Source organism: Macrotis lagotis, chromosome 1 (genome assembly GCF_037893015.1).
Source record: "Macrotis lagotis isolate mMagLag1 chromosome 1, bilby.v1.9.chrom.fasta, whole genome shotgun sequence".
Classification (NCBI taxonomy): domain Eukaryota; kingdom Metazoa; phylum Chordata; class Mammalia; order Peramelemorphia; family Peramelidae; genus Macrotis; species Macrotis lagotis.
This window is the reverse complement of record NC_133658.1, coordinates 8,742,199-8,886,377: the sequence shown is the minus strand read 5'-3', so window position 1 is coordinate 8,886,377 and position 144,179 is coordinate 8,742,199. Positions and strand designations below refer to the sequence as shown.

Genomic DNA, 144,179 nt, shown 5'->3' with positions numbered 1-144,179 from the left:
CTTCTCTCTCCATTTCACTTTCACATCCTTGCCTTGAGAGAAAGATAACATTTTCATTAGCCTTATTTTATAGAGTTAGAAAATTCGGCTGAAGGCAGGGGGGACATGGAACTGATGGTCTAGCAAGTAAGGGGAAGAATTGGGTTAGTTTGGGATTGCAAGTATTCTGAATCCTAAACCATAATACTAAAAGAATACAAATAAGTCCTTAAATGGACAATGTGCCATAAGGAGAGGAAAGAGACCAGAATTTGGAGAGAGAAAAGCAGGGTTGAAAATTTCAGGTCAGTGGAACTCAACTTCTCCCTAAAAATAAAGGAAAAATTAAGAGAGAGAGAGAGAGAGAGAGAGAGAGAGAGAGAGAGAGAGAGAGAGAGAGAGAAACACAGAGACAGAGACAGAGTCAGAGAGAGATGAGTATATAGTTATATGGATAGATAGATGGATAAATGTGAATGTTTGGTTGGAAGAGTAAAGAAAAGATGAATAGATAATGAATAGATGGTTGGATGAATAGATAGATGATAGAGAACCAGATAGATAAGGGATTGGTGCTTACTTTGTGTATCACAGAGTTATGTGATAAGGATATCTCTCTCAAAAAATGTTATTTTGAATTCTATTAAAAAAAGGCAAGGAGACTCAACAGTCTGGAAATTGAGTGCTCTGGGAGAAGGTGACATAGGATCATAAATATTGAGCTAGAATGAATTCCAGTGGTCTTATGTCACTATGAAGACTGGAAATCACTTGCTCTATCTCTCTGCTGCCCTCCACTCTCTGCCTTTTATTGGTTGTATTGCCTCTAATCAATGCAAAATCATTGTACCAGACTGGACTTCATCCTAGAGCAAAAGAATACAAATAAATCCTTAAATGGACCACATGCCATAAGGACAGTAAGGAGACCACTTCTGGAGACTACCTTTTCATCTGAAAAACAGGCAGGCTATGGATTGAACTAACTGCCTGATAGGTTAATAGTAAAGAAAGTGCTAGGAGGACTTAGGAAGGAAGGAAAGAAGAAGGAACAGTCTCATAGTGGCTAAATGACTTGCTCAAGATCACACAGTTAGACTGTGTCTGATGTAGCATCACGACTCTTCCCATTATACCACAATCTCCCCCCATAATATTCCCCCCATAATATTCATTAAACCCATAAAGCAATGGCAGAATAATAATTTTTTCCTATCACATTTTGTAGTTGAACAACAGCAAACCCAAAGCAAAGAATAAAATATTAATAATAATAGAAGTGAGACTGATAGTCATGACTAGGACCAACTGAGATCAAACAACGACAACCACAACCATCGCCACCACTGCGATCTCCCCTTTGGTTGAAACTACTGACGTTAGTATCTAATTAGAAATCATCATCAGTTAAATGGGAGGGGACCAGTTGCACTTCTATAGAAGCCACATTTGTATCTAATTCCCTGAGAATATTCAGTAGAATTCTGTGTTGGACTTTGGCCCGCAACTCTACATTTTCTTTCTCTGGGATTTCATCATCTCCCATGAGGTTAATTATCTCTCTGAAGTTGACTCCCAAATCTATAAATCTGGCTTTAATCTCTCTGTGCAATCTTTGTGAAACATTTCATTTGAATGTTTATATATAATCACCATTCTAAACTGATTGTTGATAATGCTAAATTTCTTAACTTGTGTCAAAATTTAAATATAGTCCTTTAAATTTTCGTTTTATATCCAGTCCAACATTCAAGCATGTCAAGGGTTTTGTTTGTTTGTTTGTTTGTATTTTGACTTAGTATCCCAGGTATTGACTATTCCTTTCTGCTTTATGTCAACAGCAGATCTGATTGGCATGGATGCCGTTGGACAACTTATTAAGAAAAAAACAAGGTTAAATAACATAAGTTTTGTCCTGCTTCCTTGGGAAAATTCTGCATAGACTTCCTTCTGAATTAATCTTAGAAACTTCTTCTAACTTGAGGCTTTGCCATTATGACTGGTCACTGTCGCTGTGGTTCACTATATGAGGGAAATTCCTTCATGTTTCACTCACTACCTCCTCTTTCCAAACAACCTCATTGAACATTTTGACATCCCTCCTAGAGCCTTTCATTTCTCTTCCCAGTCCCTCTGGTTCTGCCTTTGTTTCTAGATGGAGGATGGAAATATGTTTCTTTTTGGAATTACTTACCATTCCTGTAACCTCTAAAGTAACATACCCCTCCCTGACCACCACTCCCTATGTTCTTTCTTTCATGAGACCAAGCTTTTGGAGATGGGATAGTCTTTCTGCATTTGCAGCCTTAGCGGTTAGCCTGGTTTGATAGATGGTGAGTGCCATAAGAATTGGAGTGACTGTTGGAGGGTCTAGCATCGAACTGTGCCTGGTACTTGCTTGTGGTGGGTCTTTGAGTAAACCATTTAACTTGTCTGGACCTGACAGGGAAGGATGAGACAAGATAATATCCCAAATTTCGCCTTCCATCTGGGAGGATGGAATCCTAGAGGACCAATGCCAGCTGTTCCTTTGTCTCTTCCAGGTTTCTGCTTTGCAAAGATTGCCAAATTCATGAGAATAAGCTCTAGAACAGCATTTTTTTCATAGAAGATTTTAAAAACTACTTTATGGCAATCCAAGTGGTAGGAAACTTACCTTGCTGCAAATTGGAAGCAGACCATGGCCTAAGCTGAAGAGCTCCCAGGGCCCCCTACTTCCATTAGCTCCGCCAACAATGGTCTTGTGTTCCTCAAGAGGGGCATTCCCAGACAAAGGGAGGCTCTCATCCAAGAGGAATGAGGGAGGGCACTGAGAATCAGACACACACACCCCACCAGCATGGACCCCCACCTAGGAGCTCTGGGCTGTCCAGATTCTGAGATAAACCTTACAAAATGAAGGACTCCCAACATCTGGTGTGTGTGGGGGGAACAAGGGGGCACCCCACGGCCCCAAAAGCAAACTTAATGAATACCAACCCCAGTAACTAGACAACTTCTCCTCTCACCTGCCTAGCCACGTGTGACCCCCCTCTGTCAGTTAATCAAAAAACTTTTACAAAGCTTCCCTATGTGACAGGTCCTGGGAGCTACTTTCTCTCTTGCTCCCTTGCAAGGATCTGTTTTGATCTTGCCCTTTCCATGCCCTAAAGCCAATTATTTGTTCAATGACTCCCCATAGCTCATGTAACTGTGACTACTCTGGGTCCTCACTGCCCAAGAACCATTCCCCAATTTCACAGTGTTCTTTTGGGGCTATAAAGGGGCTTGGGACATCTAGTCTCAAGCTTTCCCTGATCATGTTCCCCCAGATTTAGGATTCCTCTGGTTCCAGGTACATCTGACATTTACTGCTCAGAGTAGTTTTTAAACAAAGAAATAGTTACTTCAAAGGTATAGTCCTCGCCCCTCTGACTCCCTCATCCCACCTCTGTCTCTAGTCTCTAGGAAAGGAAGGGGGATTAGGGGGATATGTTCACATTTTAACTCCATTACTATAGAGCATAGTCTCAACAATCTCAAATCTTCCTACCCTTGAATTTTCTGGCTTCTGGCTTCTTCCCTGCTAGCCTGGCAGCAACATCTGGCCTGGGATCCTGCCTCCACCATCCCCCAGGGCTTTGGGGACCGCAGCCCTTGTGCGTGCTGAGCAAGAAAAAGGACAAAAGCCACTCATGCAAACTTCAGGTCTGATTCTTGGGACCCCAGTGTCTAAAGAAGGATGTGTGTAAGTGCATATGTCTCTATATGGATGTATGTCTGTATATAGGCTTCTATACATACAAATTATAATATCATATCATATCAATCACATCATATACTATAATTAATATTATAATATAATATATACTATAATATACTATAGTATAATACAATATAATATAAATGTATGTATATAGTGCAGTGGATAGAGCACTGGTCTTGGAGTCAGGAGGATGGTAGTTTGACTCCAGTCTCAAACATATACTGTGTGACCTTGGACAAGTCACTTAACCCTGATTGCCTCACATTCAGAGTCATTTCCAGTCATACTGATTCATATCTGGTCCCTGGGCTCAGATGGCTCCAGAAGAGAAAGTGAGGCTGGTGACTTAGCACAGACTCCCTCACTCCAATTCAATTCATAATGGCACCTCCCTGATATCATTAAATTCAATCTTCAAGAACAAAGGACAGTCATCATCATCATCATCATCATCATCATCATCATCATCATACGTGTGCATATGTGTATGCATGGGGGGGTGGAGGAAGGGCTGAGGGAGCATACCTGTCCTATGCATACCCCCAGAATTGAATTTGAGCTACATTGAGATTTTCCTTAGTTGAGGATAATTGTGACAATTAGTTAATATTCCTATTATACTTTGAGGTTACCTGATCATGTCCCCTCCTATTCAGGACTGGGGCATAAAGGAGTCCAGCTCCATCCAACCATTTCACAGTCAGTAGTTTTTAGACAGCATTACTTCAAAGGTATAGCAAGAGTAAACATGGAGAAATTCCTTCCCAAGCCATTTAAAGAGGAGGGAAGTTGACACGTTTCAAATCTAATCTCCTATTATTCTCACAGAAGTCCAGGAAGGGGGTTCTATCATTTTATTCATTTTTTACAGAAGAGAAAATTGAAGCAGTGAGTGACTAGCCCAAGGTCACACTACTAGTGTCTGATGCATGATTTGAACTTAGAGCTCAAGGTTCAGAGCCCTATTCTCCTAGATGACCGTTTGAACTTGGGGTTGATGAAGGGGTGAGCTCAGTTTCCCTAGGTGAAACTCTCCCTGTTTCCCCAAAGGAGAAGTGGAGGAAGGCAAGGTCCATCATCATGCTCCACAGGGACCCTGAGGTTTGCATTCATCACTGGGGAAGGAGTCCAGGCTGAAGGACAAAGAGTGAAGGTTAGTACTGAAGTAAGTGGTTCAAAGATTCAGCTTGGTCCTTTTCAGGGCCCCCAGGGGGCTGAGTCCAAGTCTGCTTTGAACTTTTTGCCTATACAATCTGGAGCAAGTCACTGAACATCTCTGCTCCTCAGTTTTCCTATCTTTAAAAATGGGCAGGTCACTACCTGCATCCACACCTCTTATGGTTTTTGTGAAGCCCACCAAATTCAGGATCTTATAGAACAGAAAAGAAAGTGCTCTCCACAGTCAGAGGTCATTTTTTCTCGGTATGTTTATTCACTTCTTCATCTCCTGAAGGTTTGATCAACTTTCCGTCCTCTGAAGTGGCTTTTTAAATTTCAAAGATCTCACTGTTCACCAGAAGTTGCCCTGTTGGGTAGAGATTTGAGGGTTTTTGCAAATGGAAGAAGTTTGCAGACTTTTGGTGGTCATCTGTTTTCCTCTCCAAAGCTTCATGAATTCATTAAAAATAGAAACTGACGCCTGCTCTGAGTGTTTTTCAGAACATTCTTCCAAAGCTTTCCCCATCATCCCAGGCTTCTTGATGCTTATTTCATTTTCATTTTCTTTTAAGAGAAATTCGAGACTCTGGCTCCCACTGAGAAAGTGGCAGTGGAAGGAGAGAGAGAGAGAGAGAGAGAGAGAGAGAGAGTCTGTGTAGGATGTCTTTGTGTTTGTGTGTGTGTGTGTGTGTGTGTGTGTGTGTGTGTGTGTGTGTGTGTGTGTGTATGTGTTGCGGGGAGGAGGAGTTGGGCCACACTCTTCTACTGAGGTCCACTTCCCCACAGCCCCGCTATACTTCAGCAGACGGGGTGACTCATCTTTCCTAGAAATTCAACAATGAGATCATCTGGCCGTTTCCTTCCTCTCCTAGGCCTGTGGGTTTGGTCTCCTTGGGCTTCAGAGAACTTTTTTTTTTTTTTTTTTTCTGAAAATCTCCTTGTGTCTCCAGCCACCAGAGTTTAATTATATAAAATTATATAATAGTCACAGTGTAAGGAAGAAAATGAGTCTGAGAGGCTTAGATTCTTTTCCAAGTAGCATCTGATTATGAGCTTTGACCCCCCACCCCCACCCAGTGCACTTCCAATTCTGGACCTCTAGCCTCCTAACCCCTCCTTCAAGAATCAAGCCCAGTGGTTTTACCTGGACTGGGTTTTGGGAAGGACAGTTCTCTGGTTTTCTATGATTTAACATTTTAGCCAGAGTCTACATGGGATGGACTGGTTGACATGAGACCAAACATCCCCACCCTTCCTTTAATTTGGATTCTCTCTAAATGAGGTGACCAGGCTAGCCATTTGGACTGATATATTTAGATGATTCAAGAAACACCATTGACTGATCCCGTCTCTCTTCCTCAGGCCCTGGATGCCCTTAAAGATGATTGTCTGATTTCAAGGAACTAGGAGTTTCTCTGTCTCATCAAGTCAAAGCAGGGATGACTGATTGCCATTGTTGACTTGTTGTCTCTGTGTTGTGGGTCTTCTGTCCACAATCAATGTTTTATTTTATTTTCAGAAAATGAAATTTGAATTGTGTGTGTGTGTGAATTAAGGATATATAAACATATAAATATAACATGTCCCTTATTCATATTCACACATATTCATATTTAGTGTTTTTCAAAGCAGCCTTCTCACGATGTCCCTATAATAGAATAAGCATTCATTTATTTATGTATTTGTTTATTTACAGTGGAGCCAACTGAAGCACATAAAGGTGAACTGCCTTGCCCAAGGTTCCACTAGTGGGACAGCCAGAGTTCCAGACCTGAGGTCAGAAGACTCATGTTCAGACTCAAGTCCTCAGTTCAAATCTGCCCCAGACATTATGAGCTGGGTGACCCTGAGCAAGTCACTTCCCCCCTGCTTGTATCAATTCCTTATCTGTAAATGAGTAGGAGAAGGAAATGTCCAACTGCTTCTGCCAAGAAAATTCCAAAGTAGGCCCTGGAGAGTTGGATATGACTGAAATGAGAGAACAACAAAGACACACTAACAGTAAATGGCAAAGTTGAGTCTTGAATTCAATCCTTTTCACCCAATTTGGAGGTGTAGACATTTCTCTATATATTGAATAAGAACCACCAATTTCAATTATAGCCCTAAGTCATTCCTGAAAGCCAGAGCACAATTCAATTTAAAACCTGATTTTTTTTGTTCATTTTTTTTATTGATTTTGAACACAGAACACAACAATATTTATTATTCCCAATACTACTTTGCTGGTATATTACAAAATCTATAAGACAATCCTGCCAGGATCTTCTCTGGTTTCCTGTAGAATTACAGCATATGAAGATTCCAGAGTGACTGCTGCTACCAAACAAAGGAAAAATCATATTTAATGAAAGTACAAATCTGATTTTCCAAACATTATTTCACTTCTATATGAATAGATGCAGTTTCACAATTTTCTGTAGCGATTACATCTTCCATCTAACTTTATCAGCTAACATCATTACTTGAGATTTTGAGCAAACTTGAAAAAATTCAAAATATTGAATTTTTATCACCGAAAGCTACCTTAGCTCAGTTCCTTTGGTCCACTCATTGTATTTCTATTTCAACTTTTTGATGTGTTTTATTTTTACTTTGTAACCCTTTATCTCTGTTTTGTGAGAGATCTCACAATTAAGCAAAACTTAGAACACAAAGGCATTCTCTCAAAGTTATTATGATCTTTCACATTTGCCCCCTCTCAATAAAAAAAATGAACAAAAATACATTTCCATCTCCCAATTCATTGGGAAAAAAGAAACACAATTTTTAAAATAAGAAATACATATATTCAAGCAAAAAAAACTTTCCTTAAATAACCTATATCCATTCCTTTGCTATTATGGATAGATTTTATGATTGATCCTCTAGCATCATCCATAGCAATTGATGTCTTGATTATAGTTCTTTATAGCTTTCAAAGTTACTTAATTTTATTTATTGCTATTATACGAACTTTTTGTTCATTTTTTGATCATTTTTTGTTTTTTGTTTTAGTTCATTTTTCATTATTTATAAAATTCCTAAAAATTCTTAACTTTTATAATATTTATGTTTCTTTATAAATAGAGCATTGATGCTGTTGTACAACGTTCTCCTAGTCCTGTTCATGTAACTCTCCATCACTTCATATAAGCCTTTCTGTATCTCTTTAGAGATCATCTGTTTCTTCATTTTTACTGCACAGTAATCTTCTAGATCGTTCATAGATGACCATTCATTCAGCCCTTCCTCAGATGATGGATATCTCTTTACGTCCCAAGTTTTGTTGTGTTTTTGTTTATTTCTTTGGTTTTTACTACCACAAAAGAGCTGTTTTATTATTATTAATTATTATACAGAGAGGAACTTTTCTTCTTTCTTTGATCTCTTTTGTTAGGATTAGCAGTAATAAAGGAAGATCAAAGGGCACAAATTATTTAGTAACTTCTTGTGTGAATTCCAAATGGTTTTACCCACTGAGAAGTCCACTAAAAATTCATCAATACACTTATTTCTTCACAGTTCCACCATTTCTATTTTCAAGCCATTAGAAAGATCTAGTCAGAAGATGTGAGTTTGTTTACCTCAGTACTAGCCCTGTAACCAGAGAAAGTCTCTCTCTCCTCCTCCTTTATACTCTGCAAGAAAGTCATCCAAGGGTGGGGTCTCCCTCTCCTCTTATTTGCTTCCAAATCTGCTGCAATCTGCCTTCGAATCTCCTCATTCAACTGCACCTGTCTTCTCCAAAGTTACCATTTGCCAAATTCAAAGTCTGTTTCCCAGGTCCCATCTGTCCTTTCCTGTTGGAAGCTTAGAGTATAAGCAGATCACCATTTCCTCCTGAATACTCTTTCCCCTCTCTAGGAATGGACTGAACACTTTCAACTAATTAATGTTCTGCAACCATGGTGCCCAGAAATGAGCAAACTTCTTTAGATGAGGTCTCAAAAGGCAGACTAAAGTAGCCCCAGCAATCACCTCCCTATTTTGGGGAGCTATGCCCACCTTCAAATGAAGCCCAAGGTTGCATTAGAGTTTATTTTTCCTATTACAAACTGTATTATATCATACCTGTGGTTCACTAAGCCCACCAGATCTTTTTCAGACAATACTATCTCTACATTTCTCTCAATCTAATCCTTGTGAAGTTCAGCTTTCTGTATTCAAGTATTAGAATTTGGGGGTAGCTAGATGACTTTGTGTTTAGAGCGCCAGACCTGGATTCATCTTTCTGAGTGAAATTCAACCTCAGACACTTACTAGTTATGCAACTATGGGAAAGTCACTTGACCTGTTTGTCTCAGTTTCCACATCTGTTAAATGGGCTAGAGAAGAAAATGGCAAACCAGCCAATATCTTTGCCAAGGAAATCCCAAATAGGATCATGGAGAGTCAGACATGAATGAACATTACATTTTTTTTTATATTTACCCCTATTGAATTTAATCTTGTTTGATTCCATATAATATTCTCACCTGTCCACATCCTTTGGGTTTCTTACTTTATCAAAACATCACTAGTTTTATCTCCCAGATTTCTTTTTCAGATATGATGATCATGCCTTATGGATTTGGAATACTTTGCAAGTTGAATGTGACCCTGCAATTCAAGCTGCTATCATTTGAAAATCCAAAGACCCAACAAACAGATATGGATCCTAGGCAAGCTCTAGAGTCATGGGGATACTTTTCTCCAATTATTTCCCTATCCTTCAACCCTCTTTAAAATGGACTTCCCAGAATTTCTGCCCACCCAGGACTCTTTTGGTATATGATCAGATTTCATGCACCTCCATTCAATATGCCTTTGTCCAAGACCCTAATGAAAATCATCATTATCTCAAGATCACTGAGATCTCTTGACCATGAACCATTAAGAATTATTCTTTGACTCCAGCCCTCCAATTGCTTGTCATAGAGATAGAATAGGAATACTAGAATACTAGATAGAAGCAAGTTTTAATTAGTCACCTCTCAGCAGGTCTAACCTCCTAATTAGTCTCCCAGTTTCAAATGTCTCCCCAGTATAATTCATTCTCCACCCAGCTACCTAAGTGTTTTGTGTTAATTTAGGTCACTTCTCTTTTCAATAAACTCCTACATTTCTCTATTACCACAAATACCAGAAGAACAAACGGACAAAAAATGATGTTGCTGTTTGGCAACAAATGTTGTTTGTTTCTTTTCTTTCCAGTTGAAACTCTGCTTCCCAGCACACATTCTGCATTTTAGCTATACTCACTTCCTCCCTGTTCTTTAAAGTTGGCATTCCCTCACCTTTCCTTTGGACTGGCTACCACCCCACCTAGAATATGCTCTGTCCTCACCTTTGTCTCTTAGAACCCTTTCAAATGGAGCTTGTTCCTACATTTTGAAAGAAGTCTTTCCTGAGTTTAGTACATTAATACCCAAGGTTACTCTGTCTCTGCCTTGTGTTTCCATATATATCTACATATTGATATGTAAATTCAGAATATACATATAAAACACACATATGTTCATAATATACATATAAAATATATATGTAAATTCATAACATACATATAAAATTATATAGTATATATGTTATATCCTTTCTGCCTTGTGTTTTTATATTTATCTACATATATTTCTTTTGTTTTTTACTTTTTTTAAATTTAAGGCAATGGGGTTAAGTGACTTGCCAAAAGTCACACAGCTAAGCAGTTATTAAGTGTCTGAGTTCAGACTTGAACTCAGATCCTCCTGACTCCAGGGTGGGTGCTCTATCCACTGTGGCACCTAGCTGCCCCCTCTGCATATATTTCCATATACATGTAAATAGATAATATAAATACACACACACACACACACACACACACACACACACATATATATATATATATATATATATATGTATGTATATAGGTTGTCTGCCATTCTGAAAGATATAATACTTTACTCTCATGAAATGCAAGATACCCAACAGACTCTAGAACGTAGAGGGTGATAAATACATGCATATTGATTAGTCAGGTGGTAGGGTGACAAAGAGATGGCTATCTGTTAGAGTAGGAAAGAAGAATAGGAAGCAAACCAATCCCAGTTTCAAACTCTCTTCTTCTTCTTTTTTTCAGAGGGTGTGCCCCTGCTAAGCTTTGGTTATTGAGCCATGAACTTGGCACAAGATATTGGTCCTTCTTGTCTTTCAGGATGTTTAAATAGAAGAGTGTTCTATGCACCGCTGGTTTTGTCATTACTTTCGTTGTTCGACAATAGACAGATCACTTCAAGGCCATAGGATGAGAATGGAAAGGTCATCCTGATTGAATCAGTCCAAATGGACAAGTGATCTACATAAGCCCGAGAAGACCCAGTGGAGGCTACTGGTTTAAAGAGACCCAGATTTGGGTCTGAGCACCGACTGCTCTAACATTTTGTAAGCTTTAACTTTGTAAAATGGCATAACCATCCCAAGATTAACTTCTTTATGAAGACCAAAGGAAGGAATGGATTTAGAATGCTTTGCAAATTGAATATAACCCTGAAATCTAAGCTGCTATCATTTGAAAATCCAAAGACCCAACAAACAGATATGGATCACAGGCAAGCTCTAGAATCATGGGGATAATTTTTTCCAATTATTTCCTTATCCCTCAACCCTCTTTAAAATGGACTTCCCAGAATTTCTGCCCACCCAGGACTCTTTTGGCATACGATCAGATTTCATGCACCTCCATTCAATATGGCCTCCCCCCACACCCCTCCCAACCAGCACGTTTCACACAATCTTCTGTTTCCCCTCTTAAATTACTAATTTTTTTCACCCCATATAAGTGCCAGACACAGCTCCCTTTTCTTACAAATACCTCATTCGGTTTCTAATTTTGAGTCCCTGCCCTGTTTCCCAAGACCCCATGACTCTATCCCTACCAGCATCGTCTAGGACCACGGAAGCCCCTCGGAAATATGGTGGCCACCCAGAAGAGTGGGAAACACTGCCTGGGGTATTACCTCTCACAATAAACTCTTTCTTTATGCTCTGCTGCTTTTCGGAATTGTAATTAATGGGCTGGGGCTCCATGACTTGCTTAACTTTATAACTTTCCAAAGTGCTTTGAGACACATTTATAGAGGCAGCTTCCAACTTGGCCTAGGCACTCACTCTCATGTAGAACTCTCTTCCTGGGGCCATTAGACACACAACTTCTCAGACTGTGTTAGCAAGAAGGAGCCATTCCATTTACCAAATTTTCCTCCATCTAACCAGGAACCTTTTAAAACAATAAACCATAATAAAAAATTCACCTGAATACAATTTATTAACACATTAGGCCATGTATACTCATCTTTCCTTGATAACTTAAACCCAGTAACCTGATTTTATCTAGTCTTGGAAATTTTTATCTAGTCTTGGAGAAAGCCTTTCTTCCTCCTAAAAGCACTCTCTATGTGTCCTTGTTTCCCTCCTTTAACTGTCCTAGCAAGTGGATTATTCCCATAACAATCACTTCTATTTAATATCTCCTACTCTGGATTCCTTCCTGTCTACCTTCAGTCAATATACCCATCATTACTCACTCTAAAATGACAAACAAGCAAACACTCTCTCAGCCCCCCCACCCAAACCCCTTCACCAGATAATAGTATCACCTTAGATTTTCATATTCTTATCCCAATTTCCAAGATCTTGGAAATCTTGTCCTGGAGATATTGGGTATTCAACATGTATAAAACTTAACTCATTGTCATTTCCCCTTATTTCTCCCCTCTGTCAAAGGTACCACTAAGCTTCTATTTTCCCAGCTTTGTAACCTAGGAATCCTTCTTGGTTATCCCCTCTCTTTCACTGTGAATATTCAAATTATTTGCACAATCTTGTCAGATATATTTCCATAATATATCTTGTATGCCTTATCTTTACCTACATAGCTATCACTCATGACTCAGGCCCTCAATCCTTCTATTCAAACTTAGGCAATGCCTTTTAATCAATTTTAATTGATCCCACCCTTCACTAAGTCATTCTTGAATATAGCTGCCAGAAAAAGAAGAAGAAAAAGAAGAGGAGGAGGAGGAGGAGTTACTTCCCCATCACTGAACTCTCTGATTCTGTAATTCTATGGCCAATTTACTGTGAAATCTATTTTGTAGTAAGCTTGAGACAAACCATCAAAGACTGCAATGGTCTTTGTAAGTGGACTGTTCCAATTCATTTTGGTGACCTGAAAGAGGAAACAATCACAAGTGATATTCCATGCAGAATGGATAAGAATGGAGGGTACACACTTCCTTATATTCACAGAATCATATGAATATATAGAGAAAATTATACAGATCAGATGAAGTTCTTTTTGTCTCCTACAAATCACAGGATCTGCTCCTAGGTGATTGTGTGAGGTTGAAATAGTCGTATACCAGATTTCAAACACCTGTATTCTTCTGGAAAATGACAACTCACCTAAAGAATAGAGACTCATTTGACTCACAGATGATATGGGGAAGCATAAAAGAGACTTCTGAGGAGATGGTGATGGTAGAAGAAGTAGATTGTACAGATAATTGTACATAGAAATGATGGAACCGCTGGGCTCCTATTTCTACTCCTGTGAATAGAAAAAGAAAAATAGCAGGAAGAGTGTCAATTGAAATCAGAGAGGACTCTGCCTTCAAGTCCTACTACCGGGCAGCAATATTCCTATGGGGTCCTGCTAATAGTTCTACATTGGCAGAAGGGATGTCTCCACTGAAGACCTCTCTGCAAATATGGAATTATCGGTCTGGATAAAATAAACAAACAAAACCTTCTCTCCTCTCTCTCTGTCTCTGTCTGTCTCTGTCTCTGTCTCTCTCCGTCTCTTTATGTGTCTCTCTCTTTGTCTCTCTGTCTTTCTATCTACCCTTATCTATTTACATATCTAGTTTTTGAAACAAAGACAATATGTCATAGTGAATAGGGATACTGTTTAGAAACTTCTGACTATGTTCCTTGCCTTGGACAGGTCCTAAACTGTCTCTTAAACTATTAACTTCTCTGGGTTACTTTCAAAGATTAGAAATTGTGGAGAAAATTTTCATCTATCTTGGTTAAGGGTGCTCTTCCATAAGGATTTCCTCATACTAGTGAAATCAGCACTCTAAACCTCACCAAAATCAACCCAGAAGCCTATATGGTCTCTTGGGTTTTTCAATGACATTTGTATCTATTACTTGATCATGGCGGCTGGCATGATACTGTCTTAAAACTAAATGTTTTTACCCATCAGAGTACAATTTAACACTAGAAAGCTAGTCAGATTTTCATTGTTAGCCAATTGAATGTTCTAGTTAAAGATAGTAATAAAATTTAGCTTATCTGGATTGACTGTAAACATTCCATTTGGAGGCAACAGGTCACAATGTAAAGAACATTGAATGTAGTGTGAGGATAATGTAAACCATCCTCATTTTGACTCTGCCTCTGGCCCATAGCAATAGTCCCTTGCCCAAAGGAGGCACTTAATAAATTATTTTCAGATTTGTATTCAGTTGAATTCCATCTCTGATATGCCATTGACTCGGAACTCAACAAATTGGTTTTCTTTGACCCTCAATTTCCTCATTTGTAAATGGGTTTATAATACTGGCATCAGCCTACCTCACAGGGCTTTCATAAGTCAACTATTGGTATAACTGAAATTGGAAGATAAATGTGAATTATTCCTATTGATGCAGAATGTTTCAGAAAAAAAGCTGAAAAAAAGTCAAGTTGAAATTCTAATGCCTCATGTTGAAATTATTTTTGCCAAGCAAAAATATTGCACAATCCAACAATCTGAAAATAGTAACAGCCTTTAGGCTGAGCTGAGACTGTGTATGTGTCCCTGTTCAGTGAACACACTCGTCATCTTCAGACACACACAAAGAAGAAAATTAAATTCAGCAAGTGAAATTATCTTTATCAAACATTTAAATTTTGTTTTTAAAATCACTCAAGCTTGTTATTCAATCCTGGAAGGTTCTTATACACTTTTGAAGGAACATCAGATATACAGATTTTGAGGCAGAAGGGATGGTTCAGACCATTTTGCAAATGAAAATGAGACCCACAAATATTCAGTGCCTTCCCTAGGGTCACATGCCATTATCTTTGGCACCTTGAGAGAATCCATTGTCTCTATGGTCTTCATTTTGAATTTACCTTCACATATAAATGTAGTTTCTTTTTTTTTCTTTTTTTTTAGATTTTTTCAAGGCAATGGGGCTAAGTGGCTTGCCCAAAGCCACACGGCTAGGTAATTATTAACTGTCTGGGACCGGATTTGAACCCAGGTACTCCTGACTCCAAGGCTGGTGCTTTATCCACTACGCCACCTAGCCGCCCTAAATGTAGTTTCTTCAACAATTCTCCTGATTAGTTTGACTACAACACAGATGCATTGTGCTGAAATCCTGCTATTTCCCTCTCCTCAGGTCATGTGCATGCATACCCCTCCCCTTTTTACTTACTATTCTGAAAATGTTGCTTGAACAATGTCATTCCTGGAAAGATTCCATCATTTCACTGCCATATTGTAGCCGCTGGCTTCTTAGGTTCAGTTCTACTTATGAGGAGTCATTATTCAGATTGGGAAAGCATGGGTGGAAATAAAACAAAAATTTATTACAAAGGTTATAAGACATAGGAAGGGCTAGAGAGAGAGAAATAGAAATAAAACAACAGCCGAGAAGTTGTGCCTGGGCCATTGTCAGAGAAGACTGCCTGCCCTGAACTGGAGTCCAGCTCAGATTTTTATGTCTTGCTTCTCATCCCAAGGGCAAAAGGTGAACTCCCTTCCCCTATACTGACCAGGAATTAGGTAGAGGGTAAAGCCCAAGGAGAGCAGTATACAAATTTTACATTAAACAATGGTACTTTAAGAATGGGGAGGGTCCCCACCCAAGATTACAATTAGTTTGGCTACAATCATAATTCTCTACTTCAAGTCAATGTACATCTCAAGGGTCAATTTCCATCTCCACCCAAATTCTTTCTGTTACATTCAAATTCTCTTCAACTTCCCCTGCATCAACCCAAAAATATCTTTCCCCCAAGTTCTACATTCACAATTCTCTTTATATTTCCCCTGCATCAATATGATTCCATTCACTCTTCCTGGGATTTCTCACATCAAAACACTCTTTCTTGCTAACAACTCCCCTATGCATGCAGTCCTTTCTAATAGAATGAATCCAAGCTCCCTAAGGGCAAGGGCCAACTTTAATTGTGTATTTGGATCCCCAGATCATAGCATAATGTCTGCCCAGCAGGGAGAAGAAAAAGGATGGTTTTTTATTCATTCATTCATTCTTACATTCATTCATGCATTTTTAAGACATCACTATCATGATATCATTGATCTTCAGAATATTGGAAGAACATTAATGACAACAATAGACTGTATTAAGGAATGTTTGAAAATTGTGATTAGTGGTGGTTTCTCTCCTTTCCAGAAAGTTGTCCCCAATAAACTAGATGCAATGAATCAAGGAATCGACTTTCTGTTTATTAAAAGGGATAAGATCTCATTCAATTCAAAGTTGATTTCCTCAGTAGAATGTAGAAAAATCTATAACCCTTCTCATCATTTCCAGTGTATTGTCATCATTATCACTCCTAATTTCTTTTAATATCCAATCCCTTTCTCTTTGCCAACTTCTTCCCTGCTTCTGAAGAACATGACCATGTCCTCCCCCATCTTTTCTTTTTAAATGTCTTTTATTTTATTTTTTTTAAATTACATGTAAAGAGAGTATTCAATATTCATCTTTTTGTAAACTTTGGAGTTTCACATTTTCCTCCCTCCCTCCCCCTGCCCATGATAGCAAGCAATCTCAAAATAGATTAAACATGTACAATCACATTTAACGTATTTCCATTTTGATTAAATTGTGAAAGAAGAATCAGAACTAAAGGGGAAAAGCATGAGGAAAATAAAAATAAAACATAAAGCAAGTTTTAAAAAGTGAAAACAGTATGCTTTGGTCTTCATTCAGAATCCCCAGGTCCCCCCCACCGTATGGATGACATTTTCCATAATAAGTCTTTCAGAATGATCCTTTATCACTGAATTGCTGAGAGAAGCTAAGTCCATCGTAGTTGATCAACATCTCTGCTGGCTGTGCATTTTTAAAGTGGAAGAAAGTATACTTCAATCGGTAGTAGATGCTATCAGTTCTTTCTTCCAGGTTTAGATAGAATTTGTTATTATACGTCCTTCAGAGGTGTCTTGGCTCACAGCACTGCTGAGAAAAACTAAGTCATTCACAGCTCATCATCCTACACAATATTGGTTTTCCTTTGTACACAATACTTTTCCCATTGCTTCTGATCATTTAAGTCCTTCAAGGTTTTTCTGAGAGCATCCTGCTCATCATTTCTTAAGGCAGAATAGCATTCCATCACAAGCAAACACTACAACTCATTCAACCATTCCCTAACAGATGGACCTTTCCTCAATCTCTAATTCCTTATCACCATAAAGGAGCTGCTACAAATATCCTTATACATGTGGGTCCTTTTTCATCCCATTTCTCATCTCTGAAAAACAGAACTAGTAATGCCATTGCTAAGTCAACGGGCAGGCATGGTTCTATAGAACTTTGGGCAGACGTCCAAATTGCTCTACAAAAAGACTGAATCATTTAACAACTCCTCCAATAGCGTATTACTGTCTCATTTTCTTTCCATCCCCTTTAACCTTTGTCTTTTTCCTTTTCTGTCCTAAGGTAGTATTTCAAAATTGTTTTAATTTACATTTTTCCAATTAATAGAAAGCTAGAAGTTGTTCTTTTTAATATTTTATACCATAAAAGCATCAATAACCTCATCTTTAAAAACTGTTCATATCTTTTGGTCATTTATCAATTGGGGAGTGGTTCTTTTTGTTGAAAATAAATGACTCAGTTCTCTATGTTTGAGAAATAAGACTTTTGTCAGAGAAACTTTTTTCTATATTTTTTCCTCATAGTTACTCATACTAACTATATTTCCTCCTTTCTATTCCCTTTCATTTCCTTTTATTCTATTCTATCTCTCCTTTCACACGTTCCTCCTCAAAAGTATTTTGTTTCTTCCTCCCCCCTCTTACAATCTACCCTCCTTTCTCTTACTTCCCCCCACCTTCTCCCAACCCTTTCCCCTCCTAATATCCTCTAGGGTAAGATAGATTTCCATACCCAATTGAATATGAATGTTATTTCCTCTCTAAGCCACTTCCCATGAGAATAAGGTTTAGTCACCTCCCCCCTCCCACCTCCTCCTCCTTCCACTTCACTGCAAAAGCTTTTTCTTGCCCCTTTTATGAGTTTTGTTTTACTGTTTTTTTGCCTTTTCAAAAGGTCATTAGTTTCCTTTTGCTCAGTTCTACAGAATTCTACAGAATTATTTTCTTCATTAAGCTTTTAATACCCTCTTTTTTTCCATTTGACCAATTCTTACCTTTTAAGGCTCCTCATTGACTCTTTGTACCACTTTTTTTCAATTGACCCAATTGACCCAGTCTGGTTTATAAGATGCTATTTTCTTCAGTAAATTTCTATTGCCTCCTTCACCGGGCTGCTGACTTGATTTTTCCTGTTTTTTTTGTATCATTCTCATTTCTCTTCACAATTTTTCCTCTATCCCACTTAATTGATTTCAAAGACCATGGTCTGAGAGCAATTCATCTTTTTCTTGGAGTCTTTGCATGTAGGAGCTTTGACTTTATTATCTTCTTTTGAGATTTATTTATTTCTACTGTTTGCTTATTTCCCAGCCTATGACTTGCTTTCAATTATTTGTTAAAATAGGACTCTGCTTCCAGGGTGAAGGACGCACTGTCTCAAGCTTTTAGGGTTTTTGTTTTTCTTTAGAGGAGGCAACTGCAAGTTTTCAGTTTTTCTAAGCTGGCATAATCTAAGAAAAGGTTTTTATTACTCTCCTACTCTGTCTTCTGGTCTGTGGATGATCTGTCCTGTGAGGGAACAGACTCTCTGTGAGGAGGGTCCCTGCTCCATTGAAGCAGTAAATCCTGTGGTGTTTCTGCTCTTCTTAGTGGGACTAGGGTCCCAGACTGGTGACCTAGATCTGAGGATGCACAAAACAAGAGTTCTGCCTCAGTGATAGCAAAGACACCCCTCCTTCTGTCCCCTTACCATCTTTGGACCTAAAGTCTGGGAAGCAGCTGCTAATGCTGATCAGTGGCTCTGGAGGACAGGTCTTGGTCTGCTGGGGTCAGGTCAGTGCTAGGTGGAGCAATGTATAGAGCTCCAGCCTGGGAGTCAGGAAGATGGGAGTTCGAATCTAACATGACACTTAGCTGTATGACCTTGGGCAAGTCACTTAACCCTGATTACCTCACATGCAAGGTCATCTCCAATCTTTCTGATATATATCTGGTCACTGGACCCAGATACTCTGGAGGAGAAAGTGAGCCTGGTGACTTAGTGTAGCACCCCCTCCCTCAAATCCAACTCATGTACTTGTCATGGCATTATCTCCTTTGATGTCAAGGTCCCTTTCAAGAATGAAGGACAAACATCATCACCATCATTAGTGCTAATCTGTTCTCCTTTCTAACCCTGGTGCAATAGACTTTTCCTGGCCCGTCTTCCAAGATGTCTTGGACTGGAAAACTGTTTCACTCTGTCTCTTTGTGGATTGTGGGGCTCTAGAATTTTTTAGAGTCATTATTGAAAGCTATTTGGAGAAGTTTGGGGGAAGCTCAGGCGAGTCTTTGTCTTTACTCCATCATCTTAAAAATATATACTCCACCTTAAAAAACAAGCAAAACAACCTCATTTCATCCAGTCATCCCCGTCACATACAATCTTTTACTTCTCCTTCCTTCTCACATAAACTCCTTGGAAAGAAAATCCATTTCCTTTCCTCTTCTTCACTTCTGCATCTCGAATTTGTTTTTCAACCCTATAATTTAATTGAAACTCCTCTCTCCAAAGTTCCTAATGACCTCTAAATTTCCAAATCTGTGGATCATCTTTGATCCTCTTCCTTCTGGACTTCTCTGCAGTTTCTTTCATGTTGTATCACCATCTCTTCAAGAATATTTTTTCTTTTTTTAGATTTTGTTTTGTTTTCTTTAATATTTTTCTCTTGGTTCTCTTTTTACCTATATGATCACTCCTACTTGATTCTATTTCTCTGCCACAACTATGGCTGTCTTCGCCCCATCCTAAGTCTCTAGTTAGAGACATCTTCTTTTTCCCTTTATGCTATCTTGTTGGTGATCTTTTCAAATGCTTGAAGCATGGTTTTAATTGACAATTCCATGCAGGGAATCTACACATTTATAAACCCAGCTTTAACCTTTCTCCTGATCTCCATTCTTATACTAACAACTACATTTTAGACATCTTGAACTGGGTATTCTGCAGTCATCTCAAACTCAAGGAATCTGATGGAACTCATTGCCTCCCCTTCCCCCCAAACTTCTCCTCTTCTAATTACTGTCAAAGGAATCACCCTCTCCCCCACAGGCACATAAACTTGAAACTTCAAAATCATCCTCACCAATTCAGTTGGAACTAATTTCCCAACTCCATAGATTTTCACTGACTATGCTTCACCACAGGATTATTTTCAATCTTCAACTTTATCATTTCATTTTCCTGTTTTTTTCCCCAAAATAAATCAGTTATCAGCTTCCAAAGGAAGCCTTTGATAATCCACTAGATGGATTTACATTTCATATAATCTTTTGGGGCAGCTAGGTGGCACAGTGAATAGAGCTACAGTCCTGAAATCTGAGTTTAAATTTGACTTTAGACATGTGATTAATTCTTGTCCTTCCTTATCAAAGAACACTTTAGACACTTGGCACTTGTTGTGGTTAAGTCACTTAATTCCAACTGCCCCAGCAAAAAAAAAAAAGACTTTCCAATTACCCAGCATATATTTTGAATGTCCTTGCTGTCTCCTCAATTAAAATATCATCTAACTGATGTCAGAGACACCTGAAAAGAATTCTTTATATGCTCAATTATTAGCATAGGGTCTGTATGCTGACTGACTGATAGTGTGACAAACTTGTCCTCTTGTTTCCTCTCTCTCTCTCTCTCTCTCTACTAGGGTTAAGGGAAGTTCATACAGCTTTGTGTCCATATAGTGCAATACAATTATGTTCATTTTATAGACACAAAGACTAAGGATGAGAGAAGGTACAAAGTGCCCAAGAATTTAAAACTAACAAATTAGAGATAGAAATTGATGGAGCATTATTCTGATGGAAAGTCTAGTGCTTTACTCACTATGTCCTCTTGCTTTTCAGATTCTATGACACACTGTAAGTCTATAAGGTTATAAGATCCTGGAAATAATGGATGCCATGATGAATCATAGAAAAAGAACATCATACAAGAAGGTCTGGTGCTCCCATATGTTTCTGTTCATTTGTGGGAGTGACCAGAAGATTAGAGATTGAGAGCTATAAAAGACCTCAGAAGTGCTCCAGTCCTCTTTCTTCTGTCAGTGAGTGATGCTCTAGGAGCCTGTGTGGCCCAGTGCATAGAGGACTGGTTCAGGAGTGAATTAGACTTGAACTCAAATCCAGTCTCATAAACTCCTTGTTGAGACTTGTCCTTTATTATCAAGAAGACCAAATGATATCACTGTGTTAGAGACCCTCAGAAACTCACAGCTGTAAGAACATCATTTAATCTCCCTTTGCCTCAGTTTTCTCATCTTTAAAATGAGAATAATGATATCTATCTTTCAAGGTTGAGAGAAGTGGATGAAATATTTTTGAAATACTTAACAAACCTTTAAGAACTATTTAAATAATTTTATTTTTACTATTATTGTTTTTTTCCCTCTGAAACTCTTGGAACTGTGGCATGCTATGGTCATATCTGCCTTGTGGAAACATCCTGGGTCATTACGCCTCTCTCAAAGGGGCACTGTGATGTGGTTTAGTACAAAGAGGTTGGTTTCCATAATGGGGGACTTGAATTTGAATTGAATCCTGCCTCTATTCCTTTCTCTAGGTCTTGGTTTTTCCTTCTGTTAAATAAGGGAATAGGAAAAACAGCCTATGAGGTTACTCAGATCACTAAATCTTTGGTCATAAGCCAGCATGGAGACTTTCCATCCTATCCCACAGGTTGACTGAAGACCTTCCTGGATGCCCTTCTTTCAGCTCTCCCCCATAAGGTCTTGCAAAGCAGTTTTTTTTTAGCTTTTTTTGCAAGGAAGATGGGGTTAAGTGGCTTGCCCAAGGCCACACAGCTAGGTAATTATGAAGTGTCTGAGGTCGGATTTGAACTCAGGTACTCCTGACTCCAGGGCCGGTGCTCTATCCACTACACCACCTAGCCACCCCTCTTGCAAAGCAGTTCTAAAGAGTGGATTAAGCTGCCATACTTGGTGACCTTCAAAAGGGAATGTCTCCTAATGGAAAGGCAGGTACACAGCAAAGCTTAGATGGAAGCCGTGTTACCTTCTAAGAACAGAAACAAGGAAATGCACACTCAGGAAAGGGGACAAACATTCTGCATGTTTTCACACACTGATCTTGTCTCTTGTGTTTGTCTTACCACCATTTTCAATCAAAGCAATGCCGTGAAGAGTTTATTGGATCCAATTCAAGAAAAGGAATGAAAGTGTTGAAGAAGAAACAAGAAGTGAAAACCAAAGCTGAGCACAACAGAGAGAGAGAGAGAGAGAGAGACAGACAGACAGACAGACAGACAGACAGACAGACAGACGGAGAGACAGAGCACGCAAAACATGGTTATATGTGGAAAACCTACATCAGATTTTTTTTTTCTCTTCCAGGAAAGGGGGAGGAGAGAGTGGGAGGAAGAAAACTTTACAAAAATGATTGTTGAAAATTATCTTTCCATAAATACTAGGAAAAATAAATAAAATAGAAAGAGTAACAAATGGAGAAAGAGAGTGATGTGTGGGGTTGCTGCAGCTTATGGGCATGCTGAAACAATATTTAGATTATTAGTAATCATTCTTTACTTTTGGGGATGGCATATTGATACTCATGATGGATGAAGGGGAAGTACCTTGAACATTAGACTATAAACAGCAAGGGGCTGCTAGGTGGCGTAGTGGATAGAGCACTGGCCTTGGAGTCAGGAGTATCTGGGTTCAAATCCAGTCTCCGACACTTAATAATGACCTAGCTGTGTGGCCTTGAGCAAGCCACTTCACCCCATCGCCTTGCAAAAACCTAAAAAAACAAAACAAAACAGACTATAAACACCAAGAGGACAAAAACGGCCATTTACCTTTCATTATATCTCCAGACTTCACATCATGTCTGACTCATAGGAGGTGCTTCTGCCTTTACCTTTCATCTTCTCTCCAGAGCTTCCCATCATATCTAACTCAAAGGAGGTGCTTCATACACACTAGTGGTTTGTAATGAAGTTTACTGGCCAATATTCATAAACCAGGACTTAATTAATCAATTAATGTTCATCTCTCAAGTGCGCACTATATACCAGAGGGTATGCTAAGTGTGTAGAATACAAAGACAATGATGTAGGAATATGTATTTGGATTGCAAAAATAAATATAAGAACTTGTATTCATTCTGGACTGTTGTATTTGTCTTTGTATTCTGGAGCCCTTAATGGATGCATGTTGGAATGAGTGGAAGGTCTTCAAGGTCCTTTCCTTACTATGCACTAGAAAACTTATTAGAGTCCCATTTTCATGTGACACACTTGAGACGCGTAGATTTGTAGGGTTTCCAGGAACATTAGAGAGCTTATTTTAAATGACAGTCAGAATTTGAACTCAGCTCTTCCAGCTAATATTTTTGACAGATGAGCTCTAGTGTGATTTCAGGTATGTTTATAGATTCAAAGCACCTCAAATTCCCTGAGCTGATTACATTATTCATTTCACCATCCACATTTGGAAAGACATCAGGTGTCAGGCTTGCACTAGGGTGCTGGCTTGTGGACAATATCTCAATTAATGAGATACCCACTGGCAGCATGGGGAGTGGAAAGAGTCATGGTCTTGGAGTCAGGAATAGTGGAATAATTAGAATCTGTTGAACCTTGAAGGACGGCAGAAACACAGAATATGGAACCGGGGGAAGATGACAGCTTATAGAGTGTGCAGTCTGACCTTGGCCATAATGAGATAGCACAGATAGGTGATCCCACACTTCAGTAATAGCAGCTCCCCACCCTTCCTCTTTCCTGAATAAACTCCTTCCCAGATCCCAGTAGGACACAGTGTAGTGAAAGACTAAGATATGAAATACTGGGATGGCAATTACGATGAACAAATAGCCCATTTCCTTCAGTATTTGGGGCAAAGCCTCAACCTCCTCCCTTTCGTTACAACTCTGGTTAAGATCAAATCTTCCCCTCCCCCCCCAATATTTTTAAGTTGACACACTTCAGGCAGTTAAATTATCTTTTTAGCCTCACTGACTCCTTTTAAAAATGGGGATAAATATATCTATTGTACCAGCCTCATGTAATCGTTCATTTCAAAAGCTCAAGCTGTTTGTACTCTGCTAACTTTGAACAGGTAAATAAATGACATCATAATTATTTATTCCAGGTGACTCAAACAGAGTCACTGGGGATTAGGGAGAGCTACATGACTCACTGACATTTATTACCTGGATGGTCTTGGGCAAGTCTCTTAGCCTTAGTGGACCTCATTTTCTGGGTCTTTTCTTTGTTCTTCACTCACAACACTCATCTCCCCATCTTGGTTCCTTTGTCCTGACCAATCCCTTACCTGGAAGTTACTCTGTCTTTACGTCTGTCTGAAAGAGTCCCTCTCTTCGTTTAAGATGCAGTTTAAAGAAGTCCAAGGAATAGGATCCCAAGAGAGCTCATTGGAAAAGTCTGGAGCCAAACATAGCACTTTCCCTGTCTCTGTGACCTCTCTCACATGGGGTATCATTATAAAAAACATCTGTAGGAAATGAGTAATGCTTCATGTTATTGGCTGAGTCTGGGCGTCCCAGGGTTCACATAGGCATGTTATACTTGACTGGATATAGATTTTATACACACATACACACACACACACCTATATATATGTATATTACACAATACATGGATGGACGGATGCATATATGTCATTTATAGAGAATGTATTTCCTTCATTATCACATGGATCCTCACAATGGCCTTACAAAATGGAGGAGGGAATAACTATATTATCCCTAATGTATGGAAGAAGAAATGAACTCCCAGAGGCTGCCATTTTCCTGCAGAACTACAACAGAACTACCCCAACCTGGGTGCTCCGGGCTTGTAAGGTCATCACACCCAGACACAGAATATAGAAGGAGTGATTAAGACACGCTCATTGACTGGCTGGCTTATTGATGGAATCATCTCCTAAGGCAAGGCTGAGGTTGGATTTACCAGTCTCCAAGGAGAGCCCAGCTCAGAAGCTCATTTCTGGCTTCCTTTTTGCCCTTGTCTGTCCTTGTTTACCTTCAGTTTTTAAGCTTCCTCTGAGCCCTCCTCTCTGACTTGCTGATGGAGCACAATGGACTAATATAACTTCCAAATAAAGTTCTTGACTGGTCCCATTTGTCAGCAATTGCCACGCAGAATTGTCTTCCTCTCTCCCCTTTCTCTCCCCTTTCCCTAAGAACTATTCCTCTGACTACAGAATTGTTTTTACTTTCCCTGGGACAAATCTCCTTTAACTCACAGATCCACAATCATAGAGAAGACTGGGAGGGACTGAAGACATACCCAGCCCCCTCAAGATGAGGCAACATGAAGTTCACAAGATTGTCTAGATTCTAGAGACAATGTGATAGTTAAGAGAGAGGGCTAGCCTCCAAGTCAGAAAGACCTAGTTCCAAATCCTACCTCTGACATGTTCTGGCTGAGTGACCTTAGACAAGTCACTTGACCAGGTTGAACCTCCACTTCTTCATCAGTAAAACGAGACCATAGAACTAGGTGTCCTCCAAGTGTTCCTGCTAATTCTAAATGTATGAGCTAATGACTTTCCAATGGAACCTGCAACAATTTACCAATCCAAACTCACATCCCTGTTACTACCCAAATTCAAGGCTTCATTATCTCTCAAACAGTCCTGTCCTCTTCATTATCTTCTTTTTTTGTTTTTTAGGTTTTTGCAAGACAAATGGGATTATAAGTGGCTTGCCCAAGGCCACAAAGATTATTAAGTGTCTGAGGCTGGATTTGAACTCAGGTCCTCTGGATTCCAGGGATGGTGCTCTGTCCACTGCACCACCTTGCTGCCCCATTGTCTTCTTTAAAATTTTTTTTATTTAATGCATCAGGGTTAAATGACTTGCCCAAGGTCACACAGCTAGGCAATGATTAAGCAACTGAGGCTAGGTTTGAACTGAGGTCCTCCTGACTCCAGGGCCGGTGCTCCATCCACTGTGCCACCTAGCTGCCCCTTCTTCATTGTTTGCTAACTTAACACAATAAGATAGGACTGCATAGTTTTAGAGATGAGAGATAATATTCCTAAGGATGGGATGTGGAGATGGGAATACTGAGGTTCAGGAAGAGGTTAGGGTCACAAAACTAATAAATTTCTGAGCTATGGTTTTGATTCAGTCCTTTCTGATTCCAAGTCCAATGGTTCTAATATAATTTCCTTTGCAACTTCATACATCTTATTTTATGCCTTTTAAGAATGTTATTTTGAGAATGAGTCAATAGATGTCAAAGAGATCTATGATATCAAGAAAAAATAAATAATAACCCTTCAAATATAATGAGTTTTAAAGATCAGTAATTTGTATTTTATTTTAAGGGCAACGGGGAACCACGAATATTTCTGAGCATGGCCTGATATCATTTGGTTTCAGTTTTATGGATTTTCCTTTGGTTGTTGTGTAGAATTTTGAATGAAGCAGAAATGAAGGTAGAAAAAGAAATAAAGATATTCATGGCAAGAGGTGGAGGGTCTGGCTTGGAACAGCTAGACAATGGGGAAGTATGTCAGGGAGGTTATAGAAGTAAAAACAATCAGATTTTGTGATTGGATATGGGGAGAGAAGGACAAGAGGGAGGTGCCATTGGAAAGGTGGTGCAAGGACTGGCCTGAATGAGCATACAGGCCTCTCTCTTCATAGCAGAAACCCTTAATATTGGGATGAATCTGGAATGGATGGGCAAATTCTGTAATCCCAGAAGTCTTTTGTCATTGTTTATGATACATATCTTTGGAATTTACATAAAAAAGTCATGCAGATTCTTCCTGAACTGTTCATTGAAGTGGAGACTGAAAATATGTATTAATCAGTCTCTAGGCATTTTCATCAATCTATTGAATAATATCTTCTAGCATCTTCCTTATCTTCATCAACTTTTTCCTTTTCAGTCTCTTCCTCTCCCCTTCCTTCCTACCTTCTCATCATAACAAACTGGCTCAAGGGCTGGTCTTGTAGTAATAGAAATTAAAGTTCAAATCTAACCTCTGATATTTAATAGCTCTATAAACTGTTGGGATAAGGCAGCTAGGCTGTGCAGTGGATGGAGCACTGGCCCTGGAGTCAGGAGAACCTGAGTTCAAATGTGACCTCAGACATTTAATGATTACTTGGCTGTGTGACCTTGGGCAAGCAACTTAACCCATTGCCTTAAATAAATTTTTTTAAAAATAAAAATAAATAAACTTTTGGGATTCTCTTGACTTCTAGGAGTCACAGATAATGCCATAACATTTTTCTAATTCATTCAAAGATTAGTGATGACTTTCCCTGGCAGAGTGAGTTCCCCCATCAGAAGTCCCACATTAGCAAAATCACAGATCCTTTACATAACATCAATGTTTTCATTCTCATTATTCATGTCATCAGCAGGTTTGAGAGGAGAAAAGTATTTTGTTCTTGGTAAAGTGGCACACTTTAGCATTTCATCATCATCATCATCATCATTATTCTGAAATTATGTGTATTGGGAATTTTACCTCTAATTAAATTGATAGGCATCAAAGCACACTATAGCTATATATAATACATATATAATTATATTTACACATATAATTATGTATATATAATATAATATACAGAAATTAAGAAATGAAATTATGGTTTTCCAGGGTTTTTGCTAGATTTTCACATCAGAAAAGTAATTCTGGTAGAGAATACTCAGAGGTTCAAACCTAGGCCAAGAAAAACTTAGTTCCAGTTGGGTTGAAATTTTGGAAGCTGAATGGTACCTTCAAAATATTATTTGAGAAAGCTGAGGACCAAGGGACATGCTGAAAAAATCATCACTTCCCTATCTATGCTTATGTTGGAATACCACTATTTTTGACATAGTAGGGCTTTCTTGGTATTCTAGGGAAAATGATGGGGTATACAGGTCTTCTTCACAATGAAACCACATTTTATTTTCATTGAGTGATAGTCTAATCCTTGTGACAATGGAACAAGTCTCGCAATCTTTTTTTTCTTCCAGGGTCAAGGAATTATCCAAAGAGCCTGAAGGTAGAAGAAAGGAGATCCATTAAATGCATGTCTCTGAACTGAGACTGTTTTCAAGATTTCTGCAACAACTTTAGCCTCAATTATAAACTTTCTCAGTTATATTAGAATTTGGTCTCTCTTTTCATTAATGGATCCATTGTATGGAAGTGTCATTTCCTATTCTGCTTTTTTTTTTTTTTTGGTCTTATTTAACCACCAGAGTATTCCCTTTTTTGGAATCAGGTTGGCAAAGAGCCAGAGGAGGGCTTTCAAGGAGGGAAAGTTATCTGAAGAGGACACTGAGGTGGGAACAAGATAAGGACATTTTCAAGGGTCAATGGGAGGCCATGACGTCTTAGCCTTTGGAGGTGATTAAGTCCCATCATCTGGACTTGGTTGGCACTCATGCTGTCTGGATTGAGTCAGATCCTTTTGGGTTAGCTGTGGTATTTCAGAGCTCTGAGGGTCCACCCATTTGGCATCTAAAAGACATATAATATCTTGGATCATAAGATCACAGGAGGATGAGCTTTGTTAAACATAAAAAGAATTAGCTCACTGAATTCTTCTCAGGAAGTCCAGAGTGAGTGACTTAAGAGGGTCACACATGTATTATGTAAAAGAGAAAGAATGGAAACTAATGCCCTTTGAAATAAATAGTATAACCCATGCCTGAACAGTTACCTCTCTCTGATAACTTCAATGACCACAATATGGATGTATATGGGTCAATACGGCTACTGGTGGGGGAGAGGTATAGTCAGCGCATTTTCTCTTGTATTGCAGAGAAAACTAGTGTTCTAGAACAGTGTTCTTCAAAGTAGGGACTAGAGACCCCGAAGACGATCATTTGATGCCAAGGATTCCAGAGTCAATTGCAATGAACAGGAAGTTAGAAAAGTCCAAGTGTTAATCTAAACCCAGACCCTAACTATGCATCCCTGGAAAGTCACTGGACTACCATCTGCCTCAGTTTCCTCAACTAGAAAATGAAAATAGTAAGAACACTTATCTCCTAGGTTTGGAAGAAGATCAAGGGGAGTACTATTACATCCTTCTGAGGCTCAAAATCCAGCCATGGAACTTGCCTAGCTTTGTTCCCTAATTCTCTACTCGTTCTGCCCCCTTTTCTCCTTCATATACATTCCCAAATGATCCTCTTCTGAGCCAGATAGTAATCCCTCTTGGTGATTATAATCATTCCTCAGATTATCACAGCAACTTTTGAAATGGAACACTGGGAAGATGCCACCATCCCTCAGCATCTCCAGCCCCCGTCCCTCAGATTCTCTGTGACTGTGGTGGGCACCTCCCAGAACCCAGACTCTTTTCTCTGGCTTCTGACCCATTTTCCTTCTCCTCTCTTTTTTGGGTGGGAAAAAGTGGTTTGTATTGGATGAACAGGCCTCAGCAGCTAGCATATCATTACAGGTCTCATTACATTTTCTTGTTCACCTTTCTAAATTTTCCCCAGACTTGTTTAGGCTTCATCATTCTTTCAAATCTCTGAGGGCCATTTTGCATATCTCCATTTTCTTCATCCTACCCATCCCATCAGCTGTCCATACTGACCATTTCTGTCTCCACAGCTCCTGTACCTATCCTCCTTTCTCTGGCTCCATGCCCCCATAACCAGGTAATGGAATGATTCCCCTACCTCAAATTTCTCCTGGTAGGTCCTCTTCCTTTCCTTTGAGTCTGCCACTCTCCTTTCCAGAAAACTCTAGTGGTCCCTAATTGGCTCAATTATTTCATTTTCATCTCATTCTTTTTATATGCATATTTTTATGTTGTACATAATTAATAGTAAATTAGTATGCACAAAATTTACATATTAGTAAAGATACTCATTATGAGAACCTGCTTATCTATTTTTTTTAACTAGGAAGATTAAGGGCTAAGTGGTACAGTGGATAGCACACTTAGACTAAAATCAGGAAGATCTGAGTTCAAATCTAACCTGAGACATCAACTAGCTTTGTGATCCTGGACAAATCACTTAAGTCTATTTGCTTCAGTTTCTTCATCTATAAATGGAACTAGCAAAGAAAATGGCACTCCAGCATCTCTGCCAAGAAAACCAGAAATGGGGTCGGGCATGAATGATATGACTGAATAATAACATAGAATCTCAGAGCTAAAAAAGAACCCTTAGGAGATAGAATGATAGGCCTCAAAATAATCTTAGTTATAGCATATTGTAGTAGACAAGGCATTTTTGAATCTTTATTCAATGATCTACAGTGTGAGGAAATCCTCTTCCTCTCAAGGTGAATTATTCTACTTCTGGAGAACGTTCATCGTTCCTGGGATGTTTGTGATCTCCATACTAACTTTATCTCTGTCCAATTGTCCCACTGCAATTTTCTCCTGCATCTGCTGGAATACTGGCTAACTAGTCATCATCAAGACTTGACTCCAAATTTAACCTCAGACAACTTACTACCTGTGTTCATCTGAGCAAGTCACTAATGTGACTCAGTTTACCTCAATTTCTTTAATTGTAAAATGGAAATAATAATACCAACTCCTACCTTGTAGGATTGTGGTGAGAGTCAAATAAGATTCCGCAGAGCTAAACAAAAGGAATCAACAACAAACATTCCACACAATACCTAACAAAAAGTGGTCACTCACTGTACAAATGCTTATTCCTTTTCCTTTCCTTTTCTTCCCTTCCTCTTCTTGTCCACTGACCAAACAGAAGAATTCCAACCTCTCTTCTCTGAGATAGCCCCCCAAATACTCAACCACAGCTAGTCTATCAGACCATACCCCCACCATCCTCTTGCTCTTCTCTTTTTTGTGACTACAGCACCATTCCCTTTAGTTGATTCTCATACACTATGATTCCAAGGTGTTTCATCATCCTAGCTTCCCCTCGAACTGTTCAGAAAGCAATTTCCTTCCAATATTTGGGGTGCAGTCCTGAGCTTCAGTAGGAGTCAGTAGGATAGAGTAGAGTGGGACTGCAGCTTCCTAATGCTGAGTGCTCTGGTCAAAGATTTTCATTCAGTTCAAAATCATATTTGCTTTCTTAGCTGTTATATCTTACCCTTGATTAACAATTAACCATCAGTATGCTAAAACCTTCACATTTTATAAACTATTTATTCATTCCCCATCTTGTACACATAAAATTGATTTTTAACACAAATAGGCAAAAACGTTTATGCCTATTAATTTCACATCATTAAATTTAACCCAGTGTTATAGGCCCCCTTAAGATAGTTTGGAATTCTTCTACCACACAGAGTGGTCTAAGAACATGAGAGACATTACTTAATCAAATATTAAATAATTTCTGGGGACCAGTGAAATTAATATTAGAAAAGAAGCTCAGGGCTCAGGGAAGTTATTATAAATTTATTTTTATTATTATAAATCATTATTATTATTACTAAGTACTGAGGACCAGGAGCTGTGTTAAGCACTGGAAGTTACAACATTGTCTGGGGATGAGTTCTTTGTTTTTACATTAAGAAGACTGAACGGGATGATATCTGAGATGTCTTCCAACATGGTGGTCGATCTGTGTCCTAGATTCAAGGGCCAGAGCTGCCACTGCTTACCTTGATGGTCTTAGAAAGGTCACCAGATTTCCCAGAGCCTCGGTTTCCATATTTATAAAGTGAATATTGTATTGGCTTCTTGGGAGGCCTATTGTGAGTCTCATACAGAGTGAAGGGCATGAAGCAATTGATAAAGGAAGACTTTTATTTTTATAGGGACTGCCTGTGATTGGGAGGAGAACACTTTACATCTATTGTATCTTCTGAATTTAGAGTAAGTCTCAGAAGTTGGTCCTATTGTTATCCTTAGTTTAGGCAGCAGTTAGGGCAAGGGAAAGGATGCTGGACCTGGAGTCAGGACCACCTCAATTCTAATCCTTCCTAGGCCTTCACGATCTCTTTGTTTGAGTCTGAGCAATTAATTTAACTCCAATTTGCCTCAGTTTCTTCACCTGTAAAATGGGGATAACCATAGAACTTATCTCCAAAGGATATTGTGAATATCAAATGATATATTTATAAAGCACCTTGTGGACTTGAAAGCACTACATACTAATTGTTACTATTTTAGAGACAAGGAAACTGGAGAGAGAGGGGAGGGGGAGGGGAGGGGAGGGGAGGGGAGGAGAGGAGAGGAGAGGAGAAAAAGGTGGATTCAAATCCAGGTCTTCCTGACTCTGTGGCTCATTCCATCCACTAGGCATCCTGCCTCTTAAGGAGAGCTATGAGTGTGATGTCCCCATGATTCAGGGGGAGTGGATTATTAAAGATTCCTTAAAGCTCTGGGGAACTAGAAGCCTTTACCTGGGTTTTCTAACCCATAGCAGTTGTTCACTGTCTCGTTACCTTCTCTGACTGACTGATTCTGAACAGAATCAACACAAGGAGTGAAAATGAGAGGGATCATGGAGACTGAGCAGAGGGGCCAAGTGCTGCTGGAAAGTGGAGCCCAGGAAAAGGTGGAGAGAAAAGGCTGCTACAGGCACCTCAGGATTCCTCAAGGAACCTCACACCTCTGCCTCTGCCTCTGCCTCTGCCTCTGTCTCTGTCTCTGCCTCTGTCTCTGTCTCTGTCTCTGTCTCTGTCTCTGTCTCTGTCTCTGTATCTATCTCTCTCATTCTTTCTTTCTCTCCCCCATTTCTCTCTTTTTCTCTGTCTCCCTCCCCCCTCTATAATAAAACGTTAGTATGTATGTAGTGCTTTCCGGTTCACAAAACACTTTATAAATATGTCATTGGTCCTCACAACAACCCTGGGAGTTGAGTGTTATTATTCTCCATAAGTAAACTCACCTCCAGCAAAGATAATCACTACTCAATCCACTGAATCAGTGAAAACCTCAAAAAGGAAATTACCAGAATGGATCCACTTCATGAAAGCCCACGGAAGGTGCCAGATAAGCCCTAATAAACTTGGAAGACTAGTGCCGTCCAGCTCTCCTCCACCCTTCTCAGACCACATCTGCAGGCCTGGGTCAAACTCTGGGTTCCACATTTTGAAAAGGGTATTGAGAACAAGGAGGATGATTCAGGAAGGACATGTGCTGATGAAGGGATTTGAAACTATGATCATCTGTAGGAATGTGGGGGTATCTATTCCGGGGAAAATAAGACATGGGTGACATTTAATGGAACTCCTGAAATATCTGAAGGACTAATATTAAAAATAAAAGATTAAACTTATTTTTCGTGGTCATCAAAGGAAACTAAGGAATAGTAGAAAGGTAAGGAAATGTAGAAGTCAGCATCTCTTGGGAAAGGATTGACTTAGATCTGCCCCCAAATGGAATGGCAAATGTGGCAGTTGGGGGATTCTCCCCCAACTGAAGTTTTCAAACAAGTTCTGAGTGATCATTTGTTGGGTATGACATGCCTATGTGTTTCTACAGTATACCTTTCTCTCTGACTCTGTCTTCCTTTCTCTCTAGTGATCAATTTATCCTCCATTTATTCCAAATATACATATATATATATATATATTATATAACCTTAATATCTCTCTTAAGTGTCAATCTTACAGCATCTGTTACTATTAGATTCCTTCATATGGATGGCCTGCATCTCCAACTCAAAGCATCCAAAATGGACCTAGTTTTATTTCCACCAAATGCTATCCCTCTTTTTGTGTTTAGAGCACTAACCTGTTTTGATGTGTATAGGTTTGTTACCTAAGGGTAACCCTTGACTCTTTTCTCTCCTTTAAACTTCACATCCAATTACTTACCAAACCCTCTTTATCCTTCCTCTTCCCTCTTTTCTTTTTCTCTAAGCAAAAAGACTATCTTAATTCAGACACTCTTACTTGAACTAGTTCAATAACCATTTAATTGGGGCTCTGGCTTTCAGATTTTTCCCTCTCCAAATCATCCTCCAAATCACATTGCTGACAATTCATTCTTCCCCAAACACAGGTCTGGCCGTTTCACCTTCTGCTCAAAATGTTCAGTTACTGGCATAAAGCAATGTCCTGTCTTGAGCTTCCAAGTCCTAACACTTCCTCTTCTAGGTTCCTTTCATACGTCTCACCTTCCTATACCGTCCACCATTGGCAAAGTACCCTTTGAGTTGTTTTCCATAGCCTGATTCCATTTCTGACCTTCATAATTTTGCCTCAGTAGTTCTTGCTTCCTGGAATGTATTTCTACTTTACCAATCCCTTAGAGAACTCAAGGTTTCCTAGTCTAGTCTTTCTAATCTAGCCTTCTCTAGTCTGGCATCTAATGATGCCAGGTCCTACATAACAATTTTCTTGGTCCCTTTAATTTCTCATACTTTCCCTTCCTTGATAACCATATTTTACTTTATAGAGACTGGGCAGCTTGCATACATCTCTTCTCTGGACTTTCTAACCTTCCATTCAAGTTCTATAAAAGAAATATCTGTTTTATTATTTCCTTGGTACACCCAATGCCTCACCATGACTTGCATAGAGTAGACAATTTATACCTACTTGCTGAATTAAATTGCATTAAATTAATTTTTGTCCAAGTAGAGTTTGCCTCTGTCTCTGTCTCTGTCTCTGTCTCTGTCTCTGTCTCTGTCTCTGTCTCTCTCATTCTTTCTTTCTCTCCCCCATTTCTCTCTTTTTCTCTGTCTCCCTCCCCCCTCTATAATAAAAAGTTCGTATGTATGTAGTGCTTTCAGGTCCCTTTCCAACTCCTTGGAGAACCCATTCTGGATTCTCTGTATGAAAGGTGAGATCGAAATCCCTCAAACAAAGAACTCCTTGCTGGGGTCAATCCAGAGGATGAGTGAAGCAGTGTTGGGTCTCCATGTTAAGCAACCAGTTGGACATGTGCTTTCCTGTCGTTCCTGGACTCTGTGTAAACACAGCTTGAGGCTTTTTTCTCTTCCTCCTTCTCCTACACTGTTTTGGCTCCAGGTATCTTCAAACGAATAAACTGGGTCAAGTGAAGGGTATATCGCTGCAGTCTGTTGGAGAAAAGTTAATCCCAGTGCCAAGATAAGAAAGCGATTTTTCCTGGGGAGCGAGCCAATGTCACTATCTTTGCTTACAGGGATTTGGCCAATAATTATAGCAGAACTGTGAAATATCATGTCTCTCCCCCCTCCAGCTGGCATGGAGTTTAGGGCCACATCTGTTAAATATTTATCAGTAGCTCATACTAGTTTATCTCCATTTCAACTTTCTGTATCTATCACCACCATGTGGATGTCCCTGAACTAGAAAATCGTTGACTTCACTGTTATTTTTCTGTGGAAGTTTGGAGGAAGGGATGAGGACAGAACTGGGCTCTTCTCTCCCAATAGAAAAGACCATAGGGACAGAGTACATCTACCAAGAGAGGTAAGAAAATGCCAGCACTCTCAGAGAGGCTTCCAGCTCGGAGTGGAAAGCTCTAGAGTTAAAAGGGGACTGAAGAGATAGCACAGAGAATGTAGGATCTGAAAAGGACAGAGAACGTCACATCAGGGGGACAGATTACAATGTGAAGGTTGTTGTTATCTTCTGTTCTGGAAGAGGACCAATGATTTCAGGGATGGATATCTTGACTTGCAAGTGAATTGGGTTTGCATGAGACTGGGCTGGCTCAAATCATCAGCCTTGCTCTCACCTTGGGAGTCCTCAGAGTCCAGTGGCAAGACAAGCAGCAAGACACCTGGCCATGGCCCAGGATACAGTAGGTGAGTTTGGTATTTTTGAAGGAAGCGCTTTCCTAGGTTTAGTTTGCCATCCTTCACTCTCCACTCTACCAAATAGTAGCATGAAATGTTCACTCATTCAAAACTGAAAGTTCCAGACCAACGGAGACATGGTTAAAACTTAAGGTTCCTGAGGTACTGACTTTTGTATTTCTATGCTCTGTGTTTAACATCATGAATTCCATTCAGTTAACACTTAATTTTCCTTTCTCCTTCCCTTTCTCTTTTTTCTTTCCCTTTCTCCCTCTCTCTTTTTTTTAGTTTTTTTTTTTTTTTTTTGCAAGGCAATGGGGTTAAGTGGCTTGCCCAAGGCCACACAGCTAGGTAATTATTAAGTGTCTGAGGTGGGACTTGTCAGGTACTCCTGACTCCAAGACCAGTGCTCTATCCACTGCACCACTTAGCCACCCCCTCTCCCTCTCTCTTTCTCATTTTCCCTTCTTCCTTCCTTCTCTTCCTTCTCTTTATCTCTTCCATCTTTCCCTTCTTTCTTTCCTACATTGCTTTCTTCCTCCCTCTCTTAATAGAGTACCATGTCAGAGCTCCAAGTTAACAACATAAATGAGGTTTGATCACAGAGATCATTAAAAGAAACTACAAAAGATCTTAGAGCATAAACCATAAAAGATCAGTGCTCACAGGGCCTTGGAGTAGGGACTATTAGAGTTACTGGAGATGGGGAGGGATGCCCTAATAGTCAAGGAATGTTGGAGTTGAGATGCATCCTATAACAGATTAATGGATGGAAGGACTTGCCGGGATGTTGGAACATAGAATGTTAGGACTGGGAGGCTTCCAGGGTAGAGCAGGATGGACTCTCAAAATGAATAATGTCAAAGTCAAATAGAAAGGGACCCCTATGGGTGGTTACTGATATAGTAACACACAAATTAACATAATATTGTGTTTTAATGTATTTTTATCTATTTGTTGAACATATCTCAATTATCTTTTAATCTGGTTTGATACCACTTGGCATCTGAAATTTCTGGTCTTCTGGTCTAAAGCAGAGACCTAGTTAGTCAAACAGGAAACATTTATTAAATGAAGTGTGAATAAAAAAGAACCTCACCTACCCTCAGAGAATTTGTATTCTATTAGGGAAAGACAATATAAAAAAAAAAGAAGAAGAGATAGCTTTGAATCCTGGAGGACTGAGTTCAAATCTTGCCTCAGACATTTATTCAGATATCTGTCACCCTACAGCAATCACCTGAAACCCTAAAACTTAATCTCTTTCTCTAAAATGGAGGTGATAATAAACACTTGCCTCACAGGTTGTGAGAGTCAAATGAGAGACCAAATGTAAACAGTTTGTAAACCTGAAAGCTCAAATTAGATAGCTATTAAAACTTATTTTTCCACAACTGCTTCCTGGGAGATATATATATATATATATATATATATATATATATATATATCCCATTTGGGGTTTTCTTGGCAAAGACACTAGAGTGGTTCTTTTCTTCTTCAGCACATTTTGCTGATAAGGAAACTGAGGCAAACAGGGTTAAGGAACTTGCTTGGGGTCACACAGCTAGGATGTGTCTGAGGCTGGATTTGAACTTACGGAAGATGAGTCTTCCTGACTTCACTTGATCCACAGTACCACCCTGCTACCCATGGGCTATTTTGGATTTCCATTAATATTGACACATTCTCATCATGTTCTATTGGTTGAATATCAGCTTCTAGATGTTTCTGCATTCTTAGAAAACAGCAGAACATGGAGAAGGTACTTGTACAACAAACAAACAGATAAACGAATGACCAAAGAACAAACGAACTAATGAACGAATCAATGAATGAGCAAATAACTAGATAGATAAATGGAAAAATGCTTTCTCCATGGAACAATTTTTTTTCTTTTTAAACAGAAATGTTATTTTCCTGTTCTGCCATGAATAGATCAGTTTAGGTTGTAAAGGATGGAACAGTATATTGGGGATCTCAGTATCAGAGCTTCTCAACAGCCCTTTGAATAGAAAACTTGTTTCTCAGTTAATTTATGCTTTCCAATATAGGGTTAGGGGATTTCTAACTCTCCTAAGCGGTAACTTATGAAGAGAGAAAGCTGGCAGGTGGCCAAGGTCTCTCCTGCCTCAACAGGTTTGAGTTTCCTGTGAATTTTCCAGACTTTAAATATAATTGGTCTGGCTCCCAACGGGATTTTTTGGAGGCCCCATGGATATCCCAACCCAGGCTCTCCCTCCCTAAACTAAAACTCAGCCTACATGTATCCTGGCAAATCAGCACACTTGCTAAAGGAACAACCATATTTCTCCAATCTGTCCCCTGAGATGACTCAGATCCTTGTTTTCCTGCCTTGCCAACTTCTCGGAGAAATGAGAGTATGGCTCATGGAATGAGCAGAGGTAGGGTGGGGATAGAGTTTTTGGACTTGGAGTCTTCCACTAATCAACAGACCTGGATTCCAGTCACTGATCCACCATTTACTTCTTGGTTTCCAATCTGGATCTGTCACTTTAATGGCCAAGGATAATCCATTAACCTGGAGAGAGAGAGGGAGGAGGAGACAGGGTTTTGTTCTTAGGAAGAGCAAAATTCCAATTCTGCCACTGACATGTTCATTATTTAGCAATGTGACAATGGATTAATCTCTCTAAACCTCAGTTTTACTATCTGTGAAATGGTTTCTCAGTTTGTGGTCAGGATCCTATGAAGTGATGTATATAAATGATCTTGCAAATCTAAAAGTCCTGTGTAAATGACTATTATTACTGATTCCTTTGAACCTTCCGTTTAGACTCTCTGAAACAGGGATAATTTAATCAGCAATGCAATACTGAAAATCAGCGCTCTCCCCTCCCCACCTCAAGTTAATCAGAGAGCTTACCTGTTTCTGGGGAAAAGCAGTGTGTTAATAGAGGAGCAAAAAGAGGAGTTGAGGATGGGGTAGGGAGAAGGCAACCACAACTGAGTGCATTAGTTGAAGTCTTTAGTAAGAAATGACACTTAAACTGAATTTTGAGGGAAACCCCAAACTGCAGAAAACTGAACTGAGAATGGAGAACATTCCAGGCCTGAAAACAAGAAATCAAATGTCACAGACAAGGAACAGCAAGCCGACCATGTGGGCAGGAGCAAAGTCAGTGTGTGTGTGTGTGTGTATGTGTGTGTGTGTGTGTGTGTGTGTGTGTGTGTGTGTATGGGGGTAATATGAAACCAATCTGAAATCCTAGAGTTGTAAAGGTTTTAAATGTTAGGCAGAAAAGTTTTATTTTATCTGAAAGTCAACTGGGATTCAGTTCAGTGAAGATTCTGAAGACGAGGAATGAAATGGTCATATATTCAATTTAAAAATATCAATTTAGCAATTCTATCAAAGAGAGATAATGGAAGAAAGAGAATGAAAAGAGGGAGACCAGTCTGGAAAGACTGCAATGGTCTAGGCCAGAGCAATAATGTCTGGTGATAATTCTTGAATTAGGAGAGAATGAGGTCATAGGAATGGGGAAAAGGGGATAAGAGGGATTGTGAAAGTTGCTGGGGAGGTCATATTGACAAGATTTGTTGGCAGCTTTTTTTATAAAAATGAAAAAGGGAAGGGGGAGGGTCATGGATGAGTCCAAGATGCAAAATGTAGGAGACTAAATGAATAAATGGTACCATCAAACTAAATAAGGAAACTAGAAGTAGAATGAGTTTATGGGTTCAAAATTAGGGATGCATTGAGTTTGAGATATCTAGGGATGTCCAGAAGGAGATAAAAGCTAGAGATTTGGGACTGAGGTTCAGAAAGAGATGTGAGGACTGGAATCAGAATTGAGAGTCATTGGCAAAATGAAAATAATGGCATCCATCACTTTTGATAAGATAACTGTGACTGAGGGCATATAGAACAGAGAAGAAGACTTGACTCACAGACCTGGTATACATCCTTCCATAGGGACTAGACATAAGTGACCATCTAGCAAAGGAGGTGGGAAAGAAAAAAGATCATAGAATCATAAATTTAGAACTGTGGGAGGGGGCAGAGGAGATTTGAGGTTGCCAGATTCAATGTCTTCATTTTCAGGAGAGAAAACTGGGGCTCAGAAAGATTAGGAAATTTGCTCAGAATTGGTAAGTGTTAGAAAAAGGATTTGAATCTTTGCCTTCCTGATTTCAAAGTCTGTCCATTACCCCATACTATAATACTCAAATAGATAGGGAGGAAAAGACCAAACAGGAAAGTGAACACATAATAGAAGAGAGATTTTCCAAGAAAAAGGTGATGGTTGATCTGGTGTAAAAAAAAAAATAAGAAAGGACTAAATTAATGAGGGATGAGAATAGGTCCTCAGAAATGAATGAAGCTGATTTGTTTTTCAGTCATGTCAGTCACTTCATCACCCCATTTGGGCTTATCCTGAGAGGTGAGAAAGATGGTGAAGTAGTTTGCCATTTTTTCCCCAACTCATTTCATAGATGAGGAAATGGAGGAAAATAGGGTTCACACAGCTAATAATTATCTGTGGCCTTATTTGAACTCATAAAGTTGAGTCTGCCTGATTCAATGCCCAGTGCTCTCTATCCACTATGCTACCTAGCGACCTAGTAATGAAGAGATTTTTTGTTCATTTTGGAGGCATTTCAAGAGGTCAGGTGCTAGACTACAAGGAGGCCAGAAATGAATGAAAGATGAACAAGTAGAAACTGAGTCTTCACAATCTTATCGAGGAGTTTACTAAAGAATAGAAAGTAATGTATGGGAGAATAGACTGATAGCAGAAGTCAATGGAGTGTGCATATTTATAGGCTGTAGAGAAAGATCCAATGCAGAGGAAAGTCTAATTGAAGATTAGAGAACAGATGTTTTCCCTTCATTCTCTAAGACGAACATCATGACATAAGAGAGGTGATGTCATGACATGCAAATCCATTAGGTTTAAGTGAGGGGGTGCTGTGCAAAGAGGACAGATAATCCAATGGGGAAATTAGTGGGAGATCAAGGATTGGAATTATGGGTTTCAGTGGAGGCGTCTTCTGGGAAAGGAGAGAACTGGAGTAACCACTGAAGAGAGTAAAAAGGAGAATTAGAGGTAATTGTACTCACACTATTTACCTAATAAAATGTTGCAAGTAGTTTGTAAATGGGATAATACTGTATCCATGGGAGTTTTTGGTCTTGCCTGTATCAGTAGGGACACATTTCAGAATCTTTCCTCATCATGAACAGGAGATGGGCTCTCAGGTTCCTCTCCCTTCAACAACTGATGATTGTAATGCTTGCATTTATTTGTCCCCTTCCTGATTCAAGTAAATCTTTCTTCCCAATCAATCTATTGATCAATCAACAGCCTTTATTAAGCCCCTAATCTTTTCCACGAACTGGGTTAAGCACTAGGAGTATATATAAAAAAGTCATCAGTTCCTGATCAGCATAGCTTTCCTTCTAATTGGTGCAATGATATTTGCATGTAGATTAGAACTACAATGTTCAAAATGAATGTGAGCTAGTTTCATGAATGAGGACATGAGTATCTAGGGAAGGGGAGGAGAGATTTTCAGGAGACGTTCCATGAAAAGGATGATGCTTTGGTTGAATTTAGAAGGAAATCAGGGCTTCTATGATGCAAGAGTTTTTGAGGAAAATTCTTCCAGGGATGAGAGGCAGTCGTAAGGAGCACATAAGGAGTTGACTTTTCAAGTGTCCACTTTTCCAACAACTAAGAGGTTGAATTAGATAATCTATAGGGTTCTTTGGGTCTCTGAGAGTACATGATCTATGTTCTGAGGCTTCTCCCAGCTTGGAAATTTCTAATGCCCCCAACTTCATTCATTTGTATACATTCTTTCTTCATATCATTTGGACTTATGCGTATATATGCTTTATTCTTACCAGTAGAACATCAGATTTTTGAGGACAGGGATCCCTTTATGGAGAATCTGGCAAAAAAAATGGGCTCCTAGAAAATATTTTGAAGAAAATTGAGTTGAATTTCTATATTTTAAATTGCCTTTCAACTTTACATTTTTTTTCATCTCAGTCTTCCCTCAGTCCTAACTCTAACTCTTTCTTCAATAATATTTCAAGGAGTTACATTTCACCAATCCAAGTGACAAAACTGTGTCAGCTTTAAATGGAGCGAGTGGGTGGATGCTGCTTTTCATTTTAATAATGGAAGGGTCAGTTCATTGGTGCTCTCCATTGGCCTTTTCATAAAGATAAAAGTCTCATTATGTCAGTAACTAATTGAAATTGTCAGGTCAACAGTTTCATTGTTTTGATTAACTTGACAAAGATGATCAATCTTAGTCATCAATCCAAGGAAACAAATAGAATTTCAAGACTAAAGGTTGAAATTATTTAGATTTCTGTCAATGTCTGATGGTTTCCAGAAGAAAAATCTCCCTGGGATATTACCAAACTTTCCAGGGTATTGAACATTTTAGAGTTGAACTCATCCTCTTTAGTGGAGATAGAAGATATTTTATTTTTATTATATGTTCAAATTTCAGCTTATAAAAAGGAAGAGCAAACTAGAAATAGTTACCTAATAATGGAATGAGCTAAGTTTGGGCAACAAAGGTGGAAGAGGCATGAGGTGGAAAAATTCAGTGCATGTGACAGTACAGGTGAAAAAATTTAGTAATTCCCCTTTTATATAAACATTCTATGACGTCAACTAGCAGATGAACAGGAAATGCATGTGAACTTGTTAAGCTGGAAGTCATTAGGCCCTATGTGAACAGGGAAGAACAGATCCTCCAAATTTTCTAAAACGTTTTCCTAATATGCACATGGTTCTCTTACTCTGTTGTATGATAGGTAGCTCTGAGTAACCTGAAAACCTTTGTTCCAAATTGAGAATCAGTAGCTTAGTATCACTAATACTGGTCAAGATGGATTGTCCAAAGATCCTTTCCCAAAATTCAATTTTATGAAATTTGTGTCAACAGCCCTGCCAGGTTTCTACCATTTTGTTAAGATGAAGACCTTCCATTTGAGAAGGATACCAGTTCAACAGCATCTTTGCATTTTTCATTAGACTTTCATCTGGATGAAATCTCCCCCTTTCCCCTACCTCCTGATTTTCAGATTTCATTTATTTGTTGTCTCCTCCCATAGAAAGTCAGTTCCTTGAGGGAAGGAACTATATATATATATATATATTTTTTTCTTTTTTTCTTCTTATTCTTAGTATAGAGTCCGTAACATCAGGTCTTATTGAATAACTACTGATTGATGAAGAATTGGATTGGAATTCCAAATTGGAGATTGACTGTGTGACCTCAAGTAAGACACTCAATTTCTTGCCTGACTGTCCCTATTTGTAAAATAAGGCTGATAAAGGCTATTGCCCTTACCTTCCAGGAATCCCATGAAATAATAGACATGAAGGACTTTGCAAATGATAAAACCCTATTGTGGTGGCAATTTTTTTTCCACTGTCAATTCTTGGAGTGTTTTTTGAGACTGGGCAATATTTCTTTTTGCTTGTTGTTTTTGTCTTGTATTTCAACACCTAAGAAGATACTTTCACTTAGAAAATGATTGATAAATTTTTATTGAATTAATTCAGGAATTAATACTGCATTTGATTGATGATGGAAGTCAAGGAATGGTTTATATCTTCACTGAAGAGAATATATAAAATTTACCAAGGGCTTTTAAACTCCCACTTGGAACCTAATCTCTTGTTGCATAGATATACCAAAAATCATGAAGGAACACGGATTAGTTGAAGAAACACTGAATTTGGTATTAGAAAATGGGGCTGTCTCATTCAATTCATCAGTAAACACCGATTATGAACCTACTATGTTCCAAACTCTATATTAAGAACTGGGGATACAAAAATATATTCTTGCCCTCAAGGAGCCTAATAAGGGAGGCAATAAATAAAACAAATATACTCTAAAAAGTTATATGGAGGATAAATAGGAAGTAATAGAAAGAAAGTGCTGGATATGGAATTGAATAGAAGTAAGACCTGTACTACAATGAAGAGAGCATTAAACATCTCTGGGTTTCATACTTAACATCTAGGAATCTCAGGAACCTCAATCTCAGTTTCCTCATCTGGAGGATAAGGATAATAACACTCAAAGTGTCTACCTCAAAGAATTGTCCAATGATTGAATTCAAGGGGAAAAGACTTTGAAAACAAAGTGCTAGAAAAAAATCCCTTATTATTAATGATGCCATAATTCTCTGCTTTATCAGCAATAGCGGGTGACTTTAGGTTGGGACCTTTCCATTACTCATCTTCATTGTTTGGAATGCCACCCAATCTCCGCTGCCTCTCTTGAGGGGATGTCCTCTGTGTCTCCTTCATAATATGTCTCTAGTGTTGTCTTCTACATGAAGCCTTTCCTTACTACTCACCCCACTCCCCACAGTTGCCAGTATCCTCCCCCTCAAAATTAATATATATGTGTATATATATATATATATATATATATATATATATATATATATATATATATATATAATATTGAAAGTAATCATGAGATAATGTATAGTGATCTAGCAAAGGAGACAGAAAGACTTTGGTCATGTCCTCCTCTGTTTGGTTATGTGAGCTGGCAAATGGATGAACCTTTCCATCATTCAAGAAATTCTCTCTGATTCTACATTGCAAAGAAGTTGACAAGCTGCATTGCTAGAGGGAATTGATCCTTCTGGAACTTTCCTTTTCTAGAAAATTCAAATCCCGTCTCTATCACTAGCCTTACATTTTTATCTGTAGTGATGTGGGTTCATATTGTCTCTGTTGAAAGAATGTTTATATTCCATGTAGAGCCCAATGTCTTAGTCATAGTTCTCCTAACCCCATGACGACCACAATGTTTGACCTATAGTTGGTACTTAATGATACTCGTTGATTGACTGATGGGGTAGCTGATCTCTGAGGTCACTTCTCTCAATTCTTGAATTTCTAACCATAAAGAAGCAACCGTTTATTGCAGTAGGAATGTTGGGAACCAAGAAGGGAAATTACTTCTCCAGTTTAGAATTTAGGCTAGAGAAGAGGCAAGTCAGACTGACAAAGTGGGAGAGTATAGAGAGACATATGGTAGGTATGACTAGTCTGTGACATTACCAGTGATGTCTTCTTGCATACAAAAAGTAGCACAGAAAAGAGACCCCACAGGAAAAAGAGGGTCACGGGAAGAAGGTGAGTTAGTCAAGTAGAGACTGGCCCAACCCCTAGATCTCTTCCCTGCTCTTATGCCACAAGGACCAGAAGGCCAGAGGCCATGAAGAAAAGCTTCAGTACAAAGGAGTAAATGTTCACTGAACTAGATGTAGGACCCTGCAGAAAATTCCAGAGGATACAAGGGTGGGGACTGACTGTGATTCACTTTAGTGGCTACACCCACATTAGTACACTGAAGTCTTGGAATATGTCAGTGACTTAGAATGGGTGTAAATTCATGCTCATCCCATTTGCAGATGTCAGAAATCTGGGAGCCTTGGAGAACAGAAATGACAAGCTCCCCTAAAATTTTGATGAGCTAGAATATTACACGGAGTCTGAGAAGATGAAATTGAGTAAGGATAAGTATAAAGTCTTACATCTGGATTCAAATAATTAATTTTGCAAGGGCATAAGGGGAGAGGTGACACTAGCAATTTGTCAGAATAAGATTTAAAGGATTGCAAACTCAGGATGAGTCAACAAGGAAGCATGGCAGCCAGAAATGCTAATGTAATCTCAGACTGAAATAAGGGAAGGGTAGTGGCTCTAGCAAGGGAAGAGATAACCTCACATCTCTACTCTACCCTGGGCAGGTCATGGAAGGATAACAGTATTTACTTCTCTGCTCCATCATTTGGAAAGGGCAAAGATAAGTGAAAGAGTCTATCCAGCGGCAGCTAGGTGGTGCAGTGGATAGAGCACCAGCCCTGGAGGATCTGAGTTCAAATCCAGCTTCAGACACTGAATAATGACCTACCGGTGTGACCTGGGGCTAGTCACTTAACCCCATTGCCTTGGAGAGAGAGAGAGAGAGAGAGAGAGAGAGAGAGAGAGAGAGAGAGAGACCAAAGGAGGATCTTCTTGGAAATATCTTGGAGGAAACTGAGGCAAACAGGGTGAAGTGACTTGTCCAGGGTCACAGGGCCACATGGCTAGGTGTCTGAAGCCAGATTTGGACTCGCCACGAGTCTTCCTTACTCCTTGTCTAACCCTCTATCCACTGTCCCACATTGCTGCCCCAGGTTATTAGCCTAGAAAAACCAAAATGCTCAGATTAAGAAAGTAACACAACGTGACCTAGGATGAAGGAGGGGAGAAGATCCCAGGCTCTGATTCTGCGTCTCCTGTTAGATCCTGCAAGTCTAGAAACAACATAATTGGGCCTAGCTAAGGGCAAAGTTCCATAGCTTGGGTTCTGCTTCCATCTAGTGGTCAATCACCAACATTTTCTCCATGTTCCTGGAAATTAGATATGTTGGTTAACCTTATGATTGCATGTGCATCTAGAGGTGGAAGGACACTTTCACAGGTCCAACACTTGCCCCCATTTTAAAGATGAGGAAACTGAGGCAAAGTGATGTGGACTGACACGTCACTCAGGTTTTGAGCATCTGAGGTGGGATTTGAACCCATTACTCCCTCTTTGGGGAGTGAAAAGTATGGAGGAACTAGCAGATAAAGTTTTGGGCTGGGAGTCACTTGATCTGGGTTTCGATCATGCCTTTAGCATCACCTAATTGATGAAAAGTAATTTCCTTAGAAATCGCTAAACCTCATTTTTCTCTTCTTTAAAGTGGACTGTTAAATAGTTAAATTTATATTTTAAATAAATATTGATTTTATTCTGTGACAAGTGATGACTTCCTATGCAATTAAATGACAAGGGTTAGATTCTCCCCTCTATTCCCAATGGTGAAATAGAAAATAAATTATGTCAATAAAAATAGGGGAAATAATGACAATTGTTAGCATTTATATAATACTGTGTGCTAGGCATTACGCTTTACAATGGTCATCTCATTTTGTCCTCACAACAGCCCTGGGAGGTAGGGGTTATCATGCTCTCTTTTTTACCGATGAAGAAATTGAGATAAAGGGACTTCCCCAAGATCACATAGCTGGTGAGTGTCTGAGGCTGGATTTGAATTCAGATCTATCCTGACCCCAAATCCTATGTTCTAAGGCCCCTGTAAAAAAGGAACCACTTGCAATAAAACTTAGGACTCATATATTAATTTTAAAGTGCAGGACTCTTTAATTGTAGGACCAGAATTCTGAAGTTTGAACTTAAGATTCTGAAGCCTCTAATGGGGTAGAGGAAGTATGGCGTCACATCGAAGCATTCATGGATTTGGAGTCATGAGATCTGGGATCAAAAACATATGGGTGAGAACTTGGGTAAGTCATTTCTCTGGGTTCCAGGTTCTGAAGTTATCAATGAAAATTTGAGGGAGATGATTTCAAAGATCCTAAGTAAGATTCAAAGATTCTGAGGAAGAAACAACCATTGCATTGGTCTTTGTGTGACTTCCCTCACAAGGGCAAAGTGAAGAGTCCTTCAGGAGATTTGTAAGTCTTAGTTTCTATTAAAACGTCTATTTTTAACATTTCAAGGACTGAGAAACTTTTTTGGGAGCCTGCATATTAAGCTTACTGTGTCACCAGGATTTAAAATAAGCAGACAACAGTACCTAGGGATTGGGGATAACTAAATGGGGATAGGTTAAGAGTAATAAAAAAAGACAGCTATGCCTGAAGTAATTTCAAAAGACATGGGTTCGAATGAGACCTTATAAACACTTACTAGTTGTCAACTAATTCTGTCCATCTCAGTTTTGTCATTTGTAAAATGAACTGGAGAAGGAAATGACAAATAACTCCAGTGTTGCTGACAAGAAAACCTCAAATAGGGTCAAAAAGAGTCTGAAATGACTTAACAATAAAAATTATAAAAAATACCACTACTATTTTACTTTAAAAACATTGAGGGGCAGCTAGGTGGCATAGTGGATAAAGTGCCTGACTAGGAGTTAGGAGGACCTGAGTTCAAATCTAGCTTCAGACACTTAATAATGACCTAGCTATGTGGCCTTGGGCAAGCCACTTGACCCCACTGCCTTGTGAAAAAACAACCAAAAAAAAAAAACACATTAAAAGATATACCCCACAATATGGTAGAATAAGAGATCATGTCTCAGTCCAACTCTGACCCTCCCATCCTTCCAACAAGAAAAGACAAAGACTATCCACTGGACCTATGATTTCACTTTTTATTGCAAACTTCCACCTGAGACTTCCTTCACCAGTAACCTGCTACCTCTGTCTTTACCTTCCAGTCTCAGAGAGTTTCCCTTCCCACAGAGCTGTGTCTCTCACTTTCCAGACTACCACCTAGAATATTCCCCCTGGAATATTCCCCAAAACCTGGGCTGTCTTCCCTCTAAAATATCCTTCTACCATGCTGCCTCCCTTCACTTAGTCATGAATTTTTCTGGGAATCTACATTTGGAGGAAGGGTCCATTATTTTCCTACCTCTGCTTTTAATGAGCATCAACCCAATGTTATGGGTTTCATAATGGAGAGTTTATGGAACAAGTCTCAAGTCTGAATTAGTGGGAGTCTCCCAACCATGTCTAAGTAATGTTGACCACGCTTTCCTCTTGGATAATCTCTGTACCTAGGATATATGGGACAGTAATCAATCCTGACTCTCTTCCTACTCATCAGATCATTACTTCTCATTTTTCTCTGCTGGATCATCATCCACATCCTCCCTTTTAAGCTTCAGTAGTTTGCACAGCTCTGTCCAGGGCCCTTCTTTTACTTGTCCAAGTCTATCTATGCCCTCTCTGCTGATGACCTCATTAACTCCCATCAGTTGATTGTTATTTTTACAGAAATGATAAGATCTCCTGCCTCTTCCAGGTTATGGACTTACAAACTGGATTTTGGAGAAGCGACCCAATGACATTTCCTCTGATAGGTACATAAAATCAAAAGATTCAAAATAAACATTTGGTCTCCTCACCACTAGTCATCTCTTTTTCAAACTCTTTCTGTTGAGGACACACCTTTATGCATACAGTCACTCAGCTCACGATCTTGTAATCATTCTTGCTTCTTACTTCTTCTTTATATTCCATTTTTAATGGACTATTAAACCTTGTAGATTCCCCCTGGACAACATTCTTTACATCTGGTCCCTGACAGAACATCATTATTGTTAAAGTCTACATCACTTCTTACCTGAAGTGCTAAAATGCTGTATTAATTAGCCTCCCAGATTCTCATCCTTTCTGGCTCCAATTCATTGTTCTTTTTTCAGTCATTTCAGTAGTGTTGACTTGTTGTGATCCTCTCCCCACCCAGTTATTTTTGGCAAAGAAACTCGCAAAATTGCCAGTTACTTCTCCAGCTTATTTTATAAGTGAGGAAACTAAGGCCGTCTTGCCCAGGATTACACAGCAGACAGGTGTTGGAGGCCAGACTTGAACTGAGAAAGTTGAGTCTTCTTGATTCCAGGTCTGGCAATCTAGAAAGCCACTTAGGTGCCTCAATTTACCTTTCAGATAATAGTAACAATAATTTCCCTAGGAAGGGCAAATAGAGACTTGCCCCTCCTCTGATGAAAATTCATTGGCTTCCTAGACTCTTTAGATCAAAAGAATTGTTCCATTGAAGGTAACTGCTCAACTTCCAACATGATAGCTTTGCACAAGTTGTTTTGCATGCCTGGAATCTATTTCCCCTTGCCTTGACTCTCAGAATCAATATTTTCTTTCAGACTCAGCTGGATTGTCATGTTGAATTAAACCAAACAAAATACACTTGCTTGAATACACTGGTTGTTATTGCATATTCATCAAATTATTTGTTTACATACCTTAGCCCACTCCCAAATAGAATACAAGAAATTTGAAGGGAGGCACATATTCCCCATTTTTATTTGAGTCATTACCTAGTAGCAAACACAGTGCTTTGTACATAGTATAAAAACTTTATTGGATTGAGTCAAAGAAAATAAATGATGAGAGAGAGAGCTGACAGTCCCCTGGTACAGCACTATTGGAATAGAAGGGAAAAGACAAAAAAGAAAAAAAAACTTAAAACTTATCTTAAATCCAGCTCTCATTCATGAAAACCAGTAGAGAACCTCATGAGGAAATAAAGAAAAATGAGCAAACAACCCAGAAAGGATATACTATAAGGAATGATAAGATCTTATTAAAAATAATAGAAGGAAAAAGAAGAGAAGAATTTTAACATGGCCTCCAGAAATAATGGAACAATGAGAAATTTTATAATGGTTCAGAAAAGAAAGAAATAATGTAATTAGACACAGAGAGAGGAATGGGAATTAATGACGAATTTAGGAAAAGAAATCAGAGCTCCCAAAGACAAATTCAAAAAGAAAAAGACCAGTAAATTCCTGCTGTGAATTAGAAAATCTCTCCCAAAACAGTGGAGGTCCTAAAGAAGAAAAACGATGCATTTGGAACTTCGAATTAGAGAAGTGTCAGACTTAAGCAGAAAAAAAAATGTCAATAGGAAATAATAAACATGCTCTTCTCAAGCCAAAGTACCAGACCTTGAAGACCATATTCAGAGATAAATTAAGGCTCAAAAGAATCCTGGAAGGAAGAGGTTGCTTTGGAATTTAAATCCCAATTGAAGAAAATTCTCTTATTGCAGTCGATCAGTAATCATGTCACTGTGGGCATTGCCTTTAGTGATGGAGATCAAAGCCCTTCCCTCTCTTTTGTTTCCACTTCTATTTCTTTGGTGATTTTCTTTACATCATTGCTCATTTTTATATGGTGCAACCTGCCAGTTGGTGCGTGCCACATTGCATATGACGGATGCTCATCATCTATTCGGTGCTTTCCCTATTGCTCTCTGAATGATTCTAAATGTCAGTTCATTGGAGAAGATAGTTTTCAATTACTCAGAACCATATAGTTCAAGGGAAGACTATTGATCTTAGACAAAGATTCTTATTTTCAAGGAGAAATTGGGGTTATGAAAAGATCAAAGAGAATCTAGTCTATTATCTTATATAGCCTATACCCTCCCACCCCTGGAGTTGGTTGAGGTTGTATAGATCTCTGGACCAAGCCCCTTTGAGTGATCATATATCTCATTTAGGAGGCTCCAAAATGGTCTGGGGCTGGATTCAATCAACACAATGCTTTTTGAAAGCTGAAGCATCTGGGGGAATCTCAACATCCATACAGTGGGTCTCATCCACGACAATGGGAAGCATTTTTAGTGAACATATGACTTCTTAGTTTTTGCTGCTCCTGATAATAATAATCAGATGGTCATCAAATAAAGTTGTCTCTGTGGTTTCATCTTTCAAGAAATCTTGAATGAATTGTGTATGAGCCCAGGAGTCAACGTCTTGCTCCATTGAATCAAATCCTTGATTGCCAAGTAAACAATGATTTCCATGACATCTCTCATCCTCTGTAACTATCAATCTACTGGGTAATTTTTTTTAAGATGAGCTGTACTTCCGAATTGAGCTGTTAGATAGCACAGTGGAAGACACCAAGCCTGGAGTCAGGGAGACTCACCTTCTTGAATTCAAATATGGTTTCAGAAATTTATTAGAAAAATATTAATTGCTCAAGAATAAACCAGGTAATTGGGGTGGCTAGGTGGTGCAGTAGATAAAGCACCAACCCTGGAGTCAGGAGTACCTGGGTTCAAATCCGGTCTCAGACACTTAATAATTACCTATCTGTGTGGCCTTGGGCAAGCCACTTAACCCCATTTGCCTTGGAAAAAACCTAAAACAAAAGAATAAACCAGGTAATATAATAAAAATAATAATTCTCCCTAAATTAATTTACCTATTTAGGGATATATAGAATTACCAAAAAATAAATTTATAAATTTTTTATTGAGTTGTCAACAAAAAGCATTAATAATAGAAATGGATTGGACCTTATTTGGAATTCATTCTTTAATGAATTAAATTATTTTCCTTTGATAATTTTAGTACCAAAAATGCAAATTGCCCACCCTTCCCATCATTTATATAACAGAGAGGCATTCAGGACAAGTAAAGGGCTCAAAAGATAGTTTGGGGAAGAAACTACATTTGATCTGTTGATGGGTTTTAAAACAGTTTCATGAACATAGTAATGATGGTTAGATAATAAAATGTTTCCATCTCCTTTACAGATGAGGAAATTAAGGTCCATTGAGTTAAGTCTCAGGTTACTCATATGTCCTCTGTCCATTAAAGGTTGTTTTTGCCAATGGTGCCTATCGTAGTAGCTGGAATTATGTAATAATTTAAGATGAAGAACTCCCCAAACGTTTATCATTATCCTTAAATGAGGTAACATCAAATCCTGGGCATACCCAGTGCCCAATACAAGGTTTAAATGTTTAATTGCTTCTTCTCTGCTCTCCTGTCCATTAAATGTTAGTTGAATTCTGTTCAAGCCTTCAGCCCAGAAAAATCCCCATATCATTTTCTTAGGAGCAGTTCTATAGTTATGTCATTGGCTCCCATGTTATATTTCTTTGAGGGCTTTAGAAACAAGCAAAAATTAAACAAAACAAATATAAGATTTAAACATTATCCTTAGAAAAACTGGTTTCTAATATGTATTCATCTAGAATGCTGGACAAGATAAACAGAAGTCATCTATAATTATCAATGATAAATACAGCTTCTTGGAATATGGAATGCTTCTTTTCATGTATCATGCATATATCACGGTGATGATCCTGTGAAGCATATGGAGTGACTTTCAGAATAGCATTTGGAATAATACATGTGTCCAAAACATAGCATTATAAATGAACCAAATACATTGAATATGCAATTATCCATTTTTTTAAGGTTTCTGGATCACAGGTTAAAAACCCCCTCTTAGAAGCATCACCTCCACTAGAAAAGATGATAGATTGGATTTTGGAGGATATAATTTTAGGGTGCGGGACAATGAACCAACACATTATTGTATCACTCAATCTCTCTATATGCCTCTACTTCTTCATCTGTAAAAGGAGGGTTTGAGATTAGATAATATTTGAGGAAATTTTGAACTCTAGATCCAAAATTTGTATTCTTGTTTAGCCATTTTTCAGTTATTTCCAATGCTTTGCGACTTGTTTGGGGGTTTCATTGGCAGAAACTCTGGAGTGGTCTACCATTTCCTTCTCTAGATCATTTTATAGAGAAGGAAAATAAAACAAATAGGATTGAATCACTTATCCAGGGTCATCCAACTATGGAATGCCTGAAGTTGGATTTGAACTCAGGTTCTGACTGTGTCCATTGTACCACCTAGCTGCCCAATACTCCTGGAGAAGAATAAAAGAAGATAGGCTATTAAGTAGATTTTATTCCAATTCATCTGTGTTATTCCAAATGACCTTATCTAAGAAAGTCTTTCAATTCTTTCTACATTTAGATGACTCATAAGCACCTCAAACAGAAAGCATTCTCAACCCAAATCTGTTCCATATCACTAAATACCTTCTTTCTGTTTGTGAACACATCATCTTCTCCATCACTTGGGCTGGAAAGATGAAAGCCATCTTTGATTGTCTCCCCTATATCACCCTATCTCCTGGAAGACAATCACATGCTTCATTGATCAGATGGGGTCATTAGCAGATGTCTTGCTTAAGGAAGTGATACAATAGCAACAACAGATGGTGTCCTATTTGTGAGCAGAGGAAGTTTGTTCAGTATTATAAATTTACTAGGGTAAACAGATTGCACTACCACAGTTTTTGTTCTATTAATATCAGAATTGAATAATGGTATTCATTTAAATATTAAGGTATTTATAGCCTAGAAGGAATGCAAGAAAAACTGGGAAACTATTGAAAACCAGTTTTCCATTCATGAAACTGTATTATCTGAAAGGCGGAAGGTCTTAAAGCATGAATTCCCCAGTGGTTAGCAGCAGGAAAGAGCGGGAACTTAGAACATCTAGATCCCAATCCAAATTCTACCTCTGTCAAGTACCATCTATTTGAACCTGATCCAGAGTTCATTTTTTCCTGAATCTCAATTTCCAGATCTGATGAATGGGGGTACAGCTTTTCTCAGTATTTGACAGGGACCCAATGTTGTCTACAGAGTTCCAAGTCCTTTTCTAGCATCCAAGACTTCGATTATGTTCTGTGTTAGGGAAGCCCTAAGAACAGTGGGTAGATATTACAAAAAGAAATTTAGGGGCGGTTAGGTGGCCCAGTGGATAGAGCACCGGCCTTGGACTCAGGAGTACCTGGGTTCAAATCCGACCTCAGACAATTAATAATTACCTACCGTCTGGCCTTGGGCAAACCACTTATCCCCATTGCCTTGAAAAATCTAAAAAAAAAAATTTAGCCTCTGCGTCCATCACTATCATTACTCTCCCTCTCCCTCCTCTCCTCTGAAATTAAAAAAAAAAGATAGAGTAACCAAAAAGCATCACTCCCCTAATTAAACCATTCATTGACTATGTTTAAAATAAAGGATTTTTCTTAATCTGCACCATAGGATTTCTGCCATATTTCAGAAGGTATATAGTAGGCCTTATCTTTGCTTATCTTTTGTTCTCAAAGAAGACCATGACATCAGGGGGGTAACGCTATGACATGCACATAATAGAATTTGAGTGAGGGGGAGGGACTAAGTCACCAGTCTCACTTTGTCCTCCAAAACATCTGGTGTAGTGGCAAGATTTTTTTTTTTGGCTTTGTTTTTAGGTTTTTTGCAAGGCATTGGGGTTAAGTGACTTGCTCAAGGCCACACAGCTAGGTAATTATTAAGTGTCTGAGGTCAGATTTGAACCCAGGTCCTCCTGACTCCAGTGCCTCCTGACTCCACTGCATCACCTAGCTGCCCTGAGTGGCAAGATATTTGACTGGGGATGGCCTTGTATGTGGAATAATTAAGTCACTTGCCCAAGGTTTCACATCTAACATCAAGTATCTGAGGCCAAATTTGAACTCAAGTCCTCTTAAGTCCAGGGCTGGTACTCTATCCCCTGCACCACCTAGCTGTCCTGTCAAATGTCAAACTATGGAATCATAGTTGGTCATTTTATTGTTTAGAATTCTTTCAGAGATGTTCTTTCACAACAATTCTTCAATTCTTGTACTGATTCATTTGATTTAAACTCAAAGTTTCTACAAATAGATTCTATCATTATTAATAAAAACAAACTAAACCAAAACAAAACATTTTCTATATCTTAGCTTAACATCTCAGTTTCTTTATAGTATTTCTAGAACTCTAGCAAATAATAAATTTGTAATTGACATCCTCACTTTACTGATGATTTTTGAAGACTGTGCTCTATTTTTTCCATTATATATAATTGTGAAGTTTGATTCTATAATGATACTATTTTAAGGAAATTACTATATTAAGGAAAGTTTCATTTAATTCTTTAATATTATTAACAGAAATTGGTGCTATAATGACATCAAAAGTTTTTTCTGTCGATAGAATTGTTTTTAATTATTTTTATTGCAAATAAGATTGTTTATGATTTTAATTTTACTAGTAGAAAGGTAACTATGCATCCCTAGCATAAATTTGACCTGGTCATTGTGTAATATTTCAAATAAAGTTTTTTTGCTATTATGCTTTTGTTAAAAATGTTTGTATATGTATTTTGTACGTTGGCATAAAGTTGTCTTTCTCTGCTTTGTGAGTCAATGGTTTAGGTACTGAAACTATGGATCTTAGAGGGTTATTGATTTAACACATTCTTTACACATTCATCTATATAAGGTTAAAACCAATATCTTTTTTATATTTTAATGAGTTATATTTAATATTTGAAAGAATTAACTTTTTATCCATCTGGCTCTGGAAACTGTTCTCTTTGCTTTCAAACTTACTTGTGACACATTTAGTATTTTTTTTGTAAAGTGATTAGAATGTTCAATTGCTCAATTTATTATCTTAATTGGAGCACATTATTTTTATTTTAAAATAAATATCATTTTACTTAAATATTAACACTATGATAATTTTGATATATTTATACAAAATAGTTCCTAATAATTTCATTTTTTCCTTCCCCTGTGTTGTGAATACTTTAAAAATTTTATATTGTCATTTGGTTTTCCTGTCTATGTCTGCTTTCTGGTTTTGAGAAAATTATAATAGCAAGTTAGGTGGCACAGTGGAAACTGACCCTGGAGTCAGGAGGACATGAGTTCAAATTCAGACTCAGACATTTAATAATTATCTCACTATATGACCTTGGGCAAGTCATTTAACTCCACTGTCTTACAAAAACAACAGCAAAAAACATATCTATTGGTACTTTTATTCCTTATGCCACCAATACTTTAGGATCAAATTGTTTTAGTTTACCCTCAATTCTTTAAGATTCAATTGTTTTAATGTACCCTTAAATTTTGGACCTTTTCCAATGATATATATTGTATTTTTTGTGTGTAGGTACTAAAATATATGCTTTATGTTTGTGCCTTTGTGCTTTTTAAATACGTTTTTAATATTCTAGCCCATGGTCCATTCTTGTAAAACCCAAATACAAAAGAAAAATATGCTTATTCCTTCTTATCTTTCTCATTCAATAATGACAAGGGATCTATTGTATTTCAATTTACTCTCAATTCTATTAAGACTTAATTTTTTGTTGGTATTTTAGTTAGCTATATCTAAGTCTGGCAGGGATAAGCTGAATTATAGTTTTACTATTTATTTCTCCTAGAAATATAATAAAAATTGTTTTAAGTCTTCAGATGCTATGTCATTGTTTGCACATAATAAAGTATTCATAGTATTTCATTTAAGCAAACTATAGCGTCCTGGTTTATCTTTTAGACATATTTACATTTTGTTGTTGCCTTCTCTGCTATCACCATTGCTACTTCAATCTTTTCGTTGGCCTAGAGCATAACAATTTCTAGTTCATCATTTAAAATTTATGTGACTCTTTATGACTAAATTACTTCTTGTAAGCAAAATCCTGATGCCTTCTGCTGTACAATCCAATCTACTCTCCTCTTTGATTTTATAGATTATATCTTTGCATTCATGGTTATGTTTATTCCTTTTTCATTTTCCTTCAGACTATCTTTTTATATATTTTCTTCTTTTCTCCTTCCTCACCTTCCTCTCTCCCCTCTTTGCAAAGAAGACACTGGGTGAAGGAGAAGGCATGGGATCTATAGGTGTTCTATAATTGAAATCAGCTAATCTGGCAATAGTGCTTCATCTTTCTAGTTCTATTTCATAGATTTTCTTTTCTTTCAATTCTCTTTTTTTATAAGCCATTTTTCAAATTGAAATCTATGACTACTCCCTAACTTTTGTTTTAATATTCATTAGGCATATTGGTATAGAATTTTCTTTCTCTAGTTTGTCTCTCAGTCTTTTCCAAATTGAAAGTACATTTTGGGGTGGCTAGGTGGAGCAGTGGATAAAGCACCAGCCCTGAAGTCAGGAGGACCTGAATTCAAATCCAGCCTCAGACACTTATTAATTACCTAGCTATGTGGCCTTAGGCAAGCTACTTAACCCCATTTGCCTTGCAACACCCCCCCCCCCAAAGTCCTAGTATCCAGGAAAATGATTTTGGGAATAGTGACATTAAGAAAAAATAGTTTAGGGGGCAGCTAGGTGGCTCAGTGGATAAAGCACCGGCCCTGAAGTCAGGAGGACCTGAGTTCAAATCCAGCCTCAGACACTTAATAATAATTACCTAGCTGGGTGGCCTTGGGCAAGTTACTTAACCCCATTGCCTTACCAAAAAAAAAAATTAATGCTACTATACAAGACTTTTTTTATGTTTTTGCAAGGCAATGGTGTTAAGTGATTTGCTCAAGGTCACCCAGCTAGGTCATTTTTAATTGTCTGAGGCTGAATTGGAACTCAGGTCCTCCTGACTCCAGGGCCGGTGCTCTGTCCACTGCCCACCTAGCTGCTCCTATACCAAACTCTTTGTATTTATATACATGTATGTTCAATACTTTTCTGTCCACATAGGATGAGACTGAAGTTGATATGCTAGTCTCACTTTCCACATCCTCCTCCTCTACGATTGGATATTATTCTTCTCACACAAACCAATCATGAGAACAATTCAGCCTCATCCCCTTCTTCCAAATTTCTTTCCCAGTGCATTCTTTTCCTCCATCCTTTTTCCTGCCTCATGGTGGCACAGTGGATAGAGTGTGAAAAGTTGGAGTCAGGAAGACCTGGCCTAAGAGGCTTTCTAGCTGTGTGGTCCTGGAAAAGTCACTTGATCCTATTTGCCTCCATTTCTTTCTCTGTAAAATGAGTTTGAGAAGGAAGTAACAAATCACTCCAGAATCATTGCCAAGAAACCCCAAACCCACAAAGAGTTGAACACAACTAAAGGTGATTCATTAAAAAACCCTTATCCTAAGAATAATTTTCCCAGATTTGATTCTTAAAATTAATAAAATGTCAATATTTCAATTAAAGCAGAATTAGTTCTCTCCTAGGCCCAGAGTTTTCCTTACTTAAGATAAGAATTGTGACCCATGAACATATTAGGGTAGATCATCCTAATTTAACCCAAGTGCTCAAATGCATTTTAAATGCATTTTCTGTTGAATTATATGTTTGTATTTTAAAGTAGCTATTATGCCCTGTTTTACCTCAAGGTTACTTGAGAGTACTCACATTAGCAACAAAATGGTGGACTAGACATTTTCTCCAATTCTCATGATTTTTGAAACTTCACAAAAATCAAAATTTGCACAAAAAACAATGCAACTTTAACTTCTCCATGGTCTTGTACATTCAAAATCCAACAAAAGGCAAAACAAAAATCTACTCAACCCCCCAAATTGATATTCTCAGTCCTCCCCACCAACTCATGCAGCACCCCTCCCCACCTCCTATTCTATACCTGCACTAGCAGAACCAAGGTGTAATACCCCTGCATCCTGTTTTCCTTTCTCCCGCTTTAAAGTCTCTTGAGACTCTAGCTTCAGATAGGAAGTTTGTTCTAGCCTTGACATCTGCAATAATTAGCATTATAGGGGCAGCTAGGTGGCTAAGTGGATAGAGCACCAGCCCTGGAGTCAGGAGTACCTGGGTTCAAATCTGGTCTCAGACACTTAATAATTACCTAGCCATGTGGCCTTGGCCAAGTCACAACCCCATTGCCTTGCAAAAACTAAAAAAAATAATTAGCATTATAGATACATGTGGAATATTTAAGTTCTCTTTTCATCATTCTAATTTCCAGTGCCTTGAATAAGGATGTTTTACTTTGTCCTAAGCTATCTGGGAGCTCTTGTATGTTTGAGGGACTATTCTCTGCATGAACATGGGGGTATTGCATGACATGTAGGGAAGCAGAATAGCTTCTTCTCTAGCTTATTGTCTCCGTCAACTTTATTTCTTTCCACGAACCAAAGCAGGAGGTAGAGACCCAAAGTTTGGTCACTCTGCTCTCCTCATTGAGTGGGACACCAGGCTAGAATTATATCTACTTCCTTAAATATTGTTTTAAATATGATTTTCAGGTTCAAGATAACTTCTGATTCCTGTTTCATTTTGGGGCAAAGCTAGGCTTTATTTACAGAAATTGACTGTCTTCCACCCAATATCATTCCACAATGGCACACAGAGAACTGGCAAAGAAATCCATTTATCCAAATTCTTGCTGTTATTGAGTTGTTTCGGTCTTGCCTAACTCTCCATGTCCCCATTTGGGGTTTTCTTGGCAAAGATTCTGGAGCAGTTTGTCATTTCCTTCTCCAACTCATTTTACAGATAAGAAACTGAGGCAAAGAAGGTTAAGGGACTCGCTCAGGATTACACAGCCAGTTGTGTCTGAGATCAAATTTGAACTCAGGTCCTCCTGAATCTAGGTCACTCTATCTACTGCACCACCTGGCTGTTACCATCCTTATTGCTAGCAAAATAAAAATCTGAGAAGACTGAATATATGCCAGACAAGACAGAATGTCATTCTCCCCTTGGGAGAAAGGTAACTCAGCCCAAACACCTAAGGGGAGGTTCTCTGAAGCTGCTAGTTTAATAATTTAGGGAAAAGGTATGAAGAGAGACTGTGAAGTCTTCTTATGTCAGCTTCTTCTCAGAGTCTTTTTGTTCAACACCTTGAAATGGGGTTGGCATTATCCACCTTCTGTCTCTTGAGGATGGAAGACAGAAGTATCCAAAGTCTTGAGAGACCATTGAGTTTGAAGTAATTTGGAAAGCTTCAGAGTCTGGAGTTCTCTTCTCCATTCTCAACAACTCTGCCTTGTACCTCACGTAGTCACGGGGCACTGATGTCCACCAATGAGGAGAGATGGGTTGGAGCCACACCTTTATCTTTTCCTATAGACCTAGGATTAAGAATTAAAAATTTAGGTGGTGTAATAGAGGACTTGAAGACAGGAAGACTTGAGTTCAAATTTGACCTCAGGCACTCATTATCTATTTTACCTTGGACAAGTTAACCTCTACTTACCTGTTTCCTCAACTGTGAAATGGGGACAGTAAGAACACTTACTTCCCACCATTGTTGTGAGGATCAAATGCGATAATATTTGCAAAGCTCTCAGCACAGTATGTGAATATAGTAAGTTTCAGCTATTATTATTTTTATATTATTAGATTTTTACCTCTTTTTTCATTTCTTTCAGGAATTTATTTATGGAGAGTTCTCTTTTTCTCTCATTTCTCTCCGACTCTAGCTCTCTCTGTCAATCTGTCTCTGTCTTTCTCCGTCTACATTTCTGGCTCTTTGTCTCTATCTCTCTCTGTCTCTTTATGTCTGTCTGACTCTGTCTACATTTCTCTCTCTTTCTCTCTCTCTCCTTTGGGGTGTATCCTTTTGGATTTTCAGTATTCTTTCATAGTGTTTGGTGTCTTCATCCCTTTACTCTTTTGTCCAATCATAGCTCCTGATTTGGATTTATGTTATAGTTATCATCATTGCTGGTGTTTTTGTGGTTATCATCATTATTCTTATTTTGACAAAGACTGGGCTATGGATTGCATGATTGTTCCTGATAATCTTGGTTGGGATGATCAGTCCCTGTGGAGTTCTGGCCTCTGTTACCTGTGATCCTGTTGCTGATGTCTACTTCTCTTCTATGAACTCTTTCTGGTCCCAGATGGATGGTCCTTCTTCATGGTCCTTCTCTGAATGTCTCATGTCAGAATCCTACAGCCTCCCAGTCCCAAGGATTGCTTGCTCCAGATCCTGCCATGATCAGAGAACTCTTTTTTTCCCCCCTTTTTTTATGTTTTTGTAAGGCAAATGGGGTTAAGTGGCTTGCCCAAGGCCACAAGGCTAGGTAATTATTAAGTGTCTGAGGTCAGATTTGAACTCAGGTACTCCTGACTCCAGGGACGGTGTTCTATCCATTACACCACCTAGCCGCCCCCAGAGAACTCTAATCATTGTGTTCTTCTCATCCCTTTAGATACTTTCTCATCCAAGACCTCTGGGTTTCTTCCTTCCTCTACCTCCTATGCCAAAGTCCTTGACTTTGGAAACTGCTAGAGCGTCTCATGTCAGACCACTATGGATGTCTAGCCTTAGTGGAGCATTGCAACCAAAGGGCAATCTGTTCTTGCAGATGCAATGTTCTCATATCACCCTGGGGAATTCCATGCTTCCTGTAACTCCTCTATCCCCCCCCCCCCCCTTAGGACACTAGAGGTTCTAGGTGTCCCTGGGGCATCTGTGATCTGAAGATTGGTAGGCTTTTAATCCTTTAATCTACATTTATCATGACTTTTCTATAGGAAGGCTTCAAGAGATTTCTAGTTTTTGCTTCATCTGGTCTTCAGTTGGATGAGGAATTTAGTGGTGTCTCTATATTTCATGATCACTATTTGATCTTTTCCTTTGAAAATTTAAAAATCTTTATTGTAGTAAATGCAGGATAGATGGGCTGCTCTGCCACCTAGCAGATCATTATCTTTTTTTTAGGTTTTTGCAAGGCAAATGGGGTTAAGTAGCTTGCCCAAGGCCACACAGCTAGGTAATTATTAAATATCTGAGACCGGATTTGAACCCAGGTACTCCTGCCTCCAAGGCCAGTCCTTTATCCACTAGGCCACCTAGCCACCCCAAGATCATTATTTTCTTCAGACCCTTTGTCCTTGTTCCTTCTGTCTTTGTTTTCCAAGATGTCACACATGAAAGAATCTCAGAGACCATTTAGCCCAATGGAGACCTAAACATGAAATGCGTTCATTTAGACCCAATTCTCTCAACCTCCAGAGGTTTATTGCCACCCCCTGCAATCTAGTGTTTGTATAATCCCCAGTAACTGACTTTGAATTGGGCAGAAAAAGCAGCTCCCCTTGTCAGGTCAAACCTTTGAACACAGTTATTTTGTGCAATTGAGGCCCACCATGCACGGGTAGGCAACAGTCTTGATGGTCACAAATTATAGAGTCATAAATATGGAGCTGAGCCATCCAGTCGAATGTCCTCATTTCAGAGAAAACAAACTTGAGACCCACAGAGCTGAAGTGGCCTGCCCCAAGTATTCTAAGAGGCAGAGTTGGGACTGGAATTCAAGTCACTTGACTCCAAGGTTGGTGTTCTTGCCACTATATTATGTCGTCTGAAAGGTAGAGGCTACACCTGCTTCTAGGGTCAGCATGAGATTGATTGAATCTGAGAACTTTGATCACTAAGAACCGCATCTAAACTAGGCTTTTTTAGTCTGGGGTCCGTGAGAATAAATTGAAAATATAATCTGAGATAATATGACAAGGTATCATAATATAGCATAATATAACATATATAATATATAAAACAAACAATATAATATAAATATAATATAGAATAATGTGACATAAAATATATCCATTTTATATATTAAATGACACAATGTAATTGTTATAAATGAATGAAAAGAAAAACCTGCTAGAGTGAGAGAAAATTGTGCATTTTATTCATGAACCTTTCAAGATACACCTTACAAGATACGGGTACCTCACCTGGGTGTGAGGCATGAATTGGTCTTGGAACCTTAAGTAACTTAGTCTTCAGAAACTCTTTCCCCTCCCTCTTGGATGTTCATGGGCTTTCAGAATTTGAGTTACAATCTAAGAGGTCCGCCCATTCCATGACATGCCCCTAATATGATCTCCCCACATCATATGATGCATGATATGCTAATGAACCCAATAGTCACAGGGGTTGTGTGGGTTAATATTCAATTACCTAATTGCGCAAACTCAGTAGCATTAGGTCAAGATCTTTAGGTCACTCTTGACCAGTTGAGAACGGGTATGGAGTTTGCTACCCCTGGAATGGGATTAGAAAGACTCTTCCAGTCTTGTGATTGGCTGGATCATTCCCCCTTTGTAATAGATTCCCTAAGGGCTCTCTGGCACACCCTGTGAAGACCATCACTCTATATTCCTCACCATAATGATGCAAAAATACATGATATAGTATAATATTTGAAAATATTTAATTATCTTTGTTAATATATACACGTGTTCTTTATAAATTTATTTTACATGTGTATTTTTAATATATTATATCAATTTATAAATTATGCATCAATATAGTTTGCTTTGTAACTTGCATCTATATTTATATATAAATAGAACTATAGATATAGAAATATCTGTATATATATTCTGAGATTGGGTCTGTCAGCCTTCCCATAGCCAAGACATTTAAATTAAAGAACCCTTGCTTTGGGTTTGGGTCCCTGATCCCAAAGGCTAAGGAGCCTTGGGGATGTGTGGTAGCCTGACTTTCTATATCCAAATATGGAAGGGTCCTCAGAGAGCATCAGACCCAACCCCCTCAGAAAAGGAAACTGAGGCCCAGTGAGATTTAATGATTTGTCCCAATTCCCACAGAAACTAAATGACAGATTTGAGGCTTGACCCCAGAGCTATGGATGGATGTCACATCTGGCCCTCTTTTCACTGTGGCTCTTTGGACAATATTAATCTTTTGGGAAAGTTTCCAAACTGGCCAGTCAGGCAGATGGAATTTTCAAAAAAGTAAATAATGGGTAGGTAGGAGGCAGTGATTTCTAGGCCAAGTAACTCAAGTGTTATATATATGTAGGCCATTCACATCCTCCCTTCCAGGACAGAGAGTTCTGACTCGTCTGGCCTGGGGCAGCTGACAAAATATTTTAATTATATTATGCAATCATCCAGGAGAAAATAGATAGCTTTTAGGTCCTGATTCTGCTTTCAATGAACTGATTAAAATGCAACCTGTGATGGGGGCCCAGCTGTTCTTGTCATTAACTGATAAGTCATTGCTAGTAATCTTTAGTGATTTCTGAAATTACGAAGAAGATGCAGATCATACTTCAAAAAGTAACAGAAATTGAATCTTAATTTAAAAAATAGAATTTCCAGAAATTCTGGAATTTGTCCTGAGGCTGTGTGGACATCAGCTTCTGAGGACTGTTAGACTCTTCCTTGGCCTTCAGAAGCTGTCAGACCCCCCCCCCCCCCCAGGACCCTCCTGTCGCATCTTCACCTGGCCATCATGGCAGACTTTTTCTTGGCCTCCTTCGGGGTGATTACTGGAGGTTTTCATTCAACCCTGTGGTAGTCCAGCTTGATTGTTCTGTCTAGCATTTCCATGAATATAGTTCAGAGACTCAGAGCTAAAAGAGTCCTCAAAGGGCAGCTGTTCAACCACCATTTTACAGAGGAGGCAAATGAGGTTCAGAGAGCTCATAGGGTCTTGGATTTGGAGCTGAATGGGACCTCAGAGGTGACTAAGTCAAACCTCTTCCTTTTACAGAGTTGGAACATGAGACCCAGAGAATTTAAGGAACTTTCCTAAGGACATGAGCGGTACCAACAGAGCCTTCTTTTCCCAGGCTTATGCCAGCTACTTGAAAGTGGTTTGTCCTTGCTTGAAAACCCTCTCCCCTAAAATAGACCCCAATTTCCCCCAAACACACGCATTTTTTTCTTCTATGTCCCTTGGCTAATGTGGTCAGGGGAAGATCCCAGTACATTCCTTTTCCCCCAGTGCCAATTATTGTTCATGCATCTCTGAACACCAGTCCTGTCTGAGACTCAGTTTCATCTTCCATTAAATGAGGAAATTATATATATATATATATATATATATATATATATATATATATATATATATATATATATATAATGAGCATATGTATATTCATATATGTGTTTACACACATATATATATACATATACATTATGTTTCAATGGACAGACTTATTGTCTTCCATATTTTCAATGATCAACTCTACTCTGATAACTACCTGATCTTGTCCAGTCAAGTCTCTTTTTCATTATCTCGTCTGTGTTCCTCTTTTGGACATTTGGAATTGAATGACATATAAATAGCTCAAAAATAACATGTGATCAAACTGAACTGAGTGCCCCCCCCCACCCAGTTTCGTCCCTCTGCCTGACTTCCCTCTTACTGGAGAAGATCCCACCATCCTCTCAGTCAACCCACTTTGAAACCTAGATGTCATCATTGGCACCTCCCTCTCATATCTTAGGAATTAAGTCTGATTTTTTCCACCTATATAACTGCTATTGTATAGACTTTCTTCTCAGACACTGCCAGCACCTGGTGGAGGACCTCCTCACCTCATGACTGGGCTACTGAAGTAGTCCCTTTATTGATTTTCTTGACTCAAGCCTCTACTCATTTTAGTCTATCTCCATTCAGCTAGAAAATGATTGTCCTAAAAGGATAGGTCTTACCACATCACCCTTTCTCTTTCAAAAACTCAAGTGACCACTCCTGGTGGCTTCCAAGATCAAATGTCAACTTCCATTTGGCTTCGAAGCCCTCCATGAGTTGGTCCTTTCCCAGATTTTTCAGTCTTCTTACACTTTGGATGATCCAGGGGTACCAATAACCATGGTCTTCCTCACACATTTTTGTCCATCTCCTGATTCTGGACAGTTTTGTAGCTGTTCCCCATATCTAGAATACCCTCTCTCCTCATCTTCACCCCCACTTTTTTTTCTTCCTTCATATTTGAGTTAATTCATTACTTTCTGGAAGAAGCCTTCTCCACCTTTGTCTTAGCTTCTTCCCTCTGAGACTGTCCCTACTTTGATTTGAACTCTGGCCTTTCTGACTCCAAGTCTACCCATTTCTTCACTACACCAACCAGAAACTTTAGAGAAGCTAGACAGTGCGGTCAGTAGAGTGCCCACCCTGAGGTCAGGTGGTCCTGAGTTCAAATATGACCTCAGACACTAGTTGTGTGACCTTTGGCAAATCACTTCACATTGACCACCTCACAACCAGGGTCATCTCCAGACATCTTGATTCATATTTGGTCACTGAACCCAGATGACTCCTGAGAAGAAAATGAGCCTGGTGACTTTGCAAAGTCCCCCCACCCATCCCCAGTGTCTTTCAAATTTAATTCACATGTATGTCATGACATTGCCTCCCTGATGTCATGGTTTGCTTCCAAAAAAGGACAAACATCACCCTTAATTTATCCTCTATGGTCACATTTGTCATAGTTCTTCTTGTCTTGACTCTTCATTAGATTGAGAACAGAAGGGTCGTTGTTTATTTGTTCTTTGTTCTTTACAGAGGATATGGCAAAGAGTAGATACTTCATAAATGACAGTTGATTGACTCTCCAAACATGATAACTTCTAACCATAAACATGATCTTTCCCCCTTGTCTTTGTTAGCCAATACCAATATGGTCACCTGTGGACCTTCCTTCTGGCTTGGAAATATGTCTCCGCATTCTTTCCCATCTTGGTAAATATAGTGGTAGAAAATCTATCTATATAGTGAAATTTCTATTACATTCCTCTGTTGATCCATGGTCTTCCCTAATGAGTTGAGGATAATAAGACTCCTCCTTCCACTTGATGTACTTTTAAATATTTGGGGAAATAGTATGGATGCTCCTCCTAACTCACTAATAGACCTATGAGAACACACAGGGCTACTCTCCCCAGTCCCAGCAAGCACATTTTCATGTAGCATCACTTCTTACCTTCTTGTAAGTCTGGTTATTTTACATTGGTCATTCAAGTGATTTTTATCAGGACCCTCTAGCTAGAGGATGCAGTGAGTGGAGCACTAGACCCAAAATTCCAAATCCTGAAGATCTTCATTCAGATTCAGTCAAAGATACTTTCTACCTTTATTTAGCAAGTGTAAGTCACTGTTTGCCTCAGTTTCCTCTGTAAAATGAACTGTAGAAGGTAATGGGTAAGCACTGCAGTATCTTTGCCAAGAATACACCAAATGGGATCATGAATAGGCAGACATGAGTGAAAAATCCAGAGAAATCACTAAAATCTTATCTTCATGATCTTAAGTAGATATCTTTTTATCAATTCAGAACCTGGCTAGGAGTCAGAACAAGTTGCTTATAAATTGTATAAGAAACCTGGGAGACTGGAAGCAGAGAGGCAAAGCAAGAGCTAGCCTCAAGTCCTTAAAAAGATTTGAGTTTTGAAGAGAGATTATACCAAAGATAAAGCTAGGATCAATGGAAGAAAAATACAACAGTAAATGTAGACTTAAGGCAAAGAGAACTATGGAACATTGAGTGTGGCTGCCTTGGGAGAGAGTGGTCCTCTTAAATGGAGCTGTTCAAGTGGAGACTGGGAGACCACTTCTAGGTTTTGTCATAGAGGTCAATCACTCACTCAAAAGGCATTTATTATGCACCTACTGCATATCAGACAGGGTGATAAGCACTAGGGGCTCATGGAAAAATCAAACCTCAGTCACCTTCTAATGGGTTGACAATGTGCAAATAACCATGCACATGCAAAACATATTCAAATTAAATGGAGAGATCCCAGAGTCCATCTAGTGTGATCACTTTATGACTGAGAAAACTAAGGTTCAGAGAGAAGTACGTTAGGAAGAGCTGGGATTCCAAATAATTTGTCAGAATCCAAAAGTCATGCTTATCCCAGTGGTCAACAAAGTCTCTTCTGAGTCTGAAATTCTTTAATTCCCTCATTCCCAGCCAAGTGCCCAATGCACCCAATGCACACTGCATCTTTGGGTCTTTGAACTAACAGCCCTTCTCCAGATCTCGTTTCCACATCTATAAATGCCTAACTTGAACTAACTTAACTGGTTTCTAAATCCCCTCTAGCTTAAACAGTCTTTAAAATGTAGTTGGCTTTTTTGTTGAAAGTGGAGTCCAGTCATTTCAATGATTTTCAATCTAGTTAGATTAATGATTCCTGGCTGATTGGAGTAATTAGTTTACCACTTCCTTTTCAGGTTGATTTATGCCCTGAAAGACCATGCAGTGAAATTACCTTTCCTTCCTCTTTTCAAAACTCAGTTTGCCCTTTCTTTTTTTTTAGGTTTTTGCAAGATAAATGGTGTTAAGTGGCTTGCCCAAGGCCACACAGGTAGGTAATTGTTAAATGTCTGAGACCGGATTTGAACCCAGGTACTCCTGACTCCAGGGCCGGTGCTTTATCCACTAAGTCACCTAGATGCCCCATTTTACCCATTCTTTATTCGTCCTTTTTTTCTTACTAGGTTTCTTCTCCTTATTCCAATCTTTGTAGCTTCTGCATTTTAGATATATTTTCTAACCTAAATTTTGTTTTAGGATGAAAATGGCTTCAAATCATTTTAATTAGCAGAGGGGAAAATGTGATGTCAATGCTTTCTTTTCTTTTTTCTTTTTAACCTGGAATGATCTGCAATTTGTTGATGAGATTCATTAATGCATCTTGAGGCAGTTCAGACAAACAGATGGTATATTTATGATCAAACCAACAACTCCAACTTTCATAGCCAAGAACTTAGAGTTGGAAGACTTGGTTTTTGAGCCTGGACCCCAAAGTTCCTAGCTTGGGGACTGAGGCTAAGTTCTGTCCATTCTTTTGTCCCCAGTTTCCTCCTCTGTGGAATGAGATTCTTAAGGCTTGCATTAAATATACAAGGATGGAATGAATCTTCAGCACCTACTCAGGATGATATTCAAGCATGATGCAGCTTTTTAGTTGTAGAAGAAGACCTTGATTCAAATCCCAGTTTGATCCTCTGACTTGGAGTCAGAAACCTTGATTCAAATCTCAGATCAACACTTTTGTTACTATAGACAAGATCCAATTTTTTTTTTTTTTGGTGCAAATGATCTCCTCATTTGTAAGGTTGTGATTATGCACCTTATACCAGTTTCATTTCCCAAAACAGAATTTGAAAACCATGTACAAGTAATGACTGTGAACAAAGTGCCCTTATTTCTTGTTCTGATCATGAGATCCTCAGACATGGTGGTTCAAAAACAAACTCAACCGTTGGCCATGTTATGTCACCTTTGTCTCTCTGGGGATGGCCCTTCAGATGCATCCTTTGCTCTGAGTCCCATATCCCTGTCTCTGATACAAATAAGAAATTTTAAAATATTTTGTTAACATTTATTGAAAAATGATTGATTAATTTTATTACAGTGAGGATTCTATTCCAGGATGGAAACTCTCTCCATTATTGCAGAACAGTAAATAGTTCACCAACTAAAACTTTTAGAGAGTTGATTGACATATGAGGTTAAATGGCTTGTCCAGTCTCAAGAACTGGAATTTAGATCTCTCCTCTGAAATCAGATCTCTGTCTACTAGGCTGTGCTGCCTCTGTTTTCTCTTGATCCTGTCAAAATTGCAGATTGTTTTCTGAAGAAATACTTTTGATTTGTGTTTATAATAAGCCTTTCCCCTTCTAAAATCCATTCAAAATATTTCAACTCTGAATCATGAAGTTAAACTCATAAATCTTATACATACTCACACACACACACACACAGACACACAAACACAAACAGTTGTTCTTTATAGTAGAAGACCACCAGAATGACAACACTATGTCAGGGTCAACATACAGTGTGTCCAATTGTGTCTGATCAGACCGAAACAAGCTTGGAAGGTTCTATTGATGGTCAGGCACAAATTGTCCATATGAATATTTATATAATATATAAATATTGAGCATATTGAACATATTTATATATTCACATGTATCCATCAGCCCTGATTCTTTATTATTTATTTATTTTTATTTTTTATTTTTATTAGTAAACAAAAATGTTTTAAATTACTTTATAAAGAGTAATAGAAATTGTTCACTCATGCAAATTTGATGAACATAAATGTATTTTACACAGCAAAGTCATTAAGTTGCTTATGGGCAAATTTCAAGTGAAGACAAATCATTTAAAAATTCTATGCCAACAGAGGGCAATCCTGCCTTCCTCAAACACACTTTCTACAACTCCCAATTATCTCTGGCAAAGAGAGGGCTGTTTGTTTTAATGTTGTTTTTTAATGTCACTGACAATAGAGGTTTCAGTTCATTTAGATGGGGAGCAAACAAACAGTTATTAAGCTCCTACTATATACTAGTCACTTCACAAATATCTCATTTGATAAGACAACACTGTGAAAGAGGGAGTTCAGTTGGTCTTTGTTATAAGAACCTTGTGAGAGAGATGTTGCAATTAATTATTAACACATTTTAGAATTGAAGAAACACATTTCAGAGAGGTTAAGCTCTTTGTTAATTATTAGAACTGATTTCCCATAGTCATGCCAAAAGTGAGTATCAGAGTCATGATCCAAACCCAGCTCTTTGCCGTCTCCATCCATTTCACCATCCATAGTGCCATCTAACAAGCTTTCCAGGAAAAGACTGGAGCATCCGTTGTTTTGGGTATTGTAGAGGAGCACTGGTGAGATTCACAATGGATCAGGTACCTGCTGATCAGTCTCATTTGAGATCCTATGCCTATAATATGAGAACTATAATGAGAGAATGTAAATGCACACATATACTCATGCACTTGTAGACACCCATTATACATATATGTCCACAATACATGCATATGTTCACACACACACACACACACACACACACACACTTTGGATATTCTGTTGTGTTGATGATATGTTGTTGATGATAGGTACTGACCCGGTGATTTCAAAAGAATTTTGTAGGATGGGGGAAATTGCTCCTACCAATACAGATCTATATAGTTTTCAAGCATGAAGAGGTGAAACAATTGGTTCAAGGTCACAGAGTCTGTAAGTGTCAGGGACAGGACAAGGACATGGACCTTGCCGACTTGGAGGCCAGTTCTGTTTCCTAACCAATGTGACCGCTATAAAAAACTCACAATGAGGAAGTTCATTCACAAGATGACCCCTCCTGGTGGTACAGTCTGTTCCCTCCAGACTGGTGGAGTAGGGGTATGTGCCTTCTTGGCTTATACTGGTGGGAGGAGCCAATTGCAGACAGCTCTTAGAGAATCCAAATGAGGAATGAGTGATTTTATAGGCTCAGTGTTTGTTCTCTTTCTTGTTAAGTGGGTTTCCCCTGCAGTCAATTTTTGTTTTTGGAGAAAATAACCCTGGTGATGATTTCATGGAAGAGATAGATCAATTTAGCTTGGGTGTTATGGCTCTTGACTGTAATGAGAACATTCTGTTGAAGGGGAGGCCATAATTCACCCAAATGAATCAAAGGCTTTCATCAGGAATGAAGATAGATACCCAGAAGTCGAAGTCCGTGTGTTAGGGGAAAAAAAGAAGAAAAGAAAAAGAAAAAAAGAAAAGAAACTCAGTTTCTTAGACCTTCGGCATTGTCTCTTTTATTTGATTCCAATTAGCCATAGTTAGCATTTCAAAAACAGACTCCGTTTCTGAATTTCAAAAGTTTTTTTCTATAAATAAGATGCTCTTAGTAGGGCTACTTTTTTCCTACCAACTTGACTGAGAGTCAGTGGACCATAGAATCCAGTACTATCTGTGCTCGTCGGTCTTATGATGCGGTTTCCTGACTTCATAATGGGGGTCATTCCCTTCACTTTTTTGTTTAAGTCTTTAAGACTTTGTAAAGGATATACTGGAAAGAACAGTGACTCTGGAGAAAAGGGTCTGGATTCAAATCCTTGCTCAGATTCTCGCTCTATGACCTTGGGATCTTCATGTTTTCCCCTACACTTCAGTTTTCTCATCTGTAAAGTGAAGATATTGATCTAATCTAAATGAATTTTGAGATCTTTTTCTTTCTCCATTTTGGATCCTACGTTGCATACCAGTTACCAGTCTGCCTCTATGAATCATGGATTACAGATCTTGATTAATAACAAATAATGACTATCTCATTCATTTATTATAATTAGATGGTGCAGTGAAGAGAGCATCAGGCCAGGGGTCAAGAATATCTTCCAGAATCAAATCCAGTTTCAGACACTGCGTAGCTGTGTGACCTTGGGCAAGTCACTTCACCCTGTTTACCTCAGTTTCTTAACCTGGAAAATGACCTGGGGAAGGAAATGGCAAACTCATATACATTTGCCAAGAAAATCCCAGATGTGATCAGGGAAAGTGGAATACTACTGAAATCACTCAAAAATGACAATAATTTATTTTTATTTTTGTATTTTAATTAATTAATTTTAATGACAATAATTTAAATGCTGTGACTTTCCAGTTCCCTCCAGAATAGGTAAATTCCTTGAGGACAGAGCCTGGGTCAGTTTGCTTCTCTAATATCTAATTCATTGTGGATTAAAGAGTGACATTTCCTACCTAATTTTTGGGTGTGGAATGAATAGTGCCATTTTGGAGCTTGAGAGCATTGAGCATCACTACCTTGGTGTCACTGAATCTTCAACAGCAACAGCCCATTGTTCAATGAAGTGTTCAATGAATGGATACTGATTGCTTGATAGATCTATTGGAGGTTTGACAAAGAGAAACCAAAGACTCTCTTTTTCAAATACTTACATTTTAAATAGGGCAAGGGTTCCTAACATTTTTTATTCCGTAAACTTTCAAGTAAAAAAGAAAATCTGTTGTAAGCCCCAACAATAAATTAATGTACTACTTATATATATTTTTTGTTGTTCAATTCTTTTTTAGTCACATTTTATTCTTTGTGGCTACATTTGGAGTTGAATTGGCAGAGATCCTGGAGTGTTTTGCCATTTCCTTTTTCAACTCATTTTATAGATGAGCAAACTGAGGCAAACAAGGTTAAGTGATTTGCCCAGGATCACACAACTAGTAAATGTCTAAAGTCAGATTTGAACTCAGCAAGAGTGTTCTTCTGACTATACCTAGTACTCTATCCACTCGGCCACCTAGCTACCCAAATAGTCTCTTACATTTGCAATAGCTATGATAACTTTAGTCTGCAAAAGCTTTAAATATACTTCTATTAAATAATTAGAATATGTAGACTTTTATTTTATCTAGAATTGTGGAAACTTTAAATATATAATTACAGAGTAGAGTATATACATATATATATATGTAAAACTATATAATTATAAACTCTACTATGTAATTGCATGTTTTAATACAATTTTAATACAATTACAAAACTCTTAAAATATTAATGTGTATTTTATATGGGGCATTCTAGAAGAATGAAAAGAAGCAATCCCATAAGACCTCATCTGCTCAAACTCCTTTATGGATATTGTGGACCATCAATAACATTTCAGTGAAACAATTTTCAATGTGGAAGATGTTTAACATTATATAATAATAATAATAATTAATAAATAAAACTAAATTACAGCTTGGACTTTTATTTAAACAAAGTTTTTTGCAATATTTAACTTAATATCAGACAGAATAGTAAATTTGGCTTGAAATTAAGTTTATTTCTGCATTTTAGCCTAAAACAAAACTAAAGTAAAGTAAAAATATTTGTTCATACAAATGTGGAAGAGAAAATAGTAGGAGTTTTAAAAACTCTTCTCCTGAGAGGTGAGAATTATTAAATTCTAGCAACCTCACCAATCAATAGAAATGAATAACTACTTACAATATTTCATATTTCCCTCAATACTGGACAATGATAAGAGCTATTTATCATTATTTAATTAGCATTAAAATGCTAAGTATAAAGTGATATTTCCTATATTGCAATTATTTATGTCCAGCAATTCTTTATAGACTTTCTTTTCTTCTAATATTGGAGTATCAACTACTCTCACAAAAAAAACTGACTTTGTTGTTCAGGCTTTTCAATCATGTTCCATTCTTCATGCTCCCCTATGGACTTTTCTTGGGAGAGATAGTCTCCCATTTGTTATATCCTTCTTCAGCTCATTTTACAGATAAGGAAACTGAGGCATATAGGGTGGAGGGACTTGCTCAGGGTCTCACAGCTCGTAAGCCTCTGAGGCTGGATTTGAACTTAGAAAGATGAGTTTACTCTCTATCTTTATCTACTTTATCACATAGCTACCCGAACAACTAACTAGCATTGTCAACTCTTCCATTTGGAAATTCCCCAAGTGGAAGAATAAGAAGGTAAGTGCAGGTTAATTTTACATCAGAAAACAGTCCTAATGCTGTAATGAGGGACAATGTAAGGTTTATTTCTGCAGAATGTGATGGATCACCAGGGTTTTGAGATCACATGTAATACACTTACCCTGCAATTATCTTTTTCAAACAGTCTGATTGGTAAAATTTGATGGAATCACTGCATGAATGTCAGAATTGTGCCTATGGTCCTGTTGATTTTAAATTGCTGTGGAAATCAACCCTTAATGCTTCAAACAAACACAGGATTATTCTATGGGCCATACAATATCTGCAATTAGCTTCAGGGCCCATTAGAGAATGTGAATGTAGACCTCTGGGACCATCACTACTTCAGACCTCCCACTGCAATTCAAGAACCACTATTTGAAAACCACCACCAATATTGGGTCAGAATGGCACAGTGAGAAGGACTCTGGATAGTGTCAAATCATGTGGATTCAGTTCCTATCTCTGTCTCTTATAATCAGTGTGATCATAGGGAAATTACTTAATCTGGATCTCAAATATGAAATAATAGTCTTTTAGGTCCCTTTCAACTCAGGACCTCTTAAAGTAGCATTTAATATTTTTTCTATTTTCTTTGAAAATCATTTATTAAATGTTTAATATATACCAAGCTTTATATTAACACTGAAGATTCAAAGAAGGATAAAATTAATTTTACCCTCAAGAATATTTTATTCTTTTAAAATAATTTATAATATTTTAATAGATTTTTTGGAGTATGGCAAACCAAAACAAATACAAATAATATTTGATAAAAAATCAATTTAAAAAAAAATCAGTGTGAGAAATAGGAAGGCATTTTAGTTCTCTACCATAAAGTTGATGCCAAGGAAGACAGGGTCAAGTCACTTCTTTCCTCTCATAAATACTAAATCCATTTGATAATCTAATTTTCATAGTCCTATCTCTCCTATCCCCTCAGGGATATTTTCTCTAGACACACATGCCCCCCTCCCAGGTTTTCAGCCAAGACCACATGTTGGCCTATGATGGCAGAAGGTGACGCAATGGATTAAAAAATCGTAGTCATTTCTTCTCTACAAAAATGAAATCTTAAAAAATTAGAACTCAAAAAGGAAAGAAATGAGTCATAAGAAAGAAATCTCTACATTTTTGGAGGGGAAGGAGGGGAAATTTTCCATATAGAACATCAAGGAACCAGACTGCGATGACTGGGAAAAAGGACTGAATATAGTGGTTGTGCTCTGAGTTTGGGGAATAACATGGTAATCAGTCATTACCATAGTTTACTAGGTGGAAAAATGGCGAAAATGACTCTTGATTTATGGGATTTAATTAAAGCTACTTTGATGACCATATAAAATCCACTGCACAATTGGATATTCACATCAGCATCCTGTGCAAAATGGTAGCCTCTGATGGTTAACGGTAGAATCTCTTTTTGACTTTCTTGGGGACAGGGACAAGGGGAGCTAAGACCAAATCTGACTTTCCCCACAATTGGGAACTCCGCAATTGGCACTATCTTTCAAAATACATATTTTGATTATCTAACCTGTTCATAATAGGTACCAAGCTATTATTACTATTTCCATCTAATAATTAAAGCTAATTTAGGGGGTGGCTAGGTGACACAATGGATAGAGCCCTGGCCCTGGAGTCAAGAGGAGCTGAGTTCAAATGTGACCTCAGGCACACAATACTTAGCTGTGTGAAGTTTGGCAAGTCACTTTACCCCATAGCCTTGCAAAAATGAATAAATGGGGGTGGCTAGGTGGTACAGTGGATAGAGCACCAGCCCTGGAGTCAGGAGTATCTGAGTTCAAATCTGGCCTCAGACACTTAATAATTACCTAGCCACGTGGCCTTGGGCAAGCCACTTAACCCCATTTGCCTTGCAAAAAAAAAAACCCTCAAAAAAAAAAGAAAAATAAATAAATGAATGAATGAATAAATAAATAAATGAATTAAAAATTAAAACTAATTTTTAAAATGTTGAAAAAAATAATAAAAATGTGCCTTCTACTTTTTCTGCATGGTTCTTTACAAAACTGGGCTGGAAGACTATGGAATATGCATGGATACTGTGTCAGCTCAGTCCAAATGTCAACCCAAAAGTTGGTACAAGGAGCCCTAGGTTGGAACAAGGACCAGGTCATAATTTAGTCCCCAGAGAAGGGTCCTATAAGACCCTATAGGTTCTAAAGGAACCTAGCTTGGAAATGGCAAAATCTTTGGACAATCTTGCGCTATTGTCATGTCCAATCAGGGTCTGTCCCGTCCGTACTTTTAAATCACATCCATTTCTTCTAGAACTTGGTCAAACCCGAGATGTTTTCTGTCAAGCCATAGTGTTTTGACAATGGTGAGGAACTAGGAGACACTGATGACTGGCAGCACTGGCCGTGCTCCCTCAGTCCATTGTGCTGGCTCTTGAAGCTCTCATCAGGGAAGGACTTTCCATAGACTCTGCTCTTGTGCCATCACCACGGGTCAAGTCCCCACCTTGAATCATAAAATCTCTGACCACAGGGGAAGTCAAATCCTTCCCTCCTGTGGCTAAACCACAAAATTATTGACCACTGCATAATAATTAGAGCACTAGAATTTGATGATTCTGTGGTATTTTAAGGCCTCCCTAACTCTAAGAATCAAATCTTGCCAAGAATGTGGTAAAAGAGAACACAAAAGAAAAAAGGGGATATATGGAATCAGAGCAATTGGGTTTGGACATGGCTTCTGCCACTGAGGGGTTGCTTGGTGAGGGGAAACTCACTTCTATTCTCTGGTCCTTACATTCGCCCCTGGAAAAAATGCAGCCTGAGGACTCAGAGCTTCATGAGTCACTGAAAATTCTGATCTTTAATATTTTACTCTCCTGGGCAACTTGAAACTTCATTATCTTTTTCTTTGAGACATGCTAGGGCTAGAGCTGCCTAGGGCATTGTGGAGAGACTTCTATACTGGATGTCAGGGAGACCTAAGTTCAAATCTTGTCTGAAACCCTTCACAACAGTGAGACCTTAGCCAAGTCATTTAACTGCCAGAGTCTCAGTTTCCTAATCTGTAAAAATGTACAGAATAGCATTTTTAGCTCATGATATCACTGCGCAGCTCAGACGAGCCAATGAACATAAAGCAATTTGCAAATTTTCAAGTTTTATGTGTATTGTTGTTGTTATTAGTTACTGTCCTTTTTAGTTAACCCGATTCTATGATTTATTTTAGGTTTGTTTTTTGCAAGGCAAATGGGGTTCAGTGGCTTGCCCAAGGCCACACCGCTATGTCATTATGAAGTGTCTGAGACCGGATTTGAACCCAGGGACTCCTGACTCCAAGGCCGGTGCTCTATCCACTGCGCCACCTAGCCTCCCCCCTGATTCTATGATTTTCTTGGTACAGGCAACTCCCAGCAACTAATCTTTCAACCAATATGAGCAACATTAACCGTGCAACTTAAAGTCTTAAAAATTGCGCTGGAGCACCGAGAAGATCATCAGCACCTTCGAGACCACTACCATCACTCCTGCCTCCCCCAAGACCACAACAACGGTGATGATGGCAGGTGGCAAAGCCAGCAACACAAAGAGAATTCTGCCTAAAGTGGATCTCACTGCTAGAAGGAGCTCCCTGAAGAGAACACTCATGGTTTCCGTCTAAGGTGGATTCTCAGAGAGTTCTGTAGAAGTCAGAAAAGTTGAGCAGCTTTTCCAAAGTCAGAGAGGAGAGGATCAATGTCAGTTTGGGGAGAGAGAGAGAGAGAGAGAGAGAGAGAGAGAGAGAGAGAGAGAGAGAGAGAGAGAGAGAGAGAGAGAGAGGAAAAGAAAAAGGAAGGAAGGAAGAAAGGAAGAGAGGACATGGCCAATATGGAAGATGACTTGGTTTCATGTGTTTATAATGGATCTTTTTTTTTCCTTTATTCTCATTGGGTGGGGGGAGGATCAGTTGGATAGAAGAGTGAGAAGATGAATTTTGCTTATTTTTTTCTTTAGAAAAATATGGAATTGATGAGCTTCTCTTCTTTTTCTTTTTTATCTTTAGTTTTTTGCAAGGTAGTGGGGTTAAGTGGCTTGCCCAAGGCCACACCACTAGGTAATTATGAAGTGTCTGAGACCGGATTTGAACCCAGGTCGTCCTGACTCCAGGGCCAGTGTCCTATCCACTGTGCCACCTAGCCACCCCAATGAGCTTCTCTTATTGCTGTGAGCTAAAAGTCATTCTGAAGAAAAGATTGGATAACCTGTGACTAGTAAGCAGTTCCTTTGAAAGGTGTGGATTTGGGGGTGTCCCCCATGCCTGGATTGATCCAGCAGGATGGCCACAACTGGAAACGCCTTCAGAGGGAGAACATAATAAAGTGAGGAAGGTGCTGCCTTTCCTGGTCTGAGTCCATGTGGAGAGTCTCACCTGTCCAGGTGCATGCTTTAGAAAGGCCATCAATAAGGCAGAATAGGTGGAGGAGGTTATTCAGGAGAGTGGGGGGGGGGGGGCTTGAAGTCTTTGCTGTAACAAGATTAGTTGAAGGAAATGGGAATATTTAACCCGAAGGATAGAAATGAATTTCTGGGAGGTAAGAAGGGAAGAGTTGTGGGGGAAGTCAAGCAAAACAAACCAAAATTGCACAGATTCCTAAAAACAGACATTTCTTTCAGTTCCCTTCAAAGTAAAAGTGTTGGCATCTAGGTGGCACAGTGAATAGAGAGCACAGGTCCTGGAGTCAGGCGGACCTGAGTTCAAATGTGACCTCAGACATTTCATAATTACCCAGCTGTGTGACCTTGGGCAAGCCACTTAACCCCACTGCCTTGTTAAAAAAAAAAAAAAGGAAAAAACCAAGAAAACCAAAGTAAAGGTGTTACTGAGTCACCCTTCCATGCATACTCTGGTGATCTAGGAAAAGCTCCATGTCTTTGTGCATGCTATCTGGGCATCCTTGGGACTCCAGCTCTGACCTGATGGCTCCTAAGGACCCTTCCTCCTCGAGATCCTCTTGGATGATGCTGGGGCCTAGCAGCGCATCTCAAGTACAATGCCCCCGCCGCCCGCCAAAGGTCTCACCCATCTCCTGACATCCCATAACCCTTTGATCTAAGGCTCCCTACGAGTAAGCAGGGGATGCTAGGTCCTAGTTGGAGAGAGGAGCAGCTCCTATGATGAATAAAAGATTATCCGTCCTCAACCTTAGAGGGAAAAAAGAATATATCTTAGAGGTTATACGGAAAATTCCGAAAAGAAAATGAATGTGCCGTTGTCAGGCAGGTTCTCTATGAGGCCAGAATGCCTTCAGACAGAGTGCTTCTAGGCCAGAGAAAGGACGATTTTCCAAGCCATTCAGACCCAACCTTTTCATGCATAGGGAGGGAGGGGAGCATTGATCCAGGCCTGACCTGGTTCCTCTCTTTGGGGTCTGTTTTTAGTTCAGAGGTCAGCTCCCCAGGTTTACCCTTCCACTCAGCCACAGGAGGCAGGACCACAATCCAGATCTCCTCTGGGCATCCGGTTGTGGCTCTGAGTTATTATTACAAAGTGCACCATAATTACAAAGTTCCTTTCAAAAGGCTTTTATGCACTTGTGAGATGGATGGTGTCCACCCGGAGTTCAGTTTTTTGAGGAGCTCACCATTGCCAACAGAGACCAAGAAGAAAGACTGGACCAGAGGCACTAGACTGGCCATCTCCCTGACTACTTCCCCTTAGCCGTAAACTTCTGGGGTGTTTTAATCTAAATACCAATTTATAATATTGCTGGTTCACATTGGGAGCAACATTTTAAAACATAGACCAGAGAATGGAGGAATGTGACCTGAATCTCAGATTTGGGAACCGACTTAGGATGCACAACACAGACCATCCGAGCTGGGAGAAATGTCAGCACATAGAGCTTTGCATTTTCAAGTTGGAGAGAGACCTTGGAACACAGACCAGAGACTGTCAGAGCCTGTGACTGGAGAAGACAGAACACAGAATATGAGAACTAGAAAGGGAAAGCGGAGCATAAAATGGCAGAAAGGAAACATGCAATATTAGAACTGAAACGGGCCTCAGGCCATTGAGACCCAGATTCTCATGGGAACCTAAAACATAGGATGGTAGAGATGGAAGGAAACATAGATTATCAGAGTTGGGAGGGGACCACAGAACACTGAGCAGAGAATGCCATATCTGGGAAGAAATTTGGATTGTAGATTCTTAGAGATGGAAGGGAACTTGGAGCATAGAAAAGAGGGTCAGATGAAAGGTAGACCATAGAATCACAGAGGCGGAAATAAAGGGTAAAATACTTTGCTGATATTATCTGATTTGATCTTCATAGCCATGCTGGAAGGTAGGAATTTTTATTTATCCTCATTTTACAGATAAGGAAACTGAGACAAAGGTATTTTTATTATCTCCACATTACAGATAAGGAAACTGAGGCAAACAAGGAGCTTTTATTATCCTTACATTTCAAATAAGGGAACTGAGGTAAACAAGGGGTTTTTATTATTTCCATTTTACAGATGAGGAAAATAAGGCACACAAAGAGTTTTATTATCCCCAAATTACAGATAAGGGAACTGAGGGAAACAAGTTTTAATTATGCCCTCATTTTAGATAAGGAAATTGAGGAAAACAAGGGTTAAGTGAATGACCCAACTTCACACAGCTAGGAGGCTAAATTTGAATTCAGGTCTTTCTGACTCCATTCTAACCTTTGCTACAATAGAATGTCAGATTTGAAAGTGACCTTAGGGTCTTGAGCATAGAATGCAAGAGTTAGGGGAAAATATAACCATACATCAAATATAGCATGTCAGGGCTTGGAGGATCTCCAAAGACAACCCAGTCTGCCTCCAACTCTCCATGAAGCAGAAATAATACAGACTTGAGGCCACTCACTTATTCTTGCTGGCACAGCAGAAACTACTAGCTTAGTACATGTTGGTTTGGTCTGGGGATTCAGGTTTATTTCTTGAATTATAGTGACAATGCACATTATTAGGGCATTTTGAGGAAAATAAAGTGCTATTCTCCCTAGGGAAATAGAGGAGGGAGAAAAGAGATGAGAGAATGTTAGGAGACCCTAGACATCATCTAGCATTAACACCTCTTTCAATTGGAGGGAGCTGAGGGCTGATTAGGTTAAAGGGATTGCTCAGATCTGCATCACTCCTTCTCCTTTGGTTTATCACATTCAGCATGGCAGCCTGCTCACATTTTTAGGGGTATGGGTGTAGCTTGGCGGCAATTATTTTATATATGTGGAATGGAAATATCTCCCCTACAATCACATAAGTACTGAGGAGAAGCAGCAGCATTTGAATCTAGACCCTTTGACAATAGGCTCTTCCTCACATTTGATCTTGTCTTTCATGTTTTCTACAATTGATTGAGTCTTTCCATTTTAGAATGGAATGGGCGGCTAGGTGGTGCAGTGGATAGGGCACTGGATCTGGAGTCAGGAGGACCTGAGTTCAAATCTGGCCTCAGACACTTAATAATTACCTAGCTGTGTGGCCTTGGATAAGTCATTGCCTTGCCAAAAAAATAAAAAATATTTTAGAATGGAATATCAGTGAGGACAGGGACCACTGGGTTTTCATCTTTGTCTTCATAACACTTAGAACATTTATATGTCATATAGTATAATGTGAAACGATACAATATGATATAACATTTAAAATAAATACAACATACGGTGTAATACATACAGTATATAATATGGTATATAATATACTTACATCACATCACAGGGCATCAGTCTATTATATAATATATATTCACATATGTAAGTGTATGAAATCATAGATTCTCTAAATCTTTGATTTCATCACTGATGAGAGATCTGGTTGTGGAAATTTTCTCCACTAATAAAGATCAGCACCTCTTCTAGGGTAATTTTTTTAAAGAAGTACCTGAGTCCCTAAATGGTTAAATGACTGACCCAGGGTCATATAGCTAAATAGAAATCAGAAGCAAGATTTGAACTGGTCTTTCTTATTTTAAGTCCATCACTCTATCCACTGTACTCTATTGATACAGGTGCAGATAATTGTGTGCATGCATGTGTGTGTGTGTGCACACACACACAAACAGACAGATAGATATGTAAGGGCTAGATGATTTCTGTTATTTAGGGAATTCCTGATGAAGAAACCCCTTCTCCCAATGTAGCTTGGCACCTTCTTAGCACCTTGATCTTGGTTCTTTCCAGCAGGGAGTGATCAGGTGATTTATCCAAGGTCCCACAGTCAATATGTGTCAGAAATAGGACCTACATTTATGCCTTCTTGACTGTGGCAGGTCCCCAAGCTTCCTCTCTACTTTGTTCACAACAAGTGTGCTTAAGAATTATTTGTTGTAGGAATGTTATTTAAATATATGCCAGATGGAAAACACGAAAAACATATAATGAAGAGATCATTAGGTAATTAGAACCACAATTCCTCTCTTCCCTTTTTAACTCTTCCCAAAGGGATGATCTCAGTAGGGGTCAAGCCTCTTCACATTGGCGCCCTAGCACCTGATGTCCCTTCTGGCTCAGCTCTAAGACGGAGATCCAATCAGTTTGGGCTCATCAAGCGCAAGCTAGACATGAAAATGAAGCAATGGATATGTTCTGCAGCAGACCTATGTGTTCTCTCTCTCTCTCTCTCTCTCTCTCTCTCTCTCTCTCTCTCTCTCTCTCTCTCTGTCTCCTCTGTCTCTGTCTCTCTGCCTCTCTCTCTGTCTGTCTCTCTGTCTCTGTCTCTCTCTCTCTGTCTCTCTCTCTGTCTCTGTCTCTGTCTCTCTCTGTCTCTGTCTCTCTGTCTCTCTGTCTCTGTCTGTCTGTCTGTCTCTCTCTCTCTCTCTCTCTCTCTCTCTCTCTCTCTCTCTCTCTGTCTCCTCTGTCTCTGTCTCTCTGCCTCTCTCTCTGTCTGTCTCTCTGTCTCTGTCTCTCTCTCTCTGTCTCTCTGTCTCTCTCTCTGTCTCTGTCTCTGTCTCTCTCTGTCTCTGTCTCTCTGTCTCTCTGTCTCTGTCTGTCTGTCTGTCTCTCTCTCTCTCTCTCTCTCTCTCTCTCTCTCTTTGATCTTATTTCCCCATTTCCTCCTTTGGTAGCACATCTCATCAATCATTTTTTTTTTTTTTTGTGTTCCATCTTCCACCTCTTATTATCTTTTGGTTACATTCAAGAGCTATTTACAAATCTGCCCGTTTGTCCTGCCATTCTGTCCAACTGTCCTCCCATATCTTTCCTCCTTGTCATTGCTAAACCCCTAAAATGAGAAGGCTGCATTCCCCATCTCTCCCTTCTCCGCACCTTTTTTTTTTACTCCTTTCCCCAATCTCCCATACTGCTCTACATTGTCATCTATGTCTCAGACCCTTAAGCTGATTTCAAGCCAGAGGAAAATGGAAACCATTCACTAGGCGGGGGGTGGGGAAGGAAGCTTGTTGGGAAGGTTTACTATTGTCTAGAAGTCTCAAGATATTTCTGCATGATGAGTGGGAAGTGAATACTAGGGGGTCAATGGATATTGGCAGTAGGTCCAAGAGGAACTTTAGATATTAGATGGTTAAAGCATCCTTATGAACCTTAATTAGACAGCATAGTGGGCATGGTAGTACAGGGGATAGCTTTGTAGTTATAGAAAAGGAGAGGAAAGAGGGGCAAATCATTCTCAAATGTATTTTTCTTGACTATTCTATAAGTATCTGTCCTCAAGGACTTTAAAACCTAACTGGGTACCTACATCATACTTACAACATATTGTTACCATCATAATCATCATTATCATCATCACTGACCACCATTCTATCTCATAATTCTCTAAGGTCCCTTTTTCAATACCAATAAAACTTACAAGCTCATAGTGCAAGTTAGATCCTTTCTGTTTCATATATGAGACTCAAATGGATTAATATATCTATATCTATATATCAGTATATCAAGGTACAGATATAGGTACAGATACAGGTACAGATAGAGATAGAGATAGAGATAGATACAGATATATAGATATAGATATTACCACTGTAGTACCTGATGAATTCATTGTTGGTGGACAATCATTCAAGTGGCCCACTCCTGGTGAAAATCATGGTGCCATAACTTGAGATGGGCTTGGGAGACCAGTCAGGTAAAGTCTTTACCTCCTTACCTGTCTGGTCTGCTTTCCTTCTGGCCTCAGAAGGTTTCTCTACATGACCCAGGCTGTCAAGTCCCTGAAAAATTCAATCAGAAGCCAATGAGTTTCAGGCTTTGTTTGTGCATTTATTATCCATCTTTCACAAAACCTAGACACAAAGAACATCAACAAGGGATCTGAGAAAAGATGAATGAACCCAGCAATTCAACCTAAAAGCTCCATACTGAATGTTCTAAGAGTCGTGTCAATCCTCTGTCATTCAATTAAATCATACAGTAGTGAAAAGTGACACAAAAATTATGGTAGTGGGATGTAGAAGGTAAAAATATCATAATGAAATCATGCGACTTACTAAGATGCTGAGGCAAGTGGGAAAGTGCTGATGGTTTTCAATATCATTAGTCTGTTATTAGGAGTCTGGGAAGTTTTTGAGAGAAATATCAATCGTTATGTAATTTAGATTATCAATTGGATCAGAAAAGAGCTTAAAATAGATGAAGAGGGATCCTGGGAAGATGGCAGAATAAGATAGGAAATGACTTGGCTTCCCCAAATTCCCTCACAATTAAAAATGATGCCTCAAAGTGAAAATGAGGCAGAGATGATTAGAAGTTGGGGTAAAGCAATCATCCAGACTGAGACATCTCAGGAGTATATCAGGAAATACCTGACCTCCCAGGGAGGTGGCCTGGCTTGATTGAAGTGCAGCTGCCTCTGGGCCCATTCTGCTGAATTAACAAAGTCTTGGGGGCAGCTGCTAGTTTGTTTGTTCGTTTTTAATGGACAACTTCAGCTTCTGGAACTTTCAACCCACAGGCAGTGGAGGTCGGGGTCTAGTCTCATGTCAAGGTAAGATTACAAGTCCCTCTGTCCCCTGGGTGCTGGACCTGTTTTTGTCTTGGTCTGAGTCTGTGGGAAAGGAGTGAGCACACACCTATGAGTATTTTCTCAGAGGGGTGTTAACTGTGTTCAATAGCAGCAGGGCAGAGTCCCAGGTTTGGGTTCCAGGGCAAAAATATGAGCTGAAGTGTGGGGTCAGGAGAGGGGTCCTAGGGAAGTAAGAGCATTTGTGATGCCAGTGTTGCTGGGGGTCCTGGTCATGGTTCAGGGCAAACAGGTTTACCTGAGGTCTCCCCCGGCCTCCCACCAGAGAGCTCAGAAATCAAGACGGAAAAACCAGAATACTGAAACTTTATCCCTCCCAGCCTTTAAGAAAAAAGCTAAAAGATAATAAGTCCCTTAAAGAGCAAACAAAAAACAAACAATAGATAAATAGCGACTGTAGTAAGAGATGTTTTCAAACTCAAATGACCTACTTCCACTTCAAAATAAAATATAAAATGTTCCCAAGAAGAGCTTAAAAAGGATTTAAAAATCAAATAAGAGTGCCTAAGGGAAACAAAAATAAGAGTAATACAAGAAAATCAAGGAAACTATGAAAAGGAAATCAACCAAGTTGGGGGAAAAAAGAGATCCAAAAACTTATGGAACAAAACAACTCCTTAACAACTAGAAATAGACAAGGGGAAACTAATGACTTCAAGAAACACCAAGAAAAAATAAAACAAAATCAAAATAATGAAAAAAAAAAAGAGAAGAGAGTGTGAAATATCTCTTTGAAAACCACAATTGACCTGGCCAACATATTGAGGAGAGAAGATATAAAATTGTTAGATTGCCTGAAAGGTATGATTAAAGCATAGACTAGACCTGAAGAAATTATCAAAGAAAATTGCCTTGAAGTTTTAGAGTTTCAGCAGATAAAATAGAAATTGAAAAAAAAAATCCATTGATCAGTACCTTAAAATATCCCAATATAGAAATCTGTTTTACCCTACAGGTAAATAGGAGGGGAAGGAGTTAAGGGTGATGGTGGTGTTAGAAGAGAAAACATTTTCAGGGAGGGGTTAGTCAGAAACAAAATACTTTTTTTTGAGGTTTTTGCAAGGCAATGGGGTTAAGTGGTTTGTCCAAGGCCACATAGCTAGGCAATTATTGAGTGCCTGAGGCTGGATTTGAACACAGGTCCTCCTGACTCCAGGGCAGGTGCTCTATCTCCTGAGCTACCTAGCCACCCTAAAAACAAAATACTTTTGAGGAGAGACTGAGTAAAAGGAAAGAAAGAATAGAATAAATGTGATGACTCAGGGAACAGGATGGAAGAAATTACATTTAGCAGTAGTAAGTGTGAAAAAAATTTGAACCGAATTTATCTTATGAAGACCTCATTTCTGAAATATACAGAGATCTGAGTCAAAATAAGAAAATAAGAGCCATTCATAGTGATAAATGATTAAAAGATATGAAGTTTTCAGATGAAGTAATCAAAGCAGTATTTTTAAAAATGGCTAGCTCACTATTGGTTGGAAAATGCAAATTAAAACAATTAAACCCATTAGACTGGTTAATAGAGAAAAAAGGAAAGTAATAAATGTTGGAGGGGATGTGGGGAAAAAAATGAGACCTTAAAGCACTGGTTGTGGGGCAGCTAGGTGGTGCAGTGGAAAGAGCACTGGCCTTGGAGTCAGGAGGACCTGAGTTCAAATCCAGCCTCAGGCACTCAATAATTGCCTAGCTATGTAACTAACCTTGGACAAGTCACTTAACCCCATTGCCTTAAATAAAAATAAAAAAAAATAATTAAAACACTGGCTGTGGAACTGTGAATTGTTTGAACCATTCTGTAGAGCAATTTAGAATATGCCCAAAGGGCTATAAAAGCATGAATAGTCTTTGACCTACCAATCCCACTACTAGATCTGTATCCCAAAAGAGATAAAAAAGGAAAAAGAGCTGATATTATAAAAATATTGATAGCAGCTCTTTTCTGGTAGGAAAGAATTAGAAATTGAGAGGATGGCTCATCAATTAGGGAATGACTGGATAAATTGTGGCATGGTTATGATGCAATACTAGTCTTATATAAGAAATGGTGAGAAAGATGCTCTTAGAAAACCTGGAAAGACACACATGATCTGATGCAAAGGGAAATGTACTGTGAACAAAGTCGCACTAATATTGTAGAATGATCAGCTATGAATGACTTAGTTATTTTCAGTAATATAAGAGAACTCTGAAGGACTTAAGATAAAAATTGTATCCATCCCCCAAAAATAGATGGTGCTTGAAAACAGTTGAAGCATATTTTTACCTTACTTTTCTTGTATTTTTTTGGTGGTTATTATGCTTTCTTTCACAATATAATTTATGGAAATGTTTTGTATGAACACACATGTACAACCTCTGTCAAATTGTTCATCTCAATTAAGGGCAGAGTGGGGAGGGAGGAAGGAGAGAATTTGGATCTCAAAGATTTAAAATCAAGCATTAAAAATTGTTTTACATGTAACTGGGAAAAATAAAATGCTAAACATTTGTTTAAATTTAAAAAAAAGGAAAAGATTCCAAGATGAAATCTCACAGGAGCATTGTAGACAAATTTTGAAATTCCCAGATGATGGAAAAATACTACAAGTAAATAGAAAGAAATAATTTAAATAATGTGGAGCTACAATCAGGATAACACAAGATTTAGCAGCTTCTCTATTGAGCCCGATGGATGTGGGATATGATATTCTGAAGTGCAAAGGAGCTGGTTTTGTGATCAAGAATAATTTGTCCCACAAAGCTGAGCATAGTAGTGAAAAGAAAACGGACATTTGATGAATGAAAGGACATTCAGGCATTTGTAAGAAAAGAAAACAAAACTTAATGGAAAATTTGACCTAAAAGAATCAGAAAAAACTAAACAAACAAATATGGAGGTAAATATGCAAGATCAATATAAGGGTCAAACTGGTTATTTATATGGAAACATGTTTTCTGCAAATCTTAAGAATGTTATCATTTCTTCAGTGGTTTGATAGAGCATAAATAGATGAAAAGCTTGAGGTTGTTGGGTATGATGGGATGATCTGAAAAAATACATCTGGGCAGGGGGAGGTAAAAATACAGCAAGAATCTTATACAAAGTGTGAATGGAAGAAGTGTTATAGTGAAAGGAGTTTGAGGACTGATAGTGCTAGAACCTTATTCTCATCAGAACTGGATTAAAGAAAGAATACCATGTACATCTAGAAGCATATAGGGGTGGCTAGGTGGTGCTGTGGATAAAGCACCGGCCCTGGAGTCAGGAGTACCTGGGTTCAAATCCGGTCTCCTAGCTGTGTGGCCTTAGACAAGCAACTTAACCCCATTTGCCTTGCAAAAACATAAAAAAATAAAATAAGATAGAAGCATATAAAAATCTTTTTATAGGGGATAAGATAAGGGAAGGACTTTAGTGATGGACAAGGAGGATTAGGCAGATGGGGGTCAGAGCAACTTTGTCTGAAGAGAGATAGGATAAAAAGAGATAGAGAAAGATAAACAGTGAGTGTTTGTGTGTTTGTGTGTGTGTGCATCCGTGCATGTGTGTGTGTGAAATGGTGACCTCTTGTGCGAAGTGAGGAGAGAGAGAAGGAGAGAGAGGTTTGGAATTTAAAATGTTAAAAAAAAATTTTTAGAGAACAATTAAAAAACAAAATCAAGACCAAAATGAAACCAGAAGAGGACTGAAGTGTTTCCCACCCAAAAAGTAAAACGAAAAATAATGATTGCTTTCATGATGTGGAAAATTCTGTATTGGGGACTTTTTCCTTTTTCTTGAACAATGGAGATGTCCAAGCCAGAAGGACCGTGGGACAAAGAACATGGTATACCAGACATAATTTGGACCTTATATTGGGATTGTAAGGGCATTTGGAATGTAGAAGGACCTATAGTACATAAGAACTTTAGATTCCAGCCCATCCCAGACTAAACTCCTGAATGTTTCTTCATTTCCGTGTAGACCTAAGTCTGCCTGAGAGAAGGAGCCTGCTATTCCCATTCATGTCAGAAGAGAGAGCTGTGCACTCAGGAAAATGGCCTTGTAATCCTTTGTAACCATCACTAGCATCTCTGCAGACCAGACACAGTACCCAGACCTTCTCTGGGGTCTGCTCCCATCCACACAGTCAGACTTCTGGCCCCCTTTAGCCTCTGGGCCAGTGCTGGCAGGACACAAAGGCTTCTGAATCCTACATTGGATAGACATGCCCTTGGAACGAATGGGCCACTGCATAAATCTTGATTTGGCTTCTTCACCCATGTGAAAGCATATCACCTCTTTGTGCCTCAGTTTCCCCATTGGGAAATAAAGGGCTTGGGTTAGGTTCTCTGGAGAGGCTCATCTTCCAGTCCCATGATTTCTAAACCCATGGTTGTGATCAATGGCTTTCCTTGCCCATCCTTTGTACAACACCCACTAACTATTAAAAGGGAAGGCCGCAATAGTCAACACAACCTCCAGGATTACAAAGGGAAATCTATTTAGAGGCATCTAGATATCATCATGGATAGAAAGTTGGGTCTGGCATCAAGAAATCTAAAATTTGAATCCTATCTCAAACACACTGTCTAATCTCTTAGGCATTATTTATCTCTAAAATGGTGATAGTAACTGAGGCCATTGCCTCAAATGTTTGCCGTGAGGACTCATGTATATTAAGTGCATTTTGAACTTTAAAGTGTTACATAAGTATAAACCATCATCAGCATCATTTTTGTTATCACTTTTATCGGCACTGTTTTCATCATTATCATTGTAAGGTCATTATCACCATCATCATCATTATCACCATCACTACCACCACCATCATCTTCATAATCCTTGCCATGATTATCATCATGGTCATCACCACCACCATCTTGCCCTTTCAGAGCTCTAGAGAATAGGACCCTAGTACATAGTTATTTTCTTATGGCTGTGACTATTGGGATTTTATTAGACTTTTGTGATCTCTAGTGAGTCTTCACTCTCACTCCTCTACCATATTCAATCTGTTGTAAAGACCTGTGGGTTCCATCTTTAAAGCATCGATTTAATACTCCTTTTCTCCTCTAAAATGGTAACCACTCTGGTGCAAATCCTCATCACCTGATACCTGGACCATTGAAAGAGTCTACTGGTGTCTGGTCTCTATTCCAATTCATTCATGATGCAATAGCCAGGTGATATTACTTCCTATTCCTCCCTCAATAAACTCCAGTGTCTATCACCTCTAGGATCAAATTTTAAAAAATCAACCTAGCCTTCATAACCCAGTCCACCCACCACCATTCTTCTTACATCTTCCTTGACTGGTGATAGTGATTTTCTGTGCTACATCTCAAAGACTCTCTATCTTCAGTCATTTTCAATGGATGTCCTCCATGCTTAGAATGTTCTACATCCTCATGTCTGCCTATTGGATTCTCTGACTTTTTTTTAAGTCCTAACTAAAATCCTACCTTCTATACAAAACTTTTCCGAAGTCCTCTTAATGCTAGAGTCTTCCACTGGTGATGACTTATAATTTATCCTGTAAGTAGCATATGTGTCCATAGTCACCTATGTGAAATCTTCCCCCATTATATTGTGAACTTCAGGAAAGGTTCCCCCCAACCAGTTTCTTTGAATCACCAGTGTTTCACAAAATGTATCACATATTAAGTGATTAATATTTCCTCACTAGACTGTATGGTCCTAATAATAAACATGAATTCCCACCCTTTGAGATGAAGATGATGATGAGAGAGACATGATTGAGATGGTGAAAACTGTAAAGCTCAGTTGAGGTGATGTTTGAATAGCTATTGGGAGAATTTGAGAATATTTGGGAAATGGTATTGAAAGGAAAATTGAATAATTTATATTTTCCTATGATTAGATATATTACCTTAATTCTCTTCTGGAAATATATAAATTGTCATATTTTCTAAAGTCCATGGAAGATAAATGAATAAATAGCTAAGTGGTAAGAGCAATTGGTCCTGCAGTCAGGGAGACCTGCATTCAAATGTGGTCTTATACATTTGTCAGCATATGACTTTGGGTGACTCATTTAATCCACTGGAGAAGGAATTGGCAAATCATTGCAATATCTTTGCTAAACATATTCCATAGACAAAATGATCTATGGGGGCATGAAGAGTCAGACATGACATAACAATCGAGCTCCTTTCCAACTCTGACATTGTTATATATTCTCATATTCATATATTTATGCCAATAGAAATTCCAAGATTTTCTTCATTTGTTATGAAATGTTTTGTTCTCTGTTCTCAGATCCCTCCCAGCTGACGTTCCATATTCTAAGGTTGTTCCTAATTATGCATTCCATCCTCCATAATAATCTAAGACCCTTTCTAGCCCTAAAATTCCATGTTCTTTGCCCAAAAGTTCTTGAAACATGAGTTAAATTGGCTTCCTCTCAATAAGGGTCTTCTTGATGTTCCCTCATTCATTGAACAAGTGTTTAGAAAACCCCTGCAGTTTCCTAGGTACTATTCTAAACTGCCAAAGACAAAGACACAATGGGCAATGATCTTATACTTTATGGTTATTGGGACAAAGTAAATATAAATCTCTCATAGACTCACTGTGGGTCCCTGGGCAAGGGGCTTCCCTTGCCTAGATCTCAGTTTTCTTAGAACACCTTCATCCCTGGCTTATTGTGAGGCTCAAACAAGTCAATATACAAAATGCTTTCCCAACCTTATTACATGAAGTATTAATGGTTGTGATTATGAAGATTATGGTCATGTGCAAAATGGACCTGAGCCACCATCCAGGGGCAGAAAACTGCAAACAACCAAACCAAATGGCCAATCCAATGGATCCTTTCCTAGTCCCTAAAGCATGAAGGGCCATCTTAAATAAGTGACCAATGGGACTCAAAGAGTTCACTTTGTCTCAAAACAGAAACCAACAGAAATCTTTTAAAAGTATTTTTAAAAGGTTTAGATGCTTTGATCATTCTTGGATGTCATCCCAGTGTACTCTTTCAGAAGGACTCTTTTTCCAGGTATATTCTAGAAAAGATTTTGTTACTGAGGGGAGGGAAATTACATGGCCTCTCAGGTTTTTTTTTCCTATTGCTGAGGATATGGAATTTTTAGACTCTATTGTCTGTGAACCCACACTCTGGGTTCAAACTCTCGGTCCTTTGAGAGGCACGAGGCACATGGAAAAGTACCAGCCATGCTCAGGCTTCGCTTTGCTTTTTCTAGTTTTCCTACACTCCATCTCTCCTGAAAGCGTTCATCTTTCTACGGCATGAAGTTGGCAACAATGTTCACATTTCGGAAATAAAAGATTTAGAGGAAATGCTGATATTTCCCATTGTTCCTCTTCCTCCTCCCACCATGGGCAAAGGACTTGGCAGGGGCTGCTCTGCACAATCATTAAGATGAATCTGAAAGACGGGGAAGACCAAACAATTGTTGTCTAGTCCTGCCCATCAGATCTGGCAAAGCAAATCATTCTGAAAAGTATTGAATAGAAACAATCTTCACCAGGACAATATGGGGAAAGCATGGAGACAGAATAGCTGGCCTGGAATTGTAGGGAGGCAGGGATTTTAATGTTTTTTAGGATTTGAGGACTTTATATTGGCAAGTATGATATAAAATTAATATGGAGGGGAAGAGATAACAGGAATGAAGAGGTGGTCTTGTCACAATGTGTTTTGTCCAGATGTGCTCTAGAATACTGGGTTCAGTTTTGGTCAACTAAGTGGTTTGGTGGAAAGAACTGGAAGAAGGGACAGGGCTCTGAGTTCAAATCCAGTCTCAGATACTTCCTACTTACATGACTCTCTACAAAGGGGACAATGACCACACTCCAGTGAGAGAATACCTGTAAAATCTTCATCATCCTGTCTGACTCACGGAGGTTCTCTTTATCCACAAAACTTAGTAGCATTCAGAACAGTCCAGGAGGACGACAGACTACTAGGAGATGTGGTAGTTTCTGCTCCTTGGAGGTTTTTTAATGGTCCTCTCTTATATATCATCTGTCCATTTTCTTTTTTACCTGATTTCTTCAAATAGACTTGTGAGTTCTTTAAGAGTAGGGATTTTGTTTGCCTCCATTCTCATACCTTGATGGATTTCCTAGTTAAACAGTGGATGCTTAATAAATGGTTGCTGGTTTAAGCTGACTTCAAATGGTTTCTGTGTTACCATCAGGATTATTTTCCTATATGCTCACTGAGGTCCCTTATTACTCTCAATGTGTGACATTATGCTAAATAGCTAGCAAGCTATTTAGCAAGCAAAACATCTAGCCCATATATACATACATACATACATACACACACACACACACATATATATATATATATATATATGTATACACATATAATGCTTTATGATTCACAAAGCCTTTACAAACATTTCATTTGGTCCTCAAAACCATCCTGTTGAAGATGACTATTTGTTTTATAGAAAAGGACACTGAGGTTCTTAGAGGTTCAATGACTTGGCCAGAGTAACAACTATTGAGTGTCTAAGGTTAGATAACGAACTCAGGTTCCAATCTTCATCCACTGTGTTGTCCACCTGGCTCCTTAAGTCTACTAGATGGTCAGATCAAATATGAATAGATGTCCAAAGTTGAGGTTGCTTTTCCTGAATTTCTTAACTTCCTAACATCTCCAGTCTGGTCCATGTAAAATGTTTAGTTCAGGGCCAGTCACAAAGGATGTGATGAAACCAGTGAGGTTATGGTTATTTATCCCATAGTACATCACAGTAAATAGCTCAAGAATATGTAATTCTTTTTGCATGGATAATCCATTTACCAATGTATATTCTAAATCCCCTATGTTTTCATCACTGGAAAAATGAAATTTCTGCCAGCCTTCAGTGGATAAAACTCTGAGGAATGCCTTCCATGGAGGATGACTTAGGGCAATGTTTCCAAGTCTTTCCTGCTTGGAGGGCCTACAGGAGACTGAACTCTGTTGGGACTCCAAAGGAGAATTAGAAATAAGAGCAGACTTCTAGCGTCTTTCAACATTGGGAAATCCCATTTGGGGACCTCATAGCCATCCCATTGAAAAATGCAGGGCCAGTAGCTTTGGACCTGTTTTACAAATAAGGAAATTGAAATTCAGAGAGTGGGGTTTGCAAATGGTCACCAAGCTGACATTCAAAATATTTATATAATATGTAATCTATACATACATGTGTGTATTCAAATGTATGTGTATATTGGATGAGTATATATATATATATGTATATGTGTGTGTATGTGTGTGTGTGTGTATGAGTAAATGAAACACTATTATATATCCCTACACAGTTGTATATGAAAAGAACAATTTTACACAAATATTCCTATTTGTTTCTAATGGTAGCCAAATCTAGGACAGAGTAGGGGGAGTTTAAAGAAAATTATGTTGTAATTTTGTTGTAATTTTGCTGTAATTTGAAAGGAATAACTTGTAAAAATTGGATTTGCTGGTTGGGTGCATACTCATCTTTTTTAGTATACTGGGTTATGGAAATCTTGCTTTTATTACATAAATGAAAACAACATTTTTGTCTCTCTTTGGAATCCCTTTTTTTCTCTACCACATGCCCCCTTTGAGTTATAACATCAAAGACAGAGCATTTGCCTGGGCCTGTTGGCCTACTTTCAACATTCCCCTTGTCTTTGACTTCCCCACCAAATAGACCCAGGCCTGGACTTGATCTCTGTGAAAAAGGTTAAAAACTTGTAATCCCTTTCTTGACATTATCCCAAATGGTTTCCTGCTGTATCCCTCTTGCTTGACCTCTGCACTTCATATACTTCATCCAAACGAAATCACTATATAGGAATATTAAGCATCCCTTGGGGAAATCAGAACTGTTATTAATAAAGTAATTTGGCAATTTTCTCCAGCTTGATATTTCCAGTGAGGCTATTTGGCCCATGGATGGGAAACAGCATGGTTTCCCCAGGAGATGGCACTGTGCTTTCAATTTGTGACGTTGTTAAAAAATACATTACTAAAATTTAGCTTTTATTTTTCCTTTCCTAAAGCAGTATTTATGAAGCATTAATCATTTCACAAAAGCTAATAAAATGCCCAGGAAATGAATCCCAATGTTATTTAAATTATAGCTGTTTAGTGGTAAACAGAGCCAAAAGAGAGGCTGGTTCTTGGAGGGCTCTCAGAGCTTGGCCAGGTCCAGTGGCTCCCACCTCCGACCCAAGAAAAGGTGGGTAGGGCAAGCCAAGAGACGCTAGACTATCTCCTTCCCTAGTGAAGAGTCTAGATTGCCATCATTTCCCCCAAGGAGGATGACAGCTGACAGTCCTGCCAACAGGACCTCTGAGGCCCCTCCCAACTCTGAACTTGGGAAATGTTTTAGGGGTTGGACAACACCTCTAGGAAAGTTAACCAGCGTCCACATGTTGTCTGGTGTGAATTTGAAAAAAACGAAGCAAGGCTGTTGCATCCCATGTGTAGTCTAATAGTGTTGAGGAAGAACTATTGGGGAAATATTTGTAATACTAAGGAATTTTTATGTGGTCTTGTCTGGTGACATAGCTTGCTGGTGTATACCTAACCCTAGTCATATCCAGCTGTATATCTGACCCCAGTCCCATCCAGGTATATACCTAACACTAGTCACCTCCAAATATATGCCTGACTTAAGTCCCATGCAGGTACATGCTTTACTCACATCCAGGTATATTCCCAACACTAGCCACATTCAGGCACATACCTAAAGCTAGTCACATCCAGTCTGTGCCTGCTTAGATCTCTACTGACAGGTTCCTACCTTGCACCTGTTTTCTTTGCCTCCCCCCACCCCATCTCTACTATTCATGGCACTTACTGCTACTGTTGCCCCTTCTTCATTTTACCATCTTCTTAAAGACTCATATTTACCCTTCTGCTTTTCCTAAAGAACTTTGTAGATTAACATATGTTTTTGCAGTAACTCGTGAATTAAAATGTATGGCTTTTTCTCACCCTACTGAGTCAGAGAGGCTTGTGACTTCTTCACTGATAAGTGAACCTACATTGATGTTTGTGAGCCCCCTACACCCAACCAGTAAGTGCCTGGGACTGGATTTGAACTCAGTCCCTACTGACACTGCTTCGCCCCTCACTGCCCCAGTGAACGCTTAAGAAATACTCATTGACTAAGATTTGTATTTTTTTTTCCGTTTTAATGGCAGATCACATTGATCTACTGGCTTAAGGCTGTTTCCTGCCAACGCTGACTCCAATATCAAATGTGCAGTAAGACAAACCCTCGAGAGGAAAGTCACCCACCAGTGAGCAGAGCCGATGTGTTTGTCCTGGAAGATGTCTGCTCCATGGGAATTCGAGAGGGCCTGAGCGAGGTGGAAGGTCCTGGTGACCAAATCAATAGTCCTGCTTTGCGTGGCCAGAGGAGACATATCAGGTTCCAGGGGAAGCAACAGAGCTGTGGCCACAGTGAACCAAAGTCAGGGAGCTCATTCCAGATGATGGGAGGACGCCCTCCCGTTCAGCAGCAAGGGGGAGGGCAGGTGGTCCTGCAGATGACGGTCGTATAGTAAGCTGGCTTGCAGCACGACACTTGACAGGACACACAGAGGAAGGGCTTGTAGCAGACACATACACCACAGGGGGAGGACTCACAGCAAGGGCTGCAGGGACCAGCCTGGCAGCAGGTGGGTGGGCAGGGGCTGCCTCCACAGCATGGGTGGTGGTTCACTAGGGCCACACAAGAGGTGGGGTGGCAGCAAGGACAAACGCAAGAGAGAGGGTTGCAGCAGACGGGGATGGAGCAGATAGGCGGGCAGCCGGTGGGGCAGTTGGTGAGACACATGGCGTTGAGGTGAGTTGGCTTTTCAGGAAAGGAGAAGATGGAGGGGTTCAAACAACTCTTCCACGTTGAAGGTGGCTTCTAAACTGTTCTACTGAGCTTCACAGCCACACACACTGACTTTTCTTCCATCTTCTCGGTTGTACCATAACCCTCCCCGCTGACCGTCTTATTCTGATGGATAACTTCCTGGGACATCTGACTCAGATAATTGAAGCTAGTGCCTCCATGTATCAGCCTTTGTTTAGGCCATCACCAGAAGGCACAGCACCGAGTGCTCATGTCTCCATGTTCCTGCCATTTTCCTTTAGGTCCTAAAACATTTTGATTCTTCGGTTGTGCGGCTGCTGCTTTGTACTGCCTGGTGATGTCAAGTGAGGTCACAAGGGTGATGCGGAGAGATGTCACAAAGACAAGAGAGATGGAAAAGTCGGAGTCTGTAGTCAGGGAGTGGACTGGGATCCTCAAGGCCCCTAATGGCCACATAACTGAAACCCCAGGCATCCTTCATAACAAATCTATTTGGATTTCCCAAATGGCTATAGAAAAATGCCTTTTCAAGGTCTGACTCAGTAGGGCAGAGAGCAGAGGGCACCCCTGCTTCTGACCAGCTGATCCCCAAAGAAGCATTTGGTTTTGTAAAGCAGGGCTCCCCCCTAGGCTGAAGCCACTGTCAATGACCGGGCCTGGGAGAAGCCAGGGTGTATGGAGCGGTGCTGGAGCCCAGCCCCAGAGCAGTGCGGAGCTCAAGTGGAAGACAGCCACCCTCAAGAAGGAAGGAGGAGTGATGCCGGGAGTAATGTAGCCGGGTAAGGTGTCAGGTCAGGGGCTAGCATAAAAGAATTCATTTAAAAAATCTGACTCTGCCCCAGAAGAAGTTGGGGGGACTTTTAAAAAGGTTTATTTAAGATTTATTTATTTATTAAAAAGTCTATTTAAGAATTACTGTGGTAAGTAGAAGCCAAAGGAGAGCAGGGATAGAGGGAGTAAAGGAAGTTGAGAGCAAGCCGTTGACAATCAGACCAAGAGGGGTGTTGGGGGGGAAGGGGAAAGAAAGAGGAACAGTTGCCAGTTGGCAACCCCAGGAACTGGCAAGAACAGTCTTGTTGCCTAACTTTGAAGGATTTACTAACATCAGTCCTGATTGCAATATTCACAGTGCTCTTTGAAATGCCTCAGAGACATGGAAGGACCTAATTATTCCCTTTCTAATGAAAATGTTTCAAGCACTTTAGGACAGCTGTCACCTCTTCCCTCCCTCTCCCCTCACTAGCACCAGATCCTTCTATGAAAAGATCTCAAGGCCCTTCATTAACTTGGTGACCCACTCTTGGTGACTATCCTTTAAAGTATCTGTCACCTAGATCTGATTGCAATCCTCTCAATGGGCTCTGAGGAGGAAGAAAGCAGCAAGATGATTCAAAGCCCTATTCTGAGATCCTTTTTTGTGTCTGCTTCTAGGGCTCCACCACTGCTGCTATGGCCCCTCTCAGACCTTTCCTCTTTTCCCAAATGATCACCAGATACACATATTGATCAGGGACTTTTCCACTTGCAAGGGCTACACTTTCATGATCACCTGAAATTATTTTCCCAAGTGCAGGGAGGTTAGTCCTTAGGTGATTTGAATCTAATCCATAAGAACAAGGCACCACACAGAATCAAGAGGCCCGACCAGGTTTAAGTATCAGTTCCACTGCTAGCTCTTGGTGTGACTTCAGTCCCTTCCTCTTTCTCCACCTCCATTTTCTCACCTGGAAAATCTAGAGAGTATCTGTGGTTTGGTCATCTTAGAGCTGTTGCAAGACTCAAATTAATTTTTTTTAAAAATGTTTATTTATTTTAGAAATAAGCACATGTTTTATTACTTGGAGTGTGGGGGGGAATTCAGAATATATGAGTAACAACTAACTCATATCCCTACAAAATTTCAGGAAAAAACATTGAGATTATCTTTGATCATAATAGGAAAAGAAATGCAGAAAGCTTTAGCAAACAATATTATACAGCAGAACATCTCTTTCTAATCACCTGACTAGAAGGTCCATGTTGTTGGACAACCTATTTTTCAATTTTTTTCCAATTAATGATCATCTAATATCCTCTGTCCTTTCCAACCCTCCTTTAAGAAAACTTATAAAGGGTCAAGAAAAAGCTTTTTTTCAATGGAGTGGAAAGGAGGAAAGCAAGGGGGAATGAGTGAGCCTTCATTCTCATCAGAAATGGCTCATACACACTTAATAGGGTGAGGAAATCTATCTTGCCCTAGAGAAAAATGAGAATAAAGGGAGAGGATAAGGGGGAATGGGGGGAGGGAAAGGGGGAATAGGTGATAGAAGAGAGGGAAGCAAAGAAAAACTAGAAGAAAACTTTTGAAACAAATACATACACTGAAATAAAATATATTAGCAATTTCTGAAAATATCCATCTCACTCAGCACATCTAGTTCATCAACTCTCTAAGGAGTAGGCAGTATTCTAGTAAATGTAAAATTCAAAACCTTTCAAAAAAGGATAGGTAGATACTACTATTGTATATAATTGGAAAACAAAATGTTAAACAAAAAACATTTAGAGAAAAATAATTTAATGTCTTTATAACTCTGAAATACAATGTTAAAACATGAGAAAGAATGAAGGTCAACTAATTTTACAATTTCCCCCTTCCCTCCCCTCTGAAGGCCATCTGACAGTCTCTACATTGTTTCCATTCTATACATTGATTTAAATTGAATGTGTTATAATAATGCTTGCTGGTTATCTTAGGAAGATATTCCTTATGGTTTTAAGAAAGAAACAGAATTTTTTAATAGAAATGAGCTATATTTTAAACCAAGGTTTTTTCTACATCCATTGAAATGATTTTTGTTCTTTTTGTTATTAGAGTAAACATAAGAATAAACATAAATCCCCCTCCCCTCCCTAAGAAGATGAGAAACCTCAAGAATAGAGAGGGAAAAAATGTACTTCAGTCCGTCCGTGTTCAGATTCCAATGGCTCTGTCTCTGGGGTGAGTTGTATTCTTTATCGTAAGTCCACCAGAGAAGGTGTTTTAATTTTTCCCACAGTTGCTACTACTAGCTGTACCTCCACTCTATTCCTCCCCACTCTTATTTATTCTATTCTCTTTCTCCTTTCATCCTGGCCCTGTCCAAAAGTGTGCTGTATCTTATTACCCTCTCCCTTGCTCTTCCTTCTCTTCTATCATCTTTCCCCCTTCCCTCCCCACATTCCCCTTTATCCCATCCCTTTCTTCTCATTTTTCTCTAGGGCAAGTTAGATTTCCTCACTCTATTAAGTGTGTATGAGCCATTTATGATGAGATTGAAGGCTCACTCATTCCCCCTCACCTTCCTGTTTCACTCTATTGGAAAAGCTTTTTCTTTTCTCTTATATGAAATTTCTTAGCTTCTTCTTCATCTCCTTTCCCTTCATCTCAGTACTTTCCCTTATTACCCATTGATTCCATCTTCTTACTATAATATTATATTATATTCTTCTCCTTCCTGTGCCCTGTCTGTATATGTTCCTTCTAACAGCTCTTATAAATGAGAAAGTTCATATGAGTTATCAGTATCTTCTTGCCATGCGGGAATACAAATAGTTTGATATCATTAAGTTCCTCATAGTTAGTCCTTCTCATCCACCCCCTCTATGATTCACCAGAGTCCTGTACTTGGAGATCAAATATTCTGTTCACCTCTGGTTGCTTCAGTCCCCTGTTTCATTGAAAGTCCATCTTTTCCCCTGAAAGAGGGCATTCAGTTTTGCTGGGTAGTTGATTTCTCAGTTGTAAACCAAGATCTTTTACCTTCTGGAATATCATATTCCAATCCCTATGAACCCTTAATGTAGATGCTGCCAGATCCTGTGTAATCCTGACAGTGGAGCCTCAGTAGTTGAATTGCTTGTTTCTGGCAGCTTTTAGAATTTTATCTTTGATTTGGGAGTTTTGGAATTTAGCTATAATATTCCTGGAAGTTTTTCTTTTGGGATCTCTTTCAGGAGGTCACCAGTGAATTCTCTCAATTTCTATTTTACCCTCTGCTTCTAGCATCTCAGGGTAATTTTGCTGTATCATTTCTTGAAAATGAAGCCTAAGCTCTTCTCCTGATTGTGGCTTCAGATAGTCTAATAACTTTTGAATTATTTCTTCTGGATCTGTTTTCAAGATCAGTTGTTTTTCCAATGAGATATTTCAAATTTTCTTCTAATTTTTGGCTTTTTTGGAAGAGTTTTATTTCTTCCTGATTTCTCACAAAGTCATCAGCTACCTTTTGTTCCATTCTGCATTTGAAGGAGTTATTTTCTTCAGAGATCTTTTTTATCTCCTTTTCCAGCTGGCCAATTCTGCTTTTTAAGGCATTCTTCTTCTCATTTGCCATTTGTTTTGCTTTTGCCATTAGGTCTAAACTGGTTTTTAACATATTGTTTTCTTCAGTATTTTTTTGTATATCTTTCACCAACTGTTGATTTGGATTTCATGATTTTTCTGCATCTCTCTCATTTCTCCTCCCAATTTTCCTTCCTTCTCTCTTAATTGCTTTTCAAAGTCTTTTTTGAGCTCATCCATAGTCTGAGCCCATTTTCTATTTCTCTTAGAGGTTTTGGATATGGAAACTTCGATTTTGTGGTCATCTGAGTAGGTGTTTTGATCTTCCATGGGACTAAATTAATTCTCTATGGTCAGATTCTTCTTTTTCTGTTGTTTACTCATTTCCTCAGCCGAAGACAGCACTTCCAAGGCTTTGCTTTTTTGGGGGGGAGGAGACACCCCACTGGGACCTTTATTCCTCCAAGGTCTTATGCTCTCTGGCCTGTGCTTTGATATGTATTTGGCCCCCTAACTTCCCTCTGCCCTGGAGCTATAAGGAGGATCCCGCTGTCTTAGTATGGAAGCCCAAACTGCAGCCTGGATCTGAGTGTAGGTTAGCAGCAGAGTCCTACCCCGATGGACAGCAAAAAATTCTCTGCAGTCTTCCCTGACCCCTTACCATCTCTGGAGGTGCAGGCTGCTTTCTCCAGATTCTTGCTGTAGATTCTACAGCTTGTGCTTCTCACTCCACACTCATTCTGGTGTAGCAGAATTCTCTCAAAGCCCCTTCAAGCTGTTGCCAGTGATCTGTGGGCTGGGCATGAATTTTTTCCAACCCCTAGTCCTGGTGAAACACACCTTTCCCATGGAACTTCTAAGTTATCTTGGACTGGGAAAATGTATCACTTAGTCGTTCTGGGGGTTCTGCCCCTCTAAATTTTGGCTAGAGTCATAATTATTTTTTGGCTTTTGGAGTTTGGGGGGTAAGGAGTTCCCAGGAAATGCTGGGACTTTGCACTTTGCCATCTTGGCTCTGCTCCCCTCTAAATCAAGACTCAAGTTATTCAAGGAGCTTTGCAAACCTTTTAATATTAAAAAATTAAATATGATAATACATGTGAATAACTGGAAGTTACTTTGATGCTGACTCTCAGCAGGGAGGTGGCCTTGGGTCAGAGGACATTAAGCTCTGGCAGATGACACCAGACTGGCTAAGCTTCAGGAACAGATCATGGGATGGAGTGAAGTGTAGCCAGGTTTTCTCATAACAAGTTAGCCTCTGAATGATGCTTAGTGCTCCACCACACAGTGAATTCAACTGTCCAAATAATCCTAAACCCCTTCCTATTCCTATAATGATGGTGGCATCTGAATGAATGAGTGAATGAATGAATGAATGAATGATTACTATTTCATAGGTACTGCATATGCAAACACAAAGCAAGACAGTTGGTACCCTCACGATGTTTAGATTCTCTTAGGAGAAAGAAACATATATCATATATATATATATATAAATATTGTCCTAGATCGAGATCTATTATCTATATGTCTAGCTTTAGACAGATATATAGATGATTGATTGATAATGTTTACCCTTCATTCTTGAAAAAGAACATATCTCCAGGGAGATGATGCCATGAAGCATAAGTGAATTGGATTTGAGTGAGAAGAAGGTGTGCTCAGTCACCAGCCTCACCTTCTCCTCTGGAGCCATGTGGGTCCAGTGAATAGATATAGATCAGGACTGTTGGAATGAGAAGCAATAAGGGTTAAGTGATTTGCCCAAAGTCACACAGCTAAGAAGTGTGGCTCTCCTGGTAAGAGAGTAGTTGGGAACCTTCAATTAGCAATTCTAAGAAAAGTGAGTTGTCATTCAGGTGTGGCTAATCACACCCCTCTCTGATAATTAAGAAATGTTAATTCTTCTTGGGGACTCATTTGTCTCTTGTAATCTTTGTTAAGGGATCAATACTTTTGTCTTACTGTTGTTCCCTAGGAGAACAAATCTCTAGCTGCTCAGACAAAAATGATGATAGGCAAGTATGGAGAAGATGCTTGGGGAAGAGCACCTAGTTAAAGGGCTTGGGCTTTACAAGCAGATGCCCCAACTAACTTGGGGGGAAAACTGCCTTCCTGCATTTCCCTTAAGAAGAGAGAAGTGTGACTTGACAAAAATGGGGCAGTAATACAGAACCAGGTCAATTATGGAATAGAATCAATTATTAAATGATACAGAAGAATTTAAATTTCCTTCAGTGTCCCTCACTCCAAAGTCATTCATCTATTTATTATATCACACTTCCATCCTGGTTAACAAGATAATTGCTTAGTGGTTTAGGTAGCAGATATCAGGGGCTCCACCCCATAATTTATCATCACCCTAGCACCCCTCCTATGGAGTGGCCAGCAAGTGTGTTAGGCTTCAGGGTATCCATCCACATGAATTTATCTTTTTTGTTTTGTTTTGGTTTTTTTGCAAGGCAATAGGGTTAAGTGGCTTGCCCATGGCCTCAAAGCTAAGTAATTATTAAGTGCCTGAGGTCTGATTTGAACTCAGGTACTCCTGTCTCCAGGGCTGGTGCTCTGTCCACTGAACCACCTAGCTGCCCCACACCTGAATTTATCTTAAAAATGATTTGGGCAGGGGGCACTGAGTTCAAATCCAACATCAGACACTTAATAATTACCTAGCTGTGTGACCTTGGGCAAGCCATTTAACCCTACTGCCTTGCAAAAAAACATTTAAAAAATAATTTTGGTACCTTTTATCCCTCCCTTTCTCCTGAATAAGTCATGGTTTTGGAGCATTCCACTGAGGGTAAAAAATATGAATTGTTACAACCATTCCAAACATCTGAATTTAATAGAATGAGACACTGAGATCCAGGTCAGGAGAAACAACCATATTGTCTCCATTCTATGAGCACAAAAGTTTAAAAATGTTAAATATCAATTGAATTCATTCATTAAATTTTAATTGGACTAAGGTTTAATTCCTTTTACTTTTGAATAGCATTAAATGTAGATTTCCATTGGTGGCTTCCTTCTGGGAGAGTCCATTTTAGGGTCCTTCTGAGATTAGCTACCCTTCATTCATATCTATGTTCTGTTTTTGACTCTTTAGACTTTAATACCTGTGACTTACCTCCTGAGCTGTCTGGTCCTTTTAAGCTCCATTTTACCTGTTGAGTTGACTTCCCTCATTAGAATCTACAGGGATTCTAATCCCCTTGAGGGGGGGGGGGGCTGTTTTTTTCTTTTACTGTCTTTGTATCCCTAACCCTTAGTATGATGTCTGGCACCTATTAAGTATTCAAATAAGTATTAGTTGCCTAGTTTTCTGTCTGTTTTGTAGTATTGATCTGTTTTTCTTTTCTTTGTTTGTAGGGCAATGGGGTTAAGGTCAAACAGTTAGTATCAAGTGTCTGAGGTCAGATTTGAACTCAGGTCCTCCTGACTCCAGGACTGGTACTCTATCTACTACACCACCTCGTTTTGTAGTATTGTTGTGGTTTATCCTTCAATCCTGAAGACCAGATGATGCTATGGCAGGCACATGATTAGATTTGAGTGAGGGGGAGGACAGGATGCTGTGCCAAGTCACCAGCCTCACTTTCTCTTCTAGAGTCATGTGGGTCTGGTAGATAGATCTGGATCAGGACAATGGGAAATGGTCCTGGATATGACGTAGTCAGGGTGAAGTGACTTGCCCAAGATCACACAGCTAGTACATGACAAATGTCTGAGGTCAGATTCAAGCTAAGGTTCTCCTGACTCCAGGGGAGATTCCCTCACACTACAGTACCTAAGTGCTCATAGCAATCCAGTGAGGGAAGCATTGATGATGTTAATAAGACTCTAGTATCAAAAGAAAATGGGGCTCAGGTAGAGATCTCCCCCAGCTCACAGTAAATGAAACAGTAAATGAACAAGAATATGTTACCCCAGATATCAAGACTCCAAGACCATCCCTCTTTCTGTGAAGAGCTAATAATAAAGTGAACATCACCTAGGGAGGGAAAATACTGAAGCAGAGTCAAGGAATTCTTCAAACTGGATAATCAGTTTCTGGATAATTGAGAATTTTCTGTCATTTCAATAAATCCTTGACAACATAATGCTTCAACTAAATTAATCCAATTTTCACAATTCATTTTCAGTTTCAATTTTACTTGTCTCATCTATGCAAGACACCTTTAATTTGAGAAAAAAATTAAAATGAAAACATAACAGCTTTTACATAATTTTAGTTTCTAAACTTTCATGTCAAACATTTAATATTGTCACAGAATTAGAGAATCAGAGAATTTCAGATTTAAAGGGGTCCAGTGGGGTCAGGTAATCCAAAGACTATCTGAACAAGTATTCCTTTATTATAACATATTTAAGAAGTGGTTCTTTGGGTCCTTTGTTGAAGACTTAAAATGAAGGAAAACTCCCTTGAATTCAATTTGAATTAAAATCTTTGAAGACATTCAGCCTCTTCTTAGGACTAGGACTGGACTTGGGATTTATTTGGCAGAAGTCACTCACGTATGATGAGTCTTTATCAAAGAAGGTTGTCACCTCTGAAACTATAGTTATATACCTGAGGGCGATGCTTTAGAAAGCAAGGTTGGTCAGATAGTATAGGATCATTTATGTTCCTTCCTTTCTGGAGGGTAGGAGCATTCTATTCTTGAAAAGCTTCTTAAGACTTTTCTGTGTCTTTGCAGGAGTGAGGAGGAGATCTCATTTTTCATTTCCTTGTTTTACAAGAGGAGAGGGGCTTGTGTAGCTTAATAATACTATGAGATATGCTCTATAGATCAGAGTAGAGAATTCTGGACAGGTCAGAGTAGAGGAAATAGAGAATTACTCCAGTATAGTTTCCAAGGAACCCCAAAGACCGTAGTAAAATGATAAAAGAGATGAGTTTGGAAGATGATCCCATCAGGTCTAGAGATATCCAATAGGCAACTTGGGAAGAACAGGGGACAAGAAGTAGCTCTAATTCTAATAAAGTTGCTGAGTCTAAAGTTGAAAGGAAAACTTAGTTGAGGTTACTTCTGGGGAGAAAAGCCCAATGCTGTCAAGACCAGTATTGAATAGGAACCTGGAATGTAAGATCTATGAACCAACTGGATATAGTCAAACAGGGGATGGAAAGATTAAACATCAACATCTTGGGTGTCAGAGAGCTGAAACAGATGGGAATGGGTGATTTAATTCAGATAGTGACTATACCTACCATTCTTGAAAAGAATCTCTTAGAAGAAATGGCATAGACCTTATAGTAAATTAAAGTGTAAGAAAAGTGGTACTGTTAAAAATGACCAAATTGATAACTCTTCAAATCCAAGGTAAACTGTTCAACATCATAGTAATACAAGTCTGGACTCTAACCACTGGTAGTGAACAGGCCTAAGTTGATGTGTTCTTTGAAGACTAAACAGCATCTTTAAGAAATAACACAAAAAAAGAGATTGTCACATTCATGATTTGAGATAAGAATACTAAAGTACAAAATTAACGATAATTGTAATAATTTGATCTTGGAATGCAAACTAAAGCAGGCAAGAGACTAATAGAGTTTGGCAAGATAATTCACTGGTCATAACAAACAGTCTTTTCCAACAACCCCCAACTTCATAAGGACACCACCAGATGGTCATTATAGAAATCAGATTGATTACTATATTTTTCAACTAAAGGTGAAGAAGCTTTGTACAGTCAAAAACAAGACCTGGAGCTGCCTATGGATCAGATCTTGAGATTTTTATTGCAAGATTTAGACTTAAATTGAAAAAAGGGAAAATAATCATACCACATAGATGTTTTTGTCCTTTGTTCTTAAAACTGCCGCCGACATCAGAAAGGTGATGTCTTGACTTGCTGATTAATTGGATTTAAGTGAAACAGGGCTGTGCAAAATCACCAACCTCTCTCCTCCAAAGATATCTGAGTCCAGAGGCAAGACAGAACAAGATAATTGGAGAAGGTAGTTTTTCCTAGATCCCAGTTTGTCTGAGGTAACACCCATTCAGTTATTAAGGCTAGGTAGAAATGAGGCAAAATGACCTCTTTAACCTACTCAAAAAATCAATCTGAAAGGGAAGTACCATCAGGATTTCTGTCCAGAACAGAAACATTTACTCTTTATACTCTTGAGTTAACACAACTGAAACAATGACCAAAGGAGAACTGGGCTGACCTCATAGGTGTGATATAAATAACATGCCTTATCCATATGAAGTAGAGGTAATGAATAGATTTAAGCAATTCAATCTGGTAGATAGAGTGCCTAAAGAATTATAGACAGAGGTATGCAATAGTAACAGCAACAAGATCATCAAAACATCCCAAAGAAAAAGAACCAAAAAATGATTATTTCATAAGACTACAAATAACTGAGGAAAGAAAGAAAGGGTACTGGAAAGCAGAAAGGGAGAGTTGTGACTGAATGCAGAATTCCAAAGAATAGCAAGATAAGGTAGAGATGAGAAGAAAACAGAACAAGGAAAAAGATCTCTTCAAGAAAACTAGGGCTATCAAGGGAAAGTTTCAATCAAAAATGGATGTGATAAAAGACAAAAATGTTAGGGGATTTAAAAGAAAAAAGAAGAATTTAAGAAAAGGTGACAAGAATACAGAAAAGAACAATATAATAAATCTTAACAGCACCAGTAAATGGAATGATGCAGTTACTGATCTAGAGCCAGATAGCTTGAATAATGAACTCAAGTGGACCTTAGGAAGCTTGGCTAGTAATAAATAAGGCTAGTGGAAATCACTGAATTCCAATTGAACTGTTTAAGATACTGAAACATGTTGCTATTAAAGTGTTACTTTCAATATATCACCAAATTTGGAAAACACAACAGTGACCCCTGGATTGGAAAAGATCAGTTTACATCCTGGTTCTAAAGGAGGGCAATACCAAGGAATGTTCAAATTAACCAAACAAATATCCTCATTTCATATGCCAGCAAGGTTATGTTTAAGATTCTGCAAGCAAGGCTTCAATAGGTGAACTCAGAATTCAGATTGATTATACTTTGCAACTAAAAGTGAAAAAGCTTTATACAGTCAAAAACAAGACCTGGAGCTGCCTATGGATCAGATCTTGAGATTTTTATTGCAAAACTTAGACTTAAATTGAAGAAAGGGAAAATAATCATACCATATAGGTGTTTTTGTCCTTTGTTCTCAAAACTACCTGAACAGTAGTCTAGTTTTTGAAGAGACAGAGGAACTAGAGACCAAATTGCCAATCTTTGCTGGATTGCAGAGAAAGCAAGGAAATTCAAGAAAATAAATTATTTTATTTCACTGACTATGCTAAAGTCTTTTTTTGTGAATCACAATAAAATGTGACAAGACCTCAAAGAAATGGGAGTGCCAGATTATTTTATTTGACTCCTGAGGAATTTGTATGAGGTCTAAGAAGCAAAAGTTAGAAACAAACAGAAACACTGAATGATTTGAGATTGGAAAAGGAGTCCAATAATTCTATATGTTGTCACCTTATTTATTAAACTTGTATGCAGAGTCCATCATGTGAAATGCCAGGTAGGATGAGTCCAAAGCCAGAATGAAGATTGCTGGGAGAAATATCAACAATGTCAGGTTTGCAGATGATAGCACTCTGATGGCAGAAAGTGAAGAGGAACTAAGAAGCATCTTGAAAGAGGATAAACAAGGAAAGTTTGCAGTTTAATACAAAAAATATTAAGAGCTTGGCCACTGGTCCCATTACTTCCTGACAAATAGAGGGAGAAGAAATTGAAGCAGCATCAGAATTTATATTCTTGGATTCCAAGATCATTGAAGGCAGTGACTGTTTAGTCATGGAATTAAAAAAATAATAAAATGGCTGCTCCTTGGAAGGAAAGATATGACACGCCTGGAGAATATCCTAAAAACAGAGACATCACCTTGCTGACATAGTCTGTAAAGCCAAACCTATGCCTTGTTTTGGTTTGTTTGTTTGTTTCCCAGTGGCAATATATGTGAGGTTTGGACCAGGGAAAGCTCAGCACTATATAATTGACACTTATGAATAGAGGTACAAGGAAAAAAAAAAAGGCTTTTGAGAGTCCTTGGAGAGCAAGGCGGTCAAATCAGTCAATATTTAAATTAATTCAGGCTATTTATTAGAAAGTCAAATCCTGCAGCTGAAGTTTAAATACTTTGACCACTTAAGACAAAACTCACCAGAGAAGACTCTGATGGAACAAACTACAGGCAAAAGGAGAAGGGGATGGCAGAGGATGAGGTGGATAGATGGATCATGGAACCAGAAACCAAAAACTTGGACAGACTTTGAAAAATAATGAAGGATAGAAGGATCTGGTAAAATATGATCCTTGGGGTTGCAAAAGAGTCAAAAACTACTGAACAAAAGAACAATGAATAATTTAGGGTGTGATTTTTTTCTCCAGTTACTGCTTTCCCCCTTCCATTTCTATCTAGAGATTTAATGACCCATATCTTGCTACACCAGTTAGCATGTTTTATTTTGTCTCCACAAATATAATGACCTTTAAGTTAACCTATTTCCTTTATCTGTTATATAGAGTTTATATATCAGAAGAAATATTACGAATCAACAATAGCTCAGAGCTAACATTCACACAAAGGTTCAATTCTCTATCCTAATTAAATTTTGAATATCTTTACCTAACACCACTGACTTCTTTCTGTTTGAATTAAAAAAAAAAAGCTAATAGGAAATCATTAAAACCGGCTATGTTCTGGCTGATCACTGTCTTCCTAAACTATAAAATCCAGAGAAAGACACAATAATCTACACGTAATCTGATCAGGAAAGAGCACAGAAGCCCTCTTTCTATTTCTTTCTCTTTTTCTGTCTGTCTCCTGTCTCTGTCAATCTCTGTGTATTTCTCTGTTTCTGTATCTCTGTCTCTCTATCACTGTCTCTGACTCCCTCTGTCTCTGTCTCTCTGTCTGTCTCTGTCTCTTTGTTTCTGTTTTTTTGGCAAGGCAATGGGGTTAAGTGACTTGCCCAATATCACATAACTAGGGAATCATTGTATGAGGTCACATTTGAACTCAGGTCCTCCTGACTCCAGGGCTCTATCCACTGCACCACCTAGCTGCCCTTCAGCCTGTCTCTATCTCTGTCTCTCTCTTTTTCTCTGCTTCTCTTTCTATTTCTCTCTGACAATGAAGGGAAAGCACCAACTGAATTTGAACTCATTTCTTCCTGACTCTTAAGAACTACCCTCTATGGTCTTATAGAACAGATCAAGATTTTCGAATTTCTGAAGTCCCTTCCAATGATAGAAACACCCTTTGATGTTAAATAACAGTAACTTTACCTACCTTCTGATTTTGAAGTAAAATAGACTATTAGTTGAGACTGGCCCTATACAGACTTACACTGTGCCATATAGCTGTTCCAATCTCTTAATGGAAGTTACAGTTCACTAATGCAGACCATAATTAGACCCCTTTTCTGACTGACTTTTTATACCCTTCACTCATATTGAGACTAGGGCTCACTGAAACTTCTAGAATTTGTCAATTCAAAAAGCTCTTCAACCATATCTTTTCCATCTTGTACTTAAGTGTTTTTAACATAAGTACAAGAAAGTATTCATTTACTATTCATACATTTAATCTTGTTCATTTTTGCTGATCTTATTATTGTTTAACTGACATGTATCTGAATGTTCCAGTCAAATTTCAGATTATACTTTTATGACAATTTGTTAAAATAAAGACAAATCTATCCATACTATTTATTACATTAATGTGTTTAGAAATTCTCAAAGAAAAGAATAAAGTTAATCTTGTATCATTTATTCTTGACAAAGCCATGGTGACTGTGTGTGTGTGTGTGTGTGTGTGTGTGTGTGTGTGTGTGTCTTTGCTTCTTTTTCTAGATATTCACTCTTCATCTCTTTAGGAATCCATTCTAGCATATTTCCAAGAATGAAACCCTTTTTGTGTCCCTGAAGACTTTCTGTCTCTTGTAGATTCTTTATATTTTTCAAAATTGAACCTTATGTTTTCTATAGACCTGCATCATTTCTCCCAACTTCCAATGCTGTTCTAAGATTTGTTGGAATCTTATTCCTGTTCAGTGTGTTCATTACCTACCTTGCTTCCTGTCATCTGAATATTTGATGTTGAAGAAATCCTGTCTTGTCAAACAATGGATGCAATTTGGAATCACGGAACCCAGATTTAAATGCCTGATTTGCCACTTTCTCCATTAAAAGTTGGGTTAATCATTTCCCCTCTCTGAGTCTCAATTTTCCCATTTGTAAGGTTGGACTAGCTGATTTTTGTGTCACCTTCCTGCTTATAGTCAAAGATCCTTTACAAGCTTCCAGATCAGAAGCGGGGAACCCTTCTCTGCCAAGGACCATTTGGATATATACAGCATCATTCATCTGCTATATTTTGGCAAACATTTAATGAATTCACTTAGCACCTTGATTTAATGAATTTTGAGTCCCACCTTTGTATGCTGTGACAGCACTGGACCAAATGATTTTGCTGGCCTTTGACAGCCCGAGGGTTGGGTGGTCCAGGTCAATGTTCTAGATAGATCATTAGGTCAGTGTTTGGCTGACTGTCTGAAACCCAGCTGTCACTGAAGGGTTGGTCTGTTCTGCCAGTCAACAGGTATTATTGAGTGATGGTGAAATTCCTCAAACTAAGCCTAGTGATGTAAAGAAACTCTCTGAAATCATTGGAACTTATTATCTCTTCCTTCTAATTCCCATTTCTATACTATTCTCTCCTGTTCCTCTCCATTCTCTATCTACAATCTCACATTCTGCCATTGGAAATAACATTGTTGGCAGTGGGACCCAAACCCCCAGCCCCTCACCTGCCAAGGCTTTCTAAAACAGAGATCTTCAAGGAAAACAAGCTCTGTCTCATGAGAAAGGGATTCTAGGAACCAAAAAGTAGGGGTCAGGGGACCCTGAGGGGGAAAAAATTGTTCTGAAAATTCTCCACATAGAAAATTAACTTTTTCCTGCTTTTCCTATTGTTTTTGTTTTAATTTTATTTTTCCATTTACATCTATAGGTTTCAACATTCATTTTTGTAAGATTTTGAGTTCCCAATTTTTCTACCTCACTCCCTCCTCCCCAAAATAGAAAGGCATCTGAACTAGGTTCTACATGTACAGTCATGTTAAGCATAAATTCATATTAGTCATGGTGTGAAAGAAAAACCTGAATAAAAGAAAAAAGCAATAAGAAAAAAAATGAATTTTAGAAAGTAAAAACAGTTTGCTTTGTTCTATATTCAGATGCCATAGTTCTTTCTCTGTAGGTGGATGGCAGAAAAATGAATTTTTGAGACTGAAAACATTGGTTCTATCTATTCTTTGCTTTGGTCATGTCTGGAATGTATCACCTCTTCACTTGTGCCTTTCTTGGGGATCCCCCTCCAATTTCTAGTGTACTGTCTCTCAAATTGCCTTGCATTTATTTATTTATATTCATTCAATAACTTAAGTTTTACTGGTTTTATTAGCTAATATCTTTATGTATTTATTCACTTATATTTATTAATTTTTAGCTAGCTTTTATTAGCTAAATAATAATTTTACTTATGCATCTATAGAAATAATATTGTAAATGCTTTGATATTTTCACAAATCTATATAGCTATCATATCTTATTTATATATGATATATTAACTATATTTATAATACTATATTTATATACTATATGTATTCATATATTCTTATATTATTTTTATATTATATTTACTTATATTTATATATTATATTATTATATGTATGTATTATATTTACAATACTATATTTATATTTATAATGCTTATACTCCTGTTGGCTTTTCCCTTAGGATGCAAGCTTCTTATAGGTAGGGATTCTTTCATAATGTATACCTTTATTCTCTATTGTTAGCACATAATAAATTGCTATTGATTAATTGATGAATGGGTTGATTGAGGCATGGAGAGTTTTTGTTATTCATTCATTTCAGTCAAGATCAACTCTTTGTGACCCCATCTGAGGTTTCTTGTCAGAGATTTGTCTTTATTTTTCCAGCTCATTTCACAGAAAATGAACTGGGGCAATAGAGTGGCTTGCCCAGCTTTTGAATGTGTGAGACCAGATTTGAACTCAGGACGATGAGACTTCCTGGTTTCAGAGCCAATGTTTTGACCACTGAGTTATCTTGCTACCCATGGACAGTATCCATGCTAAAGGATTATTGTGAGAACCAGCTGAGCTGTGTGAATGCAGACAAGTCAGTAAACTTTCTGGGGCTCAGTCTTCCATTCTTTAAAATAGGAATATATTTTTCTAGCCACTTTTTTTTATCTTTTCATTTGGATTTACTGCTTAGTTCTGCCTTCTGAGGCCAAATAGAACAGGGTATAATTCTACTTCTAAAAAATGAATTTTTGAATAATGAACAGCATTTATTCTGCTTCCTGCCCATTCTCTTCTCTTGGATAAATATACCAATTTCTTCAAATGATCTTCCCATCACGTGGCCTTTTATGATCCTTTTTTGACCCTACTCTGAATGGTCTGGAGATGATCCACACCCTTCCTAAGCCATGTCCCAACTGAGTCCAATAATGTAGATGATGTCTGAGCAGGGCTGAGAAGAACAGTTATTTCAGCAAGGACTTTGAGTCAAAAAGCCAAGATAGACTCTGACAATACACTGGTATCAATGAGGTTAGCACTGGCAAGCCGTACCCTTCCGTCGACTTCATCTTCTACATCTGTGAGACAGGGAAGCTCCTCACTCAACTCTTGTCTTCAAAAGTTTGAAGGACAGCCTAGAAGAGAAAGGAAACCTTTTCTGCTTGGCTCCGAAAGGCAAGACTAGGATTTTGGGGAGCAGTCACAAGGAGACAGTTTTCCACAACATAAAACAACGTTGCTGAGAATTCGGGCTGTCTAACAGAGAAAGGGACTTCCCCAGGAGGGAGTGGGCTTTCCCCACTGGAGATCTCCCTTCTGGGGATCTTGGATGTCCATGAGAGACATTGGTCCAGGAGAGGGAGTTGAACTTGCTTTGTGCAGTTTTCAAGTGTACAAATTCCTTTATTATTCCAACCCCAAGAGCAGAGTGAAGTTGATTGTAATACCTAGCTTCCAAAGGTAACGAAAGAGCAAAGAAGATAATGTTTGTAAAGCAGTTTGCAGGATAGAATGTGCCTTATTACTATTATTATTATCGATGCTGTATTGTTATTTAATGTCATGCTGTTATTTTAATAATAATGAAGAATAACACACGCTAGGCTTAGCACTATATGATTGCTTCATTTGATCTTCACTATGCCTTTCTGGAGTAGGCGACCATTATTAGTATTATTATTAATTATTCCCATTTTATAGATGAGGAAACTGAGGCAAACAGAAGTTACGTGACAGCTTGTAAATGTCTGAAGCTGAATTTGAACTCTGGTCTTCCTGACCCCAGACCCTTCATTCTTTTCATTTATAGGAAGCTTTGTCCAACTCTAGGCCTTGAACCCTTGAAATCCCTTTTAATTTTATCACTCTATGATATAAAAGAGTTATGATAAATAGTAATAACAGTTTTACCTACCTTCTGTTTTTTTGAAATAAAAATAGCTTCAGGGAAAAATACAGTAGACAATTGATTAGTCAAGATAGGGACCCTACATAGGCCTTCACATCACAAAGAGTACAATTGTACCAGTTGTCACCAATCATCTCCATATCTCTTTGATCTAATTTTACTCATTTTTGATGGCCTAAACTCATGTCCCCATTATTCATAATGAATAGTGGCTATTTGGAAAAATATTCCGGTTTTAAAGGCTCTAAAGCTGAATTGTAACCTATAAATCTCTCTACTGGAGCAGTAACTTCGATGAAAGATAAGTTTCTCTTTACTGGCCTCATTCTGCTGTCAAACACCCGAGGACCTACATTTCAGTCGGTATATTTTATCTTTTCAAATTAAACCCTCCTGTAGTGAACCAGATAAAAATGATTTAAGTAGTTGGATAAATATGATTTTACCTAAGTTTTCTGGGTTACATTTTATTCAAATAAATGTTCTTCTGAATCTGTATTTTTATTTTTATTCCAAGGGTTGTGTCCTACCATTGAGGAATGAACATTACCCAAAGTAAAAAACAATGAGCAGGAATTGTTATATTATTCCTATAAACGACAATGCCCTCCCTGCATGAATGTGGACATAGCTTGTAGGAAGCCAGTCAAGGGCAGAGCTGGATAAGTTGCCATAGACTGAAAGGCCAGGAGCATGGCACTAAGTGTTGCTTTGGCTCCTCATTAGGTCTCAACTGAGTTTCAATTTCCTCTTTTACAAAAGAACACAGTTGAATTAGATGGAATCTACAATTCTTTCCAGTTCTGTAGGTCTCTGTTCTCTATCTTCATTGAAGATAGTCCATTTTTTTCTTAGTCCATCACATACACATAACATTTATATACTGCGGGAATCTAGGAAACTCTCCTAAATTCCAGTTCTCTAAGTGTGCTTCAAGGGAAACTGCCAGAATCTTTTCTTCTCTCAGGAAAGAAGAAATGGGACAAAAGATTTAGACTTGCTATAATTGGAAGGGGGGAACCAAACACCATAACCTTTCCTCAACAGCTTCCTCAAAGGTAGTAAGTCTCCCCTTCACGAAGTTCTCCATGCAATATGTGAATGACAACTTGTCTGGAAAGTCAGTGTAGAATATTAGAAAATTTGGGGGTAGCTAGGTGCCTCAGTGGATAGAGCATGGGCCCTGGAGTCAGGAGGACCTGAGTTCAAATCCTGCCTCAGACAGTTCATAATGACCTAGCCGTGTGGCCTTAGGCAAGCCACTTAACCCCACTGCCTTGCAAAAACCTAAAATAAAAAAGAATATTAGAAAATTTGGCTCAAAGTTTATTTGGCAGTAGAGACCTCCACTATGATAATTAGATTTGTGGGATCATAGTAAGTCTCTACATTTCTTTACTGTCCTTGTTTTAAACTAAGCATTATATTTGACACAGCTATCTGGTATGCTTATTGAGTTGAAGTAACCTAAAACCTCCAAGATACAAATAAAACCCATCGACCAAGGGCCTACGATGTTTCAGACATTGTGACAAATATTAGGGATAGGAAAAAAAAAAGCAAAAAAAACCCAAAAACAGTTACTTGTGACTAGTAGGTTTATGTTCTCCTTGGAGGAGACATCAATCATAGAAATAAATATCTCAGTTACTCATCATTGCAGTAGAAATGGGCAATCATTTCACCTTCCAAAACTGCGATTTTCTCATATGTAAAATGAATAATTGGCTCTCAACTCTTATGATTGCTAGTCAATTTGAATCTATGTTATGATTCATTAACTGTTATTTGGTAAGTCTTACAGTCTCATATTCCATATTTATTAAATGGGAATAGTTGTTCCTCAGATAAATATAAGAGCAAAATCCTTTGTTGAACTTAGAGTGTAATTGGAATGAGAGGTATTATTAGGTGAAGAATGATCCCAAAGCTGTCACTAGGTGCTGGGTTTGTCAAATTCAAATTGGTTTATTTTCAGAAAGACTCTATTGAATAGCTAAAATCCAGAAATGGAATCAAAGGGCCCTGCATGGACAACATTCACCTAAATTGAAACATATTTCAAAAGAAGCATCAGAAGCTTAGATATGAGGACTTATGTATAGGAATCTTGTTAATGGCAACTCAGGAAAAGATGATCATCACCCCAAGAAATCATGGTAAGGTAATTAAAGAGTCTAGACATATGGATTAATTCAGAATCTATGTGAAAATGATAATAAGCTTGTCTATATGTTACTGTTGCAACAATTTGACACCTACTGAGTCCCTAAAAAGGTACAATCTTTCATGACCAGAATTACAGACTTAGAAATTCATTGAATTGTATAAATTATCAGAATATAAGTCTTTGTTGTACATTGTATTTCCTAGTTAGTGTAATTATACTCTTTGTGATGTGAAGGTCTATGTAGGGTCCCTATCTCTACTAACTAACTATCTACTGTATTTTTCCCCTTGAAGTTGTATTTCCTAGTTCTGTGCAAATAAACTATATTAGAAACCAAACATTTTATTATATAATATTTTGACCCATGGTCACTTGCACATTACATGGATCCAAAAAATATTTAAAAATATTTTTAAAAAGTAGGTAATTCTTTATTTAAAAAAAAAAAACTTTCCAGCAGCAATAAATAGAAAGAATATGGACACAGAGCACTGCACCTAGAATATCTCAGGACTATCTGAGTTCAAATCCAGTTTCAGAAAAATAGGAGGTGTGTAACCCTGGGCAAGTCATTTAATCTTTGCCTCTATTTCCTGAACTATAAAATAGGGATAATAACAGATCTTCCTTGAAGGGTTGTTGTGAGGATCTAATGAGATAATAAAATTCTATTCCCTTCCTCCTTCCAATAGGAGGCTATTCAAATTCAATGATCAAGTGATGCTTTTATGCTAACAATTTCTTAAAATGAATAATAAAAATAGAGTAATTATTCTTTAAGAATGAAAACATTGAGATTTGGGGAGCTCTGAATATTTTTCTTCTTTTATCTTAGAAAATCTATTTTTGATTTCCAGCATTAAAATAATTTAATTCAATTCATTTCAGTTTTTTACTTGAGTGCTTAGTTGTTGTCCTTCATTCTCAGAAAGGGCCAAAATGCCATCATTTTATTGGAGTAAAGGTATGATGTGTCCAATGGTGGCTGATCAGACCAAGACTGGAAGACTTAACCAAGAGTTGCACAGAAAGAATCATCAGTTTTTGGAGTGAAGATTGTCTAAAATTTACACTTTTGAACATTTTTTCTTTTGAGTTACTGCAATTCTTGTGTAGTTTCTGGATCACAATCCCTTCTTTGATGTGACTAGGTGAGGATGGGCTGTTTGACACCAGCGTCTCCCATGTCACAAAGCCATTTCTGAAATCACAATGACTCTTAGGTAGATGACCATCTTTTTTTGTTGTTATTCTGCAAGGCAAATGGGGTGAAGTGGCTCGCCCAAGGTCACACAACGAGGTCATTAGTAAGTGTCTGAGACCGGATTTGAACCCAGGTCCTCCTGACTCCAGGGCCCGTGCTTTATCCACTGCGCCACCTAGCCATCCGGATGACCATCTTTCAAGTGAAGGATCAGTCCTCCAATAAAGGGGAGGACTCTGGAAAGAATCTTTTTAGCAAAGATTAATAGAGAAATAATCCCTCTCCCTCCCTTCTCCCACACACATCCTGTGATTGTCACAGAATAACATTTCCTTTATGTTTAGAGAGACAGACAAGGGAAATATCCTTCAAAGTTTCGGTCAACTTTTGTATAAACAATGGACCTCCCATTTCTAAATATCAGCTGGAATAGACTCTGTAGAGACACTTTGTCATATGAGCAGAGCCAAATATCATTATCTCTTTTTCAGTTAAAAGTTTGGTTAGGGGCAGCTAGGTGGCAATGGATAGAGCACCGGTCCTGGAGTCAGGAGGACCAGAGTTCAAATCCGACCTCAGACACTTAAGAATTACCTAGCTGTGTGAACTTGGGTGAGTCACTTTAGCCCCATTGCCTTGCAAAAAGAAAAAAAAAAGTTTGGTTAGAGAAGGAATTACCTTTAATCTGTGGTAATTAGTCAAATGGTAGATTATAGTTTATTGAAAACACTATGGAAGTGTTCAGCCCATCATTCCAGTTATTATCATTTATCAATTTGGTTCCATTAGTATTGAATAGTTGAGAATTCACTGTATGTCTGACTCATAAATAGCCTTCAGGCATCATAAAAGTGCTTTAGAGTGTTACTATCAGTGTTAAACTGAATTTCCATCTGTCTTCCTACTGAGTCAAGAAGCCTGCATCTTTCTAAGTTTTGTTTGCATTTTACTTTTGATGGAATGAAATATTGTCTTCTTAAAGATGGGTGCACTATCCTGTTGGTAAACCGTGTGGAGATCTCATTTTTCACTTAGTAGCATTCAGTTATTTTGATCAAACCAATCTCGAGGTTAGTGAGTGTTCTGACCCAGATCAGCAAATGCAGTGCTATACTTAATATGTCTGAAAGCTTCCCACACTTTTTCTGCTCCATTGTTGTCAACCCTGTATTGACTCAACATTCCCTTCAAACTTCATGCTTGGAGAAGTCTTTAATCTGTTGACATTAAATCTTCTGATAGCATCTTGCCTTGGAGCCACTGTTTTTGCTGAATGTTAATGTTTAGTTTAGGGAGGATAAGTCTATAGTCAGTCATCACTCTGTCTTCTTCACTCACATCCAATTTGTCTTTTCTCACAATGACAGTATATCCAATGCCAATGTTTGCTCTGAAGGTGTATTCATGAACTTTTATTCCATTTAGATAAACAGAAGATGGTGGTGTTGATGGGAAGGTCATGAGAGGCACAAGTCTTCAATAGTAAGTGCTCATTGCTATTGCTATTTCTGACTCCTTTTCTCCTGATTCCTGCCTTGTCTGGTAGATTGTACCTGCTCTTGCATCAAAGTCATCCAGAATTATAAGCTTGTCCTCTTTTGGTTCATAGATGGTGAGGGTCTCCAGAACTTTCTAACATTGTTCTCTGACCTCTCTAGGTTTCACCATGGTTGGAGCACATGCATTGATGATGTATGGTGCATTCCTGCAAGTGCAATCTCATTGTTATGAGTCAGTTCACTCCTTTTGGGAGACATATAAGCTTGCTGACTAAATTAATTTTTTTTTACACATTTCTAAGGCAGCCTCACAGAGCTCCCCTTCATTGCTGTCACTCCAGAAAAATCCAGATCCAACTTCAGCAAACTCATTTTCCTTTGTCAGCACTCTTTCATTCTTGGCTGTATTTGGATGTCTTATCTACTGAGATCTCTTGCAACAAGAGCTATTCATCTTTCAGGTCTACTGGATTTTGTGTTGTCTCTAATTGTACATACATTCAATATAATGATGTGAGTAGAATCAACTTTGCAGAAGTTTCTGAGTATGTCTATCATGAATATGGTTCTATGCTTGGCTAATTGAAATATATTTTAATCATTATTCAGTATTAGTGATCTGTCTTTTATTTGATCATTTGATCCTTTTCTTAGGGAGTCATTAAATTCTAATCTGTATATTATAGCTAGGGTCCAAACAGTGAGGGTAATGAATCCCATGAAGTGGTCATATGTATTCAAATTCCCTTAGAAGCTAAGCTTATATACACTAAAATCATGATTTCTAACCCAATGGAAATATAGTTTTAGTACAGATGGTGGGTAGATTGTCAGACCTGAAGTCAGGAAAACTCATCTTTAAAAATGGCCTCAGATGCTAGCTATGTGACCTAGGCAAGTCACTTAAACTTATTTGCCTCAATTTCTTCATCTGTAAAATGAGGTAGGAGAAGGCTACAATAAACTACTTCAGTATCTCTGCCTAGAAATCTTCAAATGGTGGGGGCAATAGAGAGTTGGGCATTCCTAAAATGAATGAACAACCAAATTCTCACTACTTGGGACCTGGCTATATTTATGTATACACATTTATTTTACTTACTCCTATTGCAGCAAGCTTATAGAGGGCCAGGACCCATATTATATCTCTTTTACCTAGTATCCAGGCCTGATCCTTTCCACATGTTCAATCAGTATTTGTAAAGTAACTATAAAATGTGTCTGACATTGCACCTTTAGGCACTGGGGACATAAGTACAAAGAATACATCACAGTATTAACAAAAATTCCTGATGTCTATTTTTGAATCTAAATTTTCCAATCCTGCCTCCAATAGCATCTGCCATATCTTTTTTTTTCCTTTTCTTTATTCATATCAACATCTCAGTTCAGGTCCTCATTGCTTCTTACATGGATTATGACAATTGTTCCCTAATTTGTCTTCCTATCTCCAATGTCTCCCCTCTCCTGTTCATATCCCTAACTTTTGTCCAATTGAGCTTTTTTTTTTTCAGGAAAAATATTCTGATCTTGTCACTTTCCAGTTCTAGCAGCACCATTGACTTCCTGTTTCTTCAATGAGAGAATACAAGTTTCTATTTTTTTTATTATTTAAAGCATTTCAAAATATAACTGGAAAATTCTCTTATTAGACATTTGCCATTAACAATTTTGATGAACAATCAAGTTCAAACTCGTGTACTTAGCATTCCTCAGGAAAAAAGCCAAACCCTAAATTTCTACTATTAATGGTTTTTAGAAGTGGTTCTCCACATCTAGAATGCTCTCCCTCCTCAGTTTAATATCTTGCCTATCTGAAGCCCCTCATTCTGCTTTTGAAGTCTTACCCATCACTCTAATTATTCATACTTTTCCTTGAAATTATTTTTTATTTACACTCCATATTTTGCATTATCTACACATGCACGTTGTATTCTTCCAATTGAATTAAAGATCCTTTAGGGAGGCTTAGTGTCCCTTGGGCTTAAACAGCAGCTAGGACATGATAGTATGAAGATAATATGTTTTAATGTATGTTTATTGAATTGAAAACAAAATTTTACCTTTCATTTGAGCTCCTTGGCTAATTCAGGAATGATTCGTTGTTAAAATATTCTCTTTTGTCTCTGTTCATGACTTTTTTCCCCACATGATCCAAGTTCCAGTATATTTAGGGCACAAAGAAGATATTAAAGAAATCTTGTATCAGTTGTGCAATTTTCCCCTTATTCTCCGATCATCTTCAGAACTGTCATCCATTTTTTTGTTCAGCTCAAGTCCATTCAACAAATAAATATTTTGGGATGGGAAAGCACTTCTGGCTGGAAAGGTTTAATGTAATATGTCAGCAATGAACTAGGACCTTTAAAAGGAGTAGGGATTTATTAGAATGAAAAGGAAGTCATTAAAGAAAGACATCATTAGAACAAGTATGGGGACTGTTGTGAACTAATGTACAAAGGTCTAAAAGAAAAGAAATGCTTCTGGAAATGGAGAGAATTCTAGTTTGGCATGTCAGTAGGGAAAACTAATTTTAGATGAAATGTCAATGAGCTTTTCAGAGAGAATTTTATATGATTTGGACAAGGTAAAGGCTAGAAGGCCTGCCCGAAATATCATCTGGTTCAACTACCTCATTTTATTGGAGAGAGAAAAAGTAAGGGAAGTTCCTTAGCAAAGTAATATATTTAATGATTAAACCAACCAAGGACCCAGGACTTTTAAGTTATTACCTGGTGCTCTTGTTTAAATATGTCCAATCTCTAATGATGAAAATAGAGTTAATATTGATATAATGGTTAAAGAAAGGGCTGTTTCTGTAATTTCAACACTATTGGGAACTTCTATCTGAGGAAATCCCCTCTACTAATCCAGGTTGGCACCCACTGTTCAACTTCTAATCTTTTTTGTTATTGTTGCTTGCAAGGCAATAGGGTTAAGTGACTTGCCCGAGGTCACACAACTAGGTAATTATTAAGTATCTGAGGCTGGATTTGAACTCAGGTCCTCCTAAATCCAGGGTAGGTGCTCTATCTACTGTGCCACCTAGCTAATCCTTCAACTTTTAATCTTAATGAGATAATGTAGAACATTGTGAGGTTAACCACGTTCCTTCAGTCACATATCCATTATGGACATGGAGACCATCTCTAATCTAAGGCTACCTGCCATGTCAACCCTCCTACTGATAAGATCATTTTAAAATATTTAGTGTTTTAAGATGAGCAAAGTGCTAGAAAAGGAAAAAAAAAACTTAATTAACCATCAAACTCTGAATGCAAATAGTTTGAATTTATATATAAGCTGGAGGGTTGGCAGAATGGAATAGAATGTAGAGTCCAGGAATACATTATTTATTTTAAAAAATCTATCTTGAAATGAATATTCATAAAGAAATGATAAGAAACTAAAATATTACAAAGTAAAGGAAGAAAAAATGGACATAAATGATCAGACAAAGGAATAGTAAAATTTAAATATAGTTAGAAGAGATAACAAGAAAAAATATACTATAGAAAATGAAAAATTGCAAAATATATGTATATATTTGTGTTAAAAATAAATTGAAGAGGAAGAAGAAATAAATATCAGCATAATATTACTTAATATGCAGCATTTCATACTTAGACAAATAAACAAAAATAAATATATAAAGATCTTAATAGAATTTTGGAAAACTTACATGTGATAGAACCTTGGTGATTAGTGAATGCGATAATAAACAGAATGCTAAGATATCTGCTTTGCAGATATTTTCTTTAATGATTCATTTTTAAAATTTTAAATAAATACCAAATGTAAGAAAAATAATTTGACATATGCCTGACAGAGCAAAAGGGAAAATTGAAAAATTTGAAATAATAAATTTCTATTTCAAGAAAACTTTTTTAATAAATATCATACATTATGCTAAAAATAGTCATACTTTACCTTATACTTTTCTTAGAAATCAAAAGTCAAATTTTCTTTTGTTCTGACCTTTTCTGCAACATACTGTAACAAAATCCTAAAATCCTGGCAATTCATTGAATGTCTTTTTTTTTTTTTTACTTAGCATGATGATTAATTTGGCTGAATATGTTATTTTCAGCTTCATCCCCAGTTCTATCAGAGGTCCAAGATTGTGCTCTTTTAATATAGCCACTATTAGATCTTGTATAATTTGAATTGTGGCACCACCAGGATTTTAATCTTATTGCTAATGATGTTTTCGCCTTAATTTGGGGATTTCAGAATTTGGCTATGACATTTCTGTAAGTTTGTCTCCTAGGATCTCTTTCAGATGGTTATTGGTGAATTTCTTCCTGTTTCTACATTTCCCCTCCTGTTCTAACTCTTCAGAAACAAGATATTTTTTTAAAAATAATATTCAAGTAGTTGAATTATTCTTATGGTTTCTTAATCTCTTTTCCAGATCTTGTTTTTCTTATGAGAAGTTTCTTGCTCCCTGAGAACCCTCCAGGGACTACAACCTTCAGGACTCCCCTCTGGTGTGGAACTGAAACTAGAAACTCAATTAACCTCTACGTGTCCACAGCTAACAGAATCCTTGGGCCAGGTTCCTTCTCACCAGAACAGGTCTTGGAGCCAAAGCTGGTTGGGTCTCCGTTGTCAGAAGAGCTTCCCTCCCTCTTTCTCCTTCAGAAGTGAAAGTTCCTGTGACTGAGGCTGAGACCACCTCCCAATGGGGCTGCCCCAAGCCTTGGCACTTTGTTTTTCTGGAGAGCTCACCTGGAGGTGTTAACACTTAACATGGAATGAACCTCAGTTCAGAATCTTCTCTGATTCTTTCTGGAGGACCAGTGGTCTGCCCCAGCTTTTGTTTATTTTTGTTGTCCTCCATTAACCTTGAGGTGCTTTTTTTGTTTTTGTTGAGAAAATTTGAAGAACTTGGACATTTCTGACCTACTCCAATATCTTCCTAAAATATTTTCCAGAACACCTTTTTAAAAATGATCACACTTTAATGCAGAAAAGATGGAGAATATTCCATTTTTATGATAAAAGCAACCAAAAGAAACACAATCACTAAGGATAATTTAAAGAAAATGGTTGTAAGAAAATTGATACCAATTTTACAATCTTAAAGAATTAAGAATGGGGGGTAACTAGGTGGCACAGAAGATGTATCACTGACCCTGGAGTCAGGAGGACCTGAGTTCAAATTAAGCCTCAGACACTCAATAATTGCCTAGTTTTGTGACCTTGGGCAAGTCACTTACCCCCATTACCTTAAAGAAATAAAATTTTAAAAAAATTAAAAAAGAATTAAAGAATAACCAAGGAAAGAATTAAAGAAAAAAATATATAACAATTGCAATACATAACAATGGATGATGTAGCAAAAATAAAATTTAAAGGAAACAGCTTAACTTCAGAAATTTTTGGCAATAAAAGACAAAAACTAGTGATCAATTAATTTAAAATCAATCTATAAAAGCAGTTGAAAATGTAAAAGCTGAAATGGCAGCTAGGTGGTGCTGTGGATAAAACATTGACCTTTGAGTCAGGAGGACAGAAGTTCGAAACCGTCTCAGACACTTGCCACTTACTAGCTGTGTGACCTCAGGCAAGTCACTTCACCCTGATTGCCTCACATCCAGGGCTATCTCCAGTCATCCTGACCCATGATTCTGGAGGAGAAAGTGAGGCCAGTGACTTAGGACAGCCTTCCTCACTAAAATCCAATACATTTACTTATCATGGCATCACCTCTCTGATGTCATGGTCTTTAAGAATGAAGGACAAACATCTAAAAGCTAAAAAAGTAAAAACAAAATGACCAATAATAGTATATAATTCAATTATAGAATAAAACTGGAAGGTATCTTTTGAAAATGCTAAAAAATAGGGAAAACAACACATTTGATGAAGAAAATAGAGAAAACATGATCTAAAATGAATAAATGAATCTAAAATTAAATTAAAAAACATTGTTAGAAATTATTTACCAATTTTGTGCCAACAAAACTGCTAACTTAAAAGGAGTACTTAGAAAATTACAGAATATCTTTATTAATAGAACAAGAAATCCTTATTTAAACAATCTTATTAATATGTGAAATTGAACATCACAAATGAATTCTCAAGGAAACATAGCCCTATGGTTGATAGATTTACATATGAATTCTACTAAATTTTCAGAGAATAATTTTCTCTAATATTGTATAAATGCTTCAAAAAATGGAGAAGAGCTGCATGGAATTCATTTTTAGGAAACAAATATGAACCTGGTACTTAAACTGCATAGAGATACAGTGGAGGAAGATAATTTTGGGAAAATGATATTTATGAATTTTTTTGGAAAAAATAAAACTTTAGTTTTATGAAAATATATTTAAAAGATTATCCAATCTGATTAAATTGGTACTATTCTAAGAATGGAGAACCTATTCAATATTAGGAAAATTATAATTTTGGTAAACCAAGTTAATAAAACTATCACAATAACAATTATGTTAAAGAATGCCAAAAAGGATTTTGACAAAATACTATTTTATGTTTAAATAACATAAAAGGCATAAGAACTGAGGGACGTTTCTTTGAGGTCAATAACTATCAAAAATCCAGAACCAGAATTTTATGTGGTTCTTGTTCTTCCTTATTGAAGAAGACCAAAATGACATCACTATGTTCGAAAGAAATTACACTGTGTCCGACTGCGGCTGACCAGACCAATAGGAGCTCAAAATGCTCTGGCACAGATTGGGCACGAATAGTCCAGGTGAACACTTGGGTTGGGAATTCTAAACTTATGTGTGTCATGCTTCCTTTGAATTGGCATGCCATGCTGGCATGCTGGGGTGGGGGGGATGTGTTCCAGTATCTCTCATTTTATATTAAGAGGGAAACAAAAGAGAATAGTAATACCACTGATTACTAAGGATCATTAATATCTATAATAGGAAGAAGATCTTAAAAAAGAAAGCCCATTCAAAATAACTTGAGATTGTTAAAATTCTGTGTCTTGGATTCAACTTTCAAAGCCTACAGAGGACTTTATAAGAAAAAAATCCAGAAAAAAGACTTTTTATTCATATAAAGGAAGACATAAATAATTATAGTTATGAATCATTACCAATTATAGATATTAATGATCATTATTGGGTCATGACAATATACCGCTAATTATGATACTGTTCAAATAACTTCATGAATTCAGTACCATGCCAATCAAAAAAATAAGTTGCTATTTTGTAGATTTGCACCAATCAATTTTCCTGCAAAACCAAAAGGTCAAAAATCTCAAAGGAAATGGTGGGGAAATAGTATATAATGAATGTGGTCTAGCTTTATCACATCCAAAAATATATTTTAAAGCAAAAATGATCAAAATTGTTTGGTGCTTATTTGAAATGAAAAAGTTATAACTTAGAACCATGGCACAGGAATAATTATTCCTGCATAGAAGTATAGAATTACCTTATTCCAAGGACAGAAGGAATTAGGGAAAGGAGTCCCACTTTATTGGGGGGTGAGAATCAGGAAAGTTTCTGGAAGTATTGGAAAGCAATCTGTAAGAAGTTAAGTCTATACCAACCATTTATCCCCATATGTTACCATAAACTTTAAATTCATATGTGATTTAAATATTAAAAAGATCATACCATTTTTTAAAAATAGAGACAAAAGATGAATAACCCTTTTGTGACTATAACTGAGAAGAATTCTTATGAGAATGTCATAAAATAGCTAATGGAATTATTTTATATAACATTAACACTTTTGCACTATATAATAAATGTGAAAGGAAATAATCAATCGAACTTTTTGATGATTAAAATATAACAAAGATGAATTATATATATGTATTTCTATAAATAGATTATATATATATATATAAATCACACTGACACACATATATCATATACACATGTATATATGGGCTATAAGAATAAAAATTATCCAATAAAATTGTCTCTATCCCAAAGAAATCATAAAATATAGGAAAAGTCTCACATGCTCCAAAATATTGACAGCAGTTGTTTTTGTTGTGGCAAAGAATTGGAAATTTAGGAGATGCCCATCCATCAGGGACTGGCTGAAGAAGTTATAGTGGATGAATGATACGGAGTACTCTTGAGTGGCTGGACTTTGGAGTAGCATGGAAAGACTCCATGACCCGAAGCAGTAGAACCAAGAAAATATTGTCCGCATTAACAACAACTCTGTGAGATGATCAGCTGGGCTAGTGGCAGCTCGTCTCGGCAGTTCAGGAATCTAGAATCATCCTGGGAGACCTGCTATGGACAGCCAGAAGGCAAAACAAACAACCAAAAACCATGGAGTCTGGATGCAGAACAAAATATACCGTGTTCAGTGTTTTAGAAACTTGATTTATGTTTTCCTTTCTTTCTCCCCCCCAAGTTAGTTCTAATTCTTCTTTCACAACATGACTAATATGTAAATATGTTAAACACAAATGAATATGTTCAACTTTTACCAGACAGTTTCGCCATCACGGAGAGGAGGGAGGGAAAGGAAGGTGTTGGGGAAAAGAAAACATTTAGAACTCATGAATTTACAAATGAACGAATGTTGAAAAGCTACCATTGCGTGTAATTGGAAAAATAAAATACTGTTTCAATTAAAAACAAAGACTAAGAACTAGCCCAATAGATAAGTAGCCAAAATATAGCCCGTTCATAACATCTGAACAACCATAAAAATGCTCAGCATAACTAATAATGAAATTATGCAAATCAAAGCAAGTTTCGGGATCCTCCTCAGAGTAAACAAATTGGCAAGAAGGTAAAAGAGGAACATTTAAATTGTGTGAAATATTTTTTTTAAGGTTTTTGCAAGGCAATGGGGTTAAGTAGCTTGCCCAAGGCCACACAGCTAGGTAAGTATTAAGTGTCTGAGGTCAAATTTGAACTCAGGTCCTCCTGACTCCAGGGCTGGTGCTCTATCCACTGTGCCACCTAACTGCCCCTGTTTGAAACATTTAAAGAAGACAGGGATGCCAGGGAACCATTGGTTGAGTTGAAAATTGATTCTACTATTTAATAAAATAAAGTAGAACTTTATTCCTATGTCACCTCCTTTTGGCTCAGTGCTATTACTATGCATTTACCCACAAGGAGATCAAGAAAATAGGAAGAGTATATAAGGAGACAGAGTATCCATAAATAGAAAACAAGAAGGCCCTTCTCCTGGGGAATGACTGATCTAATTCTAAGATAAGAATAGAATAGAATTTTATTGTGCTTTGATTTATTATGGATGTAGAGAAACATCAGAAACATTCATGTAGAGTAAAATGAACAGAACCATTTAGATGAAGGCCACCGTAGGAATATGCAAAGAAACAACTTGGAAAAAGTCTCACCAAAACAGTGACCTATCCCGACTTTGAATGACTTCGAACATACCACCCTCCCCCGCCATCGCTCCCCAAAGAGCTAACAGATAAGAGATGAGAAATCAAAAATGCCGAGGAGTTGATTTGTTTTGCTTGACTATGTACATTTTGATACAAAGGAAATATTCTGAAGGAAGTGGGAGAATAGAGATGGTGAAAAGCCCAAATAAATATTTTTTTAAAATGCATTAAGAAAAAGACATATAAAGGGGGACACAAAAAGAGCAATTTTGGAGAGAAGGGAGGGAGGGAGGAATGGGGAAGGGACCTGGATAACTTCTCTTAAGGGTCTGGCCAAAGCGTGGGCCTCATTTTGCCAGAAAAATATCAAGCTGGTAACCTCACCCTCAACACCAGATATTTTAGGAAAGTTATAAAGGTAAATGGTGAAAATGGATAGGAAGGATATATTAAAATTTATTGATAAAACCTCATAGAAAATTAGAAGACATAAACTTTAGCTCTGCTCATTTTTGAGCCTCAGTTTCCCCTTTTCTGAGATGGAAATAAACACCACCACTGTGTTAAGTGATTTTCAAATATAATTTCATTTAATCTAGGCACTAATATTTGGGGGGAGGTGCTATCATTATTATCCCCAGATAAAGAAACAGAGGCAGGCAGTGGTTAAGTGACTTGCCCAGGATCACACACCTAGAATATGTCTGAAACTGGACTTTAATTCAGATCTTCCTGTCTCCAGTCCTAGCATTCTAGTATTCTCCCTATTAAATGATGTTGGAGTTTTTTTTTTGTTGTTGTTTTTTTTAACAATGAAGAAACCAGAGCCTAAAAAGGGTAAATATGAGATTCGGAAGCTCCCATATCTTTTTACTAAAAGTCTCTTCTAAAAGGGTCTTCTCCTCCCAAATTAATTGCTGTTGTCTTTCTTCTTTTTTTCTTCTTCTTTTCTTAATCATTTTATTCCTCTTCTTCTTTCTTCTTTTATTTATTTATTTATTTGTTTGTCTATTTACTTATTTATTTTGAGTAGGTAAAAGAGACCATTTTTTTTGTCTCATTTTCTTTTCCAGCCTTAATCACTGAATGGGTATTGACTCAGCAAAACTGAGATACGGAAAAGGGCTTAACTTCAACAGACCAAGGTCTCCCACTGCATCCAGGACCATCTCTAATTATCCTGATCTTTGTCTTGCCACTGCCTCAATGTGGAGAGAATGAGGCTGGTGACGTGGCATTGCCTTGCCTCAGTTAAATCAAATTCACTTACATGTCAAGACATCATCTTCTTGATGTCACTGATCCTCTTCAAGAATGAATGTCAACCGGGGTGGCTAGGTGGTGCAGTGGATAGAGCACAGGCCCTGGAGTCAGGAGCACCTGAGTTCAAATCCAGCCTCAGACACTTAATAATTAGCTAGTTCTGTGGCCTTGGGCAAGCCACTTAACCCCATTGCCTTGCAAAAAAACCAAAACAAAAAAAAAATGAAGGACAACCACCTAAAAGTCTCTGCAAGTCCTAAGTGCAGCTCAGTGGTGTCATAATACATGGCACACCTGGCCTGGAGTCAGGAAGACTCATTTTCCTAAATTAAATCTGGCTTCAGATACTTAGTAGTTGTGTGACCCTGGGAAAGTCACTTCACCCTATTTAGCTCATTTTCCTCATCTGTAAAATTATTTGGAGAAAGAAATGGGAAACCAGTTCAGTAAAAAGGCCAACAAAACCCCAAAGGGGTCGAGAAGAATTGGGCTCTGACTAATTCAGTGTTCTCACTATTAAATTCACCCTCTTATGCAACAAACACTGATCTGAGATATTTTGATTTGAGATAATTGATTTGAGATAATTTGGGATAATTTGAGATAATCGATAATTTTGATTTGAGATAATAAAACACCGATTTGAGATAATTTCCAGGGAAATTCTGAACATGAAAGACATTAGTGGGGATCCTCAGAAAATCACAGTATCATAGAGACCTTGAAAGATCTCAGGGGCCATCTGGACCAACTCTTTTATTAATAGATGAGGAAACTGAAACCTCAAGATGGCAGAAGTTTCTTCCTAGATCCCACATCTCCAAAAAGCTAAACTTTTCATTTGATAGTTCAATTAAGAATAAACAAGTGAACAATGCGTGCAGTCTTGTATCTGACTCTATCTTAGTGAAGACAAAAGCAAATTTACCAGATGAATGGGCTCAGTTCTTTTCTGTAATCTCTGGCATATTAGAAACAGAGAACGTGGCCATGGGAAAATGTTGCTTTTTAAATTATTTTTTAGAATTATCATTGTGAGTCCTGTTTCTACCAGAGCTATAAATTAAAATGATAATATTTTCCATGGGGAGTCCAAAGCCATTTTCTCAGAAACCCCCTTGGTTTCAATCTGTGTTTAAAAATTATACCTAATCAAGGCAGACAAGAGGAGAAAACATTTATCAATAATAAACCAGGGGATAAATTCCACAAAATGCTCAAAGTCAAATGGCAAAGATGTAATTACTAATACTAAGGCTGGGAGAGAAGGGACTCCAGTCCAGCTGGAAGGAGCTAATAGATAAGGCTGTTACATGTTACTTTCCATAGGCAGGAGACTATAAATTCAAGAAAAGAAAGGCTTCTTTGAAAAATTATGGCCTTTTGCTAAGGTTAGCAAAAGGTTTAAAATTTAGAAACTATAAATCCATGGAAAGGCAGAATGAGGTTCCCCACTGATGACTGGTTTTTACTATCTCAGTGAATGTGCCAACCTTTGGATCTGGAAACTAAGAAATCATTGGTATTTTTTTGGAAAACATAGTTTTGATGGAATGATGAGGTTGGAAGTCTGATTGTAAGGATTTAAGAAGAGAGAGAGAGAGAGAGAGAGAGAGAGAGAGAGAGAGAGAGAGAGAGAGAGAGAGAGAAAGTAGGAACACTAATAATGATGATGGTAATTGAAATTAATGACTCTTAAATGTTTCACAATTTTTATCTCAATTGATCCTTATGAAAGCCCTGGAAAATCATCATTGTTGTTGTTGTTGCCATTTTCCAGATGAGGAAATTGAGTCAGAGATTAAATGAGTTGCTTGAGGTCATACTGATACTAAATGTCTGAGGCCAGAGTGGAACTCCAATCTTCCTGACTCCAGGCCTTTGCAGTCTATGACTGTAGATGCTATTAAATCTGTGATCTATTATAGATGGACTTCTCAAGGAGTTTAGATAGAAAGGACAGAAGACATATAGGAGGATATTTAGAAGGTCTGGATACATCAAGGGAGAACTTTGATGAGATAGGGAAGACATGGGCATGTTTTAAGCTAATGGGAAGGATCCAGTAAGATTGGAAGAAACTGAAAAAAATGAGACTTCAGAAGAGCATGAAAAGACTTGCATGAACTGATGCTGAGTGAAGTGAGCAGAACCAGAAGAACATGATACACAATAACAGCAACACAGGGTGATGATCAACCATGATGGATTTGATCATTTCTGTAGTACAATACTCAGACAATGCTAAAAGACTTGGCATGGGGAATACTATCCACATCCAGAGAAGAAACTGTAGAGTTTAAATGCAGACTAAAGTTTACTATCTTCAATTTAGAAAAAAAGTTGTCATGAAAAAAGAAATGAAAAAATCAAAAAAATGGCAACTGCAGGAAAGAGGATGGATTCTGTCTTTTCTTTATCCTCAGGTGATATAAATTCCTCGGGAGCAAGTATGGGTTTTTGCTTCATCTACATGCCACCACCAGTATGGTTTGGTACAGAGTAGGAGATTAATACTTGCTTAGTGATTGATTGAAGTGTTGAAGTATAGTGTTTTTCTATGGTGACATTCTTTATTCATCAACTAAAACTAAACTCAGACCATATTTGTCTATTTACATTTTTGATTATATCATTCTCCTTGGTCATTGCAGCTCTATGAAACCATTCCTTATTGCTGTTGTCATTTCAAGTGTGATCAAATCTTAGTGACCCCATTTGAGGCTTTCTTAGCAAAGATACTAGATTGGTTTGCTTTTCCTTCACCGGCACTCTTTACAGATGAGAAATTGAGGCAAACAGGGTTATGTTATTTGCTCAGGGTTACACAGCTAATAAGATTTGAACTCGGATCCTCCTCCATCTACTGTGCCACCTAATTGCCTTCTTTGTCATATCAACTGAATTACTATGTTTTATAATTATCATCTTCATTCAAGGCTCAACTCATGTAATATCATCATTATCAACCCTTTCTTGATCCTTCCAAGTCCTAGTCATCTCCCTCCAAAACTATACTGTATTTAGCAATTTTGTATTTATTAAAGTTATACTATTCTGAAAACACCTATATATGCACTTTTTACTTTGTCCACATAAATTTAAATTGCTCATATTTAGATTTTGTTTCTTTCCTTATATTTGTATCACTAGAAACTAAAACAATGCCAAGCAAATAATGGATGCTTAATAAATGCTTGCTGGTTGATGGATAAAATAAATGCTTGCTGGTTGATTGATAAAAAAATAAGTGGAGAAGAACACTAGAAAGGTCAGTCTACTGAAGGAGGCAAAAGATTCGTAGTCTATGCATGGAGAAGGGTTGGTCTTGACAGGGTCGAGCGTTCACCCCTTCATGTGAGAGGGGGTGAGGGAGGAGATAGTGGCAGAAGGCAGCTTCTGATATGAGAGAAGGAAGAATGGAGAAAAGGGAGGCTCCAGATAATATTCCCATTTTTTAAAAAGTAAATTAAGGTTAAATTCTCAACTGAGAGAATGAGGGAGGAGAGCCAGGAAGGCTTGAGGAGGAATGAGAAGATTTGGAAGAATTTCAGTGAATAGTGGGATAACTGTCTTCAAAAAGTAGTTCAGGAATAAGCCCCCATAGAAAACCTTTCCTGCTTTCCCCAGTACTTAATACTAAAATTTACCTCCAGTTTACTTGGCATATTATTGTCTGTGTAACTGTTATTTTTTTTTTTTTGTCTTTTAGGTCAAGCTCTGTTTGGTTGCATTTTAATAGTCTGACATCTACTCCTGTGATAGCAGTTGCTCAGTAAATGTTGATCATTTTTTTAAAATAATGGCTTGAGTTAGATAAAATGTTCTTTATTTGTTCAGAATATCTTCCAATCCATTGGGGTGGGAGAGGGATTGAGTGATGGATTGGTAATGAGGATGCCCCCTTCCTGACCTGCGTGTTATCCTGGGCTTCTGGAGCTCCCTTCAGCTCTGACATTCTGGGATTCTTTTTCAGGGAAATAGTTGATCATTGTTGACAGATGAGAGATTTCACAACCTTGAAGGATCTTCCCATTCAGATACATAAGACATATTTTAAAACCCCCCTCAGTTCGGGTCTCCTCTGTTCTCTTTCCTGAGAGCCTTTCTGGTTCTGGCATTCTCTGCTCACATAGTCCTTTGGCAGTCTTATTTATTCCCTCCTCTTTTTAAAAACATAGGATATATTTCATATTTGTTCTCTTTGTTTTTATTCTACAACTATATGCTTATGATGTTCCCTACTCTGGTAGAATATAGTCTCTTAGAGAGCAAAAACTCTTTGTCCTGTTTTGCTAACACCTATGATTGCTGGCTCTGTTTTTCAGATTTCTAACAATTCTGACATCCTATACTATTATTGGTTCTTAGCCCTCTCCTATCTCTGACATTTTGTAGATCAATAAATGAATGAATGAATAACAAATGAAATGTTTTTAAACACTTTCTATGTACAAAGTTCTGTATTAAGTTCTGGGGCTGAAAATAAAGTGAAATCTACTCCCTATTCTCTAGGAGCTCAACCTCTAATGAGGGAAATGACCCTTGGGAACAGTTTAAGAGGCCAGCAAAAAGGAAAGGTCCTGGGGACACAGAAGCAGAACAGATGGTCATACATTTTGTAATGGAATCCCTGATTCTACTAGGGGACAGTGGAATTCACTGATATTGAAAGATTTGACCATTTCAAAGACTTTGGTGACGACAACTTTCTTTTCTGGGTCTTCACTAGATGGGACCATAGCACCCCCTAGGCTACATTTCCATGGAGACTGATTCCCAGGAAGATGCTGAGGGTGCTAGGATGGAAGGATGCCTGTTCCAAGACTTCTGGATTCAGGATCTTGGGCTGTTTCCATCAAGATTAGAGAGGAGATAAGAGTCAAAGGAGTCTTGGTGGTTTGAGCTTCCTGACTCACATGATCCTCTTATTTCCCTCAGTTCCCCAATTCTTCCCCTATGTCCTAAGCTCTTTCTCTGTTCTTTTCTTCCGTGTTTTATGTTTTAAAATCCTTCCCAGTTCAAATAGTCTAGTTTGATGATAAGTTAACCAAAATAGACTAAAACTAAGCAATCCTAGCTTTTCAGCTAGGATTTAGCTTCTGGGTTGTCATTCTAGAATGTAAGCTTCTTGAGGCTAGGGACTAGCTTCCTTTTGGATTGGTTTTGTATCTCTAGAATCACATAATAAATATTTAATGCATAATTCTTGACTTGATGCTATTCACTTTCTTAATTAGTACTGATGGAAATGAGAGAAAAAGAGAAGGGAAGAGATGGGAGAAAGAGAGAGACAGAGACAGAGACACACAGAAAAGAGACACAGAGAGAAGAGAAACACAGGGAGAGACAGAGAAAGGGAGAGATGGAGAGACAGAGAGACAGATAGACAGAGATACAGAAACAGAGAGATACAGAGAGAGAGAGACAGAGACAGACAGGCATAGAGAGTGAATAGCATCAGAGAGAGAGAGAGAGAGAGAGAGAGAGACATCCTAGACTATATACTCAAAGTTCACAATGCCCTAATCTCATATGTTTCAGAGATGATTACAAGAAATGACCAGATTATCTTTGTCATAAAAACACAGAAACTTGACAGACAGGAACATTGAGAGAATTTAATCAGATTTAATTTAATGGAGATAAAAATAGTCTTCCATACATACAGGTTCAAAACTCATCTTCACAAGTACAGGCTGGAGGAGGCAAGGCTGGACAGCAATTTATCTGTGGAGGATTTGGGAGATTTCATCGCCCGCATAGGCGATATGAGTCAACAGTGTGATATGGCAGTTTTAAAAAAAAGAAACCTAACTATCTGAGTTCATTAAAGGTAGGAGGGGTAGGCCATATAGAGAAAGGGGGAGGGGGCAACTGTGCTGATGTATCTTGCCAGGCTCAGACCAAACCTAGAATAGTTCCTTCAGTTCTGGGCACCACATCACCCTAGAGAGATGTAAGTTGCTGCTATTATGAATTTATGCAATTTCAGGTTTGTCTTCTCTGAAATCCCTTGCTTTATAAGAAGAGAATTGACATCAGGGAATTTTTATACATCTGAGAGTTTGCTTATTTCAGTTAGAAAAATACAATAAAATTAGGACTGTCAAAGTGAATGCGTGTGGCAGAAGGCCACATTCTGATAGCAAGAAAGAAAAGGTGCTCCAAGAGATGACAAGCAGACAGTACAGCATCAGCAGCCTTTGTATATATATATATATACACATATATATATATGTATGTATACATATATATATATATATATATTTATCTCTATATCTACCTATCTATCTATCAATCTATCTATCTATCTATCTAAATTAGCTTTAGTGGTCAGGCACTAAACAGCTCATAGGATTTCATTTGCACAGAGATTAATTTAGAAATTAAACAGGAGGCTTTGCAAAAGCCAGTAGAAACATCTTTATAAATGGACATAAAGCATATTTGTGGGCTTTTAATAAAAACTGATCTGGCTTTGAACTGTGGCCCTAACTTAATATAAATAGGTCTGCTCATCCCAGCCCTCTCCTGTGGAAGAGATTTTATTAGCCATATGACAGATCATGGACTTCAAACATTGTGAAACATGTCCTGATTTTATTAGTAAAATACCCACCTACTTGATGAAGGACAAGCCATTTTGATCCAGAAATATTCTGCCATATTGTTGTGGGAGGGAGAGTCTGAGAACAGAAGGCTAGAGACGGAGTGGACAAGAGGACATTGAAAGACCTAAAGAATAGGGAAATGAGAGATGGAAGGGACCTTAGATTCCAGACTACATGGATATGCATATACTCCCACTATTCTTAGCAAAATAAAGTGTAGCTCAGCTATTTTTATTCTATAAAACTTTAAAAATACAGTTACATTGCATTTAAGTAATAGATATGAATGATATTTTTAAAATGTATTCTATACAAATAGAAACAAGACAGTCAGACATATGGAAGGACAAGAAGGAGACAAGGAGAATGGCACCCACACACTCAGACAGAGAGACAAAGGGAAATGGTAAGCATATGTGTATGAATATCTTCTCTGTCTTTTATCTGGCTCCAAATAACTTCTTTCCATCCCTCTTTGCTACTATAAAACTCCTAGATCATCTTTTATGGATTCACGGTGATTTCATTTTTATTTTGCTTCATTTTCCAAGATGCTCAGGAACTGCCCCATGATCCAATCTTCCTGATGACACCAAGGCTTGGCATTCTCATTTTTCTCCAAAACCATTGATCTTTAGATGGCTAACTCTCACTCCTCACTCTTACTTCTTGGAACCTTTATTTATTTATTTTTTTGTCATTTTTGTTTAGTTTTGCAAGGCAATGGGATTAAGTGGCTTGCCCAAGGCCACACAGCTAGGTCATTACTAAGTGTCCAAGGTCAAATTTGAACTCAGGTCCTCCTGACTCCAGGGCTCTATCCACTGCACCACCTAGCTGCCCCTATCTTTATTCTTTCTGAAGGTTCTGCTCTATTTTTCCTGAGAGCTTTTCCTGCCTCCTCCCCCATACTACTTCTTATCTCTCCCCTATATTGTTTTTTAATCATTACATACACACATGCATGTATTTTTATTAATCAGTGTAACTGCCACTAATAGGCAAGTTCCTGTATGATAGATACTAATGGATTGTTGCCTTTGGACTCCCTTCATCAAGGATGGTGCCCCACATTTTGAATATACTTAATAAATGTTGGTTGAATTGAATTTTAATATTGAAATAGATTATTAGTAATAGAAATCATAGGGTAATAAATAATATCACATCATCTTATTCTTTAGAGATCACTTGGTCCAAACATTCTTATTCAAAGGAGGAAACAGAGGCCCAGGAAGCAACCTACCTGTCCAAGTAATCAGAGTTAGAGCCCGGAGACTTGCTAAGAGCTCCAGACTATTTATGCTTGGTAGAGGGACTCTGCCCTCTAAGCCATACTCCTTCCCATTGGGACCTCAAATGCTTTGAAGGCCAGAGACCTTGGGCTAATCTTCAATGAATCATGTAAAATATGACTAACTATTGTACCAAAATTTACATTTAGGCTGATTCCAAGAGGGCTTTGATAAAGAAAATGAGAAAAAGGAATCTGAAAGTAATTTTTCTCAGGTTTATTTATGATAACCTCTCATTAAAGCAGAATTGGGGAATAGTGTTAGACTTGGAATGAGGGGATCTGGGTTCAGTCTCAGATCTACTATTTACTAAGCATGTGACTCCAGGCAAGTCTAGTCTTTTGTTGCTTATTTTGAGTCAACCTATTTCTACATGGTGGGAATATAAATACATGCAGGAAGAAAATCTCTGCCCTCAAGGAGCTTACATTCATTGAGGAGCTTACATTCAAATAAGAGAAGAACTGAAAGGGCAGAGAAGCTCCCACATGAGTGAAACCATGGAAGGGAAAGTTCCAACAGTTAGAAATGAACCCCAGGGAGTAAAGAAACCTTGGATGGTCTGGACCTTTGGTTAGTGAAATCTAAGACATGTCCAACACTAGATGCTAGTCCATCACTTTTCTTTCATCTTCTTTCATTCCCTCTCCTTTCGGAGTTGCCTTTAGTAAAAGTGCGTGGTCTGCAGTCACATTTGAAACCATGAGAATATTTCCTATAGTAAAATGTCCTCCTGATATGTCTGTGGATAATGTATGTTTCAACATTTGGATATAAATTATGGATAGCCATTGGGCTTCTCTGTACCTTAGGTGTGGTTGGGCGGTTTTTTGTTTGTTTTGTTTTGTTTTGGTTTGGTTTTAATCCATTACAGGAAGATATTGGACTAGATGAGTTCTGTCAATCTCTCAATCTAAATTTGTCATATTGAATATGGAAGGCTGTTGAGAGAAATTCTAGATTATCTCCTGTTGTTGACATTACTTACACCCTAGACATTTGGTTATTTTTATCTCACCCATTATTCACAAAACATTGCAGAGGGAGAACTTGTGTTCTGTGGGTCAGCACCACTTTCACATGGTGGCATTTCTATAATTCATTGCTAAGAATAAAAAGCTAAGGAAAATAAAAGTAAAAACCATATTATTCCCTTCATTTAAAGAAGATCCTGTGGGGCAGCTAGGTGGCACAATGGATAGAGCACTGGCCCTGGAGTCAGGAGGACCTGAGCTCAAATCCAGCCTCAGACACTTAATAATTGCCTAGCTGTGTGGCCTTGGGCAAGTCACTTAACCCCATTGCCTTGCAAAAACAACAACAAATAGATCCTAGGATCTAGGAACTTGTTTTGTTTATCTTTCTCTATAATTCTATTTCTGATTATTCTCTTAGTGTAAATCTATGTAGTATCTCCATTTCCATGTAATTTGTTACCATTATAATTCAAAGTATTCTGTTTTGTACATTTAAAATCATTATTTTAAAAAGGTTTCATGATCTTCTTCAGACTGCTAAAGGTGGTGGGGTGATACTATTATATCCATTTTACAGATGAGGAAACTGAGGCAAATAGAGGTTAAATGTCTTACACAGGGTTACTCAACTAGTATGTATCTAAGGCAGAATTGGAACCCAAATCTTCCTAGCTCCAGAGCTCTAAAAAATTGTTAAAAATCTCAAGACTAAATGAAAGGTTTGTTTGACTTCCAGTGCTAAACTTTAGTCTTATCTTCGATTTCTTGAAAATAATCAATGTTGTAGCTGTTGATCTATACCCATTTCTATTATCTATGCTTCCATTATCTGTATTTCTATTGTATCTATCCATATGTTATCGGTCACACTGGAGGAAGGATAGAAAAGGGCCATCGTCTCCCAGGACCTTACCCAGACCCCGTTGATCTGACGTGCCCCAGGGTCCCTGTTCCAAGCACTGCATCTTCATTTGGTGATTTAGACACATGAACAGACAGATATTAAGTGGTTTTCAAAACCGTGAAATTTAATTTATAAAAGAATAAGACCTGTGCTCTCCAGACTACGTATGTCAACTTTTACGATGAACAGAACGGACTTTTAAATTGCCTACATCTACTTGTTGATCTCCCTCTTTTTAAAAAAAAAATTTAGGCAAGGGGGTTAAGTGGCTTGCCCAAGGTCACACAGCTAGGTAATTATTAAGTGTCTGAGGCAGGATTTGAACTCAGTACTACTGATTCAGGGCCAGTGCTTTATCCGCTGCACCACCTAGCTGCCAAACTCCCTCTTTTGCTAGGGAAAACAATCCAATATAAAATTAATATATATATTGGTATTTAAGGCAATTAACAACTTTGGGGGAACTTCCTTTAATGTCAATCACCAACAAATCCTTTAATAGAGATTTTATAACATGGCACTCCAGGCTTTGATTGATCACTGCTTGGGATGGGGCCAACTTCTTCCGTTCTAGCTCGAATTACTGGGATGTCATCCCCTCCTTCATATCTGACTAAAATCTGATTCTTTTGATGTTTTGTGAACATTATTCTCAGGGTCGGTTTGGTATGCTAGAACCAGGAAAAATAAAGAGATAAACTTGTCCGTTTTCTTTAATGACAATCCTTTAAACAACTCAATAAAAATGTGTACCTCTGAGCATTTTCTTCTCCAGTCTAAACATCCTCTCTTCATTCATCTTATTCAAATATTTTTTAGACTTCAAGCTATTTATACTTCTTATCTCTCTCTGCTGGACATTGTACAATTTACCAATGTCCTTCTTACATTGCAGCACCCTGTAATAAATACAATAGTCCAGATGAGGTTTGGGCAGAGCAGAGAATAGTACAACTCTTACTTACATATTGTGGAGAGAAATACCTTTTTTTAAAGCTCCCACATCACACTGTTGCCTCAGAGTGAACTTACAGTCTATCCAGCTCTTTTTGCCAGAGCAACAGTTGCCTAATTATGCACTCCAAGTCATGGGTAAATGGCCACTTGTTTGAATTATACACTGTCCCAAATCTCCGGAGACTGATTTTTGGGAGATGGAGGAGGTTGAACAATTTGTCAAAGTGATCCATGCATAGCAGAGCAGATATATAATCATGAATTATGTCTTCCTGATAGCTCTGAGGCTAGGGAATGGTATCTTCATGGCTAAAGCGATTCCATTAGCTTCAAGAAACACAGTTAAATATTTCCAATGTGCAGAATGATGTGTTTGGATATGGGTCTGATGAAAGGAAAAACCTAAAACCAAAACCAATAAATCAACAAAGCAAAACCAAAACCCAAATTCCTTCCAACGAAAATGGGGCAAATTGATTTGGAAGTCAGTACATTGGTGACTGTGTTGTATCAAGGTATGTTTTATTCAAATGCCGACTGGACTGAAACGTTCCATTATAGCTCCATGATTGCATGATTTCATGATCATCTTTTGTGCTAGAACAAAGGCATTCTAGAGGAACAGTGTCTCATCCCATTTAGATTAGGCTTCTTGACAATCAGCTGAAATGGTGTGTGTATGTATGTTTTCATTTGAAGAATTCTGAGATCATAAGATAAAAACCTAAAATCATGAACAAGTGTTAGTGTTACAAGTCCCTTCATTGGCTATCTCACTCATCTATGGAAAAAAAAAAGTGATTGGGGGCTTTTATAGCAGATAATCACTATTGCTTGAAAAACGTGAATGAGGGGGAACACTCTATTTTCACACAGCCAATCCCACTTCGACATTGTTCTAATGTCGGGGAAGATTTGATTTTCTTATAATAGTAGAAATCTGTCTTATTATCCCTTCCTTTATTTATTCCTTCCTCCCTTTTTTCTTTCATATTCCCAATATAAAATTCATCATTCTGTGACCAAACAGAACAAGTTCATACTCTTTTCCATATTAAGAGGCCTCCCATCATTCTGTGCCCCACTCCCCCAATTTTATTTTTTTCTTCTCCAGTGTTAAGCATCCCTAGTTCTTTCAATGGATTTTCCTATGGTAAAATGAGTGATAGTAAGGGGTGGAACTAAGACCAATAATTCTTTTGGAGTCTTCTATTCATTGTCCTTTTCACTCTATCCTGTTCCTTCCCAAGCTATAGAAGATATCATCTTTCTTTTTCTGATGAATCACATTTACCTCTTATATCTCACTCTGTCGCCCATGGGAGCTGAAAGCAGAAATGAGCCCAAAGCATGAAATCAGAAATGTTCCTTAACAAATTGAAGGGTGTGTGTGTGTGTGGGGGGGGTTGTTTTAGACAATCTTTAAGGTCTCGTTCAAAACAATTTTAGATCTCAAATATAGAGGTAGAAGAGACCATGGAAATCATCTAGTTAACAGTCTCATTACACAAATGAAACAAGGGAGACCCATAGAGTTAGTTGGGATTTTTTTTTCCATAGACCAAACCAATCTCTTCTCAACACATTTGCCTACAGTAATCCCCTGGAAAAGTGATTATTTGTCTGATTTTAAAATTGTTGGTTTGCATGAACTCTCATATGCAACTAGGTCTGAGGATACCTGTCATGCCCATATATTTCCCCCACCAAAGGCCTACTCAAAAAACTTGAAGAAAAAAACTGAAAAAGATCCCTATCTGTAGTGCAAAGACCTTTAACTCTAATGGGAGGCTAGATCGCATCTTATCATTCTTAAGCTTGGGATATGAAGTAGAAATCAATTAGGTGAATACATTTATGGAATTAATTAAGCATCCTATTAATTTCTTCACATCACTCTAACTTTACCACAAGTCAGACAGGGTTCTATGTAGACCCATCTCCTCACTCATTCTCCTCATGGTTCCATCCAGACTTTGAGGCAACTGGACTCTCTAGGGAGGATTGACAGATTATTGATCATATACACTTTCCATGAATAACCACAGTGAAAACATAGCCTTCATAAGCTGTGAAAGAAGACTGGCTGAGTAACTGTCAAATATCAGCTCTTGTCCCCAGTGCTGAGCAATGCCATTAATATTCTCTTCCAAGGTACAATTTATTTGTAAGCACTAATAAAATTATATACTAGAGAACTGATGTGACATAACAGGTGATCAGTCATCTTCTGGGTTAGCTGGTATTCTTGTGGCCGTAGAGCTTCCATACATACATTTCTGTGCCATAGAAAAAACTCCTGAGAGAGAGAGAGAGAGAGAGAGAGAGAGAGAGAGAGAGAGAGAGAGAGATTTGATTCATCTTGGCTGAGAAAAACATAGACAGGTGAATTCTTCTGAAGAAACAACCTGCAGAAGGGTGTTGAAAAGATTAGGCTGGCTAGATGCCAAGATGCAAGTATAATGCTTTTCCCATCCACCTGGGTGGGAAGTCTCTTGCCCTGCCCCCCCCATCTAGTATAAAATAATCTCATTTATTTATTTGTTTGCTTGTTTATCCATTCATTTCTCTATTCATTTATTTATTCTTCTTTAAGTCATCCATTGGTGGATATGATTGGGAAAATGAAGAATTCTCACAAACATTAGAGGGAAAGGCACAAAGAATGCCTTACCTATAAGAGAACCCTTTTAATGATGCAAACTCTAATATCTATGGCATCACATTTGATTCTTATAACAAATCTGAGCTAAGTGGAATTGTTTATCTAATATTCGGGTAAGGAAACTGAGACTGAGATAGGCTAAGTAACTTTCCAGGATTCCGTAGTGATTAAGTATTAGAGATGAGACACGGACCTTAATCTTCCTGAGTTCATGTTTGCTCTATTCATCATTCATCATTTTCTCTAAAAATCCATCTAAGTTGGAACATATTAGGAGCTGGCTTAGCTTCCAGGGAGCTCAGACAGAGACTGAAAAAAAAAATCAATGACAGGATTTTGCCACCTATAAGTGAGAATGTGCAAAAAAAGGCTATTATTATATGCACATAAAACATGTAAATGGACAGTTCAGAAGTCAGAAATTCCAGGGGGAACCATTTCTCTTTCAAAAGCAGGTCAGCATGTGAATCTGTGGAAGTTCAAGGAAATGGATTCTTTCTTCTCCCAGGAGATAATTCAGAGATATCAAGAGCCCAGATCGCATCAGCAGAAGGGGGGAATT

At 38.2% G+C, this 144,179-nt stretch overlaps 3 long non-coding RNA genes across 4 annotated transcripts; 1 reads left to right on the top strand and 2 right to left on the bottom strand.

Moving 5' to 3' along the window:
- Positions 1-7,113: 7,113 nt before the first annotated feature.
- LOC141512674 (uncharacterized) lies at positions 7,114-15,385 on the bottom strand. The gene is made up of 3 exons (XR_012475571.1): positions 15,310-15,385; positions 13,283-13,427; positions 7,114-7,198 (listed from the first exon to the last, which is right to left on the bottom strand). It is a non-coding gene; the product is annotated as an uncharacterized LOC141512674 (long non-coding RNA).
- A 44,465-nt stretch (positions 15,386-59,850) lies between these two features.
- On the bottom strand, positions 59,851-85,206 carry LOC141512671 (uncharacterized). Its single transcript, XR_012475570.1, has 3 exons — positions 85,139-85,206; positions 84,217-84,280; positions 59,851-60,174 (listed from the first exon to the last, which is right to left on the bottom strand). It is a non-coding gene; the product is annotated as an uncharacterized LOC141512671 (long non-coding RNA).
- An 11,027-nt stretch (positions 85,207-96,233) lies between these two features.
- On the top strand, positions 96,234-127,923 carry LOC141512660 (uncharacterized). Of its 2 annotated transcripts, none has more exons than XR_012475568.1 (4): positions 96,234-97,673; positions 99,749-99,874; positions 119,544-119,600; positions 127,620-127,923. It is a non-coding gene; the product is annotated as an uncharacterized LOC141512660 (long non-coding RNA). The 2 variants fall into 2 exon arrangements; XR_012475561.1 differs by lacking the exon at positions 127,620-127,923 and adding an exon at positions 124,032-124,384.
- Positions 127,924-144,179: the final 16,256 nt, after the last annotated feature.